At 56.3% G+C, this 140,127-nt stretch overlaps 3 protein-coding genes and 1 long non-coding RNA gene across 7 annotated transcripts; 2 read left to right on the top strand and 2 right to left on the bottom strand.

Annotated features, from left to right (window-relative positions):
* The first annotated feature begins 18,655 nt into the window (after positions 1-18,655).
* Positions 18,656-48,006, top strand: SEMA4D (semaphorin 4D). Its single transcript, XM_049640575.1, is given in 16 exon segments — positions 18,656-18,898; positions 27,743-28,091; positions 29,569-29,714; positions 31,932-31,994; positions 33,430-33,528; positions 36,347-36,440; positions 36,874-36,987; positions 37,683-37,834; positions 38,799-38,974; positions 39,068-39,224; positions 40,103-40,325; positions 41,075-41,190; positions 44,727-44,905; positions 44,989-45,032; positions 45,832-46,205; positions 46,207-48,006. Coding segments are annotated over 15 exon segments (2,589 nt in total). The 5' UTR covers positions 18,656-18,898; positions 27,743-27,991; the 3' UTR covers positions 46,759-48,006.
* Positions 48,007-58,922: 10,916 nt separating this feature from the next.
* On the bottom strand, positions 58,923-98,457 carry SECISBP2 (SECIS binding protein 2). 4 transcript variants are annotated; one of them, XM_049640700.1, is made up of 17 exons: positions 98,332-98,457; positions 97,349-97,494; positions 92,181-92,391; positions 91,838-91,910; positions 90,126-90,355; positions 87,243-87,413; positions 85,639-85,803; positions 83,299-83,421; positions 82,048-82,137; positions 80,475-80,607; positions 67,310-67,473; positions 66,707-66,842; positions 65,312-65,462; positions 64,602-64,822; positions 60,531-60,685; positions 60,128-60,299; positions 58,923-59,784 (listed from the first exon to the last, which is right to left on the bottom strand). In XM_049640700.1, the coding sequence occupies exons 1-17, from the start codon at positions 98,365-98,367 to the stop codon at positions 59,681-59,683; spliced, it is 2,481 nt and encodes an 826-aa protein (XP_049496657.1). In that variant the 5' UTR covers positions 98,368-98,457; the 3' UTR covers positions 58,923-59,680. The 4 variants fall into 4 exon arrangements, with proteins under 4 accessions (XP_049496657.1, XP_049496734.1, XP_049496813.1 ...); XM_049640777.1 differs by having other exon boundaries at positions 65,312-65,498; positions 85,639-85,841; positions 87,243-87,324; XM_049640856.1 differs by lacking the exons at positions 85,639-85,803; positions 87,243-87,413 and having other exon boundaries at positions 65,312-65,498.
* Positions 98,458-98,570: 113 nt separating this feature from the next.
* LOC125929710 (uncharacterized) lies at positions 98,571-99,348 on the top strand. Its single transcript, XR_007459948.1, has 2 exons — positions 98,571-98,658; positions 99,048-99,348. It is a non-coding gene; the product is annotated as an uncharacterized LOC125929710 (long non-coding RNA).
* A 546-nt stretch (positions 99,349-99,894) lies between these two features.
* Positions 99,895-104,967, bottom strand: CKS2 (CDC28 protein kinase regulatory subunit 2). The gene is made up of 3 exons (XM_049641055.1): positions 104,780-104,967; positions 101,759-101,886; positions 99,895-100,227 (listed from the first exon to the last, which is right to left on the bottom strand). The coding sequence occupies exons 1-3, from the start codon at positions 104,836-104,838 to the stop codon at positions 100,175-100,177; spliced, it is 240 nt and encodes a 79-aa protein (XP_049497012.1). The 5' UTR covers positions 104,839-104,967; the 3' UTR covers positions 99,895-100,174.
* Between the last annotated feature and the right edge of the window lie 35,160 nt (positions 104,968-140,127).

Here is a 140,127-nt window from a genome sequence, read left to right as displayed (position 1 = left end):
CCTCTTCCTCTTCCTCCTCCTCCTTCTTCTCCTGGTGCTGCGGGTGTGGTCACCGAGGCTCTGGGAGGGTGGTGGAGGAGGGAGAGGCCCCGGGGACAGGGGCCTGGAATCAGGTGGCCTGTTCTGTGCAGGACCTGCCTCCTTCTCATCACCATCTTACTGCGTCTCCTGCCCCGGCTGCCTCGTGGGTTCCTAGGCGCCCAGTTAGAAGGGGCAAGGGCCATCCGCTTCCCGGCTGGGAGGGACCTCATCTTCGTGTGCTGGGTGCGGGGATCTTAGACCCGGAGGTGGGGACCCAGCAAGTGTCTGTCCTGCCAGGCTGCACCCTGCACCTGTAGCACAGCGTCCGTCCATCACGCAGACGTGGCCAATCCCTTTCTTGCTCATAACCAAGGCTCGAGCACCCGGCGTGTTATGACGGTCACCTGTGCCCGTCCAGGTCACATTTCTGCTTCCTTCAGCGCTGGACGCGTCAGCCAGACCTCCGTCCTGGTGACCGCTGTGACGGGAGTCAGCACAGGCTGTAGGGGGCACACGTAGGTCAGTGTCCAATATCACCGAGCACCGCTGTGTCCCAGGCCCGCGTCCTCCTCTTGTGGAGGGTGGGGTCGCCCGCGGCTTCTGTGGGAGCCTGCCCGCCCATTGCCCGTGTCCTTGGGCTTGTTGGAGACCAGGGTGGGTGCCACCGTCCCCTCCGGGTGTCTGTCTCCAGGCCTGCAGGGTCACACGGACGCCAGTGCTGTGGGTGAGGTGCACCCTCAGGGGCCAGGAGGCGGCGCCGGTCCCTCGCCAGCACTTAGTTTGGTTCCCCGGGTGAGTCGCGCTCTGCCCAGCTGTGCCGTGGCCTGCGATGCGCAGGTGCTCTGCCTACGTCCCTGCCTCATCTGCCCTGACTGCAAGCCCAGGCGCCCCGACCCGCCCCGTTTCCAAGGCCGGATGCTCGGAGGGGCCGAGGGGCTCCCTCAGGGCCCCTCAGGGACTGCAAGCTCACCTGTCCTCCTCCCGGAGCCCCAGGCCCTCGGTAACCGCGGTGGCCTGGCCTGCAGGATCCTCAGGCACTTACTGAGTGTCCTCACGTGGCTCTAAGTGGCCTTTCTCCTGGGGGAGCACACCCCTTCTCCTTCCTCGGCCTGGGCCCTGAATGGGCCCACACACAAGAACAATCGAGCCCACATAGTGCACAGCCCGCCATTGATAGGGACGAGAATGGGGCAAGCGTGTTCCATGGCCCGAGGGAGGCTCACCGCACCGCCTTGTCCCGCTGCTGAAGAGCGCCTTGTGGTCCCCGAGGCTGGTCCCAGCGGGCCCCGCCCAGGCTCGTCCCCGAGACTCCCCCTCCCCCGCGTCAGGACCCACGCCCCTGCAGCAGAGGTCCCCGGAGGCAGGGAGGCAGCGAGGGCTGGGCCGGCGGGGTCCTGAGCCCCGTCCTCCCATGGCCATTGCAGGAGCGCAGCCCCGGGAGAGGTGAGGCTGGCCGGGCGGGCGGCAGGGGTTTGGCGGGCGGCCAGACGTCCAGTGTGTTTCCTTCTTTCCTGTTTTACAGAGGACATGACTTGTCACGTTCCACTAGAAAACCCAGAGGTTGCTCAAAGCCCTGGGTACGAGAATGTGTGAAAATCCAAGCTCGATCTTGCTGAGTGTTTGCCGCGTGTGGTGCTGTTTGACCCCCCGAGGAACGGGGGTGTTAGCGGCCAGCCCCGCCTGGCTGGCTGGGGACTGTGCACAGGGCAGCTGGGTCCCTGGCGCACCTGTGTGTCATCAGCCCTGCGGACGGACGGACGACGGGCTGTCGTTTTCCCGGATGTCTTGGCTCAGGGGAGGAGGAGGAGACAGCTGAGTAAGGAGGCCGGCATCCTTCTGGCCCCCCGTGACCGAGGCACGAATGGCCAGCCACCCTTCCCGAGGACCGGAGGAGCCTGTCCGTGAGAAGCCCGCCTGTCTGTCCCGCTGGCCAGCAGGCGTGATTCTGGGCGGGCGCTCTGCTGGCCTGGGCGTTGTCCCGGGTCCCCGCCTGGGGGGCTGATTCAGGTCCCCTTGGACGCATCTCGTGCATACTCTTCAAGGAAGCTGGTGAAGGCCGTGGGCGCCGTGGGAATGGCCGGGGGCAGGGGACACCAGGCCTGGCTGCCCGGGGACGGCGCTGGGGAGGGCCGGTGTGGGTGGGATGTGTAGGCCAGGCTGCCGACGCTGGCAGCTCTGTGCAGGGGAGCGGTGCGGCTGCCGTGCAGGGTCTGGGCTGGGTCGTGGTGGGCACAGCCACGTGCACGCCAGGTGCCCTGTCCAGTCTGGCCTGGAGACCTGGAGCAGGTGCAGTCCCGGGGGGGCAGGGCTGTGGGACAGGGCCAGAAGCACCAGGAAACCCACTGCGCCTGCTTGAAGAGGCCGCTGGTGTTTAGTGGCCTCCTGAAAAGATGCTGTGCGGGGAGAGCCCGGGGTCTGGGAGCTGCTGGGGCTTGTTCTGAGCTTGGAATTCAGGCTGGAGGGGCTCTCCACAGGGTGCTTGTTAGCCTTCTAGAATTGGGGTAAAATTTGCATTTGAATGACCGCTCTGGCCAAGATTGCCTTGGAATGTGTCGGTTTCCTGGTTGTTTTGCATTTCGTGTGAAGAGTCTCTTACATCTTTATCCTACCAGCAGTTCTTAAAGCTAACAAACCCTACCTGAAGGTTGCCCTTCTCCTGATTTCCCAGCGTGCCCATCTGTGTTGGCACCTCCCACGCAGTGCAGGAACCCCTCCCCACCGTCCTGCAGGGAGCCCCCGGGGGGGCTCAGAGCTCTCAGAAGGCAGACCGGTTATGTTTGGACTTCCCAGAATGAAAAATCACGTGTTGATTACTTCTCAGCATCAAGAAGTCAGAAGTCCACCAAAAAAAGTAATTTGTTTTCTAGAAACAGAACCCAGGAGGTGTGCCCATACGGGGCCACATTACCAAAGAGCAGGAGGGGTCTGTAGGGGCCTGCAGGAGGCAGAAGACTGGCTCCTGTGGACATCCATGTCCAAATCCCTGGAACCTGTGACTACAGTTCACCCTTGAACAACGTGGGGGTTGGGGGCACTGACCCCCGCACGGTTGGAAATCTGTGTATAACTTTCGTCTCTGCAAAGGCTTAACTACTAATATACTGAGTGTTGACCAGAAACCTGACTGATACCATCAACAGCCAATTAACACTTATTTTGCATGTTGCTTGTATCCTGTGCTGTGTTCCTAGAGTAAAGGAAGCTGGAGAAAAGAAACCGTCATTAAGGAAATGGTAAGGAAGAGAAAAGACATTTACAGGAGGAGACTGTATCTATTGAAAAAAAAATACACGTGTAGGTGGACGGTGCGATTCAAACCCGTGTTGTTGAAGGGTCAACTGTATGTTACCAGTGGAGGGACTTCACAGGTGTGATTAAGTTCAGGCTCTTGAGATGGGGAGATTATCCTGGATTCTCTGGGCGGGGCCTAAACATAATCACAAGGTTCCTAAATGAGAGAGAGTCAAGAGGGCCGAGAGGAGAGGGGGTGCTGCTGGTGAAGGGAGAGAAAAGCTTTTCCTCTACTCTCTTAGATCCGGTCAGTGGGGCCTGTGAATTAAACTGACAAATGACAGATTAACAGGAAAAAAGGCACCTACGTTTTAATACCGTCACATGCACAGGAGCTTTTCAGAAAAGAAGTAAAAACCCAAGGAAGCAGTTAGACTTGGGGTTTGTGTAGCGTTGTAACCAAGGGCAATAAATTGGTAAGCGACGAGATAAAGGGAAGGCGGTTTGGACTCCTAGGGGCCGTAAATTGTGGGCAGGTGACTAGGAAACTGGTAAGTAAGGGATGTTTCGTAAGGTCCAGTCTGCAGAGTCATCTTGGTGCCTTCTCAGGGACACTTTTCCGAAGGGAAATCTGTGTCCGGCTTTTATGCAGGACGCTATTTTCTCAGTTGCCTTCAGCTGAAAATAATCCTTCTGCCAAAGTGGCCTGCCTGGGCGTGGCCTGTTCTGACCCTCTTCACTGGCTCCTGAAGACAGAGGAAGGGACGAGATGAGCCCAGGAAGGTGGTGGCCTCAGGAAGCTGGAAAGGCAAGGGAATGGATTCCCCCCCGGAGCCTCCAGAAGGACCCAGCCGATTCGTGGGTGCTGGCCCAGCTGCTGTGTAACAGATTTGTGTCGTGTGAAGCCACTGAGTTGGTGGTGATTTTCAGCCGTAGGAAGCCAACGAGGCCCCTCGGGGTGCGGTCTTGCGCTCAGAGAAGCTTCGCGTCCATTTACAGGGACACAGCCACGAACGTGGCCACGCAGTGGAGAAGACGTGGTGGTGCTCGGACCATAGCGTGTCTCAGGATCACCTGGAGGGCTTGTGCAGACGGGGGCCGTGGGGGGCGACCCACGTGCATGTGCCCCCAGGACCCTGCTCGCTCCTGCTGCTGGTCTGGGACGGAGCTCTGAGCCGCTCCCTGTAGGCGTGGGCGCAGCTGGTGCGTAGAGCGGCGGCAGCAGCTCGGGAGGAGCCGACGTCCCGCCGGTGGAGGACTGTACCCTGGGAGGGGATGGCGTGTGTCTTGGGACGTGTGTGGGGCTCAGCTTCTCTGAGAGGGATGGGGCTGGAGGGCGGGCCGTCGCTGGGCCAGGCCGGCCAGACCCCTTCCTGCCCCAGGGACCCGGCCAGCGCTGTGCACGGGGTGTCGTGCCGTCAGGGTCAGTTGGACGGGCAGGCCCCGGGTGCACGCGCAGAGGAGGCATGAGCGGGGCCTGGGAGAGCGCTTCCCCGGGGCCACACGGGCAGCGGCCGATCCGGGCAGACGCAGCCAGCAGCCCCCGGTGCGCGTGAGGGCGGCTGCGGGTTCCAGATGCAAGAGCCCGCGGCCGACCCTGGGTGCCCCGCTGCTGCCACACTGCCCTGGTCGGATTGTGCCCTGTCACGGGTCCCCGTGTGTCCTCGCCCGTGAGGCCGGCTGGCTTGTACGCCTGTCAGCTCATCCTGACCTTTCAGTTCCACACGCAGCCCCCGTCGGACCCCAGATGTCAGACCCCCTCCTTCCTCGGCCACGGTTCACGACTTGGGGTGCCTGTTTTCCAGCTCCGTGTTTGCGGGGGACACGTGCGGCTGCCAACCTTGTGGCTGAGGACTAGCTCTGTGTCAGCAAGGCCGGCGGATTTATTTCCGGTTGCTTCCGGCTTCTTCTGGAACGTCCTGAAAGCCAGATGGTTGGAGCCTTTCTCCAGCACCTGGCCCCCGACCCCCTCCCGCGGGCCCGATCGCAGGACGCGGGACCCCCACTGTCCCCGAACTCGGGTCTGGGGGGAAGTGCCACGCGTAGGGTACGATCTGAACCTCGAGTTTGGGGGAGGTGGCATCATATAGGAGCGAGAAACGTGACACTCCCCGCCAGTCACTGTTGATGTCCCCAGGGGGGCCTTCAGGGGAAGCCCACGTCAGCTGCCTCTCCCAGACCCGTGGAGAACCACGGCTCAGCTGTCCCCCAGCTCTGACCCTGGACTCCCCTTGCTTGTCAGCTCCCGCCCGGTTCCAGAACACGCACACACAGAGGCACAGAGCCATGCCACACACACACACCACACACCTCCCACACGGCCACCACGCACATGCACACCAAGCACACATATAGTGGCCGACCTCACCTCAGGGCTCTTCTGGACCTCAGCCTGGAGTGTGTGGCCGGGAGTCTTGGTGGGAAGAGGGGTGAAGAGGGGTTCTTGTTCCAGAAAGCAGCCAGCACCCTCCTGACGGCCTCACTTCCTGGAGTCCCGCCTACACGGGGGCGGAGACCCTGACCCGCCCTCCACTGGGCGTCCCTGGGGGTGGTGGGGTGGTGGGAGGGGGCAGCCACGGGGCAGGAACCAGGTGGACGAGGCTGACTGTGACTGACCAGGCGGGCAGCCCGAGCGATTTTTCAGAAGTCTTACTGTGTCTCCCGGCCAGGGTCTGCCAGCCCGGAAACTCAAACGGCTGGCGACAGGTGTCAGCCCTGACCCCTGAGGGCAGTGCTGTGTGCATTCTCCACTCACGGAGTTGGCCCTGGCGGAAGGGCAGAGTCACCGGGGACAGAAGGTTCTAGAAGGGAGCAGACCCTGCTGGACCCTGCCCCTCGCTCCACGTGCAGGGAGCCGTGTGACCTTCCTGCCACTCCTGTGTCCCCTCGAGACAAGTCACGGAGAGGTCAAGGGCTGAGTGCTGGGCCCTGGGTGCCTGGGGCAGGCTGTGGAGCCCGGTCACCTTGGAGGGCACGGGAGGCACCTCTGACGCGGCTGACAGGGTGCCCGTTCCCTGTGGGAGGGAACATGATGCTCCAGCGATCTAGAATCGGCAGAAGACATGTCAACAGGAGAAAAGCAAGTGGAATTTCGTGAACAGGGGAGCCCCAAAGATCTGAGACGCTAAGAAGTGACCAAAGCAGGCAGTTTTCGGGCCGCCTGGACAAAGAAACGGGGGGTTTGGGCTCCAGGAGCGCCGTCCCGCTCTGCAGCCTTCTCGGCCCCGTTCCCGGTCTCTGGCGACGCGGGTGCCTTCCCCCTCCTGGAGGGGGGGGGGTCCTTCACACGGGGAGTGCATTTCCCGCTTCAGAGGACAAGGGGCCAGGGTGTCTTTCTCGCGAGGGCGGTTTCTCAAGCCCCTTGAATTCAACGTGTGCGGACGCCGTCACCTTGTGTTTCTGCCTCCCGGAACGTGGGAGTGCCAGCACCCGTCTGAGCCCCTGTGTCCGCTTCTTCCGGCGGGCCCTCCATCTGTCTCGACTTGGGGCGCCGAACCCCGAATGGGGGCAGGAGCTGCGGGGAGGAAGCACTGACGGCCGCGGTCTCGGGGCTGCACCTGCTGTGGTCCGGGCGTGTATTTCTGTCTACACGGCCGGGCTCACCTGTCACGGGGTACGCGGTCAGCCCGGCTGGCGTTTTGTTTGCTCGCGGTGCTGTCATTAGGAAAGGCCCCCACTGCGTGTGCCTTAGTGTTTTGGGCTCTCACTGAGGCGGCTGTGATTGTGCCCCCTGTTAACAGCACCCCCTCAGATCTGGGCCCCCAGGTCCCCCTTAGGGTCCCCTCCTGGCTCTCCTCCGGGTGTGCGAAGCAGCGGCCCAGAGCATCACGGAGAAGCCACCCGGTCTGCTCTGACCACAGTCTGCCAGCCTGACCCCTGATTCTGTCTTGTTTGCAAAGGCCAGTGTGCGGTGTGTACCCGGGTCCTCCCGTGACGGCCATTCAGGGCTCCCTCCCCCGACTGCAAGTGTTGGGGGGGGGGGGGGGTCAGGCCTGCCTCAGGTGGGTAGGCCGGCGTGGGCCTCGGCAGATGTGGGTGGAGGGATGGAGAAACCGAGGCAGGGCAGGAGCTGTGCCTGGCCAGCCTGGGGCAGCCCTGTGCCTGGCTGTTGGGGGATGGCTCTGTGCCAGCCCGCTGGCTGTGTGGGTGCTGGTGACACTTTCTCTCTTCCGAGGCTCACGGTCCAACCACTGACCAATTCTGAGATCCTGTGGCAGCCACGCCTGAGAGTGGGGAGGGCCCTTTGCTTTATATCCCCCGAGAGACTGCCACGTCCCGGGGAGCCGGCCGGCTCATGCCTGTTACTAGACATCTCAGGAACGTGCCTTCTGGGGAGTGCGGTGTCCGAGGCAGCCGGCTCTGCTCCCGCAGGCCTCACTTTCCAGGCCCCGGGGCCTGTGCAGGGTGCACCCACGGGGGACCTCCCTCCTGGCCTCGGCCTCCAATTGGCTTCCTGTGTGACCCCGACCACCCGCCCCACCCCACCCCCGGGTCTTCTCCCTCTTTCTGCCTTAGAGTGTGAATGTCAGGTCCCTGCCTGGGTCAGTATTCACGCCAGCAGCTCCGGTTGCCAGGGCCCCTGAGTGAGCAGGTGCCGCTCTGCCCGGTGACATCCCTTAGGACTGGACCTGAGGGTCAGAGGCGGAGACAGGAGCACACAGAAGCGCGATGACGAGGTGGCTTTCCTTGGCGCTGAGGGCAAGCTCTCCCGCTCTGAGCTCTTTCCTGGGGGGGGGGGTGGGGGGGCAGGGAGGTGTACAAAGAGCTCAACCTGAAACCTGGCAGGTGGTCATTTTGCGGCTCTGCTGCGATGGGACCCTCTCCCCAGAGGCTCAGCAGACCCCGTTTTGTGCTAGGTCTGAATCACGTCATCACGGACAGCAGCGGTTCTGTCCTCTGTGCCGAGTGAGGGGTCTTATAAAAGCCCGCGCACGCGTGAGGCCAGCTCCGTCTTACAGCTCAGAACCTGAGGGCCAGAGCACGTAGGTGGCCCGGGTCACTCGGCTCGAACCTGGGCGGCCAGGCCCTGATGCCCTGGCTCCTGTTCATCCCTCTTGGCGGGTAAATGGGTGGCCAGCCCTCGGCGGGCGGGGCAGGGCACACGGACGTGGAGGAGGAGGAGGCTTTGACCGCGGAGAGATGAAGCCGTGAATGGCCCCTCCCGGCAGAGGGGGCCACGGGGACACAGGTGTCCCTGAATGTGGCGGGAATGCGTTCCTGGGAGGTCAGGCCGCCTCCCCGTTCACTGCAGGGTAGCCTGAGAGGCTGAGAGACAGAATCTGGGGACCCTGCAGATGTTTGCAAACAGCATGGTTGTTCTGGAGGAGAAACGCTGAAAAGTGCATTTTCGAATATAAGAGAAATCCCGAGACAGAGTCCGAAGAAGGTATTTAGAAATGCCCCTGAGGTCGCTGGCCCAGAACTAGGTGCTGCTTGCAGCTGGCACCCATCCCCCACCCATCCCCGTGACAGGTGGTCACGGCCTGGCGCCGGGCCCGGACATCAGGTGCACCTGGCCGCGGCGGGCTCACCTGAAAAGCAGGTAGCGCCGCCCCGGCGGGATCGCGGAGTCTGCGTGCGTGGGTGCTGGGTGCTTGGGGCGGGGGCCAGCCCGGGCCACGCAGGGCGTGAGCCTCCCCGACTGCTTTTGACGTGAGTAAGCGGACGTTCGGTGCTGTTGTATCCTGTCCTCCGTGCATTTAATAATACGTTGTGTCCATCCGTCCTCGTCCGTAAGCGTTGACCGGATGGTTTGTGTCGCCTGCACAGCGTGCTGTGATGTTACTTAGCCGGGTCCTGAGGGCTACGCATTTAGACGATAAGTCTTCGCTGATGAGGCTGCGTGGACGTCAGCGTTCCCGGCTGGCGTCCTTCTGAACTGCTGAGGCCGAGGACACAGGCCTCCGGCGCTTGTCAGAGTCCTCAGGAGAGCCTGGCCGCTGCTCTGCCCTCACCGGGTGGGTTTTGCAGCCTGGCGGCAGGCACCCCCGGACAAGCAGTAACTTGTTTCCCACTCAAGATTGAGGGGCCCTTGGGGCACCTGGGTGGCTCAGTCGGTTAAGCGTCTGACTTCGGCTCAGGTCACGAACTCCAGGTTTGTGGGTTCGAGCCCCGCTTCGGGCTCTGTGCTGACGGCTCGGAGCCTGGAACCTGCTTCAGATCCTGTCTGTCTCTCTCTCTCCCCCCCCTCTCTCTGCCCCTCCCTTGCTCACGCTCTGTCTCTGTCTCTCTCTCAAACATAAATATTTAAAAAAAAAAAGATTGAGGGGCCCCAGTTCACTGACACAGGGTCCATGCAGGTGTGTATGTGAGGGGCCGCCCAGCGTGCCTCTGCTCTGGCTTTTCAGGGTAGAGGAGATGTGGCCCCAGGGACTGGATTGGGGGAGGGGTGGACAGGGGGGTCGGGCAAGCTCGGGCACGTGCTTCACATTTGTCTGTAAGGTGACAGATTATTGTGGAAAAATCCGTCCGGCTCTGAAATTTTGTGATGAGTGCCCTCTCTGTGGCTGGGATTGCCATCCCAAGCCTGGGGCCTTTCCTGGGCAGCAAGGCATGCCCACCTCCCTCAGGGCCACCCTCTCAGCCGCCCCCTGCCCCCCCCCCGGCCACCACCACTAGGCCATCAGGGAGGAGCGGCAGCCTTGGAGGTGCTGATACAGCGTTTGTTTTAATGAGGGTTTATTGTCATCTGAGCGTACGTCCCCGTCTTGAGACAGCTTGACATTGAACACACACATGGGGACCTCGTTCTGAGCACGAGACTTGCTGCCCTTCATTCCCTGTGCGGTCATCTGTTGGGGTCAGTTATTTGGTCGTGCGGTGCCTGGTGTTTATTTGGAAAGGCACGCTTCCCAGACTCCCGGGGAGGGGTGGGGGGGTCGGTGTGCCGGCCGCCGCGCTCAGGCGGTCCTTTATTTATTTATTTGTCATTATTTTTTTAATCTTTATTTTTTAGAAACAGCATGAGCGGGGGAGGGGCAGAGAGAGAGGGAGACACAGCATCCGAAGCAGGCTCCAGGTTCTGAGCTGTCAGCACAGAGCCCGACACGGGGCTCGAACTCAAGAACCCTGAGATCATGACCTGAGCTGAAGTCAGGCGCTTAACTGACTGAGCCACCCAGGTGCCCCCTCAGACAGTCCTTTATGACGCACCTGCTGTGCCCCTAATTTGAAGCACATTTAAGATGTTGGTGACAAGCTGGATTTAAAAGTGCCCATTTAGGCCAGGTGTGTTTCCTAACTCAGGTCAAGTTCTCCTGCATAGGAGGGGCGTTTGCTCTCCGGTCCTGGGGAGTCCTAAGGTGGTGCTGGGGACAGTCTGGGGAAAAACACCAGGTTTCAGGCTCTGAATCCACTGCTGGCTGCTGGCATGACCTCCGGAAGTGTCCAGGGCTTGGTTTTCTTATGAAACAGGGATGGTGATGAGGACAGTGGTCCCTGGTTCATCGCGTGGATGGAAGAGCCCCCAGAAGCAGCCAGCACGTCCCTGGTGTGATTCGGTGACCTGACCAGCTCTTTTTCCCACCCGAGGAGGCTCGTGCTGGGAAGATGGGGAGGTCCGGCCCCCCAGCTGTGTCTCCTTGGCATCTCGTAGGCTGAGGGTAAAGGCACCGGGAGGGTGGGGGGCGGCTGCCGCCTGCGGAAGCTCGGGGAGCAGGGGTGTGGGGAGGCGAGGACAGGGGCTGCCTCCCCGCCGGGGCCTGGTGGTCGGGGGCCTGGTGGTCAGGGGCCTGGTGGTCAGGGGCCTGGTGGGTGGATGTGCTGTGTGCTCTGCAAGCCTCTCCCCGCCCCTCCCCCCCCACACAGCGCATCAGCTTCCGGGCCCAGAGCTTCCGGGACTAGAGGGTCCTTGAGGGACCCGGAGGCAGGTGGGGCGGGGCCACGACAGCCCCTGGGGAAGCCGCAGGCTGCTGACCAGGCCCAAAGACCAGAGGAGCCGTCTGCTTTTCCCGGTCGCCCCAGGGCCAGCCCGGCTGGGGTCTGGTTCTCTCTCCAGGGGTGCCCAGCACCCCGTGCCTGGAGGTAGGGCTGGACCTGTACAGGTGGAGGGCTGGGTGGGGGGCCGGGGGCTGTGTCTCAGTTCCCCCCCCCGCCCCCCGTCTGGAGCGAGGCTCGAGGTTCTCCTGCACCTGCTCGCGTTTGAGCCTTGTTGGGAGCCGTGCCTGGTGCCCGGCCGAGGTCCGCCTCCCTGTCTGCTGCCCAGCGGCTCCCCTGGGGCGGCCCTGCCTGCACTCGGCCTTCGGTGGGCAGTTGCAGGCCTGGGCCACGTCCCTTGCTGTGTCCGGCACGCGGCTGCGCAGGTGTCCTCGCAGGGACGTGACTGGGAGGCACTGAGCGTGAGCCCAGAGGGACTCCCGGGGAGCAGTGGTGGCGCCTTTGTGTCTTGACCGCGTCCGTGTGTATGTGGTCGCGGGAAGGGAGAAGTGCCCGGGTGAGGCCTGGCAGCGGGTGCTACAGCCAGGGAGGGGCCGTTCACCAAGGGGGACACGGCCGCGTTAGTCTGTGGTCAGCCCCCAGGCGTCCCCAAGTCCACAGGGCCGCAGCCCTCCCCCAAGGGGCCCTGCACAGGCTGACCTGGTCCCACGGGCCAGGCCCCCGTGCCCTCCACGCTGTACCTGGTGTGAGGACGGCGGGCTGGACGCAGGCTCCCCGGCAGAGCTCTTCCCCGGGCGGTGGCCGTCAGGGACCCGTGAGGCCCGAGCCGCAGCGCTCACGGCCCCGCGTGTCCCCGGGGCCAGCCCCTGGCCGGTCCGCATGTGTGCTGGGAAATATGTACCGCGCTCGCACAGAGGGTGCCCAGGGCCGGGAGTGGGGGGCCCCGTGGGCGGCACGGCCAGCTGGCTAGGCTCCAGGTCCAGTTCTGCAGGAAATGGGGCCTCAGGCCGAGGCCCCCCCAGTCGCCAGGCCCGTAGATGTGCACGCGCACACACACACACCCACCACTTCCTGAGTCCCTGGCAGAAAGCAGGAGAGCAGCGTGGGAGGTCACATTTCCTCAGCCCTCACCAGCCCACGTGTCTCACCAACAAGGGGCCCAAAAGATGGGAAACAGAGGCCTCTCCTCGGGCTGGTGCTGTTCTGGACCCACGTTTGGGGTCTCCTCTGTTGTGTCCCCGAGTCCCTATCCCTGGATGAGGGTGCCCAGCCTGCGTGGCCCTGCTAAGGGGCCACCGCAAGCAGGAGGCCACCGGTCGGGGCCAAGACTGTCCTCCAGGGATGCCCTGGCGGGGCCGTAGTGGGTGGGGGGGCAGCCCCATTTATCCTGGTGTGAGAATGTTCTAGAGGCTCTTCTAGATTTTTCCGTTGATTTTGGTTCCCGTGGATCATGCCTCCGTGCTGCTGGCTCCTGCCTGCTCCCTGGCACTGGTCCCGGGGGGGATGGGGAGGGGAAGGCGCCTCCATGGGTCGGTGGGTCGATGAGAGACCATGAGGGCCAGGTCACCCCTCAGCTGGGGTTGTCCCACCTAGAGCTGATGCATGACGGTGACACAGCTGTGGCTACATTTCCCTGTCTCGTGCGTTCTGAAGCACCTGGGAGGTGACACGGGGCTCAGAAAGGGGACGCTCTGCCTGCCGTGGGGGTCCATGCCGTGGGAAGGACTGTGGGGCCAGGCTCCAGGGCACGTGATGGGGGATGGGACCGGGGTCCAGCGAGCCTGACCCGGGATATGAGGGGTAGACAGACCTCCTTCCTGTGTGGAGGCCGCAGAGTGGATTCCTGGAATCTGGGGTCTGGGCTTCACTTGACCTTCAGCAGAGGTCCCTCGCAGGCACCTTCCTGCCATCTGGAGGGACGCGGGCACTCGATGTTTCCAGTATTTCCAGTACTGTTGTCTCAACCGCCCGAGAGCAGGGTTTTCCGGCCCCCCCTGCATCATTTGATGTGGTCCTCTCCTATCACTGACACTGAAGCTGGGCCTGGAAACATCCGGAAGCTGAGAAGAACCACAAGGGAGGGTCGATTGGAGGAGTGAAGCAGGCCCAGCATGGGGGCTCCTAGCGCTCCCCTCAAAGGTCACTCCGTGGTCATGCTTACACTGGGGTGTGCGTCTGCTGGTTGCTCGGAAAATAGAAGTATGATGGAGATTCTGGGTATAGACCGTACGCGGGTGGCTGGATGGTGGGCGTCTGAGCGGCCGTGGAGAGGCCGGGACCATCCCAGGCGCCCACGGTATTTGCGTCCTTCTCCTCAGGCTGGGGGAGTGGCAGTTGCCTCGTCTCGTTCCGTGTGCCAGTCCACCTGCCCACAGTGGCCGCGTGACCCGCCGTCGCTGGGGGTGTGGGTGGGTGTGGTTTGAACATGGGTCGGAAGAGGCCGTCACGAGCTTTGCTGCAGGGCGCTCGGTCAGCTGCGTCCAGGGACCCGGCTGGCATTTCCGGGGGTCCCTTTGAGGGGTGCAGAAGATGGTGGTTCGGAGCAAAATGTTTGTGTGTGGAGCGTGTGCCCAAAATAGCGCGGGGAGTTCGGCGTGGCGGCCCCACGCGATGGCGTGGTGATGTTCCTCGTGTATTGCCTGGAGGGCGGCCCCCGGGGCCTTCCTGGTGCGTTTGCCGGCGCGTGTGCGGTCCCTGACGGGTTTTCCCAAGCGGAGAGCGGAGTCCGCGTCCCGGAGGGCGGCCGGGTGCACGGACAGGGCCTCGTCCCGGCTCAGCCTCTGTCGACGTGAGCCGGATGGCGGCCTGCGGCCCAGCTGGCCTGGCTCCGTAGCCCTGCCGTGTATTTTTGAGAGGTCGCTAAGCATGAAGGCGAAGAGAGTGGCACTTTGTGGTTTTCTAGACCTAAAAAAGAAATCCCCGGCCGGACCTGGGCTCGTCTGGGCTCCAGGGCCCATCCCTCCCGCTGTGGTTGGGAAGAGAGACGTCTTGGTGGTTCTGCAGCTGGACTGAGGCCCACACGGGGGGCAGGAGCAGCCTGGTCCCCCGGAGAAACTGTGCGCACTCCCCGTGTGGACACCCCGTGGGGGCTTGAGCACCTCGCGGACCGGACGCTGCCCCGGGTGGCCCAGGGTGCAGTCCTGAGCCAGCCCCGGATCACGGACGGTTTCGGGCAGATTCTGCGACACCTTCCCTCCCTGGCAAGTGGCAAAGAGAAGGAGCCACCATTTCTGGAGGACCCGCTATGGGGTTGGGAGACTGGTCATCTCCGCCCTGAGCTCCTGGAGACGCGGAGCCAGAATGTGCTTCCGTAGAGTGTGGCTTCCATCCCTGCCTGCTGAGCCGTGGTCCACCCTGTCCCCGGGGCGATGGGCAGTTCCAGAGCCTGGGGACCTGCTGACCAGGCCTGCGGACGATTGCAGGACGTGGGAGGGAGGGAGGCAGTCCCAGCTCTGTCGGAGGCTCGAGACTCATACCTGCCTCTGTGAGTCTGTTTCTCCTCCTGGACAAGGGGGCCTAAAACCTGTCCCCTCAGGGCTCTGAGGAACTGGGGGCAGCAGGGGACACACGGCTGGTACCCCTGCGGGTGGTGTGGCAGGGCTGTGGCCTTCTGTTGCTGAGGCCCAGACTGAGGGTTCCTTCAGAGGTCCAGCGTTTATGGTCAGACATGTGTGCGCTTCAGGGCGTTGGATACGGGTAATGCGGGCAACCTTCTGTCTTACAGCCATCAATGCCTGTGGGGGGGCTGGGGGAGCAGCTGGGGGTGGGGGAGGGGCTGATGGAGGGAGTAGCTGGGGTGGTGGAGAAGCTACGGGAGTTGCTCAGGGACTGGAGGGTCAGTGACCTGTTCTAGTCCCCACAGCTGGGAGGTAGCATCCCTGGGCCTGGACGGGCAGGCTGGCCGGAAGCCTGAATCTCCCCCCCCCCGCTGCCTCTCCTGTTCGGGGAGAATAATCACCAATGGGATGAGACATCTGATTGGCTTGAAAGAAGTATAAAATAGATGTCAGCTCTGTTTTATAGCAGAGAACATATGCCTTTTCGAAAAGAGCTCAACTCAGGGAAAAGCTTAGCAGAGTGGAGTGAAAGTAAGTTCTGGGGATTATGCGCGATGTTTCCCGTAGAGGGAAGCAGGCCTGTCAGGGCGATGGGTGTGTGCTCTGAGCCTGTTTGCTGCCCCCGCTACGAAGGGACACAGCCTTAGGACCATCCTGCGGCTTCCCCCCTGTGGCACCTGGACCTCTGGAGTTAGGCTCTGCATTTCGGGTGGAAGAGCTTCTGGGTCGAGTTTTGCTGGTGGTTAAAATCACTTTTAAAAGGAGGGTTTATTTTTTAACATTTATCATTTTTATTTTAGTTTCAGAGAGACAGAGATAGACAGAGTGCTAGTTGGGGAGGGGCAGAGAGAGGGAGACACAGAATCCAAAGCAGGCTCCAGGCTCTGAGCTGCCAGCACAGAGCCCGACGTGGGGCTCAAACCCATGAACTGTGAGATCGTGACCTGAGTCAAAGTTGGACGCTCAACCCACTGAGCCCCTCAGGCGCCCCTGAAAAGATGGTAAGTCTTAAAGGTCCTTCTGGAGAACCTACGAATCTGAGCTGATGTCGTCCCTACCGCGGGGCTCGAACCCAGGAACCATGAGATCATGACCTGAGCCGAAGTCGGACACTTAACCTTGACTGAGCCACCTAGGTGCCCCTAAAAATGAGTTTTAAAGGGTACCGGGGTGTCTCAGTCAGTAGAGCATGCAACTCTTGACCTCAGGGTCGTGAGTTTGAGCCCCATGTTGGGCTCAGAGCCAACTTAAAAAAAATGAATTTTAAGTGGGAAATTGGCAAAGATGTGAATATCGAACAATTATCCTATTTAATTATGGAACATCGAACAGCCATCAAAGGATGCTCTGGATGCCCACAGGATGCTGCCACACAGGAAACCCCAGAGAGCAAGGCCCAGTTCACTCCGAGGCCCTGCACTCCCCTCCGGCCAGCCCGCAGGGAACACCTCTCCCACCCCTGCGCCCTGAGCTGGGATTCACCTGCACCCACGGACACGGCATCGCTTTCCTCCGTGTCAGAGTCCCTTAGGAGCAGGAGGTCCCAACAAATGTCAGATCCACCAGAAGGAATGTAAGGTCGGTCTGCCGTTCTTGAAAACTTGGGTTTTGATGAAATCCACTTAGTAAACTTCAAAAAGGGAACCACATTTTAATAGCGTATGGCGTCGTGATTCAACACGTGCTCACCATGACGAGTGTCCCCATCTGCTCACCACACAGCGTTGTTACAGTGTTACTGGAGATATTCCGTAGGCCATGCTTTTCAGCCCCGAGACCCACTGCTGTTACAACCGGAAGTTTGGACCTCTTCGTCCCCATCACTGGTGCCACCCACCCACCTTCCCTCTGAGGCCCACCGGTTTGTCCTCTGTGTTTAAGAGTCTGGTTTCTTGTTTCTGGTCTGGTGCTCAGGTACCGCTTGTAAGTGAAATGTAGCATCTGCCTCTCTCTGGCTTACTTCGCTCAGCATCATACTCTCCAGCTCCATAAACGTCTCCAACGGCGACGCACCAGGGTGCCCTTAGCCACTCTATTCTTCTTAGCAGCCGCATAGTATCGCCTCCTGCGGATGAGATGATTTACACCCAAGTAGTTCAGGCACACACAGTACACGTGTGCATACTCCGTTTCCAGAGCTTTCCTATTCAGTAGTCTCCTCCTTGGCCTCTCGCGTGCGTGGGGTGTAGCCACCTGAATGCCCGGGGGGAAGGCTGCTGGCTCAGGAGTCCTTGGCATGTGTTGCCCAGTGCGTGTGGACGCGGCACGTACAGCCAGCCTGTCTCAAGCCGCCCTTCTCAGAAGCGGGGAGTAGCCTCTGGCTTTAATGGGCAAACCCACAGTAAGGGGAAGGATAAGGGACTTTCGGAAGGCGAAGTCACATTTGCAGAACACAGGCCACATGCATGCGACACCCCGCTTCGCCTCTGCTCCGTACTGTGGTCAGAGCGCTCGCTGGACAGCGGCCACCAGGGCTTGGGCGATGGGGCTCCCACACCCACCTGCACCATTGGGAGGGGGTGTTGGGGGGCAGAAAAGGCCAAGTTTCTCCCCAGTGAGAGGGAAACATTTCTGCGACTTCTGATTAATTTCGTTCCTTTATCTTGCAAAAAAAGGCCTGTTGAATTCTTTTTATGTGCCTCCCGTGACGTTATGCGTAGTCGAAGGAGATGCATAGTGAATACGATACGATGTGTGCTTGCGTGAGGACCGTCTCTTGCATTCTTCAGGATGGCGGTACCTAATTATAGCTTGTGGGTCCTTCTGTCAAGAAATAAAGAACAGGCGTGGTGAGGAGAACTGGGGCCCAGGCCTGGCCGTTGACTGGGCCGGAAGCGTCTATTTTTACGCAGGAACCGCAGCGTCGAAGCTCCTTGGCGGAGGGTAGAAGTGGTGATGCTGTGTCCTCGAGCGTGTGAGAGGACATTTAAGAACACGGACATACACACAGGTGCCCAAACCTGCCGTGGTTGTTCGACGCCGTGAAATTAGGGTGAACACCACGCATGCCTTGTCCACCTGCAGAATGCCCCCCCTGGGCTTGTATTTATTGAAACGACACAGGCTTATTGAATTTCTAGCAGGGAGAAGTTTTTCAGTTTTAAAATTCTTGGCATTCATCTTGTTTATCTAAACTTCCAGCTTACGTGTAATCTGCTTTCTTTGTCCCCGTGAGTGTTTTGGGGCGTGTCCAGGTGGCCACTGTGCCCCGCCTGCCTGTGCAAACAGAAGTCAGCACCCTGGGGTCTCATTTGCTCGGGGTTCACAAGACGTGTCAGCAGCGAGGGGCCCCAGGTGACCCTGGACGTTGTGTGTGATAGGTGGGCATGTGGGAGCCAGGTACAGGCATGTCTCTGTGCCGTGGACGGGACTGGTCCCACTGGGGGGTGGGGGGCGCGTGGGAGGGATGGGGCATTGGCCATTTCCAGGGAACGCCTCCCACTTCACAGGCTGTCTCCAGAAAAACGGCTGTACCAGCTCTTCAGGCACAAGAAAACCTAAGCTATTCCAACCACAAGAAGATGCTAGCATCTGACTGTGAGGTTTACAAACCGTGCTGGGTCTTGCAGTCATAGAGGGGTTCCTGCATGGATTTCCTCTACACCTTGGCGCATCCTGTGCCGTGACTTGCTGGGCTGCCCTTCTGATTCTCTTCGACAGTTTCTCATGTTCCTGGACTCCGGCTCCCCATCCTGAGGGCTCCACCCCGACCGCTGGGTTTCGGGGAGGGGGAGTTCTAGATACATTTCTGAAGTTAATAGCTGATACTTTTTTGGCTAATGGTTAACCATGACTGTGGGTCATACTCAGTTGCCTTATTCTGCAGGTCAGTGGTTGGGGACCGGCCAGCTTGCACTTCCTTTATGGGCGAGCGGTCGCACACTTACCCCCTTCCCGTTTGCACAAGTGCAGGAATGCCACGCCCGTCCTGGGTCAGAGCCAGCTGCCTAGAGGTTAAAAAGAATTGCAAGAGTTTCTTTCCAGTTCCTCTCCAGAGGTGATGCTGGGCTCAGGTGCACAGAGAATTGAAGTGTTTCAATTTTCTCCTTTCCCATCATTTTCTGAGCCAAGATTTCTGAAGACTCCGTCCTAGAAAGGATTGAGGGACGTTTCCAGAGGCACAGGATACAGGTAAAATCGCTTGGTTTCTACACCTGTATCCCAGCCTAGCAAAGCTGACACCTCGTAGAAGCTTCGGTGGGATCCAGCAGAAGGTGGGTCCCAGTTCTGTGTGTGCTCTCGGGGGCAAAGATTGGGGTACGGCCCCTCTTGCCACATCCCACCCTGACCCCCGCCTGCCCTGTGTTTCTTTTTTGGCTCTCTCCGGGCTGCCAGCCCCTGGAGGCACTGAAGAGCTCCATTTTCTCTTCCGGGGGTGCAGGGGGGTTGTCGGTGAGGTCCAAGGAGAAAGGAAGGTTCTGTATGCCACGCGTCCCTCGCTGGCGACTATTTTGTGATTAATCTTCATTTCAACCATGTGTTTCCAGTTTTAGGGGAAAGAGAAAAACCAGCTTGGTTTAAAAACAGAAGGAAAGCCCCTATCTCCCTTCCTCCTTTTACGTGACTTCTGTTTGGTGGCTGGCCTGGCAAGGCTGTGTCGCTCTGGCCTGGGTCTGCCCCGCGGCACTGTCACAAGGACCCGCTTCACCGGTTTGCTGGGGCAGTTTTGGTGAACACAGCTTTACCTCTAGGAGTACTCAGCACTTTGTGTGTTTATTGCCTGGTCATACACACACGTGGTTTTTTTTATTGTTTTTAATGTTCATTCATTTTTGAGAGAGGCAGAGCAAGCGTGAGCAGAGGAGGAGCAGAGAGAGAGAGAGAGAGAGAGAGACAGAATCTGACGCAGGCTCCAGGCTCCAAGCTGTCAGCATAGGGCCCGACGCAGGGCTCGAACTCATGAACTGTGAGATCATGACCTGAGCCTAAGTCGGATGCTCAACCGACCGAGTCACCCAGGTGCCCCCACATAGGTGTTTTTACTTACACCTGCCCTGTCGGGCTGGGGCGCTGCTCTGCTAGGCTCCTGTGCCCTCGCTGCGCCCCAGGGCTGCCCGAGTCCCTGGCAGGTAGGAGTGTGCTCCGTGGGCAGGAAACTGAGGCTCGCCCTTGGTAACCCCCACCCTGCCCTCACCAGCACCTGCTAGCCCCCAGCCATCTTTTAAATTTCTCTCCGCCTCGTTGCAGTCTGTGGGTATTTTATTTTATTTTTAATTTTTTTAACTTTTATTTAATTTTGAGAGACAGAGACAGAGCACGAGCATGGGAAGGACAGAGAGGCAGAGAGAGAGACCCACACACAGAATCCAAAGCAGACTCCAGGCTCCAAGCTGTCAGCACAGAGCCTGACGTGGGGCTCGAACCCACAGACCTGAGCCGAAGTCGGACACTTAACCGACTGAGCCCCCACGCGCCCCTGTGGGTATTTTATTTTCATTTACGTTTCCATATTAGGGAGTTAAGCATGCTGGGGCTCATTCGGAGGTGGGACAGTTTTGTAAGTTGAGAAAAGAAGGACACGAGTAGGTTCCAGTTAAGGCAGTGCTGTTCCAGTGCTTTCCCTAACTGCCTCTCATGCCTCCACCCGTGTCCGTGGCACTGCAAATGACCTGCCGGTGTCAGTGCTATCCTCTGGCACTCTGGAAGCCCGTCTGGGGGTGACGTCTGGGGCTGAGACCCGTGGCACCGGCAGCCCCGTTGAGACGGCCGGGAGGCACATACTCCGTGGGGCGGGCCAGCCATTTCCCAGGGCGGCCCCACTGTCCCCCACGAGCCAGCGTCCGGCCTGGTACGTCCAGTGGCCGCCCCGGAAGGAGCCGCCGGGAAAAGTCAGGCCAGTGGAGGAGAGCGGTTTATTGTCCCCAGAGCTGAGCCGGGGCCGGGGACGTCTGCAGGCGCCACACACCTCCCAGGAGGAGACGTGTTGTCTACGGCCGCGTGCGGAGGGTCTGGTGATGTCGTGCAGGTGGCGTGGCCTCTTTGCCGGGGCAGTCCCCGCCGCCCCTCTGCAGGCCCCCCGCCCATCTCTGCACCTGCCGGCCCTCCGACGGGTGGGCCGGTTGGTAAGTCCACGGCCCCACTGCCGTCCGTGTGCTCCCGGAGGCCCGTGCCTGGCGCACGCGTGGCCGGGGTCAGGCGAGGGAACGAGGGTCGAGGCGTGTCGGGACGCCCCCGTGGCTTGTCTCTGCGAGGCGGTAGAGGGTGAGCAGGCGTCCGGCCGTCCCGCCAGGTGGGGCCAGCGGGACCCGGCTCCAGGGCTGAGCACACGCCTCGCGGTGGGGCTGGGTCATCGTCACAGGGCTTGTTGTAAGTTCTGGGGAAACGGTGAACTGTTCTGCACGGGACTGAAGAGCTTCTGCGACCCGCCCTGAGTCTTGAGGGGACAGGGCCAGTTTTGCAAGGTGGTAACATTGGCCCCACAGCCTGGGGTGGGGCGAGGTTGCTGGGGGGTGGGGGAGGAGCCAGCCTGGGGGCAGGCGAGGAGGGGTGGGGTTGGGGCATCATTCAGGGAAAAGCACGGCGAGTGTGGGGGGACAGCTGTGGAGTGGGAGGTCAGTCTGGGGGCAAGGGCAGACACGGGGGTGTGGGTCAGCCTGGGGGTGAAGATATGGGGGTCAGCCTGGGGGTAGAGATGGGGGGGGTCAGCCCGGGGGCAGACACGGGGGCTGTGGGCCAGCCTGGGGGTGGGGATGGGGGTGGGGATGGGAACTGGGACGGAGGGGGTCAGCCTGGGGGCAGGCAAGGGGGTGGAGAAGGGCCCGGGGTCACAGGGTTGGGGGTCAGCCTGGGGGCAGGTGAGAAGGCTGATCCCAGCTGGGAAGGGAAGGTGTGGGCAGGTGCGTGTCCTGTGCTGTCTGAGCTGCGGGTTTTTCAGGGAGAGTGACTTTGCCGGCCCTGCCTGGGCAGACCCGAAACAGGGTCCTGAGACACTGTCCACAGCAGTCACCCGGAAGCCCCTTCACAGACCCCCGGGAGTTTGGGCTGGTCAGTGTGCGTTCAGAGTTGCTTCACCCCTGCTGCTGATGGTAGCCCCGCCCTCCATGGGGGAGGAGCGGTGTCCCCTTTGTGACCCACCCCTGTTACCAGAGACGGTTGGTCCCCTGGTGTCTGTCTCACGGGTCCCCAGCTCGCGGTCGCCGATCACATCTGGGAACCCCAGATCAGAATTTTTATGGTGTGGCAGAGTGCACGCACACCTCGAGGTGTGCGTGTACACACACACATGTACGTACACGTGCACACGAACATATGCACACATGCGGGTATGTGTATACGTGAACGCACACAGGTGCACATACACGTGCGGGTGTGCGCGGGTGCATTGCACACAGGTGTGTGGCTCACACATGCGTGTGCACACACAAACGTGCGTCATGCACATAGATCCGTGCACGCACACACCCACATTGCACGTGTGTGCACACACGTGCAGATGCGTGCACACTTGCGGGAACCAGCCCTCACCCTTGCTGGTCCGCGGTTTTCTCTGCTGTGGGCCCCTGACTTGTTTCAGGGCCAGTCGGGAGTGGGACAGGCACGCAGACGGCCTGAGTGAGGCTCTCAGTTCCATTCTCCTGACATTAGAAGGGGTCGTGCGCTCCTCGTGAACCAGCACAGTGACGTGTAGGTAACGGGAGCGACGTCGCGGAACTCCGTCCCGCTGATGGGCTCCTGCCTCAGTGTCACTCATCCCCACGGGGGACGGGAAATCACAGCCCTGATACCCGGCTCCCAGCAAGACGCCTCTGCTTCTCAGAAGCGCCCAGGAAGGCCACCACGATGGCACTTTATCCAGGTGTTTCCGTCCTGATGCCTAGGCTGTGATTCTTACCGCCTCCCGGGTTCCCGCGGCGGCACATGGTGGCGTTGTCACCGGATGCGCGTGGTGCGCGCCCTGCTTAACGGTGCTTGAGTCCCGCCGAACAACGCGCGCTTGCTGAGAAGGAAAACGTCGAGCCCTTCCGATGCCATAAAGCAGACCGTGCAGCCCCCGCCCCCCCCAGGGAGGGCATCCGGGTGGCGGGGGCCCTCTTACCTTCAGCTGTTGGTGTGGATTTTTTAAGCCCATTCTGGAAGGAGAGGCAGGGTCCGGCTGAGGCCATCGGGAAGCCCGCTGGCGCTGCAGCACCGGGAGCTCGCTTGCTCACGCCCTCCAGCGCGTCGGCGGGGTGGCCCGGGGTGGCCGGGAGCAAGCGGCCGCCGGGCCCCTGGGTGGCAGTATCTGGGTGGGTCCAAGTTACAGGGCAGTTAAGAAAAATGCTTCCTCTCCTCACACTGACCAGCGTGAGCAGCCCGCGTGAGCAGCGTGCGCTCCTGCCGGCAGGACTGGCCCTGGGGCCAGTGTCACTGTGGGGGAGGTCCGGCCACCAGGGTCAACGAAAGAATGTTCTGGAAGAAGGGCAGCTTGTGCCCAGGCTGGGGGCACCTGTGGGGTGGAGCACGGGATGGGACATCGGACTGCCGTGGAAGCGAGGGTGGGGTTCTCTGCCTCCCCGCCCCCTCTAGAGTCCCCTGAAGGATTCGCTCTAGCTTCACCTGCACCCTCCGGGCCTCTGGCCCCGCACCCTTAGCACCCGCTCTGCACCACACGGGGTGTCCTGCTCAGAGTCGTTCTTCCTTCTCGGGAAGGGACATGCGAAGCGGCTCCCTTGTTTTGCTGGAGCACATCCCTCAGTAGCTTTCTGAGGAAGGGCATCAGGGAGGTAAGAGGCTTGGGAAACGTTTCTGTGTACGCTCAGCTCACGTGTCGATAACTGGGTTCGGGACAGGATTCTGGGTGAGAAGCCTCCTCCTCCGGGATTCTCGAAGCATCCCGCCGCCTCCTGGCCGTCAGGATGGCTCCCGAGAGGTCACTGTGGAAGCTCCCGGGACCCCCTCTGTCTCCCAGGGTCTCCGATGCCGGCACAGTGTGCCGGGTGCGGTGGCCTTCATTCATTCATCGTGCTGCTGGGGACTTTCGTCCTGTAAACACGTGTCTTCCTGTTCTGGACACTCTCTTCTTCTTTGTCGGCTAATCCCTGTGTCTCTGCTTCCCTCTGGAACATCCGCGAGCTAGGCGTGGGCCTCCGGACTCCAGGATCCAGCTCCCTTCTCTTTTCTCCCCCGGTTTTTATCTGGGTCACATTGTGCACCTTTTAGGAAAACTGAATTTTATCTTCCCGACGTTCAACTGGACATTTTGTGTCTTTAACCAAAATTTTAAGTTCTAAGTTCACTTTCATTTGCTCAGATTCTTGGTGGTCTCCTGTCACGGGGTCTGGCCACGGCTCTCCTTTGTCCACAGAGTCCCTTAAATACCAGCCGCGGTATGCGAGCACTGGCGGTGGGCGCAGACCTTATCAGAACCGCACCACACAGACTTTGATGCACGGTATTGAAAACAAAGAACTTGCCGTTCCCCGGTGCACGTTCCTGTTGCCTGTGCCATTACCCATCAGTGCCATGCTCTTGAAGCCACAAGCCTCCCGTGTCTGTGTGGCGGGAGGGCCGTGTGCTGGTGGCCACCGCACATCCGTCCTGTCTCTGTGTTCAGTGACTTTGTACTGGGAGCACAGAGGCGCCATTTACGCCCCAGAGATGGGCACGTGCTGCGAAGCCGGCTCCGCACCCCTGCCCCTTGTCCCCAGTTGCCGGCACACCGCTGACGATGTTCCCGTGTCCTCTTTCCAGTTCCCAAGCTCTGTTGGATTTTCATGGGCTGATGTGCTGTCCCCATGTTTGCCCTTACGGTTTCTGTCCCTTAGATGCCACCTTATTGGGCTTGAGAGGAGACTGAGATGAAGCTCTGAGTGTGGGTGCCGTGTTGCACAGGGATTCTGCCGTCCCCTGCGTCTGGGTTCTTAGCCTGGCAGCGGTGTGCGTCCTGGGATGTCCCAGGCCAGTGACTTCTCTCGGGGACCTGAGTGGGAAGTCACTGTGTCGTTGGGCCCTTGCAAACATTTCTGCCAACAGAGGGAGGGAGGGGGGTAATGAAACGTGCCCCCGGACCTCGAGTCTGCCACCAGAAGGTGCTGCGGGCTGTGGACACGTTTGCCCAAAACCTCACACGCGCACCTCTTGTGATCAGGAAGCGCCCCTGCGCTGGTGTGTGTTTTGGCTTTTAATGAACTCTGTTTTTCTGAGCACTTTTAGAGCCCCAACGAAACCGAGCAGAAAGTACGCAGAGTTCCCTCACACCCCGTCCTCACACACACACGGCCTCCCTGGGTCAGCAAGGATCCTCCAACCCCAGCACTTACCCCTCCTCCCCTCCTGCCTGCCCTGCAGCCCCCGGTCTCACCACCACCCTGGTGTGGACCATTCCCGGAAACCCTCACCCGAGCGGGAGCTCAGAGTTACGGAGGCTCTGGGAGCCACTGCCGGGGACCGATCAGCCACACGGGGAGAACGTCTTCTCAGGTAAACGAGACTGTGCCGTGGGCTTTACACGCATGAGCTCTGGAGCAGACGCATTTGGGAATGTTGTGAATGGTGCTGACAGGTTGCAGATGGGCCCGTTCAGTGTGCCCAGCTGTGGCCTGGACAGAAAGGTGGAGGGAACGTGAGACGCAGAAGCTGTAAGGGAGGTGAACCATAGCTCCCCACTCAGGTTGAATCCGAGAGAGAGAGAGACGTTTTGTGTGGGAAAGTGACATGCTCTGATTTACATTAAAAACCTTACTGTGGCCACTGCTGCTGTTTCATAAACGTACTAGAAGGACGTTTGGAATTAATCGGACTGCTGGTAACAAAAACCTGCAAAGCAGTAACTTAGAGATTATTTGCTTACTAACAAGTGAGGTAGGCAGAAGAAAGCAGGTGTGAGGTCTCCAGTATGTTGTGAGGTCCCCAGTGGATTTCCACTCGGCCGGTTTTAGAATGAGACCCTTATCTTCATGTTCACAAGGTGGCTGCCAGAGCTCCAGCCATCACATTTGAGCTCCAGGCACCAAACAGAGGAAAAAACGAAAGGCAAAAACACAAACACTAGCTGAGTCAGCCTTCTTTAAGAGCCTTCCTGGAATTCCTACCTAATAGCTGTTCACATGTCTTTGGCAGAATGCCCCAGGGGAAGCTGGGAGATGAGGCTAGCTGGCCACATTGTCATCCCGGGTACAGTCAGGGTTCTGTTCGTAAGAGCGAAGGGACGCGGGTGCTGGGACAAGCGGGTGGTTGTCTGCAGCACGCAAGGACGGAAGCGGGCGAAGGCCTGGGCAGCCGCGCAGAGGTCCGGCTGGGGGTGGGTGTGGCTTAGATTGCATCGGTGATAAGGGTGGCCCTGGGGGCGGGGAGCCAGGGGGCGCCCGGAGCTCCTGAGCCGCCAGCATCATCCGCACAGACCGCTGCTCCCCTGGGCCTTGTGGGATTTCTGCAGGGGTGTTGCGCGCTCACCGGACACCGAGATTGCGTAACGAGCGGGTCACATCGGGGACACGGCACGGTCGAGTCCCCCCCCCCTGGCCTGGGCTTCCGGAGCCGCCTCGTTCCCCTCCCGAGGGCAGGAGGGCGTGGTCCCCGCCCCCAGTGAGCGCGTGCCGAGCCGCGGGGAGCCGGCTCCGTGGGCCACAGCCTCCTTCCCTCCCCGCGTGGGCTTCCTGGCGCATCTTGGGTTGCGCTCAGAGGCGGCCCCGCCGTGCTGCGGGTCCCCGGCGCCGCGGGGCTTGGCTTTCAGACCGGCGCCCGTCCCTGTAAGTCGTTTTACTGGCACACAGCCACCCTCCCCCATTCTCGCAGCGGCTGGCGCTGCTTTTGCCCCACCGCGTGGACCTGAGAGCCGGGACAGAGACCGCAGGACCCAAGACCCCCCAAAGTAACGCCCCCCCCGGCCCCCGGCCAGGAGGTGCCCGTCCCCGCAGAGAACGGGCTCCTCGCCTTCAGGGGCTGATGGTGGCCTCAGGCTGAGGGCAGACACTGGGTGGATGGGGCCCGCTGGCCGCGCCTTCTGCGGGAACAGGAGGTACGGAGCGGGTCCTCCCCCCCCAGGGAAGGCGGGCGAGCAGCTGAGGCCTGGCTGTGCCCGGTGTCAGCCCTCTCGCAGAGTCCCCCCAGGGGCAGGAGCTCAGGACAGGAGCCCTCCCCTCCCCGCCGTCAGTCCTTCCCTTACCAAGTGGGGTGGGGCTGTCGCAGCACCCCATGCACGCGAGTGAGAAATAGACGGAGTTAAAATTGAGAAGACCCCCGTTAAGTCCAGAGTGATGCTGAGGACAAGCCGTGCTGGGCTTTAAGGCTCAGACAAGGATTCCAGGGGCAGGATGAGGGCGGAGCCCCGGAGGGCTTCCTGGAGGCAGCGGCTTGCCTAGGTGAAGAGAAAATGAAAACTTCTCCCAAGACTTTCTTGGGAGGTTTGGTTCGGCCTGAAGTGTCAGGGAGCAGCAGGGGCTGGTACAGCAGGTTGCAGGGGCCCCGGGGAGGCTGAGCAGGAGAGGACTGTCGTGGGGGTGCGGAGGTGCGGGCTGCCCCTTGTATGTCCCTGAGGGGTGGTGCCATCAGGGGGCTGAGGGGAGGGCTCCAGAGAGGGGCCCAGGGCTCCGTTGGCCTGGGAGACCTGCGGGTGGAAGGAGGAGAAGGAGGTGAGCCGTCCCGCACGGCAAGGTCACATGTGCGCGTGCATGTGTGTGTGGTGTGTGTGTGCAAACACGCCCAGGGTTCAGCCTCCGTGCGGCTCTCTGGTCTTTTGCCCTGTCTGACCTCGACGAGGTTTACGGGAGCTGGGAAGCCAGGGTCTTAGAGGGAGAGCGTTCCCTGGTTCCACAGCTTTCCATCACGTTACCAGCTGGCCGCGCGCAGGGAGGAAGCTGGGCGGCCAGGCGGGCAGTGGCCCGGTCTGGGTCCCCACATCTGTCCCACGCTCTGCAGGCCCGAGGGGCGGGAAGCTCTGACCTCCTGGAGCCCCGGCCGCGCCCCAGGTGACTGGGGGACGCGGTGTCAGTGTGGTCAGTGCGGGGCTGCCCCCGGGAGCCCCGTGGCATCCCCACCACCCCCGCTCCTGCGCAGACAGAGCAGGGGGCAGGTCGAGGAATGGAAAGCTGGTGTTAGCACTCGCCTCCTGAGCCGTAACCTTTCTTCTCACTTGCTTCCAGAGTTTCTCCGTGAGGCCGGAAAGAAGCACACCGTGTAAGAACCGGCTGGCCTTCAACGCTCGCAGTGGTGACCTTGCCCGGCGCCCGGGAGATGCGGGTCCTCGGGGTGCGTCCCGCCCAGCGTCTCCGGGCTGTGCTGTGGGTCACAGCTCCTAGGCTCTGAGCAGCGTCTGCCGTGACGCCCACCGTGGCCCCCCCGCCCACGAGCGTTTGCTGCCAGAGCCCCCTCTGCTGAGCCCACCCGTGAGGATGTGCGTCCCCGTCGGGGGGCTGCTGGCCACCCTGGCCACGGCGCTCGGGGTGGTGGTGGCGTTCGCTCCCGCCCCCAGGATCACCTGGGAGCACAGAGGTAAGGGCCCCCCTGCTCTTGGGGTTGACAGGTGGGCGCCCTTCGGTGGGTGGGTGCACGGCCGTGTGGGGGGAGGTGCCTGGGTCACGGGGGGCACGTGGGGGCTTGCTCAGGGCCTGCTGGCCGGGTTTCTAAATCGGGCCCCTGGAGAGGACGCGCCTCTCCCTCGCGCCTGACGGCCGAGCACAACCGCACTGAATGGCCTGTTTTTAGGACATTTAACCTGTGTGGCTGAGCTTCCGGCCGGTTGCTTTCATTTGCCCACGGTTCGTTTCTGATGTATTTCCCCTCCCGGGGGCTGTGTCTTGAGACCCCTGGCTGCTCGCAGGGGGTGCCGAGTGGTCTCGCGCACAACCCCAGGCAGCGCGTGCCGGGAGGGCCTTCGTCCACGTGCATCCGTGCCCAGCACGGGGAGGTCAGGAGAGCAGAGAGCGTGAGCCCCAGTGACACATGGAAACCCAGGTTCAAGGCGCACCCAGGGGCGCCTGGGGGGCTCAGTCGGTTAAGCGCCGGACTCTTGATTTTGGCTCAGCTCACGGTTCGCGAGTTCAAGCCCCACGTCGCGCTGTGCGCTGATGGCGTGCAGCCTGCTTGGGATTCCGTCTCTCTCCTTTCTCTGCCTCCCCTGCACGTGCGCACTCTCTCGCTCTCAAAATAAATAAACTTTTAAAAATCTACGTAACGAAAGATAAAAAGATACGCTGATGCCGGACGGACAAAGCAGAGAAAGCGCTCCTTCAGAAATAACGCCCATGCGTTTATCCTCCTCCTGAGGAGCTGACTGTTGAGTCTCTCGTATTCGGGGTTACTGATGCGGTTAGCTGATAAGTGAGAAATCTCACTTGTTTCTCTCCTTGGCAGGTTTGTGGTGGTTATGCCTGAAAAATGCTTGGGTTAAGGGACAGATTTACCGAAACAGAGTGTTTTTTAAAGGTTTTGAGGTAAATCATGATTTTTCTGAACAAGAAAAGCTTAACTAGCTTTATTCTTTATACACCTGTTGCGTGTTACGGTTAAACACACGTAGACGAGAGTCTGGGAGACACGGCGGTCGGCAGCCTGAGGCGTGAGGACGGGCCGCGGTCTCCTGGGCGGTCACACGCTTGATGATCACGTTCCTGGGAGGTCACGTGCTTGGAGGTCACGCTCTCGGGAAGTCACATTCTTGGAGATGACTCTCCTGGGAGGTCACGTGCTTACAGGTCATGCACTAGGCGGCCATGCTGCCGGGAGACCACGCCGAGTGCAGGGCTTGAGGGAGCTCAAGGGATGTCGGGCCACAGTGCCGGTCGAGCGCAGTGGCTCTGGGGCCTCGCGGGGTCCCGCGCTCTGGGTGACCGTCCTAGCGGGTCTGCTCTGGCACAGGCGCCTGAGCTCTGGGGCAGCGAATCCGCCACGGCCCTGGCGACGTGAGTGTGCGTGGAAGCAAGACGGGGACTCGGGAGGCACCCGGGCTCATGTCCTCCCTTCCCCCCAGAGGTGCGGCTGGAGAAGTTCCACGAGCCGGGCATCTTCAACTACTCCGTCTTGCTGCTGAGCGAGGACAAGAGCACCCTGTACGTGGGGGCCCGGGAGGCCGTGTTCGCCCTGAATGCACTCAACGTCTCTGAGAAGCAGCACGAGGTGAGGCGAGGGCGCCCCGCTCTGCCCCCCGGGGCTGCTCACTGCGCTTCTCCGGGGGCGTCAGGCCCCTTCCGGGCTGCGGCCCCTCACCGGTCCCGCACGCCCACGGGCCGGTCACCCGGAAGCTTGCTTCCGGCCTGCGTCCGGGCCGCGTGTCCCAGGTGAGCCGGGCGGCCTCTGCCCTCCCTGGGCCGGCCACTCACCCGGGGCCCCCCTTCTCCTCTTGGAGTTTTGCACTTCTCATGACGGCAAATCTCGGCCACCCGGAGGGCAGAGGAAGCGGTGACCGTGAGGCCTGTCCCCTCTCGGGTCCTGCGGCCAGGTCGCTCTCTTCCGCCCCTGTCCTCGTGCTCTGCTCCCTCTGGAGGCTTTGAGGTTGGTCCCAGGCGCACTCTTCATCCGTAGGGCTTCCCCAGGTGTCTCCTAAAGGAAAGGACTCTTTTTGTCCACGTAACCGAACCACCATGGTCACGTCCAAAAGTGTCATCAAATGGCTGATGTTTGGGTACCAGAGACTCTCCTAAGGATGCTTGAATGCCGTTGACGCGGGGCCGTCCGTGAGGCCGTCCGCTCTGCCCGTCACTTCTTGACATCCGGCCGCCGTGCTGGCCCCTTCCTGGGAAAGCCACCGCTCTGCGCCCTCGGTGACAGGCCAGCCCCTCCTCCGAGGCGGGGTCCTCGCCCCAGCCCTGGGCCTGTGCAGAGCAGAGCAGGGCCACGGGTGCCTCGAGGATTGCAGAGCGGGATTTTCCGGCTCGACGTTCCTTTCTGTGTTGGGAGCAGGAAGCTGTCAGTCTTGGGGCGGGGGGGGGGGGGGGGGGGGGGGGAGGGAAGGCACACCTATCTGCTCCTCACGTCCCTCGGGGCCAGCTCCTTGGGAGTGGCTGGATCAGCCCTTAGAACCTTGGCCGTTATTTGCCAGTTTTTAACGAGTTCCTTCCCTCCAGAGGGAGAGAGTGGTGTTGGGATATTTGGTTTTGGAGAATGACCTTGGGGCCACGTTTGAAGGGCCTGGATCCACGGGCAGCCGGAGCCGCCCCGGATGCTCAGACCATCCCTTCCCCGGCGGGCGGCCTCTCCCCCACCGATGGCTGCTTAGCCGCGACCCCAGCGGCTGGGGTGGCCTGCTTCTCTCTGGAATCGAGAATCTCGATTCTGCCCCAGACCTCTGTGTTTTGTCTCGGCCCCCCGACCGCGTGCTTATTTCTGCGTGACTCACGGACAGGGTTTTGTGGTCATCAGCCTTTGAAGATAAGGGGAGTGCTGACCCCGTGGGTGCCCTCAGAGCCTCACTGCTCTGCCGATGCGTCCTTGTCCCCTGGGGGCCTAGGGACAGATACAAAGGGAAGCCTGGGTGAAACCCTAGGAACGTGACCGGCCCCGTCAGCGTGCGCGTCCCGGGTCCTCGAGCACTTCACGTAGGCAGCAGTGAAACGGTTTGCGCATCAGCCTCCGAAGGAAGTCGCCCGTTGCTGGGACATTGCTTTTGCGTGTTCCTGGTAGGACTTCCGCTAAGACGTCCCGCACTGCGGATGCGGGAGGCGAGTTAGCGTGGGACCGCGTACAAGGGGACTCGCCACTCTGCCAGCAGGCAGCTCCGGGCACATCCTGACCTCTGAGCACCCGGCAACTGGCTTCGTCTGGGCACCGGCCATGGGACTGTCACACGGGGAGGTGGGACAGCTTGGGGACAGTGAGGCAGGCGTGGGGGAGCCGCCGTCCTCTGGAGGCCGAGGGGCTGGGGCACGTGCCGGCCCCCCCATGACGCGTCCCCTGGCTCAGGTGCTGGGAAGGAGGGGGGGGGGAGCGGGCGGTCACCCCCTCACGGCCACGGTTGCGAAGCTGAGGGAAGCCGGTCCTGCCGTCCACCGACGGCCAAAGGAAACGCAACCCGTGTCCTTTTCTTCCCACCCTCCGTTCGCTTTGGGGTGAAGGAGTCCGCGCTGCTGTGTGAAAACACCTGTGGCTTAGCTCGCTGTGACGGACTGAAAACCTGACTGTCAGCCCTTTGAGCTTTCCTGCTGCTTTGCGGCGACTGACGGGATGCTGGGCGGCCAGGGGGGCTCTGATGGCTCCGGACCCCGGCGTCTGCCGGCCCAGCCTCGCTTTACAAAGCCTCACTTGTGCGGTCTTTGTAAACTGTGCATTTTTACGCCGCATCCCCTTCCCCCTTGAACGGGAGCATGTGCTGAAACGGATTCTCCTCTCTCCCCACAGGCATATTGGAAGGTCTCAGAAGATAAAAAGGCAAAATGTGCAGAAAAGGGGAAATCCAGACAGGTAATTTCCGGTCTCGGAACCCCAGCAGCCTGGTGACATGGTCGCGCCCCATCCCGCCAGGCGCCCTGTGCCCAAGCGATGAGGCAGGGTCGCTCTGAGCGGGTGCCAAATGTGGCGGGCATCTGAGAAATGTTTTTAGTTTGGCTTCGTTGGATGCATTCAAGTGGCCCTAAAACTTGGTACCTTCTGGTACCTTCTTCTGATGCCTGCTGGCCGATGGTGTAAAGGGCAGGGTTCAGACCCCCGCTGCATGTCAGAAGCCCGAAGGGGCGCCGTGGGATTTCTGGAGTTTGGGCAGCAGCCACCCCTTGAGAATCTGCTCCTTCCCCCGGGAGATGCCAGGCCGAGCGTCTGCCTCCCCCGGGGCTCTGGGCCCCCCCGCCCCCAACCGGCACCGGGCCCATGTCAGAGTCTCCGAGCATCAGAGCCCATCTTCCGTGGCAGTGGGGGCAGGATAGCTGAGTTAAGGTAAATTTCAACAGTTGGCTAATTGCAGAATAAGCAAAAATGAAAAAAGAGAAAGTTTTTGCTCAAGTTTTTTTTAGCAGAACATCAGACACTTGTACTGAAGTCAGTAGATCCAAAGTTGCCTTAGGAAACGGGGAGAATGCAGGCTTTGTGATGTAATGACTGGGGCTGCAGGGAGGGTCTGAGAGCTGTCAGACAAGGGCTCACCCGGCCCAGAGCAGAGGCCGCACGGGGACGCGGGCCCCTCCCGGCTGCTGTGGGCAGGACAAATTCTTGCCAGCCAGTTGAAAACCGTCCTAGCGAAAAGAAAGCCACGAAGCCTCGCCGAGCAGAGATAATTTCAGGCGAGAGCGCATGCCTCCCGGTCCACGCCAGCCCTGGAGAGTGTGTTCCTCAGTGACATCTGGTTTTCCTGCGGGCCCTTTCTCACGCGGAGCCGGCTCCGCGCCTCCCTCCCAGCCTGTCCCCTGCACTGGGGCCGGCGGGGTGGGGTCTCCTGGGGGCGAGGAAGGCTGGCGGGTCCCGCCTACTTTCCCCTCTGCGGCTCTGGCCGCACGTGTGAGGCACGGGCTGTGTGTTGGGTGCGAGTAAATGCGGATTTTCGGTGGCGGGTGTCCGGGAAGACTTGAGTCCGTGTGTCTTTGCTGAGTGTCGATCGGCGGCTGAGGTGAAATCCCCGTGGCCCCTGGCGGCCGGCGGGGGGGACGCCGCAGAGAGCGGAGTGCTGGGTCCAGCGGGCAGACGCAGGTCTGTCGGGGGGACTGGGGCTCCGAGGCTGTGCCCGCCGCCCAGGCAGGGTCGAGCCAGCACGAGAAGACGGGGGTGTCCGAGGTGGCAGGTGAGGGGCGGCCGGGAGGAGCCCGCGTCAGGCACGTGCTGGCTGGCCCCCTGCAGTGCGGGTGGGTGGCGGAGGGCGGGCGTCCCCGGGGGCCGGATGACGGCTCACGGGCGCGTTTCTCTCCCGCAGACCGAATGTCTCAACTACATCCGCGTGCTGCAGCCGCTTGGCCCCGGTGCCCTGTACGTGTGCGGGACCAACGCCTTCCAGCCAGCCTGTGACCACCTGGTGAGGCTGTGCCCCGCCCCCTGCCCCCCGCCACCTCGTCCAGGGTCGGTACTGCAGCTGGTGGGGCCCAGGCGGCGTCGGGGGCTCCCCGCTCTGCACAACAGTGGGCGTGAGGGTGTGGCCGCTCACCAGGGCGGGGACCCATGGGGCCAGCGGAGCTGGCAGTGGGGGTCCCGCTGGGAAGTGTGCTGGCGACACAGAGAAGCCCTAGGGTGCCACGGTCCGGCCTCCTGTGTCCTCTTTGCCACGTTTTGTGCTCTGCGGGGAGCCCTGCCGCGGCCTGCGTCCCGGTCAAAGGGGGGAGTCAGGACCCTGCCCCCAGACTACGTGTTCCCGGTTCACCTGTGTTACGGCCCGAACGTGTCCCCCACATCCGCACGTTGTAGCCCGAATCCCGCCATGTGGTGGCATTTGGAGGTGGGGCCTCTGAGGAACTATCACGGTTACATGTGGTCACAGAGGCGAGGCCCTGATCCCGCAGGGTTGACAGCCTTCTGGGAAAAGCCGCCAGAGCCCCCTCTCCACCACATGAGGACAGAGAGAAGGGGGCCCTCGCCAGGCACCGGCCATCCGGATCCCTGACCTCAGCCTGCAGCCTCCGGAGCCGGAAGGAATGGGCGTGTGTGCGGAAGCCGCCCGTCTGTGCCCACTGGGACGGCCCGGCCCGGCTGCTGTCCGCTCCTGGGGCCTCACCACGTGGGTCTGCCGTGGACACGGAGCCGCCGACCTTGGCCCCGGAGCGCACCCCCTCCCGGGGGCAACAGCACCGCACGACTGTGCGAGCACCTCCCTCGCCGACCTGCACGGGTCCTGCTGAGCCGGGCCCGCCTGCTGCTGCACTGGGGCCTCTGCAGAGGGGCCCCCACGGCGTCCTCCCAAGGCCCTCGCTCCCGGGGCACGTTGGACGGCAGCGTCTTGCTGGGAGAAATTCCTTTTACTCGGGCACCTGATGAGCCATTTGTAACAACCACCAGGAGAAGAGAAGACGCGTTTTATTTATTTATTTATTTTATTTATTTATTTTTTTAACGTTTATTTTTGAGACAGAGAGAGACAGAGCATGAATGGGGGAGGGGCAGAGAGAGAGGGAGACACAGAATCGGAAGCAGGCTCCAGGCTCTGAGCCATCAGCCCAGAGCCCGACGCGGGGCTCGAACTCACAGACCGCGAGATAGTGACCTGAGCTGAAGTCAGACGCTTAACCGACTGAGCCACCCAGGCGCCCCAAGACGCGTTTTAAATGCACGTGGGGATTCAGAGTGAGGCACGTGGTCTAGTGACCGTCCCTGACTTGGGACACAGAGCGTGCCTCAACCAAGAGCCTCGTTGGCTGGAACCCTGAATTAACTAGAATTTAAAGAAGATTCTCCAACCTTGAGTCAGAGATAAACGACAGCCCAAAGTACGGGCAGACGGAGTTTGCGCACGGACCCCCGGGGTGGGCGCACCCCCCCCCCCCCCCGCGTGGCCGGCTGGCGGTCTGAGCCCGCAGACACTGGCTCTGTGGGGTGCGGTGCTCTGAGTCTGGGTCCTCAGGACAGACGTCGCCTGGTTCTGCATAAGGGAAGAGCGTGCCAGGTTGTGTGAGAAACGCCCACACATCACAGGGTTTGCTGGCTGGAGTCTAGCCCCTCCGAAGCTGAAAACGGATGGAGACTCCAATCCCGTAGTTGTAAGGGGGTCAGATGTTTCCTTTAAATCCGGGCCTGTTGTTTGGCCCCGTATTTTCAATAAGGACGTTCACGCTGACAGGGAAGTGGATCCCACCTGTGTATCTGGCACCTAGATTGTGCGGGAAGGGACATACGTGGGCGTGCGGCACCCTGACCCGCGACCCCTAAGTGCCTACCTGACCAACGCCAAGCCTGTCGTCACCCATGAAGATTTACAGTCATTGCCAACGCCCTCTCGTTTCCGCTCTGCCCCCCCCATTCAGGCGGCCTCCAAACCTCCCCTAGACGGGCCATCCGTTCATGCCCCAATTTGTGCTTTGAGACCTGAGAGGGGGGTCTGCCTGGAGAGGTGGGCCCAACATCCCCCGGCCCGTGAGCCCTCCCTCCGACGGGCGACGGGCCCGCACCCACTCCCCACCGCTGTCCGTGTTCCTCAGCTTCTCCGCACTGGAAGGCGGGAGGTGGTGCCCACCTTCATTCACGCAGGCACGTCCTGGGTTTCTGGCAGCAGGCGCGTGACTTCCCGCTATGCCTCCAGCGGTGGGTGTCTTCTCTGACCCTCCAGCCTCCCTGCACTGTGCGGGCACGTTCCCAGCCGCTCACCTGTCCCCGGGCTCGGGGCCCCGTGTCTCTGCACAGAGCTTGCTCGTTCCTCACGTATTGGGGCTGCTCACTCCTTCCTCGGCTGGTTTTGGGCTCTCGGGTCAGGCCAGGAGGGTCCCCAACACTGAGGCCGTCCCCCGTGCTTTCTGTTAGTACAGGATGGGGTGGCAGGAGGTGGGGACACCGCTGCTTCTGCCCATGGGTCTGGTCTGCCACTGCCTTGGGTGCCGTCCTTGTTGGACGTAGTTGGTGCACGGCCTTCCGATGGCTCCCTGGGTGCCTCCCGCCTCCGGTCTGCCCTGGCTGCTCTGGGGCCCTAGAGCCGCCAGCATCTTACAGAGGAGTAAACCGAGGCTCCGAGGTCCTGCGCGGCTCTCGTGGCGCCGGCATCCAGACCTGGGACTCACGTGGCCGCCCACGCGTGCTCTTCCCTCCGTGCCCCCGGGTGGCGAGTCTGTGAAAGTAAATGGCAGAGCAGAAAGGTGCTGGGAGACTAGGAATTCAGACACCGCGTGACGCCCTTTCTTCTCGTTCGCTCGTAGAACTTAACGTCCTTTCAGTTTCTGGGGAGAAGCGAGGATGGCAAGGGCAGGTGCCCCTTTGACCCTGCACAGAGCTACACGTCCGTCATGGTCGGTGAGTCCCGCCCCAGGTCAGCATGGGCTCGGCTGCCTCCCCCAGTTCCCTGCTCCCTGTCCCGGCGGAGACGCAGCCTCTCCGTAGACCCCTGTACGAGCGCTCGGATTCACTGCGGAAGGGTGACCGGCCACCCCCCATGGCCAGAGGTCACATGTGTGGGAAGGGGTCATTTTGTGTCCGTCCTCTGTGCGCGTCCCGTGGCCCCTCTTACACCCGAACGTGTTACTTCCCGGGTGCGGGTCCCCTGGGGTGTTCCCGCCCCAGCTGCTCGTGAAGCAGCTCTCGCGTGGAGCGCACAGTCGTCCACGTGAGGGACCGAGACGGAAGGCTCGCGACGCAGCACCCGTGGCCTCCCCGCTTCCCTGGGCCGGGGGCTCGTGTCTGGCTGCCGACCACCCCTCCTCTCCTCTTTCTTCCGGGGTCGCTTAAGATGGGGAGCTGTATTCCGGGACGTCCTATAACTTTCTGGGAAGCGAGCCCATCATCTCCCGAAACTCGTCCCACAGTCCTCTGAGGACGGAGTACGCGATACCGTGGCTTAACGGTAAGAGGCAGGTGCCCCTGGGTCGGTCTGTCTGTCTGTGGCTCTGAGTCCCAGCGAGGGGCCGCAGACACCTCCGGGCTGGGACGGCCCCATGTGGGGTGCTTCTGGAGCCGCCAGGGCTCCGGACTGGGGCCTTCGTCTCCCTGAACACAGAGGTGGTGGTTCTTTGTGACACGAGAGCCTGGTGGTCCCTGCACCCAGGCTGACCGGCTCGCTCACCTTCGGATAACGTGTGCGTGGCGGATTCACGCAGCTGCTCACACGGGGCTCTAGTTGGCGCTGGCCGGCGGGCCATGACCTCCTGGAGGCGGGTGGTCTGGGGGAGGAAGGACCCCTGGCTTCCCCTCACTGCGGGGCGGGTCTGCTGGTCGGGGGTTGTCCGCTTGAGGCACGTGCTGTTTGCACCGGCAGATGCGTGTGTTCTGGCAGGTCTCTGGGATCTGGGTCCCCAGGGTCCCCAGGCTGCCTGCCATCGGGAGACCCAGCCTTGGTTCTCGGGGCCGGCCCAGACAGTGTGTGTTACAACTGCGATCCCCGGCACCTCCTTATGCCGAGGAGGACGGATGGGCACCGTGCCCGCCCCGGGCCCTGGGGTTTGTCTGGGGCGTGGTGCAGGCACTAGCTGGCGCCTTGGCCGGGAGGTGCCCGGGCCCCGCGCTGTGGCGGGGGGATAACCGGGTGTCTCTTGCCTGCAGAGCCAAACTTCGTCTTTGCGGACGTGATCCGAGAGAGCCCGGACGGCACGGACAGCGGGGACGACAGGGTGTACTTCTTTTTCACCGAGGTGGCCGTGGAGTACGAGTTTGTCTTCAAGCTGATGATCCCCCGGGTGGCGAGGGTGTGCAAGGTGAGCCCACTCCCCGATTTCCCTCTGGTCCCGGCTGGGCGCTTCGCGCTCTGGAGGACCGGTCTCGTGGCCCGGGCTCCAGGCCTCCTCCTCCGAGATGTCCGTTCACCTACCTCATCGTCCTCCCGAGCCACGGAGGGGTGTGCGCGGCCTGCCCCCGGGCAGTCCGGGAGTCTCCCTGCGGGCCCCGGAGCATCGGTGCCGCGTGTGGCCAGAGGCCCAGCCTCAGCAGGCCTGCTCCGGACACACCGTCCTCGGACCTCCAGGGCCATATAGGAAGTTGGCTTGTGTTCACCGCGTGAGCTAAATTCTGCTAGATTTGGGATTTCGGCGTTCCTGCATCAAGGCGGCGAGGGGGGTGTGCGTTCACTGCCCCCAAGTGAGGATGCTCTGATTCCAGAGTCTTTGGCATCCAGATCTCTGCGTTTCGGGGCTCCCTCCAGAGCAGGTCACGTCAGGCGTGTCTGTGATTGTCCCGGGGGTGCGGGGGCAGCCCACAAAACCTGTCTTGGGGGGGGACCTGGCCGAGGCCCTTTGAAACGACTGTCTCCTCTGGGACGAGGAACGTGTCTGGGGGGGACCCCCGACGTGTTGGCCTGAAGCAGACGGGAGCCCCCGCTCCGTGGCCCTGGCTCCAAGGCTGGCTCGCAGGGGTGGGGAGCACGGGGAAGGGGCGCGAGGCTGGCGGAGGTTCTGCCGCTGTGACGCCGTGCACGGCCCGCCGGCCCCTCCGGCCGCCTCCGGGTGATTCGCCCACAGGCCTTTCTTGGTTCTGTGTTTTAATCTGAGACCCCAGCCGGCGCAGACCGGCTGCCGTGGCCACGTGGCCATCCACGGCCCTTCTTTTCCCACCGTGGCCTCCGTCCACCGAGACGGGGACGCTCGGGGCCGCGTACGTGACTGACTCCCAGCTGCCTACGGGGAGTCAGCCCTCCCCCCACTACGCACGTCTTTGGGGTTGCAGGGGGACCAGGGCGGTCTGCGGACCCTACAGAAGAAGTGGACGTCCTTCTTGAAGGCCAGGCTCATCTGTTCCAGGCCGGAGAGCAACCTCGTCTTCAACGTGCTGCAGGCCATCTTTGTCCTCAGGGCGCCGGACCTGAAGGAGCCCGTGTTCTACGGGGTCTTCACCCCACAGCTGTAGGTGCCCCGGCGGGCCGGCGGGCGGGCGGGCGGGCTGCGTGTCTGCGCTCCCCCGCACCCAGGACGGTCACCCTGCCCCCTCGTCCCCAGGAACAACGTGGGGCTGTCAGCCGTGTGCGCCTACAACCTGTCCACGGCCGAGGCGGTCTTCTCCCGCGGGAAGTACATGCAGAGCGCCACAGTGGAACAGTCCCACACCAAGTGGGTGCGCTACAACGGGGCCGTGCCCACGCCGCGGCCCGGGGCGGTGAGTGGGGGCGGGGCGGGAAGGGTGGGCCCGCTCCCCGTCCTGCGTTCCCCTCACCGCGTGCCGTGGCGCGGCTGTCCCTGACCGGGCCCGCGCCAGGAGGCTCTTCCGGCCAGCACGGGTGTTTTGTGGAATCAACGTGATAAAAATAGGTCTGTCTCACGTGCCGCTTCCCCCCCAAAAGCACGGTTTCTCGGCAGTGGGCCGTACCCCCCACCCGTTAACGTGAGTCACGTTTGTGTCTTCCCGAAAGCAGTGACTCTTGTGTGGAAACCGGCATCTGCCCGTCATGTGGCTGGTGTGCGGGGCCGTGGGTGTGGCCGCGGTGGGGCCGTGGCCCGGGCGACTGGCCTGGGGCTCCTCCCTGGGGGTCCACGCCTGCCAGCAGCCGTCAGTTCCCTCCACGGGTGTCATGAAGTAAATCGTGGTCACGTGATTACGAATTTCGGTTTCCGCACTCGGGAGCCAGGACAGGAAAAGAACCCCTCACGCGCTTGGCCTTTGTGCTGTTTGGACCCGGACCGTTTTTAGTGATTTTAGCAGAGATGTCGAGGAAGAGCTATCAAGTGATAAGCCGTTATTTTTCAATTTCAAAAGCTTGATACAGTTTTCTCATTTACAAATAGACACCAGCAAGTTCGCTGTGTGTCGTGAAGCGGGATTAGATCTCGCGGACACACGCACGGCTGCCCTTCCCGACCGGCTTTCGGGCCACGTCTTCGGATTCCTGGGGAAAGGTCGCCGCTGACTTTCCCCGTTGGCAACAGCGCTCCGCATGGCGTTGTCACAGTCTGCGCCCCGCGGGGGCCTGCGTGCGGGGCTCGTGCGGGCTGTGCGTCCGTGAGCACGCGCATTGACGGCCGGTCTGCCCCCCACAGTGCATCAACCGCGAAGCGCGGGCGGCCAACTTCTCCAGCTCCCTGGGTCTGCCGGACAAGACCCTGCAGTTCGTCAAGGACCACCCCCTGATGGACGGCTCCGTGACCCCAACAGACAACAGGCCCAGGCTGGTCACAGGCAACGTGAACTACACGCAGATCGTGGTGGATAGGACCCGGGCCCTGGACGGGACCGTCTACGACGTCATGTTCATCGGCACAGGTGGGTCCGGCCCCCCCTGAGGACGCCGGCAAACGCAGCTCCTTCTTGCCGCGAGGCCAGCGTCTCCCCGGGCACCCGGAGGGGTCTCCGGCAGGGTTTCCGAGAAGCCGCCACCCCTGGCTGGCCTCCGCCGTCTGACCGTCAGACCGCTGGGGCGCTGACTGAATGGCCAAGTCCCGGCCCCCGTGTGGGGATCCAGGCCCGGTGGGTCAGGGCTGGTGCGCCGGGAGTGGTGCCCGTGCGGGCCGGTTGAGAGCAGGTGGCAGAGAAGTCCCACGTCCCTGCTGGCTCCAGACGGGTCCCCACCTGGGACTCTCACGCAAGCGTTTCTGGAAGGCGGGGGGTGGGGGGGTTGGGGGTTGGGGCCGGAGGGCGCCGGGGTTGTTCCTGGGGGCTCCAGCGTGCCCTGAGCCCTCCCCTCCCCAGGGCCTTCACCGCACGGCGCCCCGGAGGGCCGCTGGAGCCCGAGAGCAACCTCTCCTGTGATGTGGTGGCACCGTGTCGTGGCCCTGACTTCCACAGGAGTCAGCAGTGGGAGGTCCGTTTCTTTTCCAGGAAACAGCGGAGTGACCGGTGCCACTCACGCTGTCAGTCCGCGTCGCCAGTGGCTTCTCCTTCCCACGTCCAAAGTGCGGACGGCTTCGGCTCCTCAGCGTCTCATTGAGGGGAGGAGCCGAGAGGAAGAACGGGGGCTGTCGGCCGCCGTGACCGTCCAGGCGCGTCCCTGACCTGTAGCCTTGCCCTTGCAGACCGGGGTGCCCTCCACAAAGCTGTCAACCTCGAGAATGACGCCCACATCATCGAGGAGACCCAGCTTTTCCAGGACTTCGAGCCGGTCCAGACGCTGCTGCTGAATTCTGAGAAGGTAGAGAGGACAGGCGGGCGGCCTCCCACATCCCTGGTCACCAGGCAGACAGGTGGCCTCACGCGTCCTGGTCACCGGCCAGGCAGGCGGGGAGCCTCCCACGTCCCTGGTCACCAGGCAGACAGGTGGCCTCACGCGTCCCTGGTCACCGGCCAGGCAGGAGGGCGGCCTCACACATCCCTGGTCACCGGCCGGGCAGGCCGATCATCTGTGTGGTCCAGATGAGCTGACCTCCGGGTTCTTACAGAGGGCCCCGTGAACCCTGGGCTTTGGGACGGAGGGAAGGCTAACTGGGGAGATGGAACAGTCGCCTCAAGTTGACCGAGCGTCCCGAGCTGCTGGGGTTGACGCCCGTCTGCAGGTGCATCTGTGGGCGCAGAAAAGCCCGCCCCAAGGGACGACGGTTATGTCTGTGAGCCGGCTCCCCCAACGAGGCACCTTCTCCCTCATCAGGGTCGGGATGGCGGCACCTTTGCCATAAATGCCGGGAGTGAGTGTTTGGGGCTCGGGGGCTGTAGGTCCCTGCCGTTGTGCACAGGCAGCCGTGGGACGTCCGCACACGGGTGGGCCTGGCTGCCTTCCAGCAGTCTTTTTTGTGGAAACAGAGCTCAGGAGGTCATGTAATTTTTGAATGTCATGGAATATTATCCTTTTGATTGTTTTCCATCCATTTATATAAGACACGTTATTAGTTGGTGGGTAGCATAGAAACAACCAGGGCCCTGGATCCGCTCTGGATGCCGTCCCCTGCCATCTACCCACGTGGCCTTGGGACACGTGCCTCCTGATTTACAGCCAGGGTGGAGCAGGCCGGGGCCCCATGATTCGTGGCTGCGTGAGCCTGGCAGGCCAGTCCTGCCTTAGTCTCCTCCTCTGCATCTAGGGGTCAGCAGACCCAGGGTGGCCCGGCCCTGTCCTTTGACCGTGGCTGACGACCTCACTTCCTGTAGAGCACCCACAGGGCCTCGTGGGTGTCCCCACGCCGTGAGCCCTGAGCCGACGGGCTCTGGGGACTTGGCAGAGCCAGGGTCAGGGCCAGAAATGGGAAGCCCGGCTGCGAGCCTTTTCCCTGAGCTGCAGTCTGGCCGTCACCTGCACCCCGCCTGTAAAGCCTCGCTCTGGACACCAGGCCCAGCTGCCCCGCCTCGCAGGGCGTTTCCCCGATGCCGAGGGTCTCCTGTCTGACCCAGCACAGTCCCCAGCCTCCCTCACACCTGGAGGGGGGCGGCCCGCAGCCCCTCAGGGCGGCCTCCCGGCCTGGTTCCTGATGGGGGCAGCGGGCAGCAGGAGGGGGCGCCCGTAGCCAGGAGAGAGAGAAAGGCAGAAGTCGACTTGTCGGTCAGAGCCACCCATGGGTCCCGCCATCGTGAGTGTCAGAACTTGCATCTGGTTTTCAGACTTCCGGGGTCACCCAACAGGGCCGTCTCCGCTGCGGGAAGGGAAGGAGACCACAGAGCCCGGGCGGGCTCTGAGCCGGCAGAGATGCGGCATCGGAGCCTCGCGGGCCCATTAGGCCGCCCTCCCCCGCCCCTGCTCCCCGGCTTTGCTGTGGGAACGAGGAAGTCCTCCCGACCGCGGCCCCGCTGCTCGGGTGCTCGGCCGGGCTGGGGCGCGTGCCCTTGGGGCCCCCAGATTGTCACGTGTGCACAGAACAGAGGCTGGGCCCCCGGTGCAGACACTCGGTGAGACCGCAGCCCCGCTCGCCAGTGTCATCTGGGGACGCGGGCTTCTGGGCGTGTGGGCGCCGGTCCTGCGGGACGGGTGAGGTTGAGGAGGATCTGGGTCAGCCCTGTGCTCACCCGTCCGCCCACTGGCCCTGCGGGGAGCCACGGGCCCGTCCTCCCAGGAGCCCTGCACCGGGGCGGCCTCGGCTGGCTGGCCCTAGCGGGAAGGTGTGCGGGCCGCGGCCCCCGCCCTCTCTTCGGGCTGGCGGGCCTGGGTAGGCTTGGGATGGCGTGTGCGCCCCCGCAGTGGCAGGAAGCGGCTGTTCGGGGCGGAGAAGACGCCCGCCGGCAGGTTCCTCTGGGCCAGGACGCTGGCCTTCGCTGTAGAGGCCGGCCAGCAGCCGCCGCTGGTCTGGGCCGGTTCCCCATCTGTCCTCATCTCGGTGGCCTGCTTAGTTGTAGGGAGTTTTGTGGAATGATCCCGGTTTCCTCGTGCTCAGATGGCGCTGAGCGCGTGGGGATGTGCCCGTGGAGAGCACGGAACCCACCACGTGGGGCCAGGCCGCGTGTGCTGAGTTGTGGACGTGTGTTCAGACCCTGAGGGTCTAATGCTTGTCTGCGGAGAGACCGCAAGGCTGCCCCCATCAGTCCGTCCTGTCTGCGGACTTGTGCGCCCACCAGTGGTCACGGCCACCCCTTTTCAGGGCGTTTTCCTGTCCGCTCCCCTCCACGTCTGTTACTTGGTGGCCGTGTATCACGGGAGCCCAGCCCTGGGGTGGGGGTAGGGCGGGGATATGGAGCCCGCCCTCCCCACAGCCACGCCATGCACACAGGTCAGTGTCGGGCGGGGCTTCCCCGGCAGAGTCGGCGTCCTCTCCCGGGTCCCTTGACCTCTGTGAACCAGACTGTGCTCTGGGCTGGCGTCCTTGGTCCTGACAGCCTGGCAGGCACGTGGTGTCACGTACCTGGGTCCCTGCTGGCCGCTGTCTCTCTCTGCCACTTGTCACGTGAGAATCTGTTACAAAAGGGACTTCCTTCCTCTCGGCTGCACTCACTCACAGTGGGTCACGGGGCGGGTGGCCCCAGGGCCTCAGAGCGGAGCCGGACTCGAAAGTTAATTCACAGCCTGTCCTCCAGGGGAAGGGCTGCGTGTCGTCTGGGTCGAAACCACCAAGTTCTGTGGAGCTTGGGAATGGCCAAGGTGTGTGCAGACGTCGGGGTGAGGTGTCGTGGGCAGAGGACGACGTGCACGCAAGTTCCGGAATTGCCCCCCCCCCCCCCCCCCCCGGCCAGGGCTACACGGCAGGCGGCGTCCCGTGGGGGATCCCCCGTCCCAACTGAGCCCGGGAAAGCAGCCGCCCCGGGTGGGGGGTCTCGCACGTGCTGGGAGCTCGAGGGACCCCGCCTGGCCCTGTGCCCGGAGCACGGCTGTGGGTCTCCCCGTGCCCGTGTTCCTCCCCGCACAGCTAGACGCGTGCTGGAATCTGCGCTCCGCCCACGCTCGGTGGCCCCTCCTTTCCTGGATTCGGACCCTGACTCGGGCTTCTGTGTGGCTCCCGTCGGGTGGGCATGAAATGGGGCTCTGAGCCGTGCCTTTCGGCCTCTGGCCTGTGGGGGGGGTGGGGGGGAGGCCCTCCACGCGGAGCGGCTGACCCCCGGCCCCAAAGAGGGCAAGGTCTCGGACGGAGGCCCCGAGTGCTCAGTCAGCGCGTGGGCGGCCATGACGCTGCCGCGAGGGTTTGTCTCGGACCCTACCCCGCCAGGCTCCGGTTCTGGAGGTTCCTGGATCAGGCGGCGTGGGCACGCGGGCCTGAGAGGCGCACGCCGGCTGCCCCCCCCCACGCACCTGTGCCCTCTGTTTCACACCTGCAGGGCGGAAGGCTTGTGTATGCGGGCTCCAGCTCGGGTGTGGTGCAGGCCCCCGTGGCCTTCTGCGGGAAGCACGGCACCTGTGAGGACTGCGTGCTCGCCCGCGACCCCTACTGTGCCTGGAGCCGGGCGGCCGCGGCCTGCGTGGCCCTGCCCCCCCACCAGACGGACGGCCCCAGCAGGTACCGAGGGCGGGGGACCCGCACCGCGCACACCCGTCAGGGGGAGGGGGCGCGTGCCTGACCCGGGCCCGATTATCTTGCAGGACTCTGATTCAGAAGATGAGTGGAGACGCGTCCGCCTGCCCGGGTAAGTCGGCCGTCCTCGCCAAGCTCCCTTGGGGGGCGGCCGGTCCTCGTACCCATCTCATGGTGCTTCGGTGTCGTGGCGTTGCGTCCATCCAGGTTCTCTTTCTCTGCTCCGAACAGAGGTCAGGTATCCGTGAGGATACGGAGGCCGACCCCCCGTGATCCCGTTTTATCGCAGAAAAGGGCGTCTGAGGTCGTGGGGTGTGTGTGTTTGTTCCACAAAAAGCACTCGGCGTCCACCCTGGGACACCCACTCTTGAGATGCTCCTCTCTTTGCTGAGCTCGGGGCTGGTTAAACAGACCCTGAGGGTCCCACGGTGGGCGGGCGGTGCGGCGGGAGGGGCGTCCTCACCCCTTCGTCCCCTCCCAGGCAGCCGTGCCCTGGGCTCTCGCGTTCCCATCCCTGACCCGACAGCTGTCGCCAGCTGGGGCAACTTCGGGGTGGGCCCCTTGCGCCCAGAGAGGCCGCGAGCCGGGAGCCACGAGCAGAAGCACGTGGCACGCGGCTCCCGTGTTGCCGCTCGGCCCCCGGGGAACCGGGACGCCAGACGGTGTCCCTGCCGCTCGACTGTCTCCGACTGTCTTGTCTCCGACTTCCTTGTCCTGCTGGGCCGCCCTCCGGGGCTCATCTTTGCTTTTCTGTCACGCATGTCTTTATCTCCTTAGTTGTTCTGGAAGATTCCGTGTGGCTCCAGTGGGTGGAACTCTCGTGTCCTCTTGTGCGTGTTGACCTATTTTTAGAAGGAGCTGAGTAGCGAGCCGCGTTGTTGATGCTGTGCACGTTTATTTTGATGTTCCAGATAAAAGTAAAGAAAGTTTCCGGCAGCATTTTTTCAAGCACGGCGGCACGGCGGAACTCAAATGCTCCCAAAAGTCCAACCTGGCCCGGGTGGTGTGGAAGTTCCGGGACGGCGTGCTCGACGCCGACGGCCCCAAGTACAGCCTGGTGGGCAGGAAGCACCTGCTCATCTTCAACCTGTCGGAGGGGGACAGCGGCGTGTACCGGTGCCTTTCGGAGGAGCGGGTCCGCAACGGGACGGTCCTGCGGGTGCTGGCCAAGCACGTGCTGGAGGTGAAGACGGCCCCGAGGGCCACAGAGGCCCCCGCCTCGCCGGGCGCCCGGACGGAAGGCGGGAGGACCACCGCCCGAGCGGTGACGGAGCCCGCCCGCGGCCCCCCCCCCGCAGACCTCCACCGCGCGGGTCCCCGTGCCCGGGGCCGTCGCCCCGCCGCCCAGCCCCGCGCCCACGGGCACGTCCTGCGAACCGAAGATCGTCATCAACACGGTCCCCCAGGTGCACTCGGAGAAGACGATGTATCTGCAGTCCAGCGACAACCGTCTGCTCATGTTCCTCTTCCTCCTCTTCTTCCTGCTGTGCCTCTGCCTCGTGTCCTACAACTGCTACAAGGGCTACCTGCCCGGGCAGTGCCTGAAGTTCCGCTCCGCCGTGCTGCTGGGGAAGAAGCAGCCCGTGGCAGACTTCTCCGAGTTCGAGCAGAGCGCCAAGGAGACGCTGGTGGAGCCGGGCAGCTTCTCCCAGCAGAACGGGGGGCAGCCGCGGCCGGCCCTGGACACGGGCTACGAGACGGAGCAGGACACCATGGCCAGCAGGGTGCCCACCGACAGGGAGGACTCGCAGAGGCTGGACGACCTCCCGGCCAGGGACGGGCCCTTCGACGTCAAGTGCGAGCTGAAGTACGCCGACTCGGACGCGGACGGGGACTGAGGCACCGCCGGGAGCCCGCGTCAGCACGCCTGTCCTGTGTCTTGTCTCTCGCGTCGAGCTTGTGATTTGGTCTTCGTCCTTCCGGAAAACGGCGAGCGTCGCACCCCGGTCCCCCGCCGGGCCGCGGCGTGAGAGGCCCCCGCGGGCGGCGCGTGGGGCCGGGCTGTCCCCGTCCGCGGACGCTCGCTCGCGCCTGGAGCGTCCCCTCCTCAGAGCAGCCACTGAAAGATCCTTGAATTCCAGATTGGAAATGATGTTTTTGTTTATCAGATTGGTAACTTATCGCCTGTTGTCCAGATTGGCACGAACCTTTGCTTCCCAGGAGATTATTTTTTATGGTTTTGCTTTTCTCGTGTTAGGTCATTTCTGTTTTAAATCACCGAAGCAGACGTTCCAATATCGCGAAGATGTCCATCTTCCAGGTTTTGTTGTACGTTAGGGGAAAGATACAGCTTACGTTGCTTATGATTCTCAGGGATAAACTTACTTTGGGTAAATGCGTTCTCTACCTTTTAGACACATAGACGAAACCATCTCTTGAGCACACGTTCTTTTTTTTTTTTTAATTTTATTCCTTGAGGGAAGCATCCTTTTCAGAGAGATCTTCTTTCTGTGGTTTTTTCTTCCCCCCTCTTGTTTTAACTCTTTCAAAGAACAGAAGACAGCGGAAGGCTGGCCCGTGAACCAGGCGGGGCCTTGAGCGCGGGTCGGCGGAGCCGGCTGGCCCCGAGCGGAGGGAGCGTGCGTTTTGCCGTCGGATGCCCACGGCCACGGCTTGAAACCTCCCGTGCAGATGGACGGACGGACGTTCACCGGGCATCCGCAGTCACGTTTGGCTTCTGTCTCCCGTCCACCGCCCACCCGGACGACCCGCTCGGCCGAACCGAGCTGTCCACACCTTCCGGCAAGCAGGACCGCGGTGGCCGGACTGGCCTGTGTCCCCACGAGGCCTGGCGGCTTGTGACCCCACGGCCCTGCGTGGCCCGGCGCTATCTTCGACGGTGCGAGTGGGCGAGACGATTCAATCTCCACCTGTTGCTTCCCGTGCGCCGAGAAGGCTCTCTTTCCCGTGGCGAGGAGCAGTGACCTCTGGATCTGTGTGCCTGCGTGGACAGTGTTGTCTTAAGCATGACAGGACTCGACCGTTGTGGTGTACACATTTGTGTTTTATAAGATTTCCTTTGTTTTTATTTTTCTACTTTGAATTGTATACATTTGAAAAGTAACCGAATAAACGAGCAGCTTAAATCCTCGGCGCGGGCACGTGGTTCGCTGCGGCGGGGACGGTGTGCTGACCGGCGGGCGGGTCTCGGGGCGGCCTCGGTCCCCTTTCTTTTCCTGTCTCTCCTTCCCTTCTCTGGCGTGCAGGCCCTGAGCCTCGTGACGTCTGCCTCAGCGGCCTCTCTCTTTTCTGTCCTCTGTCTCGCAGCCTCGTCTCTGCCCTTCCCTCCTCCGGGGTCCTCCTCCCTGTCCTGTCGGGACCCCAGCTCATCTTCCTCTCCCCGAAGCCCCTGGCCGGCCTCGGCCTCGGGGCCTGACCGCAGCCTGCGGGTCGCCTTGCTGCCGCCCTTCCTGAGCGACCAGGCCCAGCACGTGCACGCCCTGGGGACCTTCCACCTCTTCTGCCAGGCCACAGGTGAGCAGGGCGCCTGTCGGGGCGGCGGGTGGGGGGCAGGGCCCCTGACAGAACACCCTTCCCGCGGCTTCTCCCACGAGGAGCCAGGTGTTCACCGTCGCAGGCCCGGCAGCCCACGGTCGGTCGGTCTGTCGCAGATCTCGGCCTCCGCAGCCCCAGGGCCCCACGGTGGGCCGGGCTTGGCCCTGAGACCTCAGTTTGCCAGTCGCCCGTGTGCAGGGCTCCTCGAGCGTCTGCCGACAACTCGGGGGTCCGCCTATGTGTCATCTGGAGGTTGCAAACGTCGCTCCGGAGCCTCCAGAAGGGGCGTCCCCATGGCTTGCGTGGCGATGCTGAAGTGCATGGTGGGCTGGGAGGGACCCGGAGGTGTCTCCGCTGTGCGGCGGCCGTGCCGCTGGTCAGTAGCTGCAGGGAGAAAACGGGCGGTGTGTGGGTGCCCCGAGGGGACGAGTAGGGCCACTGAGGGAAAGAGAGCAAACTTGTTTCTTTTTGAGACTTTCGGTGGCGAGAAGCCGCTCCGGGTATGAGCCGGTCCCACGAACTCCCGCGTGCGGGGGAGAGCGCAGGGGAAGTTGCCCGTTGGGTGGGGCGCTGTGGAGACAGACCTTCAGGGCGGGTCCATGTGGCCCCGGGTCGCCAGCCCCGGGCCGGGGCCCAGCCTGTGCTGGGTCCCCCACAGGGCTGTTGGGCCGGGCGATTTCCCGTGGGGCCTCCCAGGCCCTCTGTGCAGGGGCCGCCGTCCTCCACGGGCACACTCGGGGGCCTCCCCGTCGCTGGGAGAGCAGGGGTCGCACGACCGGGTGAGGGGCCCAGAGCCAAACGCTTTGAAACGTGGCTTCTCTAGGAGGTGCCCGTTAGCGGGCGCGTGTGCACTCCTGAGCCGTCCTTGTGACTCGGGGGCTGAGAGCGGTGTCTGGGCCAGAGCAGGGACCACGGGGACCCCGTGCAGGGCCGTGGTTACGGGGCTGGCGGCAGCCGGGGAGCAGAGGGGCACGGTTCCCAGGCAGCCAGGGCAGGGGGCACCGCTGGCCGTGGGGCGGGTCACCTGGAGCCACTCCGCCCTCCCTGCCCTTCTGCTGCCGAAGTCTGAGAGCCGGAGGGGCGTTTCTTCCTCCCAACTTCCCGAGGATGGGGCCCACAGTTGGCGGCTCACAGCCCGAGGGGACGAGGGAGGTGGGCAGCGTGGGGTGAGGGCAGTGACGGGGTGGACTGAGCGGAGGGACCGCAGCCCCTGCCCTCTCCCTCCACGCCCCCGTGCTCCTTGCTTTCTCTCCCACCTGGACCTCCCGTTCCACGAGGCTCCCCGAGGCTGTGAGGCAGCCTGGGAAGGACTGGCTATTCCCAGGGGTCCAGATGTGTCCTGTCCCACCCAGAGGGAGGGCCGTGCGTCCTCGTGAGGCCTGCTAGGCAGCGGTGACAGAGACAGGTGCTAGAGACCCTGCAGTGGCCACCCCAGCCTCCCGAGCGCTCGCTTCTTTCTGCTTGCAGCAAAGCCCGGGGGGCCTGCCCCACACTGAGCACCTGGCGTCCAGGCTGGGAAACCACTGTTGCCAAGAGCGATCCGCCAGGCTCGGTCCCCTGTGCCCGAGGCAGACCCCGCGCAGCCCCCCGGCCCAGGCCCGGCCCGCCAAGCTCACTGGCATTGGGTCCCCCGGTGACTCGTGCACATCCAGACACCTGTTGCCCTAAACCCAGCCCACAGGCCAGCGCTAGCTGGTTGTGTGAGTGGTGGTCCAAGCACGTGATGTCCAAAATGACGGCGTCTCTGGCCCTCTCTTCCCTCGGGTCAAGGAAGGTGCCGGAACTCGGGACCAAGTTTCAGGCCGCTCTGGCTGAAGGCACCTCCCTCTCAAGGGTACCGTCCAGGCGGTCCCCAAGTGGTCTGCAAGCGGTCTCCCTCCCGCCTGGGGGCACTGGTGTCACAGTGGCAGGGGCTGCGGCCCGAGCAACGCCAGGTGGGCTGTTGGGACGGGCATGGCCTCGGAGCCGTGACTCAGCGGGCTTCTCTGCTCACCGTGTCCCCGGTCCTCTCTGGACCGTCCCAGCAGAGTGCGTGTGTGCATGTGCGCGTGCCGCGGCGGGCTGCGGGCTGTGCTTTGTGGCCACGCCTCTGTTCCTAGGGCCCCGGCCTGAGCGTGGGGAGGAGCAACCCGGGGTCCGGAACGGGTCTCCCAGCCGCCCGCTCCCTCGGGGGAGCCGTGCGTGCGCGTCGGGAGGTGGCAAAACACGGGCAAGGGGAGGAGGGGGTCTCGAGCCGCAGAGACTCGGGCAGGCTTGTGGTCGTGTTTCGCGTTCCCGAAGTCACGAATGCGTGTTCCTCGTGGCGGAATTAGTTCAGATAAGCACAGAAGTCACCCGCACTGCAGGCGAGCAGGCATAGCGGCACTCGGAGACACGGGTGTGAATCGCGTCTGAGGACGGAGCCCGTGATTCTTACGCAAGCGGAATCTGTCTTGTCTGCCCCGCGGGCCCTGCTGCATCCCTGACGTGACCGAGCTTCTAAGTCAGACGCGTGTCTCTTTTAAAGCTGAGGACGATCCCCTGTACTTTAGGGGCCGCGTGCTGTTCGGGGTTTTGGTGGCTTTTTGTTTTAACTACGGTGGTAGAAACGAGCGCCCTTTCAGGCCCTGGGGGCTGCAGGGGTAGCAGAGGGTGCCCGGCCCAAATCCCTGATCTCCCACGGTGGCCGTGGGTGCTAGTGTTTTGGGGCGTGGCTGGGCCCTGGGGGTAGTTGACGTGAGCTGGTCATCTTCCAGAAGGGTCGGAAGCCTGTCCGTGGGTGGGCGAGGCAGATCTGTGACCTTGCCGGGGTCTCCGTCCTCAGCATGGAGGGCGTGGTTTTGTTAGAAGCTGTGTGTCTTCTGTCCTGACGACGCGCGTGCCTGTACGCAGCCGTCCTCGTGTGTGGGACGGCCACCGTAGCTGGCACCTAAGAGGCTGGGCGCCTGGGCTGCTGACCCCTGCCCCCCACAGGTTTGTCTGTAAAGCGCCTTTTGCCACATGCAGTTCCAGAGGTCAGGACCTGGATATTCTGGGGGTCACTCTTCAGCTGGCCCCAGGGTGTGGATAGCCTTGTGACAGCGAAGCATGGGGCACTCACTCTGAGGAAGAAGGTGGGACTCTGATAGAACTGCGGTGCCGGAGGCCCAAGAAGCCCCCCCTCACCCCCCACTCCCACGTTTGGATCCTGATTTCTGTGCAGGTGTGGACCCGGCCTGCAAGACAGCGCCCGCAGAGGGTCCCCTCCAGTGGGAAGTAGCTGGCAGGAGGCCCCTGGGTGACCACATGCGTGGGGACAGCTGGAGGAAGGATCGCCTCTGGGGCCCCTACCGGGGATGTGGCCCAAGGACAGGGGCTGCACCCATCCCACACACCCCCTCAACTTGGGGCTCTCCTAGCCCCGAGGGGCTCTGTCTGGTTTTGTCACGGAGCAGGGTCAGCTCTGCGCTGGCGGCACCCTCGGCTGGCATGGGGCGGGCTGGGGGCAGGGTGGAGCCAGCGGCCCCGCCGTGTCCCTCGTCCCTCGTGGCTGCAGACCCGGGGGCAGAGGGATCGCCCTGCCCAGGGGCATGTGCTGGCTCTGCCGCCTGGTTGTAACTGTCGCTTTCCCTCCTTGCCCTCGTCTGCGTTCAGGAGCTGGATAGCTTAAAAAAACAGTAAGTGCAACGTAAGTACTCTTCAACATTTTTAGTGCTTTACTGTGCTGAACACACGCTGAAAGGGTGTTTACCAATGCTGAGTTCAAGGGTTTTGGGATACAAGGGCACGTGGTGTTTCCCCTACGGCCCATTCTCCAAGGCACCTCGGGTCATCTGGGGATTTTGCTCCTGAAGGGTCCTGGCCATTTGGCTTGGGGTGATAATTCGGCCCTGGCTCAAGCCACCCCAGCTCTTTGTCCTAAGGATGCAGGAGAACCTTCCAGAAGCTCCTGTGACCCATGTTGGTGGCTCCAGCTGCAGTCCTGGGCGGGTCTCCGTGAAGGTCACCATTGGACAGTGGGGATGAGGGGGAGTCCAGGCCTCTCTGGAACCGACTTCGGTGTCTATTCACAGAAAACGTCACGTTCTCGATCACAGTGCCTCACGAGAATCCCTCTTTTAAACTTGACCCCCCTGAGGGGCTGTCCAGGAACGTGGTGGCGGGCGGTACGCCCAGTAGTGAAGGAGGCTGTGTGCGCCAACTGATGGGCAGGCGCACGCAGACACGTGTGCGTGTGCAAGTCTGTGCACGCACCTGTAAGCGCCCTCAGGTGTGTGTGCACGTGTGATACACACATGGAACTATTCACGGGTAGAGGGCAGAACACTTGGGGGAAAAACAAATGGTGCAGATGGAAGAAAAACCCAGAAATCCTGCCCAGGACACAGTCCACGGGGGCCTGTGCACGAGGCCAGGGGGGCCAGTGCACTGCTGCGGGAGCCCCTTTTGAACGCCTTCTGGAATTTGTTTTACAGCCTGCGGCACGTTCTTTCCAACAGCGTGTTTTACATCGGCTGTAAAAGGATGCGTCCTACCGCATCCGGAAGCTCCAGGAAGTGGTTTAAGCACCTCAAATTCTCTGAAGGCAGCACCGCCAGCACGACGGCCACACTGGCCTTCTTGGCGGGCCCCCACGGGAACGTGCACGTGCTCCCGCATGCACAGCCATACGCAAGTAGGCTCCCGCACACAGGCTCCCCCACTCCCCTGCACACGGGCTCCTCTGCACACGCGCCCGCGTGCACACCCATACATGCAGGGACTCACACACACACACACACACACACACAGGCAACCCCCCCGACACTCCCCTGCACGTGCACTCCCGTGCACGCGTGCTCCTGCACACCCAGTGCTATTGCTTCGTGTACTGGGTTTTAGCCCTTGGCCCCACGGATTCCTCCTTGCTCCACATACAGACCTAGTCCTTCCTCTGCTGACCGTCCTCCACGACACTGCAGTTCAGGTCATCCCTGGGTGGTTGGCAACTACATACAATATATATATATATATTTTGTTTGTTTGTTTGTTTGTTTATTTTTGAGACAGAGATTGAGAGTGTGTGTGTGTGCATGAGCAGGGGAGGAGCAGAGAGAATCCCAAGCAGATTCCACACTGTCAGCACAGAGCCCAAGGTGGGGCTCGATCCCACAAACTGTGGGATCGTGACCTGAACTGAAATTGAGTTGATGGTGAACTGAGCTACCAGGTGCCCCAGAATCTTGATTTTAGAAACGGGGCTCTCAGGCAGATAGATCATGGTCAGGAGGGGCTGGCTTTGGTCTAGGTTGGCTCACAGCGCACTGCCTGGTGCCGTGCCGCCTGGCACAGGCAGAGAGGGGGCAGTGGGGACGGAGGGGTCTTCGGCCCTTCTCAGTGCCCTGTCCCCAACTTAGGTTCTGGGGAGGCAGGGGCGGCCCCCACGGAAGTAGAGGTTCTGGTCACAGATGGGAGCAGGGCCGGGAGGTGGAGTTCCCAGGCACAGACCCTCCGTGCAGAATGGACGCCTGGCCCAGGGCACGGTCACCGGGCACTCCGTGGGGGAGGTGCCCCCTGACGGCCTCAGCATGTGCTGCGCGGCACCGAGTTTTGGTCTGAAAGAACATCTGAGGTGAAGGAGCAAGGAGCCCGGGGGAGGGCAGTGAGGGCCTGCCTCTTCTCCCAGGGTCACGGGGGCGCACGCCTCCTCCGGGGACACGAGGACTGGCGTGAAAGCTGTCCTGCCCCTCACCGTGGGTCCAGCTGGGACAACAGAGGCGCCTGGCGTGGGTGGCTCCACACCGCCTGTCCCCACCCCGGTGGTCCTCGGTGGGAGTCCGGGGGCCACCGGGTAGAGGTGGTCTGTGTGTCCCCAGGGCCCGCAGACGTCCACTTTGTCTGGGAGAAGAACGGCCGAGAACTAGAGATGTGCGTCCCCACACAGACCCACGCGCTGCCCGACGGCAGGGCCCACGTGCTCAGCTGGCTGCGAGACGCCATCCGAGAAAGCGCCGAGTACCGCTGCTCCGTCCTGTCCTCCGCGGGCAACGGGACCTCCAAAGTGCGGGTGACTGTCGTGAGACACGGTGAGCAGCCCCCGCCCCTGCCGCGCTCCCAGCTCCGACGGCGGGCGTGCTGGTGCCCTGGCGGCCAGGAGGAGGGAGGAGCGTGTGGCCCGTGCGCGGCCAGCCTCCCCGGCAGTGGTGGCGCTTCCGCACCCACCTCCCGCCACCCTTTTACTCCTTGGCGTGTCTGGGACGCCGGTCCTGAGAGCCCGTGTCTCCCTCCTCTGTCCCCAAGTCCCCTCCCCTGCCACGTGGAGGCCTGCCTCACGTCACGTCCGCATGCTTTGCGCACGGCCGCCCAGGCCCGCTGGGGGTTTCCCGCCTGGCCGGCCCGGGGGCCACTGGAAGCCTGCTCTTCCTCGGGGAGGTGTGGACACTTGTTTCCTCTGCTCCACTCCACTTCCTGTGCTCTTTCTGGACCCGTTTTCCGAGCCGTTGGCCGCCTGTGAGGCAGCGCATGGGCAAAGGGCCCGGCCCCCCACCCGAGCGTCTGGCCTCCCCGTTGCTGGCCTGGGGTCCCACTTTCTCAGGTCTGCTCAGTTTCCACGGGTGCCTCTGCTTTTCAGATTCCAGGTTTTTGGGGTTTCCTCTTCTGTCCGCTTGCGAGAGTTTAGGTTTAGGGCCCTGCTGAAAAGGTCCCTGTCCTTCCAGTACAGGACTGGGGAGAGAAAAAAGTAATTGCAAAGCTCTCCCGGTGGGAATCCCTGTTCTTCCCCTTTCTGGAAAGTGTCCTGCCTGCCTGCGCCAGGTAAACCGAATCTTCACGTAAACACGAGACATCACGCAAAAGTCGTGGGGGCAGCACTGTCCGCAAAGAGCTGAGTGGAAACACAGAAACCACCATGCTCACCTGTCACCCCGGCTGCCTGAGAGGCAGGCTCTGGTCCTCGGTTCACAGACGGTGACCCGACCTTGATCCCGGGTGGCGGGCTAGGACGTGAGCACAGTCGGGACACCTCGGGATGTGCCTGCCTGCCCACCCAGCCTGTCGTGTCTACTGACGGGGGTGCCAGGGCAAGGGTGTTAGGAACGCAGGGACTCTCTCAGGATGGGAGTCCCTGCAGGGTCCCTTGGGGTTAAAGACCCCTGAAGGTGCCTCTGGAGCCCAGGCCCCGGCCCAGTCCTGCTCAAGGAGTAAGTTCCGCTTTACATCTCATGGGCTCAGGTCCCTGGCACTCACTTCTGAAACGAGCAACAGGGGCCATGGGCAGAGCAGGGACATGGTGCGTTTCTGTTTCCAAACAACCACAGCTGTCTGGCCTGTGCCACCCTCACAGCCCCACAGATCAAGCTCCCGCGGCCTCCTGGGGGAGGTCCCTGCATCACCCCAAAATGTGGAGGGAGAGCCCCTTTCCTGCCTGGACAGGACTCACGCAGGATGAGGACGGGGCCGGCATGACCCTGGGGCTGGTGGCCTGGGGAAGGGCAGGAGGGGGCTGCTGACCGTGGAAGTCCCCACAGCCAGGAGGCAAGGCCAGAGGAGTGAGCGCCTCACCCGCTACCGAACCAGAGACCCGGCTCTCAGAATGGCCTTGGCGGCCTGCACGCACCCACCGTGCCTCAAAGGCCTGCAAGGCTGACAGCCAGCACCCCACTTGTCTTGCAGAGGCGACCCACCAGGAGCAGTGGACCAGAGAGCTGGCCGCCTGGAAGGCTGTGGCTGGGGAGCACGACCGCATGATGCACAGCTGGAGGAAGGCGTGGGTGTGTGGCCGGGCCCAGGGTGGGCAGGGGCTGGCGGGGTGGGTCCTGCTGGGACCCCACGTGTGTGCTCTTGGCCCACAGTCACTCTGCTTTCTGTAACCTGCAGCCTCTGGGCTCCAGGCAGATCCCTGGGGAGGGTCAGCATGGCGGGGGGGAGTGGGGGGGAACAGATGCAGGGGAGGGCCCGCTGGCTGCACCCCCTCTTGGTGGGGGGACTGCTGTCCCAGCAGTGAGGAGATAGGACAGGTGTCCCCAGTTCCCGAGTCGCTAATGCAGCCGGGAGGGCAGCTACAAGGCCAGAGATTTACCGGAGGAGACACCCTGTGGCTCGAACACAGGCCTTCAGACGTGAGCTCTCTCCTTGCTGACACAGGCTGAGCGTTTCTGAGTCCTGCAAACTTAGCCCGCATGGGCCCCCTTCCTTGAAGGCCCTCCTAGACCCAAAGGAGGTGCACGTGGGCCGCGACACTTGAGGCCTCCTCCCTTGTCTACGACAGTGGGGGGAGCGGGAAGGGCACGTGTTCTGCCAGGAACTCACAGTTCTGCACTGTTCTTTCAGGAAAGCTGTGACAAGGGTGCCCTTTAGGCCCCAGGACATGGTGTTCACTCCCAGCCGAGCCCACGGCCACTGGAGAGACCCCAGGACAGTGGCTGCCACATTGCCTACTGAGATGTGACCATACCCCAGCTTCTGTGACAGAATCCAGAACCTGTGTTAAAAAGTTAGGTGCTTATGTGGGACAGAAGGGTCTGTCTGGCAGAAACAGGAAGCCAGGACAGGTCCTGAGCTACAGACAGACCTGGAATAGGTAGACGGTGGTGTGCGTGACGGGTCCTCTTCCAGAAACACTGCTGTTGCGCTCCGCGGCCACTCCGCGTCACCGGGGTGATTTCCTGGTTCAGCTCAGGCAGGAGCCCCGCGTTAGCCCGGCTGCTGCTTGCCACCGTCCCGTGGGGCTGCTGAACCACCACATGGCAGGGACAGGGCGTCCAGGCCAGTGGCAGGAACTGGCCTCCAACCTCGGGTGACCACGAGGTCCGACCCAGGGACCACAGGGACTGAAGGCCTCGTGGGCTTCCTCCCCGGCTCCCTCATGGTCTCAGGGCGCCGGGCCGCTTTAGAAAGTTCTGCGGGACCCGAGCTTGCAGGAGGCGCGGCAGCCGGCAGGTCGGTCCAGGTTCCTCTGGGTGGCGCCACCTGGCAGGTGCGTCCACATGGAGCCTAACGCCACACAGCCTGACCTCACGGACACTTCCCGCTTACGGAACGACGGCTTTTAACGGAATGCACGTACCAGAAAACCAAAGCCTCCGTTCAAAGCAGAGCTGTGGCTCCCCATGACCCAGCACACAGACACCGCCTCCGCTCGCGACCTCAGCCTGCGGCCAGACCCCTCATTACGAAGCCACACGCGTGTCCTGCCGGCAACGTGCGGGATCCGCCGCGAACGCGACTTCCTGAGGACGGCCGGCTGGGGCCGGATCCGCCCCGCTCACGCCATTGCCCGTGGCGACAGCATTTGCCGTGGAAGGCCGTGGGCGCGCAGCGTGGGTTCCCGAGCAGGTGCGGCTCCAGCTGCCCGGGGAGGCCACGAGGGCTCCGAGCCCAGGACCTCCGGGTGCCGCTCGCCGTGTCTGCGAGGCTCGCCCACGTGCGCTGTAGCCCGAGCGCTCTCGTGCCCAACAGAAAGCGGGACGCGGTCAGCTCCCGGGGAGGGCTCTGCTGGGAAACGTGGTTACGAGGCATGTGCTTCTCTGCGCTGGTGAGAAAAATAAAACTAAACGGGATGAGGTGTGTGTGCTTCCTGCGGCACCGTCGGCACCGCGCGGGCCGCCACGTCACCTGTGGCAGGAGCCTCTGCTGGGAAGGTGATGTGACCAGGCCAGCCCCAGCACTGAGTCACATGAGGAGCACCAGACCCCCTCCCCTGAGATCCATGCTCCACGGGCCCAGGGCTGGGGCTCTGAACACAGGGCCAGCATCCCCCGCCGAAATTCTTCAGTTTAACGTTCTCCCTATAGGTTACCTCTGGAAACGTCTCTCTTCATAATCTGAGTTCCATACCCATGACAGCAAACTTGGGACATGCTGACCGGGGACAGCAGGAAAAGCCCTGCCCACGCCACTCCTCCTGGCCCCCAAGGGAGAACCCTGGGGACAGGACTGAGGGCCTGGACGGCCTCACTGCACGTCTCCCCACTTAATTTTTTTTAATTACCTACTTAAAGTTTACATATTTTGAGAGAATTAAGACTGTGCAGAGGGAGGGGCAGAGAGAACATCCCAAGCAGGCTCCGTGCTGTCAGCACAGAGCCCGACACAGGGCTCGATCCCATGAACCAGGAGATAGTGACCTGAGCCCTGAGCCGAAATCAAGAGCGGTCGCTAAACCGACCAAGCCCCCTGTTTAAACAGCTCAGGACGCAAACAGAGAAGCAGACACACACTAGGAGCCGCCAGTGTCCAGAAGACAGGACAGCCTGGTGTCTGACACGTCCACACCACAGGCCACTTCTGTCGTCACTCACTCTGGCTCGCCACAAGCCACTCACCTCTCGGGTACAGCACGTGACGTGACCGATCTCACCTAAAAGTGTTTGCAAAGCCAACGTGAGCCGTTGCTGAGCTGAGCACCAGTGAAGCCCCGCCTGTGCCGCTTGCTGTGTGACAGGAGAGGAGCAGGCCGGGCAGGGTCCGGGCACACAAACCCTGCCCCGCTCGGGCCCCTGCCATTCAAGCCACAGCACCGAGGGGCGCGGGCCAGGCCGCGGGGGCCCCACGAGCCTGAGCTGGCCAGAGGTGCAAGGCTCTCAAATCATCGCTCTTTATTCCAAATAAATACGCCCTCCTACAGGAGAGCATGCGGGCAACATCCTGCTGGCCTCCCAGACAGAAACCACAGTCACAACACGTTCATTTACGAGAGAAAGAAAGGATTTGTAGATTATCAAAACTGAAATTTAGGAACTTCAATATACATCGCTTCTTTGAAAAATAAAGACAAAAAGGAATAATCCATATCAAGAGGTCACAGATTAAAGAACCAATTTTCCCTCTGAGGCTCATTTTAGCAAATCCTCCAAGTATCCCCACATCTTCCAGCCAGAAAGCCAGGTCCCCAGCAAGTCCCCTGCCTCAAAAGCGGCCCCGCCCCGCCCGGCTACTGCTTTTCGGCCCTGCTGGGTCAGCGGCCAAGAGCAGTGGCCAAGAGCAGCGGCCCGGCCGTGACCCCGCGGCTCTTTCCACAAACGAACGTGGCTCAGCTCTGCCACATCGGAGGCGATTCCTTCATGGCAAAGAACTCCGAGCAGCACACACGTTCCAGTCCTTTCCAGACTCCACGTGCTCAGAGACCCAAAGCCACGACTTCAGGATTTTTGGAAAGGTTCCCGCCAGCACGCCCGAACGCCCGTCCCCGGGATGCACATCTCGGATTCGCCTCCCAATCGAACAGCCACACAGAATACATGAGGCCAAGAAGAACTGTGAAGAAGACCCCAGAGTCTTCCACACCCCCCTTCCTCACCCCAAATACACGACACACCCCGAGGAGTCTTCCTATAAGTTCAGGTTCATCATCTGCGAGGTTGAAGCCTCCAGAGAGTCCTCCAGCTCCAGGGCACCCCGACTGTAGGCTTCCAGGTGTTCTCTCCAGATTTCCACTAGAAGGGAGACAGCGGCACAGCTAAGGGACAGGCTCCTCCGGGAGGCGTGCCGCCCGGGGCTCAGTCCCCACTCGGGCCTGGCACGGACTCCCCCAGCCGGCCATCAGCACACGCTGGCCTCGTGACAGCGCTGTCCTCACGGCCAACTCCACTCAGGTGCCGTCTGCCCCGAGGTCTGTGTGGGACCAGCTCTCGGGACACCAGGTGGGACCCGACCCGGCCTTCAGCAGCGGGCCCTGCCGCGGGGTGGCCGTGCTGCTGTCCTGGGCGCTCCGCCCATTCCCCACCTCCCCCCCGCTACGTCCTGCACATCTCCGCCCCCGGCCCCCCCCGCACTCACTGTAGCGCGGCTCGTCTCTCCCGGCGGCAGGAGCAGGGGGGCCCTGCGGGGGCGGGCTGCCCGGGGCGGGGGGCCCAGGCTCCCCCGCCGGCTCCCGGCGTGCGTTCTCCAGCATGGTCTTGTACGCCTGCCGGGCGGCCATCGTCAGCTCCACCATCCTGTGGAACTGGTCCTGGGACGGAAGCGAGGGCACAGGTGACGCCCCCTCCCCACGGGGGGGGGACTAAGGGTCTCTGCCCGTCGGGACGGCGCCCTCCCCGGGGAAGCAGGGGGACGGCTGGCGGGGACGCTGGCCACGTGAGGCGTCTCTGAGCAGCGGCGAGCTCGGAGCCGATTCAGAATCGCCGCACGTGCCCTGTGGGCCCCGGGCTCGGGGCTGCCCTGCCGGGGACGCCCGGCTCACCTGGGCCCCGTCGTAGCTGAAGATGCCCACCACGCTGACAGGGACGGCCTTGTTCAAACTGCGCCCCAGAGCCTTGCGGTTGAGAGCGAACACGAAAGGGATGTTCTGCTCGCAGGCATAACCGATGATGGTGTGCAGGGTATCGTCCAGCCCGCCTGGTCAGGGACAACAACCGACGGGAAACGCGTCACACACAGCATGGCAGTGACCCTGGTCGCAAAGGGCTTTTTTCTACAGACAGCAACACGGCCCAGCCACTCTCAAGCGGGGCCCACGTCACCAGGAGACGAGCCAGTCACTGCCAGGGCAGTGCACACGAGGCAGAGTGCAACTCTCCAAAAGAGGCACTCCCTCAACGTACTAAAACACGTCTGCATCGTCATCCTAACGGACGGTGAAGTCTCAGTCTTCTAGAAGTGTCTCTGGACCCAGTTCCCACATGGGCGGGGGCCACGCCACCAAGCAATTCTGAGACACCACTGGCTGTGCAAGAATTCCGCCCCTCCCGACACTCTTGCCTGGAGAGCGTGTCAGACCACACAGGGTGGGTCTGTCCCAGGAGACCCCCCTCCCCCGGGCCCCACCTCTGGTGCCCGCACACGTCCCTGCGTTCCCCGAGCTCCGGACCAAGGGGCGACACGCTGCGGGGCCCCACACCCTCTCCTTCCGTTCTTCTAAGTTGCTAGAGGCTCACAGCGCTCACCCCAGAAAAGCCTTGCTCACATTTGCCCAGTTTATTAAAGGACGTGACAAACATCTCGAGTCGCCAGCGCGGGAAGAGACGCACGGGGAGGCCGTGCCCACTCTGGGTGCGCCACTACCCCGGCGTCTCCTGTGCACCGACCGGGAAGCTCCCCTACCCCAGTCCGGGCGGGACTGTGTGGAGGCTTCCAGACTAGTCACAGGATCCACTAAGTCGTGGGCTCCACCCCCACCCCCTCCCTGGGGGCCAGGGGTAGGGGCCGGACAGGGACCCAAGTTCCAACCCTCTCATTTCTCGGCTGGCTCTCTTGGCAACCAGCCCCAGCTTGGGCGGGGTCCAAAAATCACCTCATTAACGTAACAAAACACCTTTCTTGTGGTCCTGGGAAACTCCAAGGATGTGGGGAACTGTGAGCCGGAAACCATGGACAAAGGCCAAACAGGAAGGAGAAATCTATTCTGGTCACGTGAACGAGCCAACTGCGCTTAGTGTTCACTCAACACCCACTGCGTCTCAGGCCACTGGTCACCTGTCCCCTGTGTATTAACGGGCTGCACCCCACATACAGAGGTCACTGAGGGTCCTACACCAACGGGCGGGCCGCGGGCTCACCACCCACCCTGCCTCCGAGCGAGGCGCCAAGGACTCTGCGTGCAGGTGACGCGCCCGCCACCCCAAAACCTTTACTACAAGACAGTTGCACGTGGGTGTCTGTGCACAAGTCACACACACCTAACGAGTCCTCACGAAGGCCAGCAGCGCCAGCAAGGGTGGGTGTGGACAGCCACCAAAGACCACAGCAGGTAGGACCAGGTTTATCAAGATCTACAGAGCAGCTTCAAGGTGCTCCGGGAACAAAGATCACAAAGGGGCCTGTGCTCTGGGACACAGTGGTCCCGGGACCACACACCACTTCCGTGTCCACCTGAAACTTCTGAAATACTCTCACTACAGTTAGGATTTTTTTTTTTTTTTTTTTTTTTTTGAGGAAAAATAACACGACAGAAATACGCAACTGAGAAGAAGCCTTTTGAAAAAGGGAACTACCGTCAGGCTAGCCTCACCAGGTAGGAGAGCTTGCTGTAATAAGGTGGGTTCCAGAAGCGACCCTACCGTGTGGGACTGAGCGCTGTCGGGGGGAGCACTGTGAAGCAGCAGAAAGAGGACAACTGGGTCGGCCTCTGGAAAGACCCATCTGAAATGAAATATAGTCTACCTAAACACAAAAATGAAAACGTGGGAGAACTAAGAAAACGGATATAAAAAAACCTTTAATAACCTTGGAGTGCTATGGTTGAGAAATGGCATAAAACCTAGAACCAATTAAAAAAACAAGAATAAAAAACACCAACATGATAACAACACCCAGGATCTTCACGTGGCCAAAACGATGTTTTGAAAACAGGCAAATAACAAACCAGGAAAGTACAACTCTTACCCGAGGAGCTTTCCTATTATATAAAAAGGCACACGTCGGTATTAAAAAGATCAATATCCCCAAACACGAGTGGGCAAAGAACAGGAGCCAACAGTTCCCAGGAAAGTGCAAAGCTGCCCCCCACCTACACAGAAGGTTCTGGGTGCAGGTGCGTAACCCACACGACCCCCAAATGCACCAGCCCTTTCGTCCTCGAGATGTCCCCACCAGAAAGGACAGCATGCACAGCGCATCCCTGTGCGTTGCTAGAGACGTCCAGAAACCACCAGAACATCCCTAAGTCCCGTCTGAGCAACACAAGTGTGTGCAGAGTTACGAGCTGGCTCCCCAGACAGACCATCAAGCTAAAAACCAAGGTGCCAACAGGGCCAGGACCAAATCTCTCTCTCTCTCTCTCTCTCTCTCTCTCTCTCTCTCTCTCTTTCTTACACACGTACACACACACACACACACGCAGACACCATAAAGGACACGTCAAATGTGGGAATGGTGGCTCCTCTGGGGGTCGGGAGGAATCTGGAGGGCTTACTCCTCAAAAGAAAGGAGCGCTGCTGGCACCGGGCTTGCTGCGGGGTCCTGGCCCAGCCCCTCTGTGCACAGACAGACCCCCGTGTGGAGCACCTAATATCTGCCTGGGGAGAAAACGTTGCCCATGTCCCCCAGCACCTGGCCCCTAGTTATGTAGAACTATTTGATTTTCTTCCAAGAGAGAAACTTCTTGAAAGCATAGGCCGCTGCGCTGGGAACCGGGTCAATCTGCAACCAGTCTGTTCGGGGTTTAACATTTAAGCTCCACATCCCTCCATCCTGCCTAGACCCTGGCCCAGATGCATGCGGGGACCAGGGAAGCATGCTCTGGGCGCAGAACCATCCAAGGACTAGCACTTCTGGGCCGACAGGAGGTGAGCGCACAGGAGGGGAGGCGGGCGTGCTCCTTAGCCACAACCACAGCAAGCTATTCCCCACTTACTGCTAGAAACTGCAGGGGCCCCCTCTGGCCCGTGTCCCTCACCCCCAGAGCTGACCACAAATGCCAGGGCCCCTTGGCCCCGTGTCCCCCACCCCCAGGGCTGACCACAAATGCCGGGGCTCCCCTCTGGCCCGTGTCCCCCACCCCCAGAGCTGACCACAAATGCGGGGCCCCTTTGGCTCATGTCCCTGTCCCCCACACCCGGCATTGACCACAAATGCTATGTGAGCAGCGGCACCATGGCCACTGTCCCTTCAAAGGGCTGCTTCTCAGGGGACCCATGGCCAGAGCCACAACTTGGGTTTCTGGAGGGCTCCCCACACACCGCCGTGAAAGGGGCTATGGGGCGGGCACGAGGGGGTTCATGCTGAACACCACCGCCCTCTGTGAGTCAGGCTGGGCACAGGGTGTCCACAACCAGCCGCCCATAAATCCCCTGGAAGGGACACCCCTGGGCGTGGATGGTGAATGGGCTTCCCGGGTGGACGACACCCCACGCGTGCGTCCCATGTGACTCCCCGGGAGAGACTCTGGGAGGGTCCGCTGCTCCCAGCCCTCAGTGTCCGCGAGAGCAGAGAGCCCCCTCGGGTGTGACCTCCCAGTGCTCAGACGAGGCAACCGAGACAAACAGAACGCTCAGACAGCTGCCACTTAAAACTCAAGTTCAGAATCGGCAGACGAAAGGCCCCTTGAGCAGACGCGGCACTCGCACAGTCCCAGGCCGCCTTACCAAGCTGTCCCTGTAAAATGACCGCAAGCCGCCGGCTCCCTTCTCCGCGGACACACTGACGAGATGTAGTAAGTTCCTTTGGCCTCAAAGCAAAGAGGCCGCAGCCTCGGCGGGAACACAGAGCGGGGCCCCGGGTGGGCAGGTGGCCCCTGGAAACGGCCACGGATTACAGGCGGGGAGAAGCCGCCCCGGCTGCGGCCGTGCAGGGACGACACAGACCAGCTCGTTACCTTTCGACTGAATCTTCTCACAGTTGGGGGAGATGATGATGCACTTCAGCTTCCTGAGCTTCAGGTGCTTGAGCACCTCCCTCAGCCCCAGCACCAGCCGGCGCTTGGTCTTGGCCTTGACCGGATCCTTCTGGTACATCCGGTCTTGGAAGCGCACCAGCTCTCTGAGCAGGTCCGTGACGCAGGCGTCCACCTCCTTGCTCAGCATCTGGCTGCAGTAACTGAAAGAAAAGGGCCGAGGCAGCTGCGGCAACCGCACAGCCCTCTGGGGGCCAAAGACATGGGGCTCCCGGCCCACTGGGTTTCGTGTCCTCCCTGAGCCCCGACCATAAGGGACAGAGCCACTGTGCCCAGCTCCCCCAGCGGCCCGCCACTGAGCCCCACGGCACTGCTGCCCCACGGCAGCTGCTGCTCACAAAACCCACACCCCGAGTGTGGACTGTGCCCTGGAAGGAGGCAGAGCTCCCGAGAAAGCAGAGCACGAGACGGAGCCGGCCGCTCCCCGCTCATCCCCCCACAACGCCAACCTCGACTGCAGAGGGCCTCTGCCTTCACACCAGCAGGACAAACGCCCCGCAGATCAAGTGGCCGGATGTGGGGACAGGACGAGGACGGAAACCGGGCCTGGCCCCACGGCCGGGGCACATCACGACAGGAGGGCCGGCGCTCAACGCCAGAGCAAGCACCGCCCGCCCCAGACGGTCACTCACTCCCGGAATCTCCGGCTGTGGATCCTGGGGCAGCCAGCGCCGTCGGGGACCAGGCAGAGGCCGTCCGCCTCCTTCTGGGGCTCGGTTCTCGGCGGCTCTTCTGACTTGCGTTGCCCCGTGGGAGTGGGGGCCGCCGACTCCTCCGTCCCCTCTGCGACGCCACAGAGAAAGAGGCCGTGGCACGCACCTGCGGGGTGGGGTCTCCAGAGCAGCCCCGTCACAACGCCACCGCGGTGACGGGACGCGTGCTGACGGCTTGGGAGAAACAGAAGGACCACCTCCTGCTCTGCTCCCTCCCCAACCCGACTTAGCCACTGTCGATCGCTGGAGGGACACTCCTACAATTTACCATTTTAGCCGTCCCGAAATGGGCAGTTCAGTTGCCAGATTTAATTTTGAAATTTAACCTGAAGTTCGTATCGCCCAGTTTTAAAAGCAGTTTTACACAGTCCTTGACTCTTCATACATAACAGTTCAGACCGCTTCTTCAGCAAATGACCCTTTGGTGAGATCCAAACTCAAACATCCCAACTACGAGCTTCAAGCTCATGGTCCCCCCGTGACTTCTGGAGACTTCCAAGTACACGGGAGGGGACACATAACCAGAGGAGTCTGCCCACCAGGACAGCACGTGACAGACGTCTGGGGGGCGGACCCGGAAAAGCCCCAGGAAGCCCGCCTGGCAGAAGGCGTCTAAGGGTGGATGGCAGTGGACCCCCAAGCCCAGAGCCCCTCCAGGCACATGCTGACAGGAGGGGGTGCCCACGTCCTAAACACACACACACGCACGCACACACGTTGCCGGTGCCCCTGCTTCTGGTGACCCCAGAGGAGAAACTCCCTGGACGCCCACCTGCCACGTGGCCCGTGAACACACCCCAGTGCTACACGGCAGGGGACTACCGCCACAGGCCACAGACACGCCGCGGGCTGGAGGGGCACAGGTGGCAGGATTCCCCTGGAACAAAGTCTGGGCGAGGCCCCGGGCCGAGGGCACGGGGGCTGCCGTGCTTCTGAGCCGGGCGCCGTGCTCCCTCTGTGAGAAGTCCGCGAACCGCAGGCTCACGCTCCGTGTCCTGCTCTGAGCGCGTAGCTCAGTGGAAGCTCCCGAGCGTGTTCTCCACACGGCACCACGACCCACGCTGCTGGGAGAACTGCCCTGCACTTACTGGCGGTCACCGTCACGGCCACTTCAGGTCGCGGGAACCGTTTGAGGACTCACGGATCGCCCTGGGGGCCTCGCCCCGCTGTGCCCAGAGTCTGGAGCGCAGGCGCCAGGAGATGTGTCCGCCCACGGGGGCTCCGACAACGACCGGCCTTCACGACCGGGCTCCCGACGGCCCTGCACACGGCCGCCCCCGCCAGAGCCCGCGGGGCAGCAAACGCACTCCGTACCTGAGGGCTCGGCCTGTTCCAGGGCCTCGTCGCCACCGCTCTCCCCGTCCAGCGCGGCGTCACTGGCGGGAGCCGGGCTCACGGTGTTTTCTTGGAGACGCTGCTGCTTTCTCTCCTGCCGTTCTTTCAAAATAATCTTTAAAATTAAAGAAGCGATTAAAACATCTACACGCTTGTCCTCTTAAGTGAAAAGCTCTCCTGCAAAACACGCCACCCGACGTCAGCTCACGGACGCCGCGCCTCCCCAGGGCCTGCAGAGCCGGGCACACTGGACCCGGGCCACCCTCTGCCGGCCGCGACAGCCCCAACGGGACCCGTATCCATGGAATCTGAACGGCAGGCAGATGACCCCGGGTGGGGTGAGAAGGAGGACGTCACGGCCAAGCACTCCCCGCCTGAAGCAGCAGGGGCGCCCTGCCGCGTCCCCTCTGCCCTGTCACCCAGGGGGGGACCGCTCGTCAGAGAACCACACACGCCTCTTCACAGGGCACATGCAAGGGGAGTCCACATCCACACGTAAAACGCTAGGAGCCGGAAGACGTAACGCACACACAGGAGAGTCCTAGGTTTTTCCGCACCCAGTTTCAAACGGCCACCCTGTACCTTCTTCAACGACGTCGGCTTCTTGGCTTTGGGGACCTCCCTCTGCTTCCCCTTCTTCATCAGCGGGGCGCTGGAGTCCAAGGGGTTGTGTGGGGTCTTCACCTGGCTGAAGTGGCCCTTCTTCCCCGACACGGGGTCTCTGGAGAGAACCGGCACCGCCCCAACTGCCACACGGAGGGGACGCACTCATCAGGACGCCGCCACACTGCCCGTCCGCCCGTGACCTCCCTCGTCCTCATCAAACAGATGCTCACACAGCCCTGTCATGGGCAACGGCTCTCAGGGGAGTTTAGTGTCTTCTGGGGGAGATCCAAAAGAGCCATCAACTGATCTGGGGAGAAGCGTCGTCCTATCCCTGTGATGGCACCTGCACGCTGCCCGGGAGAGGGTAGACTGGGGGTGGGGTGGGCCCCCACCCTCCTGACACTAGGTATTTCCAGACAGCGCGTACTCACGACGGCTCTCCCAAGGAGTGCCTCCCCATTTCCAGCTGACCCTGCCTCTGCAGAAGGGGCCACGGGTTTCCGCACATCCCTCCTCCCTCCCTAGCTTATAAGATTCTAGGAATTCTTCTAGTGGATTCTTGAGTTTTCCAGACAAAAATACACTCTCCTCGATCAGCTCCTGTGCAGCTGGTGACAAGCGCCCCACCATCCACACAAGATCACAGTCGCGCCTTGCCGTTTCCGCTGCGCTTTCCCATCCTGCTCCCCTTCCCAGCTCGTTCCGGCTCCGAGGAAACCCTCTCTTCCCTTTCTCGGGGACCATTTCCACACACACACCCCAGAAAAGAGAACGGGACAACACCCCCCACGTCCCCACCATACAGCGTTAAGGACCCCACTATCTCCCTGCCCTCCTTGGGTCTGGAATACAGAGGTTACTGGCGTCTTCCCTGGCGGCACGCCGGGTGCCCTGCTTCGGACCACAACGGGTCTGTACTCCGGCTCCAAGCCACTGCCAGCCCCGCACAGCTGCTGGGATCTCCGAAGCTGTGCTCCCACGGTCAGTTTGAGACGTACACGCGACGAGCCGTTGTTGAACCACCCCCCACCCCCACCCCCCGTGCTGACCCTGCTCACATCCGCTCGCTCTGTCCCTAACGCCACCTCCCAAGGCAGGACCTCCGCCGGGCTCCTGTGACTCCCGCCGCCTGGGCCCCTCCCGTCTGCCCTCTGCCAAGCGACTCTCTACACACGGCATGAGCGGGTTGCCTGGGATCCCTCCCACACGCACAGTGAAGACGCCAACCCCCAGCCCGAAGAGCAGCCACCAGGCGGGACACAGCTGTCATGACACATCACGTCAGCCCCCTCGGACGCGACCAAAGGCTGACAGCAAACGACACAGCTCTACCGGTGCTCCATCGAAGTCCGGTGGGAACAGCACGGTCTGGGGCATCCCGTCCGGGGTGCTCCCATTCTCTCCCTGCCGACAGCTGGCTGCAGCAGGGCGGAGGAGCACCTGTGAAAACCTGCAGCTTCACGGTCTCTGCCGGAAGGGGCTGCTGGAATCAGAGCGTGAGCGTTCAGAGAGGTGACCCGGCAGCAGGCCGGGCAGGCAGCCTCGGCGGTGGTCGTCTGCGGGCAAGCAGCAGGGCGAGAGCCAGGCCGCCCACATCCCTGCCGGCGACAGAGCCCTCGTGCGTGTGCGGGCATCACACGAGTCCCAGGGCCCCGAGCCACGGCCGGCCTGAGCACGGCCCGCAAGCGAACACACACCTGCGACCACACGGGCGGAGGCGCCTGTGCGATCTCCACGCGTTTGAGCACAACCTCCGGCGTGTGTGCCGTGCAGATGCAGGAGTGACCCCTGGAGCTCCACGGACAGTAGGAACAGGGAAAAGCCACCGAGCTGAGACACCAGCGAGCTCTCAGATCCAGACCTGCGCAGCTACTAAAAAATCCCCAACGAAACCACTGCCATCACTGCTCTCGGGGGTGGGGGTGGGGGTGGGGGTGGGGGGTGGCGGGATTCCGAACCCCGAGCTGCGACAACATGCTAACTAAAATGTTCACTATTCTCAAGAAATTCTGAGACTTTCAGAAAAGGATGAGAAGAGAAGCCGGGGGAGCGCTGCTAGCTGCGGGACATGGCCGACGAGGGACTCGAGGCAAATGTGTGAGCACATCTGAAGCCAGGGATTCGATGACAAGAAACCGTAGAGGGGGCCCCGCAGTAGACCTGACATGGCAGAAACACCAGTGAGGCGCAGAGTAATCAATACAAGCGATTCAGTCCCAAGAAAACACTCAGAGGGATTAAGAAACGCGACCCGACCAGAGGACAGTGGGGCGACGGCCCTCAGACTGACGCATGCATAACGTGGGGTGAGGGGGACGAGAGAAACAGGCCTGAAAGTTCCCGAGTCCGAGGAGAGCATCGGTGCCCAGAGCCAAGGCACAGCCAAGGCAGGGCGCACGGAGACAGATGCACAGCGCACGCGCCCGGGCCCAGTGCTGAAGGTCGACCACAGAGAGCAGGGGGACAGCAGCTCAGCACAATGGGAGCGGGACCAGGGGCACCTGCCGTCTCGCGGACGACAGTGGAGGCCAGAGCGCGACGGCACCCGGAGCACAGGCACGTGTGTTGGCCAGTGTCCCGGCGCCCTTTTTCCAGTCACATTTGCACCCTGTGTCTCTCTGCAGCAATTCGCACAAGATCTTAATCTTTTTCATCATTATTACTGCTCGTGGTGATCTGTGACCAGTGATCTCGGGACTTCCCACCGCAACTGTTCGGAGCCCCACGAGCCACGCGCGCGTAAGACGCGGAACCTAATCGGTAAGTGTTATGCGCGGACTGCTCTACTGACCGGCCGTTCCCCGGTCTCTGTCCCCTTCCTTGGGCCCCCCCAGGCCCTGAGACACAGCGGCACTGAAATCAAGCCAGCTGACAGTCCCGCCAATGGCCTCTACGTGCTCAGCCACGAGGCGGCCCGGTGAAAGCCGAGACCGGCCAAAGCCAAAGCTCTTGTGACCGCCACGGTGGTTCCTGAAGGGCGCTAACTGCCACTCCGGCGAACGCACGGGCAGTAAGAAAGTAGAAGCGGGAGAGCCTGGGTGGCTAGGCCGGTAAAGCGTCCGACTCTTGATTTCGGTCCACGTCACCATCTCACAGTCACGAGATCAAGCCCCGCATCAGGCTCTGTGCTGGGACCCGCTCAAGATTCTCTCTCCCCCCTGCCCTCCACCACTTGCATGCTCGCCCACCCTTTCTAAATTTTTTTTACTGTTTATTTTTGAGAGCGCGCACGCCCTAGCAGGCTGGCTGAAAACAGGCCTAGGGTATTCGGAAAGGGGGAGGGGCGGGGGGGGGGGGGGGGGACAGAGAATCCGAAGCAGCCTCCAGGCTCTGAGCTGTCAGGACAAGGCCAACGTGGGGCTCAAACCCATGAACCGAGAGATCGTGACCTGAGCCGAAGTCGGACACTTAACTGACAGAGCCACACAGGTGCCCCTCTATTTCTTAACAGAAAAAAAAAAAAAAAAGGGAAAACAGCCTTATTGCTGACATGGAGAACGTTTTAGTGGCCTGGCCAGAAGATGAAACCGGCCGCAGCCTTCCCTTCGGAGAAGCCTAACCCAGAGCGAGGCCCTGACTCTTCAGTCCCGTGAAGGCTGACAGAGGTGAGGAGCCTGCAGAGGACGAGTCTGAAGCGAGCGGAGGTGGTTTCGGGAGGACTGAGGAAGGAGGCCGTCGCCCCGACGTGGAAGTGCTGGAAGGGGCAGCTGCGGCAAGTTCTCTAGAGCATCCGGCTGAGGGGATCACGACGGCGGCCGCACTCACCGGCAGGTGTTCGGGGCCGAGGCCAGAGCCTCCCGTAGGAAGAAGATGCCACCCAGGACTTTCCGTGGCTGGAGAGGAGAAGTCGGCGCCTGGCTTCAAAGCTTCCAAAGACGGGCCGGCCGTCTCATCGGAGCTAATACGGCTGGTGACTTTAAGTTGACGCCAATGCTCATTGACCATTTTGAAAATCCTAGGGTCTTTTAAGGCTAAATCTTACTTCTGGGGAAGACAGCAGAGTAGGAGGGTCCTAGGCTCAGCCCATCCCATGGTTACACCTAGATAACAGCCACGTGAGTGTAAATAACCCAGAAAAGGACCTGACAGGCAGAACAGACTCTCCCCAGCTAAATGTATGGAAGAGGCCACATCAAAGATGATAGGAAGGGGGGAGACACGGCCTGGAGCCAAATGGACCTGTAGGACCGTCCACAGGAGGGAGAAATGCACCAGGTGCAGAGTGGAGAAGGGGAGACCCCACACCAGACACCCAGAACCCACAGTGGGAAGATGAATCACCATACTCGGCTTTGAAAACCGGACAGGTCTAACACTGTGGGTTCTTAGTCAAGCAGGGCATAGCACCTGAAACGTTAAGAATCAATAACTCTGCGCCGGGAGAACTGGAGGGCTACGGGAAACGGAGACCCACCCTCACAGAGACAGCACGCTAGCCTTGCTGAGGTACAGCCTACAAGCAGCAGGCTGAAAACAGGCCTGGGGTATGCGGGAGGAAGATATGTTTACTGATCTCAGAGCATGGGCCGGAGGGGCAGGGATCCTCGGAAGACTTCTCCCAGAACAAAAGAGCTGGCAGGTGCCATTTCCCTCCCCCACCCCCCAGCCGAGACACCCAGGAACCTGTGGGAACCAGCACAGAGTGAACACTCTCCACCTTGCTTGGTAACACTGTGTCCTGCCCACACCCCAGCCCTGCACTCTCCTGAGGACCTGCCCCCCTACCCTGGCCTCGGCAGCTTTCTGGGGCAGAGCGGCAGGCCCCCTCCCACAGTGGACTGGACCTTGCCAGCACTGTGCCCCTCACTCCCATGCTCTTCTGCAGACCTACCCCCTGCATCCAGGCCTGCCTCCGGGAGTTTTCCTTGTGCACCGCAGGTCCCCAGTGGCAGCGGACCAGCAGGGACCTTCCTGGTATCAGGAGCTCCGCCCCAGAGCTCTCCTGTCAATCTCCCCCTCCAATGTGCCCTGGGCCCAAGCCCATCCAAACCAGTGCCACAAGCCAGGCAGTGAGCAAGCAACTCCACAAGAGCCCAGCACCACTCCCAAGTGACTCCTGCCCCAGGATAGGGGACAATCACCACACACACCGGTCCGACTGTGGCCCCAGCAGTGGGCAGGGGTCGGACATGTGGTCTGATTGCAGGACCCACCCACCAACACAAGCTTCTCAGGAGACAACACAGGGAAAGCTCCCTGCAGTTCGGTCGGTGCTACCACATTGCCCGCAAACATCCGGTGTGACTCAAGCCTACAGCAGCCCCTGACTGGTGAGCTCACAACACGGGACCAAACACTGCCCAAAACAGGCACAGAGAGCCATTGCAGACTGAAGGAAAAAGTGCCTAGGCCACAACAGGAGGGCACATGCAACACATGCAGGTGACGTCCCTGAAACGCCAGACCCTAGGGAACAGGGGACGCTGCACCACAGGGCACTGCAGCACCTCTTCCTCATAAGGCCACGACTTCCAAGAGCAGGAGACACAGCTGACTTTCCTAACACACAGAAACAGAGAATTAGACAAAATGAGGAGACAGAAGAGTATGTCCCAAAGAAAGAACACGGCAAAATCGGAGCAAGAGAGCTAAGCGAAATGCAGTTAAATGATATTCTTGACAGAGATTTAAAGTAATGGTCATAAAAAAACTCAGTGGACTTAAGAGCGGAGGACCTCAGTGACACCCTTGACAAAGAGAGAGAAAATGTAAATAAAGAACCAATCAGAGACAAAGAACTTAATAACTGGATTAAAGTGCACGAGATGGAATAAACTGTAGACTAGAGGAATCAGAAGAAAGAACCGATCAGTGACCCGGGGAACGTAACAATGGAAAACGAAAACCATCAAGTAGAAAAGGAGAGAGAAAAAGAATAAAAAATGAAAAAAGACTGAGGGAAGGAACTTAGCAGCACCATCAAGTGTCATAACATTCATATTATAGGAGTCCCAGAAGAGAAAGGAGGGCAGAAAGCTAATTTAAAGAAATAATAGGTGAAAACTTCCCAAATCTGGGGAAAGAAACAAAAATCCAGATGCAGGAGGCACAGAGCTCCCCTGCCATACACACAAAATAAACCCAAGGAGGTCCACCCCAAAATACTTAGTAACTAAAATGGCAGAGGGGCACTGTGTGGCTCAGTCCGTTGAGCATCTGACTTCGGCTCAGGTCATGATCTCACAGTTTGTGGGTTTGAGCCCCGTGTCGGGCTCTGTGCTGACAGCTCGGAGCCTGGAGCCTCCTTCGGATTCTGTGTCTCCCCGCTCTCTGCCCCTCCCCTGCTCACACTCTGTCTCTCAAAATACATAAATGTATAAAAAACAAAAAAACTTAAAATGGCAGAAATTACTGATAAAGGGACAATTTTAAAACCAGTGAGGGAGAAAACAGTTACATACCAGGGAAACCCCATAAGGTCATCAGCTGATTTTTCAGCAGAAGCTCTGCAAGCCAGAAGGGAGTGTGGCACGATCTAGTCAAGATGCTGAAAGGAAAAAACTTGCAGCTAACAACACTCTAGCCAGCAAGGCTGTCATTCAGAATAGAATGAGAGATGAAGAGTTTCCCAAACAAACAAAAGTTAAAGTTAAAATTCATCACCACTAACCGAGCCCTACAAGAAATTTTAAAGGAGCCTCTGTAAGTGGAAAGGAAAAACCACATAAGCTTGAGTAAGAAAGGCAGGGAGCACAAAAGCAGTAAAATTAAGCGTTATCTATAAAACTCAGTCAAGGAATTCACAAAATAAAAGGATGTAAACTATGACACCATATACCCAAAACACAGTGGGAAAGGAGTAAAAATTTAGTGCTTTTAGAATGGATTCAAACTTAAGTGACCAACAACTCAATACAAACTACGTATAAGATATGATATGGAAACCTAATGACAACCACAAATCAAACACTGGTAACACATATGCAAAAATAAAAAAAAAAGAACTGTAAGTATATCACTAAAGAAAGCCAGCAAACCATGAGAGGAGAGCAAGAGAAGGAACAGAGACGATCTACAAAAAGAATCATAGAACAAGTAACAAAATGACAACGAATATGTTTCTATAAATAGTTACTTTGGATGTAAACGACTAAACGCTCCAGTCAAAAGACATAAGACAGAATGAACTAAAACAAAACACTTAAATGTTGCCTACAAAAGCCTCATTTCAGACCTAAAGCCACATGCAGATTGAAAGGGAAGGGATGGAAGAGTGTTTATCTTGCAAAGAGAAATGAAAAGATAGCCAGCGTAGCAATGCTTTTATCAGACAAAATAAACTTTACGACAAAGACTAAAACAAGAAACAAAGAAGGACACCCTATACTCATAAAGGGGACAATACAACAAGACAATAACTGTAAACATGTACGCACCCAACGTGAAGGTGCCCAGACACAAAGCAGCTACTAAAAAACATAAAGGGAGTAATCAATAGTAACATGTTAACAGTAGGGGACTTTAACGCTCCACTTACGGCAATGGGCAGACAATCGAAGCAGGAAATCAGCAAGGAAACAATGGCTTTGAATGACACATTTGACCAGATGGATCCAACAGATATATTTAGAACATTTCATCATAAAACAGAGTGTACACACTTTTCAAAGCGCACATGGAACATTCTCTGGAAGAGATCACAGATTAGGTCACATAACCAGTCTCATCGAATTCAAAAAGAGAGAAGTCATTCCATTCATCTTTTCTAACCACAGCACTATGAAACCAAGAATCACAAAGAAAAATTTGGAAAGACCAAAAATAACTGGAGGTTAAACAACATACTACTAAACAATGAATGGGTCAACTAAGAAATCAAAAAGCACGTGGAAACAAATGAAAATGAAAACATGACAGTCCAAAACCTTTGGGATGCAGCAAAAGTGGTTTTAAAAGCAAAGTTTACAGCAATACAGGCCTACCTTAAGAAACAAGAAAAGTCTAAAATAAACAACCTAACCTTACACCTAAAGGAGGTGGAAAAAGAACCAACCAACCCCCAAACCAGTAGAAGGAAAAAAATCATAAAGATTATAGGAGAAATAAATGATATGGGAACTAAACAAAAAACAAAACAAAACAAAACAATAGAACAGATCAATGAAACCAAGAGCTGATTCTTTGCAAAGATCAACAGAAGCGATAAACTTTTAGCCGGACTCATGGAAAAAAAAACAGAGGACTGAAATCAACAAAATCAGAAATGAACGAGGAAAAATAACTAACACCACAGAAACACAGAGAATTATACAAGAATATTACTGAAAATTATATGCCAATAAACTGTACAACCTGGAAGAAAGGATAGATTTCTACTAACATATAACCTCCACTAAACTGAATCAGGAAAAAAATACAAAATTTGAACAGACCAATTACCAGCAAGGAAGTTGCATCACTCATCAAAAACCTCCCAACAAACTCAAGTCCAGGACCAGAGGGCCTCATAGGTGGATTCTACCAAGCATTTAAAGAAGAGTTAACACCTATTCTTCTCAAACTATTCCAAAATATAAAAGAGGAAGGAAAGCTTCCAAATTCATTCCATGAGGCCAGCATTATCCTGACACCAAAACCAGATAAAGACACTACAATAAAAGAGAACTGCAGACCTCCATCACTGATGAACACAGATGCAAAAACCCTCAAGAAAATATGAGCAAACTAAATTCAACAACACATTAAAAAAAATCATTCACCACGATCAAGTGGGGCTTATTCCTGGGATGTAAGTGGGGCTCAATATTTGCAAATCAATGAGTGTGATACAACACATCAACAAGAGAAAGGATAAGAACCATATGATCATTTCAACGAATGCAGAAAAAACATTTGACAAACTACAACCACCATTCATGTTAAAAAGCCTTAACAAAGTAGATCTACAGGAAACACACTTCAGCATAATAAAGGCCACATGTGAAAAATCCACAGCTCACATCATCCTCAACGGTGAAAAACTGTGGGCTTTCCCCTAAGGTCAGGAACAAGACAAGGATGTCCGCTCTCACCACTTTTATTCAACAAAGTACTGGAAGTCCCAGACACGTTAATCAGACAACAGAAAGAAAGAAAAGGCTTCCAAACTGTAAGGAAAAAGCCAAAATTTCACTATTTTTAGATATGATACTATATACAGAAAACTCTAAAGACTCCCCCAAAAACTACTAGAACTGACAAATGAATTCAGTAAAGTCACAGGATACAAAATCAATGTACAGAAATTTGCTGTATTTCTACGCACTAAGAACGAAATAGACTGAAGAGAAATTAAGAACAGTCCCATTTACAACTGCACCAAAGATAATAAAATACCTAGGAATAAAGTTAACCAAGGAGGTGAAAGACACGTACTCTGAAAACTATACAACCCCAGTAGAAGAAACTGAACATAACACACACAAATGGAAAGATATTCCATGCTCATGGGTGGGGAGAACAAATATCGTTAAGACGTGCATACTACCCAAAGCAATCTACAGATTTAATGCAACCCCTATCAAAACATCGAAGCATTTTTCACAGAACTAGAATAACCCTAAAATCTGAATGGAACAACAGAAGACCCCGAATAGCCAAAGCAATCTTAAGAAGAATAAAACTGGAGGTATCATAATCCCAGACTTCAAGCTCTACCACAAAACTGTAGTAATCGAACCAGCACAAAAACGGACACATAGATCAATGGAACAGAATAAAGAAGCTAGAAATAAACCCACAATTGTATGGTTCACTGACCTTCAACAGTGGAGACAAGAATACATAATGGGGGGGCGCCTGGGTGGCTCAGTCGGTTGAGCGGCCGACTTCGGCTCGGGTCATGATCTCACGGTCCGTGAGTTCGAGCCCCGCGTCGGGCTCTGTGCTGACAGCTCAGAGCCTGGAGCCTGTTTCGGATTCTGTGTCTCCCTCTCTCTGACCCTCCCCTGTTCATGCTCTGTCTCTCTCTGTCTCAAAAATAAATAAAAACGTTAAAAAAAAAAAAATTAAAAAAAAAAAAAAAAGAATATATAATGGGAAAAAGTCTCTTCAACAAATGGTGCTGGGAAAACCAGACAGTTACACGCAAAGTAATGAAACAACTGCTTTCTTATACCATACACAGAAACAAGTTGAAAACTGATTAAAGACCTAAATTCGAGACCTGAAACCATAAAAATCCCAGAAGAGGGCACAGGCACTAAGTTCTCTGACACTGGCTGTAGCAGAATTTTTCTAGATATGTCTCCTGAGATAAGGGAAATACAAACACAACTACTGAGACTTTATCAAAATAAAAACCTTCTGCCCAGTGAAGGAAGCAATCAAACTTAAAGACAACCTTCTGAATGGGAGAAGTTACATGCAAATGACATAGGCAATAAAGGATTAGTATCCAAAATACATAAATAACTTACACAACTCAACACCAAAAAAACAAAACAAACAAAAACCAAAAAACCAAACAATCCAATTAAAAACAGACAAAAGGAGCGCCTGGGTGGCTCAGTTGGTTGAGCGTCCAACTTCGGCTCAGGTCATGATCTCAGTCTGTGGGTTTGAGCCCCACGTCAGGCTCTGTGCTAATAGCTCAAAGCCTGGAGCCTGCTTTGGATTCTGTGCTTTCCTCTCTCTCTACCCCTCCCCTGCTCATGCTCGGTCTCTAAAATAAATAAAAACATTAAAAAACTTTTTAATAAAAAAAAAAAAAGACAAAAGACATGAACAGACACTTCTCCAAAGACCACATTCAGATGGCCAACAGGTGCATGAAAAGATGCTCAACATCACTAATCATCAGGCCTCTAAAAGCCCTCCCTTTGCTCCTGCCCTGTGCCTGCCGTCTACCCTGTTGCCAGCCAAGGCCACACCTCCTGTCTCTAAGAACCTGGGAGTACAATAAAACTGTGTTCTCCTGAGCCTCTCCTGTCTCCTCCTGTGGCCACACCTGACTCACCATCCCATTAAAAAATACAGAACAAGCCCAAAGCTAACTGCCGAGGAAAAGCGGACTTTGCCCACATGTAAAGGTAAAAACAAATTACCAACTTCTACCAAAGCACCTGGGTTGGTCTGAGACACACAGTCAGAGCCCTGCAGACCTTTCCCAAACAGACGAGTTGAGACAAGTAAGGCTCAGGGAGGGCTATCCGAGGGGCAGCGGTCCCGGGCGTTGGTGTGTATGTACCCAGACTGGTGACGGATCCAAGCGTGGATCCTGGTAAGAATACAACTACCAGCATCACTGAGACAGTCCAGGAAACTGACATATACAACGTGAGTAAATCTCAAACACCCTGACGCACGAAAGAAGCCTTACATGAAGGAGCGTGTACCACCAAGTCCCTTCACGCGAAGCTCTCGACAGGAAAAACGATTCTGTGGCAGACCTAGAATCCACACGGGGCTGCCTGGGGCAGCGGCAGGGACGGGCTGGGAGGGGCCGGAGGGAGCTCCCGAGGATGCTGACGGGAGTCTGGGTCCCACAGGTCTGCGTGTGCCAAAACCCTGCAGAGGGCCTACCCAGGATGTGCGCACCTCACTATATGCACGCTTTGCCTCCAAAGAGAAACGACCCATAAACGGAGGCTGAGCTCTAGGTGATGACGTGCACGCCCCCACAGGCAGGGGCAACGTCGGCAATGTGCAACTTGGAAATACAGCAAAAAAACAAAACAAAAACGACACAAAAAAAATGATGGGCGGACAGGCCAGGGTCTGCTGGGGTCCCTTTCTTAAAAGGCCAGAGAGTAGACATCTCAGGCCCCTGAGCATCCGAGTGTTGCAATATTTAACCGTCACTTCCAAAGTCATCACGTTTAAGTAACTTGTAAAAATCTAGTCTCTTAACCATTCCGAAACGCACAACCCGGGGCATCAATCACGCACAGTGTTGCGCGACCATCATCGCTCCCCATTCCCCAAGGATGTTCGTGCCCCCACGGAAAGTCTGTCCCCGCTCAACAGGAAGTCCACGTACCCTCAACCCCCACGACCCTCTAATCCACTCTCTGCGTCTTTGTCTACTCTGGATACTTCCCGTACCACGTGCCCTGCGGAGGCTGGCTCGTTTCGTCAGCACACCGTTGTCACGTCCACCCACGTGGGCGCGGGTGGCAGGGCCGCCTTCCTTGCCACGGTTGAGGAGCGGCCACCGGACGCCTGGACCCCGCTCAGTAGCCGTCTGCGCGGGTACACACCCGGGGGGTGGGGGCTTCCGCCTTTAACTGTGGTGATAAAGCCGCTACGAACACCGGCTTGCACGCGTCCGAGCCCCCGTTTTCAACTCTTCCGGGGGCACAGAGGAATGGAATTGCCGGGCACGTGACAACCTCCACTTAGCGTTCTGAGGAGCTGCCAGCCGGCTTCCCAAGTCAGTCTCGGCATCTCACGCCCCCCGGAGCCCCCATCTCTCGACATCCCCGCCAACGCCTGCTATTTCCCGTGTCTGACTGCGGCGACCACAGCAGGTGTGAGGAGCCAGCTCACTGAGGCGCTCGCTTGCATTTGTGCGATGACTGATCCTTGGAGCATCTTTTCACGGGTTACTGGTCCCGTGTGGATCTTCTTGCGGAGCCGAGTCGACGCCTCTGCCTGTTTTTCAGCAGGTGTTTATCGTTGAGTTGTAGGAAGAGTTCGTAGATCTTTGGACATCAAACCCTCATCAGATATGTGACTTGCAAACATGGTCTCACATTCTGCGAGTAAATTATCTTTTCACTTTCTTGAAAATATCCTCTGGTACACAGAAGTCCTTGGTTGGTTTTTATTTACGTGGCCCTGTTCGCTGTCTAATTACGAGTCATGAAACTGACTTTTGTTTTCTTCCAGCATTTTTATGGGTTTAGTTCGCACACTTAGGTCACTGCCCCATTTTGAGGAAAATGATGTATATGGCGTGAGGCAGAAGCCCAGTTTTCTGTGGTGTGTAGAAATCCAGCTGTCCCAGCACCATCTTTAAAAGTGTTCCCTGTTCTTTTAATGAACATATTTGGCCAAAGATTCACCACCCATAGATATGTGGGTTTATCTCTGGACTCCCGATCCATCCTGCTGGTTATCTTTCTCCTTATCCCACTACCATGCACTCTGGATTCTACAGAAATACCTCTGATTACAGGATACAACAGTCACAGAGCAGTCGGGATGAAAAAACCCTTACCCGAGAACACCACCGGCTTGGAGGACGCTCTTGCGCTCTGGGCGTGCTGCTTCTTTTCCAAGGCTGCCAGCATCCCCCCCAAATCCAGCTGTACTGGAACCTGGCTCTTCTTTCCACTGTTTTTAAAATTATTCTAAGGAATTAAAAAATCAGAAGTTTATTTAGAATACTACTTCTCACAACCCTTTACTTTGTGACAATCCTCTACAAGATAAAATGAAACAGATTCAGAGACCATAAAAATCTTCTAAAAATTAAAGGAATCCCAAACGATGCCACATTATCTTTTTTTTTTTTTTTTTAATGTTTTTTTGAGAAAGAGACAGAGTATAAGCTGAGGGGAGCAGAGAGAGAGGGAGGCAGAAGATCCCAAGCAGGCTCCAGGCTCTGAGCTGTCAGCACAGAGCCCGACAGGGGGCTCAAACTCACAAACCGTGAGATCATGACCTGAGTCGAAGTCGGATGCTTAACCGACTGAGCCACCCAGGGGCCCCCCACATTATCTTTCAGTATTACTGCCACGGTTGTTTATTTCCTCCTTCTCTCAGAGCCCTGGGTTTATAATTAAACCAGCAACATTTCAGTCTACGGCTACACTGTGAATAAGAGTGCATACTTATGGATAAAAAACCAAGACCTGTAGGAAGTCTGGCAACAAAAGTTTGTGTGAGGCTAAATGACTGGTGTCACTGACTCACCCATCCAGTCTGCAACTGCCCAGGTGAGTCAACTGAATGCCGTGAAGTCATGGGGAAAGGATTCAAAATACACACAGCAGGTAAGTATTAAATTTAGGCACAGAGTGGGATATACTCAGCAAATGTAAGCTCTGTCTGGAAGACTGCTGCACGCATGCGCTCCAGCACCCCCACTCCTGCCATCCTGCCTGGACGAGGGCCCACGTCAGGGGCGAACACAAAGGGCCCCACAGACCCGCTACAGAGACCTCCACAGGCAGGGATGGAAGGTGACCCAGTTATGACACCGGAATCCCGTTAATCTGCACACGGGCTGAGAATTTTACTTCTCGCAAATGTGAAATTATTCCACCTCAAAAGGCAAAAGGACAACGAAGATGCTGGAGACGAGAGAAGACACCGGCCACGTGCAACCTCTCCATCTAGGTGGCGAATCCCAAGTTCAGCCCTGAATCCACTGGGGCAGGGGCGGGGGGCGGGGAGCGCGCCTCAAGGGGACCCAGCTCTTCACTTTGTATGAATCTTGGAGGCTCTCTTATTTTGGTTCCGTTAGACACTGCTGCCTCACAAAGGAATTCTTGTCCCCCCGTATAAACGGAGTCAATTTATTCCCTTCAAGTCCAAGTTTCCTCAGCAGCCCGTGCCCCTCCTTTCTGACACAGCAGTGGCAGTCAGTGACCAAGTCTCGGTAAAAAGATGACAAAACATTTGAGCTTAGAGCATGTTTCTGTCAACATGCTAGGTGTGATTCTCCAATGAAGGAATGAATCACAACAAACCACCTGTCTTGGTACATACAGAAATCTGGAAAATAAGGTTTAGCCGAGCAAGAAAAGTTCAGCCTGGAGCGGTGATGGGTTCGACCGGAACATTACCTGTGGCTGCTGTCTGGATTGAAGTCGCGGAGATGCCCCTCGGTCCCTGCGCTCAGACGCCGCAGCCAGGCTGGGAAAGTCCTCGGCGTCCTGAGCAAACCACACACCCTTTAGCCATCCGCGGACCATGAGCAAGTGTGCCTACGTGCAAGCCCTTCCTTGCTCACGTCCTTCTGTCTGTAATGAGCCCCACACAAGTCCTCAAGGGCACCCACACCAGCCCCACGCTGTCTCTTAGATTTACGGAGCAATGTTGTAATCCTCCCCCCCCCTCCCCCCGCAGGGCAGCACGCAGGGTCCCGAGGACACGGGGGCCCCTGACCCCCTGGGCACAGGCTGCAAACGTGTTGGTCTAGACTCAGGAGACAGAACCTCCCTGTCTCGTGTGCTGACCCCAAGCTAGAAAATAGGGCAGGGGGCCTCTAACAACGACGTTCCCGCCATTTAAAAGCATCTTGCGTGCTTCTGTTAACATCACAGCTGAGTCGCAGAAGTTATGTGGGAAACGAGGGCACAAATACACGAGCTCCTCGTTGGCACAAACAAATGCTCTACAGGTTCGTAGGTCTTCAAACGTGCGACCCCGAAGTCCCCGGGGGGATGTTCCAGGAGCCCCGGGAGCCCCTAAGTATGCAGGAAAGTGTCAGGTTTGGCCCTACGCTGGATGCTGAGACACACTTCTGCCAGCGCCAGGAGCCAGGACACTGACTCTGGAACTGAGTCAGAAGCCAGCACGACTCCGTGCAGGGCATGGGCTTTCTTGGGGCGCCACAGGAAAAGAATTTACAGAGCAACGCTGGAAGTTGGATGTAACTCCCTCGGCCAGGGCCCCCGATGGAGTTAGGGCACTCTAACTTTCTCTCCAGAGTAAAGCACACGAGAGTAACACTGCTGGATAGAAAAGCAGACCCCACAAAAGCCAGCGTGTCAAGGCAAGGGAAGACCAGGTGAACGAGATACTGAGGGTAAACGTGAGCCCCACGGTACACACGCTACCAGACCCCAGGCGGCAGTCCGTGTCTAGACCGCTCGCGCACTCTCGCGCTCGCTGGGCGCCCGTGCCAACTCGGGGACCACGCCGGGCCACCACAGTGAAGGAGAAGGGGGGACAACTATTTTCTGTAGCACTGGGCAAAGACTATTAAAGAAAATAATGGAGACTTTCCCTTCGGAAGCCAGCACGAACCCACGTTTCTATCACCACAGACCCACTGTTACGTCATACGAGCTGAGTCATAAATATAAATGTACTTCAATCCTTGGCGGCTCTTGAATGGTCAAAACTTCGTATTTCGACTTAGACTTTTCTTTCTTTTTCTTATGCTTTCTTGAGGCTTCATTTTGCTCAGGATCGCCACCTTGTGACGCTTTGGACTAGAACAAAAAACAGCAAAAATCATGGGTTTTTAAGACATTCACTAGAGTGCTTCCTCCCATGAGTCAGCAAACTTGAGATATCAGGTTGTACAACCACAGGGCAGCTCTGCTCCGAGTTTGGCTCCTCGTCCCTATTTTCCAGAGAGCCAGCGTTCAGCAGAGTAATCGAGGAAAAGAAGTCTGCTGAAATAGTTGTCACATCCGGTTATTTTTAAACCGGTAGACGTGGACAAACCTACTTTTGAGCCAAAAAAGATGTCTCTAATACCGACTCGAAGTCTTTTCAAACACTCGCGTGCCCCTTCCGGCACCACGGCCCAGTGGTCCCTAAACTACACATCAGAACCCCCTGGGGAGCCTCCGGATGGGACAACTGCCTAGGCCCATCCCACACCGGCTGATGTGACGCCACCGTTCCCACTCCCCCTCAGTCCCTTGGCCTTTCTTCAATCAGGTCAAATGCACCTTGGCCTCAGGGCCTTTGCACTCGCGCCCACACTTGGATGTAGGCTAGGACTGCACCGTCACTCCAGCTCAAGAGCAATGGCATCTCCTCGGAGCCTCTCCCTCTTCTTCCCCTCCGAGGCACTAACAGTACCTGTCTGCACAGCGCCGGACTGGCAGGACGGAAGCGCTAACAGAGCAGGGGCTCCAACGGAGCATCTGGGGTCCTGCTTCATCCCCAGCGGGGACTTGGCCTCCAGTGGTACTGAGAAGAAGGTTTACCTACTGACCCACGGGAGCTGTCCATGGAATCTCGTTAGCGAACAAGGCAACTGTGAAGGGTGATGTGTACAGAATGACCCCATTTTTGTCTAAAAGAAAAAAAACCTCAAAGAGCAAAACAAAAAAATCTCTACTTGTTGATGCTCTGGGGACCCTGAGGTAGCTCACGTACCAGGCTGTTGACACAGGCTTCCCTGGGAGGGAACAACAAAGGGAGGAGAAGATGACTTTGTTCACAAGCAGGTCTTTGTGGTATTACGTTCTGATGTAACATTATCTTGATAATAAAAATTCACAGCAGAAGGCTTCAGAGGGAAAAACCATTGTGACCCCGTTATCTCCGTTACACACGAGACCACGCCCTCTGGGTTATCAGACCACAGGCGATCCCAATTTTCTCGTCTTTGGCTTAGAACACTTCTAAAACTTTCCTTGCGCCTATCATCAAAATAGAATTTTAAAAGAGATTCTGGGAAAACAAAACCTCTCCACTCTAAGAATTTAACTGAGCGCCAGGAAAACTGGTTCGGATGGCGAGACGGCAGCAGAGGGGAAGCAGCAGCCAGAGGCCCACGCGCCCCATCCTGCGGCCTGTGCCCACACGCCCCGAGCTGGCGGCACCGAGTGCAGAGGGGACTCGGCCGCTCCGCCGGAGTCCTGCACATGGTTCACAGAACCAGGAGGGCAGGCACACAGCTGTGACCTCACCGCACCTGTCGCCAGCACACCTTCTCTCCCTCAAACTGACCGTCAACGCACAGCTCCCGTTTGCGGGGGACAGTCTGTGACACTAGGGATATGAGAGAGTATCCCCGCCCTCAAAAAGACGGGACATCATTGCACTAAACAAACACGGCCATATTACAACCTGAAATAACGTACCAGTACACAGTGAGATTCGAGAACACAATCTAGACCCGTAAAAAAGGCTCTTTAAGAAATGAAACGAAGGGACCAATAAAGATGACAGCTTCAAATTATTTGAAAGGAGAGAGAAACGTGGATTCTGAAATGCTATCTTACAACAAGAAAGCTGCAGTTAGCCAAGCATCACTGACACGCAGCTGATCCCACAGTGTGGAACTCAACGGTTTTACTGTTGAGTAAACAGGGAGAGCAGCTGGAATTCCACAGACGAAGGACGAGGGGGCGAAAGAGCAAGCCTTTACACGCCACAGCGTTAAGCTTCTGCCGGCGTCTCTCCCTCAGAGGCTTCACGACGGCTCACGGCCACGGAGACCACGGGTCTGAAACGGACAGGGCCCCTCCCTCGAAAAGCTCCCGCTCATGTTCCCGGACTGGGGTTCCACCTTCTCCACCACTCGTGTTCCCGGACTGGGGTTCGACTTTCTCTCAAGGTGCAAGTGGGACCAAGTCAGATCGGGACCACGGTACAGAATGGGACACTCCCCTAGGAGCTGAGAAGAGATGACGAGACTACCCGGTCAGGGGCAGAGAAGACCAACATAACCCAAGTGGGACACATACCTTTTTAGTAGGGTGGACGTGTTTCTCTTTGCAGGAAGGGTCCGCGGAGAAAACTTCCGAGGGTGACATACTAGCGCTTTTGGGGTCTGCTGATGAAGCAACCGTCTTTAGGTTTATCATGGAAGTAACGTTTTTAGGGGCCGGTGGCCGTTCTGTAGATAATGTCTGCCGAACAACATAACCCATTGGTGTCCAAGATAACTCTGCTCAAAGATAACCAAAATCGTTGAACAATCTCAACAGTAAAATAAAAAGACTCAGAAACTGCAAACACGTCATCATGTGAGGCGACTACTCAGGCGTAATTACACTCAGACTAGAGCTCTAAACCTTCTCCCGGAGACGACCGTACTCACTAAGCTCTCTTCCTGGAGCGGGCTGAATTCACTTGTGAGCCTAGGTGCTCTGCCCAGAAACCGGATTTCCAACTTGGGGGTGCAGGTGGGGACACAAACTGTAGTTCTGATTAAAAACTACTCCACAGTTAAGTCCATACGGTAAACACACGAGATCAACGAGGCAAAGAGGAAATCTTGGCTCTGACCTCGAAATGGACCTTTAACACCACAGGTCAAAGATCACGGATCTGAGCCACCACGGTAACTGGGATTTCTTGCTTTTTAGGTCTCAGGCCTAAGTACGGCAATGCCGCTCCTCAGGCGCCCACCAGACTCTGTGCGGGCACAACAGGCGCCAGGCAGGCCGTGGCTCCCCCCCACCCCCGCCCCCGCCCCGAGGACGCCAGACTGAGCCGCACGCCATCCGAGTCACCTCTTAAGTGAAAGCCATTACTGAACCACACACGTCCCAGACGTGAGAAACGTAAAAACGTCTTCGGTCAGGACAAGCTCCTTAGACAAACCGAAGGCAGAATTACTGAACTCTTCGTGAATGTCACTTCTGGGACAGGCCGGCAGCTCTCAGTGGGGTCTGAGGCTCCCAAGACCCCGGCAGGGCCCACGGGGTCAGAACCGTCGCCCCGACACACACAGCGGCCCCGTGCCTCCCCGCGCACTCTCCTCCGGGCCACGGCCGGGCTTCCGGACAGCGGGGAGCTGGCTCAGCCCGCCCAACGGCCCGACGCTGAGGCCGAGCCGCGGGGAGCCGGTGGTCGGTGGAGAGCTGCGCAAGCGTAAAACGAGACTGCTCTCCTCACCGCGGGGTTTTCATCTTGAAAACGTTATTTTTCACAAAAATACACTATGTTAACAGATACCGGGGGACCGGGGTTACTTGTAAGGGAATGACTATTTTGAACCGAGAATACTGCCGATCCGGACAGCGGGCACACACAGCAGCTCCCCGGGGCTGGAGGGGTCATGAGGGGTCGTAAGGGGTCCTGGAGCCAGAACCTCGGAGAACCACCGGGGCAGGTGATCGTTCAGGAAGCAGGTGTTCCTGAGTCCATATAACGTCTCACTTCATCGGACACGCTGGACGCATCTCTCTAGAATTCTCCGCTCCCGCTTCACAGCCCCACGCGCAGACACGGGGGGCTTGGGGCTGGCGTCCGCCTCCCGCCCCCACGAGGTCTCCGGGACGGCGTCCGAAGGGGCCCCGGCAGCCGAGGCCCGGGACCCGACGGAGGCCGCGGCCGCTCTTACCTCTGGCGCACGAGGAGGGCCCGGCTGCGGCGCCGGCGGCCACGGACTCGGCCGCGCTCGGGCTTCTCGCCGCTCCTTCACCCTAAAAGGCAAACCGGCATTTTCCTGCTGTTGCAAAGTGAAAGCAATCGCTTCATTTCTAAATACGGCGGCCCCTGCCGTTCTTAAAATCTGCAAGATACGCGCGAATGAAAAATTCCAGATAAGTGAGGCACCTGGGTGGCTCTGTTAGGCATCTGACTCTTGGTTTTCGGCTCAGGCCACGATCTTATGGTTTGTGAGTTCGAGCCCTGCCTCCGGCTCCGCGCTGACAGTGCTGAGCCTGCTCGGGATTCTCTCTCTCTTCCTCTCTCTCTCTGCCCCTTCTGCACTCTCACGCTCAGTCTCTCTCAAAATAAATAAACTTAAAATGTATTTTTTTTTTTTTTTTTTTTTTTTACAAATCCAAATAAATAATAAGTGCGAAATGCCAAACCTCACTCCTGTCAGGAGAAGCCGCCCGCCGAGCTCAGCTGAGCCCCCAGAGCTCCCTTCGCTGCCAGGCGACAAACACCTGTGCCTTGCTTTTACGTGCACCCAGTAAGGGGATCGCAGCACACGTACCACACCCCTTGTAAAAGACCAGTGTGACACGACTTCCGCGCCAGCACACACGTGCCCACACCGCCTGCGGCCGGGGGCCCCCGAGAGAAGGTGGAAGCCACGGTTCCCCACACCCAAAGTCCACCCGAAGGCCCAGAGACAACCAATGTACGTCTTGTAACCCACACACCCTTCCGTAAAGCCAAAAAGGGCCACACACGGAGCACGAGGCAGCAGGCGACACGGGGGCAGGTGGGCACACGAAGACTGCCAGGTGACAGGCAGTGCTCAAGGCAAAAGCTAAGTGACACATTCAAATCTGAATGGGTTTAAAATAAATTCTAAAGCTCATATCCTTCAAAAATTTTCCCACTTTGCCATTTCATTAAATCTGAGCCCAGTAATAAAAAATAAAATTACTTAAACACAACCTGTTCTTCTAATAAATAGAACTTACACACTCACCGAGGCCAATGAAACACCAGAAACAGCTTTCAAGAACAATCATGTAAATTACACATATCAATAAAGATTCAGCGCCACCGGTTTTCACAAAATACTTATGACAAGGAAAAATGCCCAAAGTTTTAAAAACTCAAACATGGGTGCCTGGGTGGCTCACTTAAGCATCCGACTCGTGATTTTGGCTCAGGTCATGATCTGTTTGTGAGTTCAAGCCCCGAGTTGGGCTCTGTGCTGACAGAGCGGAGTCTGCTTGGGATGCTCTCTCTCTGCCTTCCCCCGCTCTTTCAAATTGAGGGGAATCCCCTTAGTTCCCACAACGTTCCATTAAAAAAAGATTTAAATGCTTAACACAGTTTTCTCTTGTACAACTTCAGACAAATACAGATGTTGAGCAACCTGAGGGTTGGGGTGCTCACCCCTGGAGTTCAGTTAAAAATCCACATGTTAACTCTGGACTCCCCCCAAAACTTAATTACTAATAATAGCCTACTATTGACCGGAAGCATTATTATCGACCACATGAAGGGTTAACACGCACATCCCACATTAAGCTGTATTCTTATGACGAAGAGAGCTGGAGACAAGAGAACATTTTAGAGAATTACAACGAAAAGAAAATAAGTTTACAGTACTGTACTGATTTTATCAAGAAAGAAAAAAAAAAAAACTCCACAACTAAGTGGAGTTCAAACCTGTGTTGTTCAAGGTTAACTGTTTTTTTCTTGTGTTTAAAGATCTACTACTAAGGAAAATCTTCCTTCTAGAAGGAAAAATTTTAAACTCCACATGTAATTTGAGTGTGAACACGTCACAAGGCCGTGAGTCTGTAAATGTCCTGACACAGCACGTGTGCCTCACTTCGTCCAGATCCGCAGTGCTCAAGCAGGAGCAGGTGACCACGGCAGAACGTGTCAGACCCTACCCACTGCGGCCCTCCCCGGAGCCCTGTCCCACTTCCTAGAGTGCTCACGGGCTCGGATACGCACAGAGCAGCGGTGATGCAGACAGGGCCCCTGGACGCTCAGCTATCACACACACCCAGCCGGGGCCACACCAAGCGGAGAGCCTTGTACATGAGGCGGCCAGCCGGCCCTCCCTGTCACGGCTGAGCCACCCGAAAGCGCCGCGGTGCGACAGGGACAGGGGCCACGTGGGGGAACAGTGGCTCTTCTGCCCGCCTCGGCACCCAAGAGCGTATGAGGAAGCAGAATGCCCGCTCCACTCAAGGGGGAAGCGGACGGGGGAGTCACCCCCTTCCTGGTGTCCGTTCTCCTGGCCTTCCCGCCCTCCACAACAGATATTTGTCACAAGCCGTCTTAGGAACTACTGACCTGATCATGTTTTTCCTGGAACCTGGATGAACTCAAACCATGAGACCGAATGTGGAACACGGCATATTTTAAAGTCACTAAGCGGCAAACAAAACACACTTCCAGCCATCATTCTGCAGAGTCTGCGGACTCATCAGCGAGAGGTACGGGTCAAAGGCCAGAAAAAATCGGAAGCTACTCCCTGCAGTCCGAGATACTACTGTTTGACTACAACGACTTCTGTCGGTACCGCTAAGCAAGCTGCCCAATGCCACGCTGGCGCAGATGCTCTCGAGGAGCCGTGTGGGCAGTGGGACGCTCACCAGAACCGAGCGCAGCTGCAGCAGCAGGCAGCAAACACAGAGCGGCTAACTAGGGGATTCTTCTAGAACAGCAGCTGCACTCGGGGCCGCAGCCCGCACAGAAGGTCCTCTGGCGACCCGCACACCAAGACCCACTGCCCGTGACAGCCACACGGGGGCGACGGGGGAAGAGGAATGGAACGGAGAGGAGGCCCCACACTCACCTCTGCTGTCCCCGCGGCGGGTTCCCCCACCTCTCCCAGGAGAGAGAGGTCGGCTGAGGCGGAGCGCAGAGGCCCCCACCGGGGCTGCTTCCGTGTCTCTGCGATCTCCCTGTTCTCTGGACCCTGCAGTTCAGGAAAATCCATCCTGGTAAATTCAAACTCTGGTTTGGAGGCAGATGCACTTTTCTCGATGATTCTGGATCTCCTGTCCGTTCGTCTGTGATAACCATCTGTGTTTGCAGAATGAAAAGCGGGGTAAAGATGGAGGGGCCGTGCGCTGACCCGCACGCACGCTTCAACTGCACAGCAGGAAGTCTACTGCGGCTGACGCAGCGACGCGGCACCGTCCAAACGCCCTCGCTTTTGCTAGTGTTGCCCACCTGCGTGACGGTGGAAAATGGAAGGGAGCGCAGGGGCCAGCTGCTCTGGCCGGACCAACGGGCAGAAACAAGCAAAGCACACCGCAAACGTCGGGCGCAGTTCTAAAGCCAATGAACGAGTTCCCTCAATCTCATTATGCTGCACCTATAGAGTTCTGAAAATTTACAGGGAGGCCAACCATTTTCTTTTCAGTGTCAAATCTTCCACACTAGAGAGGAATTTTGAAACACAGCAAGTAAAATTAAACTTGGAACCTCTTTCCCATTTTTCTCCTTCCAAAACAGATGAATCCTAACGTGGGCTGCGACACTACGAAGCCCCTACATTCAATCATGAGACCAGAGTCATTACGGTTAACTGTTCAACTTCCCTTTCACGTTCCCACGTGCCAAATGGTTTTGGAGTAAAGTCAACACAAAGAGAAAAGTTTGTATACCAAGTAAAGTAAGTTACACATGTAAAGAAGTTGACCGTTCCCAGAAAATAAAGCTACTACAAAGGCTTTAACTCTTGGGATGCCCAGGTGGCTCCGTCAGTTGAGCATTCAACTCTTGGTTTTCCGCTCAGGTCATGATCTCACAGTTTGGGGAGTTCAAGCCCCGCGTCGGACTCTGCTCTGGCAGCGTGGAGCCTGCTTGGGATTCTCTCTCTGTTCCTCCCTTCTTCCCTCCCTCTCTCTCTCTCAGCCCTTCCCCTACTCATGCTGTCTCTTTCTCAAAATAAACTTAAAAAAAAAAAGACTTTGACTCTATATAAATAAGCCATTTAACTGCACTGGTACATGATTTACAGGAAAAAGCACCACGCAGAATCGCTAACTTTCGGCCACAGCCTGGAACAGCAGTTTCCAAGGCCAGAGTAGACATGTCCCCTGGGTAACTACACCGCCCAGGTCTGCTACTGCTCTTGATGGGATGTAAGCAGGAAACTCTCCCACCTACTAAAAAGCGTCCCACATGAACAGTAGAGAAGCGACTTCAAGAACGAACACGGTCAAACACAGTAGAGGATGTGGCTGCAATCTGCTTAAGGACATGTTCCGAGGCCTGTGGTGTCACCTACTCGCCAAGTGGGTTCTTGCACAGGAAAGGGCACATCATGGAGCCTCCCCAACAACAGGTCCTTCCCCAGGGGGAGAGGCCTCCAGGATCCCACAGGAGCCCACTGGCCTCTGCTCTTCTCAGCGAGCATGCTCGCAGGAACCGGTGTACAAAGGACAGTGGCGTTTCTGGGGCGAACGGGGTAGGACGATATAACATCAGAGAGTCTGTCACCACCACCTGATTTCAAATTAGCATCTGCGAGAATGTAAGTAGGATGTGAGCCTCTACCTGATTTTAGATCAGATGGCAGAGATCCGTCAGCCTTCTTGCTATCAAACTTTTGTTCATCATACGTTTTTTTCTGCAGGAAAAATTAAAAAGTTAACATGAATTAAGGAAACCTACCCTCATATAAAAGGCTTAAAATTGCAAATCTGTAACTATTCACAACTCAACCATTTCAAAAAAGCTTAAGCAAAAATCAATTCTTAAAGACACAAAAGTGATAAGCGACACTTAAGTATCACGTGAGAATCGACCAACTCTGTGTCTTAAACGCGCAAGCAGCCGACACACCACGGCACCTGCGAACCTTAAACACAGTTCTTGTGCCTTGAGGGAGAGCGCACACCTGCTCGCTCCGTGGCTTCGCGGTCTGAAATGCTCGGTAACAGCCGGGGTGGCCGTAAGCATACGGGGCGCCGGGCACCGGGCACACGCGCGGTGTAGACTCCACGGGGTAAGGAGAGTAGCTGCACGGATGGACAGCGAGCTCAGAGGACAGATACTGAGGTGGAAAAGCTGAAGCTCCAAAGGCCACATCTTCAGTGTAGAGTTTCTGCCTAGATAAAAAGGGCAAATTTAGTGACAGATTTCGTACCACAAACCAAGGAGCACTTCTGGACTAGACACATTTCAACTTCTCACTACTGTTGAGGTCATTTGTTCTAGCACTGAAAGATCTGTAATAGCCAAATAAAACCTCCCAGCATTTCTTTCTTGCCCTGTAAGGACAGATGCGGACCCAGTCCTACGTGCTCGCAGCAGCGCTGAGGCATCCGTGACCGGACTGTGTCACACGTGAGGCAAAGCCCAGGGACGCCCCAGCTCCTCACTCCCAGGGGGTCAAATGCTGGGGCAAGACTCCCACAGCCACGCTGGCCAGCAGGGCCATCCAGACCACTCTCCCTGCAGAGGGGCCTCTAACAGGCCCTGCCGCCCAAACCCATCTGCCAGCCCCACCCAGAACCTGCAGGCAAATGGTGGCCCAGGAGCTGCAACCCTGCCAACGACATGGGCACCAGACGCCCCATCTGCTCGGGCTGCCGAAATGTGACTTAACGCTGACTCTTAGCAAACGTGGTTTTCAGCCAGGGGTTTCAACCACCTTGCAGTGAAAGCCGAACAACGGCGAAATGCTACGCAGAAGAGTTAAGACACAAAACAGGACCTTCTGAATCCCACAAATAAGCACCAGATGTGTCTGTGACTTCCCAGAGCTGCAACTTTTCTGGTGGAAAATCAGTGAAATCCCAGAGTGTGCGGGGCCACTGAAAGGCGGGAAAATCAGAGCTGACGAGGACACACCTGCATCACCTCCTCGCTGTTCAACAGCCAGAAGGTTCAAGCACGGGTTCTGCTCTGCTGCAAGGAGGAGCCTGCACTGCAGGAGAAGGGAGTCACCGCCCAGGTGACAAGGCTAGACCTGCTATACACTTACCAGAATGTTCACTACATTCACGCCCACACGGTACCTAACTGTGGACAGCCTGCTATCACAGTCTATGAACCCACGACATTTTATAGTAAGCTCAGACCCTGTAAAATCGTCCACTAATTCTAGCAATTAACTACTCCTCGTGTACCTGCCTCTGTGCACCTAGTCTAGTGCTGTTCTCTGCAAAGAAAAAGATTCAAAGCTTCATCCCACTATGCTAACTCTAGATGCAAATCCGTTTTATTTTATCTGAAGCTCAGAAAATCTAATAGGGAGCAGATAAAAGTGAAGAATCTGTTCTTCAGAAGAGAACACGGGCAAAGAAGACGGGTTGACAGCAAAAAAAATAGTAAAAAAGATGACGGCCCAAGTCCCAAAACAGGATAAATGAGAAGAGTGATGAAACAGGTAAAGAAGAAAAAGGGACGCAGGATCCGGTGGTTTTGAAGGCTGTGGTCATCCAGAAAATGTCCATCCAGGAGTCCAGAGACCTTGGTCCGGGTCCCGCCTCTGCTCACAATCTAGTCCCACTTTGCACAGGTCACCATTGGTCTTTCTTCCCACCGGAAAGTTGGTATTTTTCCTTCCAATCCAAGCCCAGTACAATTACGCGCAGAGAGCACCACATAATAAGATGTCACAGAGACATCCATGGCATCTGTTGGGGCTTCAAATGGCTGTGTGTAAAACTCCAGTTGCTACAAACTGCCCAGATGACCCTAAACCACAGAACACACCTCCCTCACGCCCATCGTCCCATCCCACCCCCCGCCTTTACACTGGCAGTGCTTCTACAGCTGGTCTGCCCCCCCTCCCCCAGTCCCCATGCTCACACGATCCCCACTGAGCTCCCTGCCCCGTCCCTACCAACAGTCCCGAGTCTCCAGGACACCCTTCCTGCAAGCCCGGTCGCCTCCTCGCCGTGCCATCTTCGGGGTCTGGCCCTCTGTCACATCACTTGAACAGCTCCACTGGTCCCATCCCACCTTCCAAAAGCTTGTCCATGGAGGGTGCTCCCCTGCACTTTCCCTCCTCTCCAGCCAGACTTGGGAGCCCACACCTGTCCTCCTTCCCCCCAAGACCTCACCCGCACCTGCAGGCCCTTACCCTCGCCAACTCCGGGCCCTGCTCTCCCACCTACAGGCTGTCCCACCGAATGGCTCACTCTTCCCCAAGTGGCACTGGAGCACCAAGCTGTACAGCTAGTCCCCAAGCAGCCCCTCTTCCCACCCACACCCCCAGGAGAGACCCCACCACTGTGCACGCATTCAGCCAGAAATCACCACAGCCTCTCTCCCACCAACACCCACACGGACCACTGAAGACTGTTCTCCTTGCAGCAGGGCTCCCCGTATTTTCTTCTCTAGCTTCGGTGCCTGCAACCCAGTCAAAGCCTTCAAGCCCCTCTCCCTCTGAGTAGAACAAGAATCCAGGAGTGAGCATAACAACACCATTTAAAACACAACCAACAGTTCCCTACCTCCTGCCTAAACCATGCAGGCTTCTCCCAAGCCCTACACCTGCTCCTTTGTCCTTGATGGTCGTGCAAAGTCTTGCCCCCAGTCCCTGCAGTCGGGCCAGGATGTGTCGGGCTCCAGCCACCGCTCCAGCCACCCGACAGACCTGAGCCACACTCTGTCCAGGACTACAGGTTCTCACTGCTGAGAGATTTTAACTTAAAAGCACTCACATATGGGGCACCTGGGTGGTTCAGCCGGGTAAGCATCCGACTCCTGATCTCATCTCAGGTCTTGATCTCAGGATCATGAGTTTGAGCCCCTCAATGGACTCCACACAGGGCGTGGAGCCTACTTAAAAAAAAAAAAAAAAAAAAAAAAGGAAAAAGCACCCACATCTCACAGCATACTGCAACACACTGAAAGGCTCAACACTTGCCGACATCACAGCAGCTTTGGGGACTATGCATGAGCACAGGTCAGGACAGACTCTAACTCTGGTCTGGGCACTACCTACCTGAATAACTTTGAACACGTTTCTAGCCTCGGTTTCTCAGGTGTAGAAAGAACGTTACACTTCCCCGCCACCCATGGGTTGGGACAGGAGTATGGAAACAAGTTCCTTATGGAAAATGCTATCCTTATTTTCATCAGAGGAAATCCCCATTTACAAAAAATCTGTCTCATGCAAAGACTTCTTACCTCCATGAGAACAGACTAGATAATCAGTTCTCAAATATGTGTATCCCCATTTTGTCCCCTTCAAAGGCCCCTGTCTTTCCTGACCCCGCCCCTCTGATTTTGTGCCTTTGTCCTTGTTTTTTTCTCAGGAAGGAATACTGTCAGCCAATCTTTTCCTTGCTTATAAAGAACTTAAAAAAAAAAAAAAATCAAAGCTAAAAAAGGACAAGACATTAAGAAACTTCATTTTTAAACTTAGCAATCCTATAAGCCTCAATTTCATCTCCATTCATGCCACTGCCAGAACATTACTTTAGCTGCAGGAATGTTTTCCACCTTTATTTTGGGTAACTGGAATCCCACCCAGTACATGGCTTCGAATCCTTGCCACTGAGTGAAATATATCTCCTACTTTATCTTGTGAACCACCTAAGGTATGGAACACCTCAAACGTGATCCATGCCAACCTTCCCTTTACAAAGGATGAAATTACAACGGAAAACCTGGGTATTCCTACCCTAGCACATACAGGTAGAACCTCCAACTCTGTCAAAAAAATACAACCTAGGGGCGCCTGGGTGGCTCAGTCGGTTGAGAGTCCGACTTCGGCTCAGGTCATGATCTCGCAGCCTGTGAGTTCGAGCCCTGCGTCGGGCTCTGTGCTGACACCTCAGAGCCTGGAGCCTGCTTCGGATTCTGTGTCTCCCTCTCTCTCTGCCCCTCCCCCGCTCATACTGTCTCTGTCAAAAATAAACATTAAAAAAAACACAACCTAAGTACATCAGACAACTTGATAATTTTATTATTTATTCCAATCTTCATCTTTGGGAATACCACTGTAGAATTTATATGAAGTTTAAACTATTTTCAATCATACTATGCAGACATGGAAAAGAAACAAGTATGACCCACATTAAAGGAGTGTAAAGACAATTCTCACATAAAGGGGATGCATACCTTACAAGTAAAATCTACAAGTACTCTACGGAACAACACAAAACGTTTAATACATATTTTTCTAAACTCAGCTAATAACAGAAATCTTTAAGTATTTTCTAAATACCTAAAGAATGAAATCTCAAGAAGGAAAAGGAAAACTTAAAAAACAACATAAGCCTCCTTTCAACTCAAACGTAGAAGAATTTTATAACCCAAACTCGAAGAATCCTTCTCCCCAGGACGCTTATAAAGAAAAATGGTTCAAGCAAAACTCAACAATTTCCAAAGTACTATCCACACAAAGCAGCAGCCATGTTTGAGAGTCCCCACTCCTCCCCAAGCATGATTTTAAAATGTTAAACTCTAGGGGCACCTGGGTGGCACAGTCAGTTAAGGGTCCGACTTCAGCCAGGTCACGATGTCACGGTCCGTGAGTTCGAGCCCCGAGTCGGGCTCTGGGCTGATGGCTCGGAGCCTGGAGCCTGTTTCCGATTCTGTGTCTCCCTCTCTCTCTGCCCCTCCCCCGTTCATGCTCTGTCTCTCTCTGTCCCAAAAATAAATAAAAAACGTTGAAAAAAAAAATTAAAAAAAAAAAAAAATAAATAAATAAAATAAAATGTTAAACTCTAAACCCAAAGAGCAGGCTTCTTTGTCTGGGCTTTTGTCTGCCGCCCATTCCCTCTCCCATCAGATACCTGATATAGTTTCAAACCCTATGCACAAATGATCCCTGAAATTAAGTTTCCTACTAACGAATGCAACGTAATCCCCATACTTTCTTTGCCCCAAATGATGGCATGAGTGTGGAGAAAGGAAGGGAGAGTTGAGGTTTCCGTCTTGATGCAGGGCACAGTTAGGTGGTGCCACTGGCTCAGACCCTTCTCGGCTGAGGAGCATCCTCCAGTCTTTCGAGAACTTTAAACAGGTTAGGTGCGGTATATTTCGAAGTCTAACCTCCCTCCATTGGGTCCCCAGGTACCACAAGACATTGAGAAGGGTACGTACTCAGGCCCCGGCAGCTCCTGAGCACACGGATAATACGGGGCTGCACAGCTAGGGAACACACGAGCTTCCGAAGACTCTGACCACACCACATTGAGCCCAGCAAACTTGGGGACAAACGGTTTCACATCTGCTGACAACTTGATGCCCTGAGGGGAAAAAAAGGGGGAGGGGTGGTTAACTACAGACATTCTGAGGCAAGCCAAACGTGAACCAAAAAAACCCAAGAAAGCGGCTCGCTTCTAGCAGCCCCAGAAACGCTAATCCCAGTACCGTCCGTTGTTCAAATACCTCGCGCTCATAAAAATAATAATTTGTTCGCTAACAACTTCTCCCCCAACGCTTTTTATATTAAAAAAAAAAGTATTCTACCAAATATTACAAAGGGCGGGGAGCGCAGGCAGTGAGAGCGGAAATAAAATCCCATCCAGAACACGTAGTGAGGACAATTGACAGCGCCCCCTTCGCTCCCACCCGCAGTGCGGGGATTCCGACCTCTCTCCGCCTGAGTCCGGGAGAACCCACAACCGCCCGCCAGCGGCCAACGGAAACACAAACGCACCGCGCAAGTTTACCTCCACCGAATGTCTCAAAAGTTACATAAAACCGTTGCTTTTCGCTCGGCGAACCATTAAGAGCTGTCTTGTGGGGACGCAGAGGCAGGCTTTGCTAGAAATCGTCCTAGCGTCCCACACCCTTGGGACTTGGACGTAAAACCCGCTCTTTCGGTTTCTTGAAGCGCACTAACATTGACTTCCGCGGCCGCGCTTACAAAGCACACTCTTCCCTTCGCGGCGGGCCGGCGGCGGCTACCGCTCCGGCACACGTTCGCACCGCTACTGGAAGCCGGCCGCTCCCCTCCACGAGCGCGGCGAGGCGGCGCGGGGTCGCCTCCCCCGGGCACCCGGACGGCCTCCCTCCAGGGGCCGCGTCCTCCCCCGCTTAGGAGGCCGCCCCGCCGCCCCAGTGCGGGGCGCCGTCCTCACCTCGCCCGCGGGCTCCCGCGGCCCCTCCGACGCCATGGCGCACGGCTCGGGGGAGACCCTGCCCTGGAGGCCAGCAGCCGCCCCGTCGGCTGGTGGCACGGACGCGCTGCGCTCCTCCTCCCCGCTTTTCCGCCTTCGGAGAGGACGCCGGGAAGTGCGTCACAGAAACGCGCCCGGCCCCGCCCCGCTCCCGGCCGGAAGTGCGCAGGGAGGCGGCCGCGCAGGGCCCGCGTGGGGCGGGGCGGGGGACACCGGAGGCGGAGGAAGGGGCCGCGTACCACGTGGTGTGTGGGGCCGAGGAAAGCACGGACTTCCAGCGCCCCGGAAGTGAGCACGGAAAATCAGTTCTCGGCTGCCGCGTTCCTTCCCGCGGACAGCCAATGACCGCGAGGAAAGGAGTCAGGGAAAGTGGCGTGGTGTGGCCGTGGCGGGCGCGGGCGACCTGGGGGTTGGGTTGGGCACCCCCCCTCCCCCCCCCGCGGGCTGTCTGGCCAGTAGGGGTTAATTAGGAGCTAAGCCGCAGGTTTGCTGCCCCCAGTATGGACGCTTGGGTTCGCGGACCAGCAGGAATTTAAGGCGGGAAATGGGGACGGCTAGGTTCACCAGGTTTGTCTGCGTTGACCCACCCGAAGGGCCTAGGAACTGGCAGCCACCACTGCTGGAGGCGGAGGCCGGTGTCCCCTCACTCTGTACTGTACTGTTTGATTTACCCACAGGGCAACAAGGCTCACACAGCAATTCTGTCATCTTGCTTGCTAACCCTGGGCCCCCAGGGGCAGAAATGAGTTCTAGGCTGCTGCTCAGCACCACTGGTAGGATTTACAGTCCTCATCCAGGTATGAAGACAGAGGAGCAGAGGAGGGACCACCAGACCGTCATCTGAAAGTGTTCCCCAGCACAGCAAAGACAGTCTGTGTTTGCATCCACCCCAGAGTACCGTAGCAGCTAAAGGCAATTTGACAGACACAACATGTACATGGAATAAAAGGTGTTTCACAGTGCCTTTCAACTTTAAAACTGCGGTGATATTTTCTGGGGAGCATTACGCCTACTTGGTAAATGGAGCCGAATAGGATTCAGTGGTTTCCCTTAAGGCCACCAGATGTGACAGTTCTTAGACACACTGGACCGTTCTCCAGGAACTAAACTAACAGCAGAGCAGTGAAATCTAATGTCTCTATGAAACTTAGTCCTTTTTAAGTGAACTCATGGTACCCTCACCAAACCAAGCTTTTTTAAACCCATTTAATATTTCTTTACATTTATCTCCTCCAGACCAAAATTGTAAAACTGAAATCATCTAACCACCTCAGTAGACACAAATTAACCTTAAGAAAAACCCCTTGGGGCACCTGAGTGGCTCAGTTAAGCCTGACTCTTGATCTCTACTCAAGTCATGATTCAAGGTTCATGAGATCAAGCCTCCCTCCCCCAGCCCCTCCCCCCTGACAGCCAGGAGCCTGCTTGGGATTCTCTCTGTCCCTCCCCCATTGGCACTCTCTCTCAAAATGACTGAATAAACATTAAAACAAAAATTGTTTTAAATAAACAAACCCCAGTAGATAAATGCAACATATAAACTTTATTTAACAAAAATAACAGGCAAAGTCAAACAGGCACTTATATTAAGAGAAAAACTGACTAGAAGAAATTTATCTTGAATACCTTACAGTAACCTACTTGCGGTTGCATTTAACTGAGCTCTGTTGCTGTGAAGAATACAGCTTATGCACAGGTATGGATGAACGATTTGTACATTTTTCAAGTATTCACTGAATACTACCTTATATACACATATACATTAAATTTGAAAAAGATTTAATTGACGATCCCCAGATATACTTCATTTTTGTTGTTCTTTTGGAAGAGGTCGTCTAAAGAGAAGAATATGTGGTTCTGTGGAAACAAAATATTTTATATAATCTTAATACAATACAGTTAATTTTCATTCACTAAATCCAAAATTCAAATTCTGAATTGAACCAAAATAAAATCAACCCACGATCAACTGTTACTTATTGAAGTATCCGAAATACATTTTGCTTCAAGTCACTGTCAACTGTAAACAGAAAACAAGCTGATAATGACAATATTTCCCTCCATGTTTTTTTTAATTTTACCTACCCTGGAGAAAGAGATGCTAACTAAGTAGAGACATCACTTTGGGGAAAATGGTTTCTACCTTTAGAATCTCCATTCCGGTGGAAAAGAGAAAGGTTACCTCTCTTCATGGGAAAAAGACTCCGAATACCATAATCAAAACCCACCGGCCTGTAGAAAGTACAGATCCCTGGGGCCCATTCCCAAAGGTTGTTTCTTTGTAAGTGGGGGGCCCGGGTTCCATAGTTCCCCAGTTGCTCTGGTATTAGCTGGAGAAAGAGCTTTTGAACTGGGATACGATTAAATGCCCCAATCCTAAGAAAGTTTTAATTCCGTTTCTGATGCTGCTACTGCTGATTTTCTTCAACAAGCAGAAAACAAGACTGCCCTAGTTTCACCTGATTCAGCTGCTATAGTATGCCTTCAAATTTTGTCGAAAGCATTAGAAGTTGTTTAAGTTAGATTTATTAGTAACACAAAGGTAAAATTTAGCCCCACAAGTTTTACTTTACCATCTTGTATCTGGAAAACCCCACACATCAACACAAACACTCATAATGCACCACACACATAGCACGGTTCACTACGTTATCTAATTTCATCTTAATGTGGTAGATAATAATTATCCCTGGGGCGCCTGGGTGGCGCAGTCGGTTAAGCGTCCGACTTCAGCCAGGTCACGATCTCGCGGTCCGTGAGTTCGAGCCCCGCGTCAGGCTCTGGGCTGATGGCTCCGAGCCTGGAGCCTGTTTCCGATTCTGTGTCTCCCTCTCTCTCTGCCCCTCCCCCGTTCATGCTCTGTCTCTCTCTGTCCCAAAAATAAAAAAATAAAAAACGTTGAAAAAAAAAAAAAAAGATAATAATTATCCCTTACTAGAAGGCTAAACAAAAAGACATCAAAATCACTTCCAATTGCGTTAACTTCTATGTATAGAACTTGAGGACACTTTATCTTAAGTATCTTAAAATAAGTTCCTCGTTTTCAAAGGCAGGGGTGGGAGGGAACACCAGAATTATAAATATACTCCTGACAAAATTAGATACTATTAATAACAACACATTAAAAAAAAGACATTTTAAAATAAAACAGAATTGCCTATGTTTCTACTCCTTATCTTTTTGCAGGTAGAATAACGTGTTACTTTCACTCATGTATTATGTACTTTATAAAATGGAAATTCTTTCTAGGAAGGAAAGCAATTGGCCATTCAAACTTACTGGTTACTTTGGGATTATCACTCAGTATCAAATATTACTAAACAATTTTCAACAAGTGCAACCCTACTATTTTATCTCAGTTAATGCCTTCCTAAATGGCAGAACTTACCCGGCTCATGAATCATGTAGTGGACCCAGCCTAGACTCTGCTGGACACCGAGTCTCCTCCACTCCTCTTCAGACATCAGATGGGTTTTTGGTACTTGTTTGGAAAGTTCTCTGGGTAGCATGACATGCCTGTTAAGATACAGCCAAGAATTAGTAAATACACCTTTCCTACAATTATGAGCACTTTAGAAATACATTTTCAGGATACTCAAAATCTGAGTTCAAAATAAAGATTTTTCAAGCAACTCTTGTTATGTTATTGTTGGCATCAATCTTCAGAACCATCTAATATCTCTAATTCTGATTTTTGATGGCCTATGTTCAAAATAGGGAGAGAAGAATATATGGTCGAAAAGCAGAAGACATTTTTTTAGGACTCCTCTTTTCTTCTCCAAGAGACTGCTTGCTACCTGTCCCCGTGTTCTTCAGGAACAGAAGCCCCATACCTGAAATCAGGCTCATGGTTCTCCAAAACATCCCAACCAGCCCTACAGCTACCTCTGATGACTTAAATCCTGGCCAATAGGGTGTAAGGAGAAAATATGCCACTGATGGCAACTGTCTTCAAAAGGGAAGAACGTGCCCAACTCTCTTCCTTGTTCTTTCCTGTTGGTTATGAAGCCGACTGATGTGATCAGGGAGCCAGAGAAGCCATCTAAGACCACAGAAGCCTTGTAAATTGGAGATGGTTTCTGACTGTAGAACGGTCGTCCCAGACCCATGCAGCCTTTTACAGAAGAGGGAAAAAAACTAATTTGTTAATTTGGGTTTCCCACTACTCAACGTTATAGATTTGCAGTACACACAAGTCCTTATGTACCCTAGAAGTTTTTTCCAAATCCAAATCAAAAACAAACCCAAGTCCCACATATACATGTACCTGACCACCTTACACAATGACCTTCAGTTTTCCATAAGTTACAGATTTCTATCCAGATGACCTATATCCAAAACTTATTAAGTTTTTTCAGGAAGGCTTGCAATACTCTCCAATGTCAAACCATCAAGAACATAATTGTAACTTCATACAACTTAAGAACAAATGTGCACCCTGCTTAATCACAGTAAAAAAATCTTTATAAATCACCATTCCCAGTAGCAGTAAAGTTGCACAGTCATCCATAACCACGGTTCTTGGCCTGTGTAAAATATCTACCACCTGAGTCCGGTGGCCAGGTGGGGTGAGAAAGGTGCAATCTGGTCAGTGACCCTTTTCCGCACGGGAGAAAACGGAACCCACAGCCCATTAGCACTCAGTCATCAACTTAAGTCTGTGACTGGTGAATTAAATACCCGCTTCGTATTATTTACAAAAAAGAAATGAGCCTCAAAACAACTATGTTGCCAGGCCTGCCATGAGGCTGCTGAATCCAGTGCCAGTGAACTACAGTTGACCCCTGAACAACACAGGGTCGGGGGCCCTGACCCCCTGCGCGGTTGAAAACCCACATGTAACATGAGGCCCTCATACTTATTGATAACCAACCTTCGACCCGAAGCCTTCCTGCTAGTACAGCCAGCCAATAAACGTGTATTTTGTGTTACCTCGAAATGCTGCCTTGACAGACACGTTCGAGGCTCTACAAATGTCGTCTCCGCCTTCTACAGCAACGGCTGTTACGTTTCTCCCAGAGAAGTGCAATGTAGCCACGCTACGCACAACCACGGAATTGTGTCCCCGCTGACCGGGCCCGAGTCACAACCGCGGGAACAGGCTGTTTCCGGCCGGGTAACATCGGGCGGTGGAAGCAGCTTCACCGAGAGAACCGCGGCTGACTGCACAGGGACGCTTCCCAACTCCGTGCGAGAAAACACTGCCGAAAGCCAACGTTCCCTTCCCGGCCGCGGGCGCGTGGGCAGAGGCCCAGGCCAGGTACGCGGGAGGCTCTGAGGAGCAAGACACGGCCGAGGAGGGCGGACGGCCGACTGCCGACAGGACCTGGTCTGCAAGTCCGGGCGCAGGGGAGCCTCAGCATAAGGAAACTAGCAAAAACCACGTCTGAACCTACAGCACAAACCAAACACCCAACAGACCCGATTTCCCGCTGCGCTCTCCCACCACGAACCGCTCGGCTAACTGGGCTACGAGCCTAGGGGGAGGGGGGTGGGGGGGGTCTACCTTGCGCGGTGCTCCTCCCTAACTGCGCCGGGGTCCGGAAACCAAGGGCGGAAGTACCGCCCCGAGTCCCGGAAAGTACCTTCCCCACTTGGGGCCCCCCTGGTGCAGGACGCCCCGTCCCAGCCTCGACTGCCCGCCGTCGGACGCCCGCAGCGCGTCACTGCACGTTAGGCCCACGCACCACGGGAGAACCGTGTCTGTGCTCTTCCTCTACAAAACTGGGCGGGCAGACTTCAAATCGAAGTGTGGCAAGAAAACCGCATTTTCTAGCCGGGGCAGGAACGACTAATCGGTAGAGCTGCCCAGAAACACGCCCCGTTTTTCCCCAGAAAACACATTTCTAAGACCCAGGAGAGCGGAGAAACACCGACTCGAGGCCAGCCGCCGCGGGGCCCCCTCGAGCCCCGCCCCCGAGCCCCGCCCGGAGGGTGCCGGCCCCCCGCACTGCCACGGCCGGAAGTGCCGAGCGCCTCCCAGCCGCCGCGTCCTCGCTGCTTGTCCCACCGCCGGGGGGGGGGGGGGGGGGGGGAGTCCGGGCGCGTCTCACGGCGACTAGGGAGCCGAAGGCCCCCTGGCCGGCACACCGAGGCCGCGGGACACGGCCTTGACTAGAGGGAGGGGTAGGCGCCCCGCCGCCTGCCCCAGTCCGCCGAACCCCGACATCCCAGCCAGGCGGCTCGCCCCCTGGCCCGCTTGGCCTCCTCGCCTCCGCGAACAAAGGGCGGAGGCCGGCGGGCCGCACGCGCCCGCCCGGGCGGGGGCGACCCGGCCTCGACCCCGGCCCCCCGTCCTTCAACCCCGGCCCGACCCGACCTCCGACCTCGGGCCCCGACCCGAACCCCGGCCGCCGCGCTGCGACCCCGACTTCGGTTCCGCCCAGAGCCCGGCCGGCTGGCCCCTCACCGGTACTCGTAATGCTCGTCGAAGTACTTGTCCGAGTAGTAGATCTGCTTGTGAGCCATCCTGCGGGCGGGCGGGAGCGACGGGGCTCGAAGAGCGGGCGCAGCAGGACCACACGTCCACGTCGGGCCAAGCCAACGACTCGACTGCGACCAACCGACCGCAGGCCGAACGCTCCCGGTTTGAATCCGACAGCCCACCGCTGATTGGACGGAGGCGTCAGCCAATCACGCTTCGCGCAAACTGCCGGGAGGCGAGACCGGCTCACAGCCTATCGGCACCCCCCCATCCTAGGCGTTGGCTCCCATGATGAGCCAATCAGAGACCTGTTGCGAGGTCGCTCCAGGGAAGAAGTGGATGATTGGCAAGACGTGGGGACGAAAAGCTCCCCGAAGGAAAGGGGCGTGGCCGAGGAGGGCGGAACCGGGATGTTAAAGGCCGCAGAGCGCGTGCGCAGAAGTTTAGAACGTTCCAGGTCCGCCGAGCCGTTGGGGTGGGCGGGTCGGCGCGAGGGGTGAGGTATCGCGGGGCTTGGCGAAACGCGGTGGGGTTGCGCGCCTAGAGTCCGCCTTCGCGCAGGCGCAGTCTGGGCGGCCCGAGAAGGGCTTTGGAAGCGTGGGAGGTGAGGCAGTCCGGGCGTGGGGAGGGAGGGGAGCCAGCCTCCCGGCCGCCGCGGGCCTGGCCTCGGGACAGGGAGGTAACGGCGCCCGTGGCGGGCGAGCCTGGCCAGGGCCTGGGCGGCGCGGTCCGGAGCCCACGTCGGGCAGACTGAGGTCGCCGGAGGAAGTACGCGGACCCGTGAACCCGCTGTCTGTAGGTGGCAGAGCGACCTCGTGGTGACTGACGCCTCGCGTTCCGCACCGGGCACACGCCCTGCGCTTCGGGACCGGTGTGGATCGCCGCTGGAGCAGGAGCATCGGCGGGCGGAGGGCGGGGATCCCACCCGGTCCCGCACCTGCTGGTGCCCCCGCCGCCCACCTGCACGCCGCACCTGCTGGGTCCCGCCCCTGCCCAGCGCCTCTGCGGGCCACCTGTGCCCTGCACCGGGTGAGCGTCTGGAGGCCTGAATAATTGGGGGTAATGAGGTGCGGTGATGGTGAAGATGTGATAAACCGTCACGGGAGGTGGACAGGGAGACCTCTGACTTTCTGGCAGAGCCTAGGAATGAGTAGCTTTCTAGATTTATTTTTGCAGAGACGTATTGAGGAAAATTTTAGGTGGAAAAGTGGAATAGTATAATCACGTCCGGGGTACCAGTCACTGAGCTTAGCGGTTAATGTTCTGGCCATCTTGTTTCATGTACTCCCCTCTTCCTTTTTTCCCTGCACATCTTTAAGGAGAGTCCCAGGTATAATGTCATTTCGCTTTGAAAGGGTGCTTTTGAGTATATCGCTGTATTTATGGGGTAGGTCTTAAGAAAAACTTTAAGAATATTTAGCACCATGCCACTATTACACTTATATAATTCTTATGATCCTCTGAGAGCTGGTTTAGAGTCACATTTCCCTGCCTGTCTCCCTTTTGACCTCCACATCCAGACCTGGGCCCCAACATGCAATTTGGTTGGATCCATCCCTCACACCCCCCCCCCCCACACACACACACACACGGTGACCCACCATCCTTTATAATAGAGATTTCAATGAGAAAGCAGGCCATTGGTGCCTGCCGAACAGCAAGCAGTCTGGATTTGGGTAACTGCTTCCTTGTGGTGTCCTTTACCTTTTCCCTTGTAATCGTATTTAGATCCAGGTGAAAACAACACCAATAACTACTTGTCCAAATCCATTTAGCAAGTAAGTGGCAGACCCTGATTTGAACCCCAACAGTCAGACTCCAGAGTTTGGCCTCTTAACCACTACTGTGCACTGTCAGGGACCTGCAGGTGGAAACCCGGTATGTGCTGGGAATGTAGAATGCAGAGGTCAAGGGAAGGAAAGCCATGGGACGTGAATCTGGGAGGATCGATGTCATAGACAAAAACAGTCCCAGAGATGTCCATGTCCCGATCCCCGGAACCTGTGGATATGTTACCTTGTCTGAGATGGTGCGATGACCCTGCGTTATAGTGGCTGGTCCAGGGGTATCACGAGGGTCCTAACAAGGGAGGCAAGAGGGCCACAGGAGGAGCTGTCCCAGAAGGAGAAGTCAGAGTGGCACGAACGCAGGTGGCCCCTTGAGCCTGGAAAAGGAATGGGTGGCTTCTCCCCGAAAGTCCCAGAAAGAACACAGCTCTACAGACTCCTTGATTTGAGCCCAGTAAAACCTATTTCAGACTTCTGATCTCTGTAACTGTCAGATAATACATTTGTGCTGTTTTAAGACACTAAGTTTGTTGTAATTTGTAAAAACAGCAGTAGAAAACTAACTGAATTGGGCCAGACTGGGAAGGGATTCTTGGACTCCTTGCTGATAAGTTTGGGCATTTTGATGACTGTGGGGTGGCTGATGTTCTCAGCAAGATCAGGTCAGATGAGATGTGATAAAGGTAACTGGGAGGAATGGGGGGACGGGGCGGAAGGAACCACCTCACCAGGGGCTCCCCGTTAGAAAGAGACTTCGCTTGATAGGAAGAGGGAAGCTACTGTACCCTGCTCACGGACTGAGCACAGTGACAAAGAGGTCAAGGGCAAAACTAGCCCGTCGGTCCATATTCAGTCATTCAGACCAGGCAGTGTGCTAAGAGAGCCTTCCTCCTGGGGAATGCATTCTTTCTTTCGACTGCTCCAGTTATTAACTGCCCGTCTAGAAGGCACCGTACAGTTGGCATAAACAGTTTTTTCTTTGTCCCTTCTGGGCCTCCACATCAATCATATGAAGGACAGCAGTGCAAGTACAAAGCCTGCCTTGACCCCAATTTCCCGTTGTAAACAAGCTGACATTTTAAATGTACATATTATATGAAAAGCAGTTATTCACCACATCAGTGGAAGACGCTTCCGATGATCAAGTCTGTGTGTAAGTAGGACTAAGTATATTATTTAAAATACGAGTTTCTCTCTGTTCCACTAATACGAGCACAAGGTCATGACCTCATTCAGGACCGACAGCACATAGAACAAAGCTCAAGTTTGAGCTCTGAATGCTTACTCTCCATCATCCTCTTGACTTTTCTGTGAATAATTATGCGTGAGAAAGCATCAGATGCATATGCCAGCTTCAGCGACCGCACCCACTGCTGTTCAGTGTTCGTGTACTTTTGAATGTAATTCTCAATTCCCACCAAACTCCAAGCGCTCTTCCTAGGAAGTTTTATCCCATTTATCTTTGACAATTAAAGAAGTAAAAAATATTTATTAAAATAAATAAGGTGTCCGTTCCTTTCTCAACAATCCTGTATCACAGATTTAACCACTGATTTAAACACCATGGTGGATTAGCCACATAGACTTTTTTGTACACTTAATACAGACGTATCAGTGTCAGAATTAGGGACTCATCTGTACATCCTTAGTTTATAATATTCTTTATAAATATAATAAATTCTTTATAAATACAATACTACTTTATAAAATATTCAACAGTTTGGTTTTTTTTCACCCTCCTGGGACTCCGGTAACATGAATGATCACTTCCGGGATCTTGTTGAGGCCTTCAGTGTTTCGTTGAAAGGGTGTTCAAGACTCTCCTTCCATCAATGCTGGCCCTTCCTGGTCTCTGTTGACTCTTCTGCCTGAGGGAGCTCCACAGGGCTCAGTCCTCGGCTCCCTGTGGTTCTGCCGAGTTTTGCCGCGTGGATTTTGCGACTCTGTTAATTGGGTGCACTTAAGACGGCTCTGTCTCCATGGCAAGTAGACCATCTTATTAGGTGACGACCCTCCTTGTCTTGGTAATTCTCTTTACTCTTAAGTCTGCCCGTCTGATACGAATATAACCTCTTCAGCCTTCCTTTCAACAGGGTTTGTATCCTACAGCTTTTTCCATTCTTCTACATTTAACCTACCTATATCTTTGTATTTGAAGTCAATTTCTTGTAGGCACCATATAGTTAGGTAAACTATTTTTATCTATTTTCCATCTCTTAATTGGTATTTAAGGCCTTTCACACTTCATGTAATGACTGACTTTCGGCTTTAAGTCTGCCATTTTATTATATTTTCTACTTGGTGTCTGTCTTTCCTTCTTTAGTGTTCTGCTTCCCCTTTACTTTCTTCTTGTACTGGCTCAAGAAACAAAGAAAGACCGAAGGTTCCTATATCCATTACACTGAAGCAGTAACTAAAAGTCTTCTAAAGAAAACACGACCCACACGACTTTGCAGAAGAGTCTGTTCTATCAGGCAAGAAAATGTTTATTGAAAAACCAAACGTGGACAATATGAGAAAGGAAAGTAATGCCCCCTCACACAAGCAGATACATGTTAATACCCTAAGTAAAATGCTGCTCAACTGCACCCAACTGCATTTTTAAAGACAGCCTGCCATCCTACAAATGTAAAGGTAGCGTAATATTAGAAATGTTAGAAAATTAGCAGCACAAAGGAGAAAAAAGATGCTCCTCTCCAACATGCAGAAAAAAAAAATTGACAAATTCATCATGCTTTTAGAATATAAACTTAGTAAACTCACCACTCACTGGTGATACCTCTCTTAGTGATAAAAGCAGGAGGAAGCTTTGTTAACCTCATAGAGACCGCTATAAAAAACATTTAACAGAATTCTTATGAAGAAATATCAGAAGTATTCTCTTTAAAATTTCCTATCATCTCCAATTATATTGAGCAATGTGCTGGAAGTCAGAGCCAGCACAATAAAGGAGAAATTGAAGTTACAGTAATTGGAAAGGAAGATCTAAAACTTTGCAACTGATACACTTATCTTTATATCTGGATGTAAGATCAATGCATAAGTCAATTGTATTCCTACATACCAGAGCAAATAACTAGAAGACATGCAAAAAGAAATATGATTACATTAGCATCAAATGTCACATACTGGGGATAAGCCTAAAGGGGAAAAAAAAAACCAACATAAAACACAAAGTCCTGATAAGCAAAATTGTGAACCTTTAAGAGAGAAAAAGACACGTGACTGGAGAGATACAGTGTGTTCATGCTTGGGAGGCCATAATGTGGTTAAAACACAAATTCTCTCCAAACTGATCATAATGTCAGTCTAATTGCAATAAAAACACCACATTCAGAGAGTAAGTTCCTTGGATGAGAAAAGGGCCAAGAATAGCAAAGACACTTCATTGGACTCTGTTGATGCAAACTGACCAGAAAGCACTCTAATAAAAGAAGAAAACACTTTTATTTGAGCCCAGATTAGGACATCTGTCTGGGGAATGTGATCTTCACAGGGAGGACACTGCCCTGGTGAAGGAACAGTTTTTACATGGCTATATGCTTTTTTGCATAAAGATCCATAAATCAATATGTCAGAAGTACATTCTTGCAAAGGTTCAAAAAAAGACTATAGATTAATGCGTAGGCAGGAATCATGAGTTTTATTTAACGTCATGGAAAGTAGGGAGTAAGAGCACTGTTTGTTTTGGGGGGGTTGTTTTTGTAGAGAGGGAGAGGGAGTGTGCAGGGGAGGGGCAGAAGCAGAGAAAGCCAAGTAGGCTCCCTAAAGAAGGCTCAATCCTACGACCTTGGGATCATGACCTGAGCTTAAATCAAGTCCAACTTCAGCTCAGGTCATGATCTCACCATTCATGAGTTCAAGACACATGTCGGGCTCTGTGCTGACAGCTCAAAGCCTGGAGCCTGCTTCGGATTCTGTGTCTCCCTCTCTCTCTGCCGCTCCCCAGCTTGCGCTCTGTCTCTCTCTCTTTCAAAAAAAAAAAAAAAAAAAGAGTTGGACACCTAACCGACTGAGCCACCCAGGTGCCCCGCATTGATCAATTTCTTTCATTTTTTATTTTAAAAAAATTTCTTTTTAAATGTTTATTTATTTCAGAGAGAGAGAAAGGGTACAAGCAGGGGAAGGGCAGAGAAGAGAGGGAGACACAGAATCCGAAGCAGGCTCCAGGCTCTGAGCTGTCAGCACAGAGCCCGATACTGGGCTTGAACTCACAAACCATGAGATCATGACCTAAACCCAAATAGGCCCCTTAACCGACTGAGCCACCCAGGCGCCCTGATCAATTTCTTAAGGACAAGATGTTCTTCAGGCTAGTCATTCACACAAAGCGGATGGACAATGCATGCCTGAGGACCCCTGGATCAGTCATTTGGTTTTAACAAAGTTTATGTACAGTCATGCTGACTTAGAAACCTAAAATGACTTCCCTTGTATTTCAGGCCTTTAGAGAGTTTTTCTGTCCTCAACTCTGACAGAGATCATGATCTATGAAGAAACTGTGATCGTGAAGACTTGGCAGTAGCTTATAGAAACTGCAACACCATGGTACAAAGTAGACCGGCTGCCTTGGGGATGAGCCAGGCAGCCCAGTGTGATGTTCCCCGCACCCGCACTGTCATGGATAGCCTTCGCCATTCTGGGGATGTGCTATTTCACTCCAGTTGGCTAAATTTTACTCATAAACACAGTATGTAATCAGACTTCAACCTTTCTTTTTTTGAACCTATGACTGACTTTTTTAGAATTATGAATATAAGTGGTAAATACCGTAAAAGAGATGAAAAGGTACTAGTAACTGCAGCCTTAAGGATGAGTCAAATAATAAAAAAAAAATGCAACAAACTGAAAGCACTGTGGATACTAAAGAACAAATCAGCGAGCTGAAAGATCGGGTTGGGTAGCAGTCCAGGGAAACATCAGGAAAAGACAAAGGGATGATAGATATGAGGTAATTGCCATGAGAAGAGGAGTCCCAAAGGGGGAGAAAAAATAAACAGAGAGCAGCAAATTCTAGTACAAATAATGTGAATCCCCCAGTTTTAAAGAAGATAAAAGACTTCAGGCTGGAAGGGCTTGTAGATTGCAGAACAGTGTCGATAAGAAAATATAACCACAAAGGGGCGCCTGGGTGGCTCAGTCGGTTGAGCGTCTGGCTTCGGCTCAGGTCATGATCTTGCTGTTTGGGAGTTCAAGCCCCACGTCGGGCTCTGTGCTGACAGCTCAGAGCCTGGAACCTGCTTCCAATTCTGTGTCCCTCCTCTCTCTCTGCCCCTTCCCCACTCATGCTCTGTCTCTCTCTGTCTCAGAAATAAATAAACATTAAAAAAAAATTTAAGAAAATATAACCACAGAGAAACTATAGTGCATTCAGGAACACCAAAGACAAAATAAAGTTCTAGGAGCTTCCAGAGAGAAACCAGATCGCTCCTACAAAGCAACGAAGGATGCACAATGCCAGTCTCAAAATCGGCACTGCATTCAGGAAGAAAATGGGTTGCTGTTTACAGAGTGTTGAATGAAGGACTAGAAACAAAGTCTGGACAAAGTTCACTATATGTTGGAACTGACTGAGGATTTGAAACAACGCTTATTAACAACTCAGCAACCAGTGTGCCCAGAAGAGGGAGGACGGGAGGGAGGGAAGTGAGTACACACTTCCTTGCAGCTGTTGAAAAATTTCAGAAGGTGGCAGAGATTGAGAACCCATCACCAGAATGGTCTGCTCCAATCGCTTTCTTCTTGCCACCAACTGCCATAGCAAAATTAGATGCTTCAGTACCACGTTGGAAAGCTTAACTTATGGACCCAAATACCTCCCATCTCAGGATGCATGCCCTTGGTTCACAGTATGACTTTCTCTTTAGACCCCCATCAACAGGTGGAGTCCTCTTCTCCACCCTTGGTCTGGTCTTGTGACTTGCTTTGCCGAGCAAAACATGGTGGAAGGGACATTATGGGACTTCTCAGGCTAGTTCTTATGAAGGATGGAAGATTGTGCCTTCTCCCTCTTGGAATGCTGCCCTGGGATGCGCTTCATCATGTGAACAGGTCAGGAGAGGAATAAGTGGCCCAGCCGTCCACTGGCACCAGCCACCAAACCTGTGCCTTAGGCGCTGACACGAAAAATGAGGACGGAACTGCCCAACCCCCACCCCGGGGAATCCTGGGAAAAAATCAATCATTGTTGTCAGTCACTAATTTGGGGGAGGAGGTAGTTTACTAGGCAGCAGTAGTCACCTGACAGTCTCCCCTTTGATCTTTGTTTTAGATTCAAGTCTCACGTGAGTCAATCTGATTAGAGAAAACGAAATTACATACAGCATCACAGGTGCAATGAAATCCATGAGGTGCTTTTAGTTGTCCAACCCCGGTTGCATTGGAAGGATGTGGTCGCAAACATCAACAAGACTCTGAACCACACACTAACTTGAAAACCTAAGTAAGATAGATCTTGAGGCACATCAGTCCAGATACCAGAAAAGGGGGGAAATAATCAAACTCATTTTACAAAGCAAACATAACCTTCACACCAGAATCGGAGAGGAGTAATAAGAGAACAAGGAAAGCACAATGAGAGTCGTTCCATTATGAATGTGGATGTGAATTTGGCTGAGCGCATCTCACATTTTACGAAAAACTGCATTAAGTAGAGTTTGGCTCAAAAACAAAACAGCTCTGAGTTTACTGGCAGTGAGCCAATCTATGAATGTAATTCACACACAGTGGACAAAAGGAAAGAAAGTACCCTGTTAATACACGCAGAAAAATCATCTGATGAAGTTGAGCCCTGATTTATAAAACAAATTATCAGCACAGAAGACTTCCCTACGTGATAGAAGCTACATACCAAAATCCTACAACAAACACATATTTAAAGGAGACACTTTGGACACGTCCCCTTTAAGATTGGAAATAGTACAAGGATGCCTGGATCACCACTTGTGGGTCATTTCCTAGGGGTGCCATGACGTGAAAATTTGAAAACGCTGCTACAAAATATCTAAGACAACCTAGCAACGAAAGCACAAGATCGTTATGAAGACAACAGAAGACCTATACCAATGGAAAGTACCACAATTACAGTTATTGCCAACGTAACACTGCGAGCCGTCAGCACTCCCCAAGTAAATTTGTACGCTCATTGCCATCCCCATAAAAATTCCAGAGGTTTTGGGGAAGCTGCAAAATGTTTTCTAAAATTTATATGGAGGAGGGGGCGCCTGGGTGGCTCAGCCAGTTGTGTATCCAACTCTTGATTTCGGCTCAAGTCGTAATCCTGGGGTCCTGGGATCAGTCCCCACAGGGGGCTCCATGCTGAGTGTGGAGCCTGCTTAAGATTCTCCTTCCCCCTGCCACTCCCCTGCTTGCTTGCACTCTCTCTCTCTCAAAATAAATAAACAAATAAAATTTATATGGAGGAATAAAGATCCACAAATAGCTAAATCAATTTTGGAAATGATGGGGAATCTGGGAAAAACAAAACAGTGGAGCAGATTAAGGAATGTGGAAATAGATCCACGTATAGTGGGAGTGGAAACATAGTGCCATACAGCAGCAGGGAAACCATACAGTTGACAAAACTGTTTCACTGTGTGGAGAAAATGTGAAAAAAAAAAAGTGAACTATGAGGCTAAAGATAAAAATGTTGGAGGTCTTTATGACCTTGGGGTCACAAGAGGCAGAATATTTATGCAACAGTAACCATAAGCAAGCAATTGATGGTTTTGACTACAAGAAGAGTGAATAATTCTGTTCAGTAGGGACACCTAGATTGGACAATATCAGACGGGAGACAAAATACATTGACATCAACTTCATCAGGTGTTTGCACAAGATATTTGCAATACAATTCCCACATGAAACTCATATCAAGATTCTACTAAGAACGTCAATAGAACAATAAAAAAAAACAGAAATTCAACAGAAAGTTGGCCAAAAATATATCACGATATGACCAAACTCCTCTATAATCAGAGAAATACAATTTAGAAAAACCACAGCTGCCTCCTTAAACCCATCGTATGGGCGAAAATCATAAAGCCCAAGTGTTAGTAAGGATGTTAGGGTGTGGGAACACTCCTGGTCCATTGGTGGAGTATAAGCTGATACATCCCTTCTGGAAGCAGGCTGGCAGTATTTAGTGAAATTCGGGCTGTGTATTCCCTATGACACAGCAAACCCACTGTAGGTTCGACATTCCAGAGCACAGCTCGCCCGGATTCATAAGGTTCACACCTGTGTAGATCTCTGTATCTACCTGTCTCTCTACATGCCAACATAATTAGATCCAGAAAGAGTTAAGCAAAAAAAAGTTTAAAAAAAATAGAATTCAATGTACAACTCAAAATCTCTTTTGTAAATGAAAACCATAATTTTTTTCCATACTGAAAATATATGGAAAGTAACATTATGTATTTTACAAATGTGATTTATATTCATATCCCCAGGTTCGATCTAGAACACATGCTCGTGGGTACCTACAGGGAAGAATGAAGTGGGAGCAGAGAGGGTGGGTGGTGGGGACCACAATAACGGGGATTCCCACGGGCCAGTGGTAACACAGTTCCACCACCTGAGAAGTGTGAGCAGTTCAGTTCTCCACCCATCGGGTCCACACACGTTTTCCCCCTCCCCCGCCCCTAAACTGAAGGTCTGGCTACCTGATCAAATTGTTACTGTTGTTGTAACATTTTCTGTTAATTTTTCATAGGCGAAAAAGATTTTTATTAATAACTTATCCGACTATGGAATCTTTCTTATAAAAGGTGTTCTAAGATGTGAACAGAAGATGCTAGGAAAGAGCGCCCATCGGTCGTTCTGCGGTTCCCCGGGCTCCCTGCCAGACCGCTTCCATTTGGGGTGGGTCCATGAACAAATTAATTCTGCGTCACCAGTAGGACTTCTCCACTGCAGCTTGTTTTTTGTCCCTATTAATTGTATGGCCGATGAGAACCAAACACAGACCATGACTAATGAAAACAACAGGTTGACCACGGGCAGGTCTGCAGTTGTCCGAGAAAGTAAGAAGAGATTTGTCTTTGTTCCTGGTCACCGGTCCCAGCGTGCAGGGAGGGGTGCCCACCCACCACCGAGTCGTTCTCAGACGCCAGCTGGGTGTCTGTCCTATAGCCCAACTCGGGTCCGACACCATCCACCCAGCGACGGCACAGAATCAGATCCCAAGAGACCACTGCCCCCACCCCTCCCACCCTCACTTCACCTGCGGGTCACAAACCCAGGTTGTCCCCCCTGTGCTTCTGACCAACCGGCTACGGGATAGAGGCTCCAGCAGCCTCCTCCAACTCAGGATGAAGATCACAAGCCACGCGGTCACCCGCGCTCCTGGCCGGTGGGCTACAGATCCCAGGTTCCCACAACCCCTCCTAGGGTTCCATCTGTTTGCTAGAGCGGCTCCCAGAGCTCAGGGAAACAGGTTACTTACTAGGTCACCAGTTTATCGTAGAAGGACAGAAGTCAGGAACAGCCAGAAGGAGAGCCAGCGACGGGGAAGGACGCCCAGCTTCCCCACCCTCTCTGGGCGCACGGCTCCCTCCAAACCTCCAAACGTTCACCACCCCTGAAGCCCTCCACACCCAGTTCTTGTGGGTTTACGGAGGATTCCTTACTCAGGCCCTAAGGATTAAATCATTGACCCAGAGGTCAGGGGGTGGGACTGAAGGTTCCGACTCTCCAATCACGTGGTTGGTCCTCCCGGCAACCAGCCCCCGCCCTCGGGTGACCCAGGGGCATTCCAAAAAGTGCCTCATTAACATAACAAGAGACACCTTCTCCAATCTCTGCACTTTGGAAATTCCCAGAATTTTTGGAGCTCTGTGCTGGGACTAGGTTAGACCAAGCCTGTATTTTTTTTTTATTGTAAATCACAATATCACAATTTGAAAAATCAATAAGCCCAAAGGTGATGGTAAGTCATGCCAGCCTCCAAAGAGCCCACCCTTAAGACTACCATATGTCTGTTGATGGTTATGACTGGTTTCAGCAAAGCAACATTGCCCATCACATTAAATTTAAGTCAATTTAGTTTGTATTTAAATTTTTTAATGTTTATTTATTTTTCAGAGAGAGAGAGAGAGAGAGAGAGAGAGAACATTAGCAGGGGAGGGGCAGAGAAAGAGGGAGACACAGAATCCGAAGCAGGCTCCAGGCTCTGAGCTGTCAGCACAGATCCCCACATGGGGCTCAAACCCGCGGACTGCGAAATCATGACCTAAGTCGAAGTCACCTAACTGACTGAGCTGCCCAGGCACCCCCAATTTAGTTTGTATTTAAACTGAAAGTTAGCTTGTGTCTAATTAATATTTTTTATTGTTTTTAATTGTTTAAAAGAGATAAACCTTATTCCGTTATTATAAGTGACATTATGATAAAAATGCGGGGATTGGATATAAAATCAGAACTGAACTGATCTGAGAGATGTACTTCCCTTTAAGTGATCTGTACACATCTGTTTGGAACTCTTTGGACTGGCGGGTGCAGCCCGGGCAGCCACGGGGCATCCTTAGGTCCAGGTGGGCAGCGCCCCCTGGAGGGGTGCAGAGGCCCGGCTGCCTCCACCACACGTCACACAATCCTTCCCCTGAAGGGGACAAATTTCACCCAGAGGCCTAACATTCAGAGGTTTATTTGGTGAAAAGTAAAGTTTTAGCAGAACGCAGATGCTGGAAGCTTGAGGAACTGACTCCATTTCATCATTTTGCTACGAGCTCACCGCTAAAATGCACCACACCATGGACAGAGGCTCAGATTTTTAGGGGGAAAGAGGGAGTACATCAATTTCACTGGAGGAGAGAGAGGCCTGCCTGAAGAAGATTCCATGGAAGAAGTGTCTGCATGTCTGGAGATTCTCAAGGAAAGGGAGGGAATCTGCCAAACAGGATGAAAATTCTGGATCGGCATACAGCCTCAAAAACACAAGACTTAATCCTGGGGCCCCGAGCGACGGACCTCTGTCACATTGTAAGGGTTAAATTGTAGTGTAGGGCTAATGCTTAGCTTGAAAAATAACAGCTTTGTGTTGACGCTGAAGGTTAAGAGATAACAGCCTTGCTTTGCTCTTGTAAACTACGCCTCATACTCTTGTAAATTAGGCTTCACCAGTTAAGGAAACAAAAGTTCAAAGAAAAGACCATCAGAGGCAGGGTCAAGGAGATCCACTGGTTGCAACTTAGAGGCAGAAAGTCTAAAGTAAACACCTCATTAGGCAACTGTTTCTAACTCACCTGGAAACTGTTTCTTTGTTCTGTTCCCAGGTGATGATAAAACGATGTGATCGGTTATAAAAACTCTGTACCCTGGCTGTTCCGGGCCGCACTCTTATCAAGGGTGTTGGTCCGGATTGGTCGGCCTTGCCTTTCATTGTAATAAACTTTGTTGTAACTGTCACTGGTGCCCGTAGCATTCTGTTTCAGGAGTCGTGTGGATGCAACAATATAACCTCATATGACCGTGGAGTGCCATGATGTCCCCAGTCCTGATCCTGTTAAATATTTTGGGAAGTAGTTTTTGTATGCCAAATCACTTGCAGAGAATGTCTTCACCTTCTTCTGATAGTTCAGTAGGATGTATGACAATTTCCCGGACAGATAAGTTAATGGATTACAAAAGGGAAAAATCGTAAAGAGGAAAACCGGACGACACCTTAACCAAGTGATGAAAATTCACGTGGCCCCTGTGGGGCAGACGACAGTCCTGTGCCTTCAGATGCGACCCTGAGAAGCCATACCACCACTTAAGCCGCGAATGTGTAACGTCAATCTCACCGCGAGGCAACATCGGAGAAGAGGAGTAGTCTATTAACAGGAAAGACAAAGGCTGAGGGACTACTCCCCATTGAAGGAGGCCACGGGGATGTAACTAAATGCAGTTACACAGAATCCGAAGCACCCAGAAGACGACATTTATAAAGGACACGGAAGACATTTTTTGAGACATCCAGGGGACGGCGGATTGGATGAAATGTCAGTGTGAAATTTCCTGAATTTGCTAAGCGCACCGCGGCTGGGTGAGAGTGTCCGCATTCTTACCAAGTACACGCTTGGGTGTGAAGGGTGAAGGAACAGCGTATACGTGTCCGTGGTCCTCACAGGCGCTGAGTCATCACATATTAAAAATCGCTACGTGTGCGCACACACACACACACAGTATGTCCTCGGACGAGGCCGTTCCAATACACGTGCCTGTGAGTGTACAGAGAAAGAGAGAGGCAGGGAGGAAACGATAAAGTGAATGGTGCAGGATGTAAAATATTGGTCAATCAGCGATGAAGGTTGTGAGAGGGTTCTCTGAATCATTACTGCGACTTTTCCCATAAATTTGAAATCATTTGGAAGTAAGACATTTAAAAAAACTCAGTATGATTTATAAACTTAAGTGTGGCTTTATAAAATAAAAGTTGCTGGGGTGCCTGGGTAGCTCAGTTGGTTGAGTGTCCCATTTCAGCATCAGGTCATGATCTCGTGGTCTGTGGGTTCGAGCCCCGTGTCGGGCTCTGGGCTGACAGCTCGGAGCCTGGAGCCCGCTTCGGAGTCTGTGTCTCCCTCTCTCTCTGCCCCTCCCCTGCTCATGCTCTGTCTCTCTCTGTGTCTCAATAATAATAAATACTGAAAACAAATTTTTTAATAGAAGTTTCTGTATGTGCCACCAGAAATTCCTCTGTTAACACTGGTGTAGATTCGGGGGATTTAACACGGAAGCACCAGGAGAGGTCCCGGTGGGCAGGCCCTAGCCCCAATGTCAGCGGAAACCGAAAAGTTCTGGTGCGTCTCCTCTGGTTTTGTGCTTGAAGGTAGGCTCCTCAGGATGCCTTAAATCTCATCAGAAATGAGGAAGCCCTCTTTGCTGTGTCCGGGTGGACCCCTCGGACCGCCAGAGCCCCAGGCTGGGTTGCCCGCACTTTGGTGGGCGCCCGGGGGGATCCAGGAAGCGCTGGGGCCCTGATCCAGGCTGGGAGAGCCAGCATGACCGCAAGCGTGTCCAATACCTGTCATGGGTCCACAACCTGTACCCACCCACGGGCACGTGCAGACGTGGGGAATGTGCCCCGCCGTCACTGGTTCTGAGCACGCTGTCCTCTCTCCCACACACCCCATGAGGGACTGAAAGCCTGAAGCCCAGTGGTCTGGTGACCCCACAGCAGCCTGGGTGTCCTTCCCAGAGACCCCTGGCTGACCCCTCCTGCTCTCTGACCTGTGAGCCACTCGGGGGCAATCTCCTTTCTGGGATCCAGCCTCCAAACACCCTCAATGACTTACTTCTTCTTTTTTTTTTTTTTTTTAAAAAAAAGAAGCTTTCCCTGGGCGTGACTGCAGGCCTGCGGGACCCCAGGAGCCTGGGGGTGCAGGAAGTGCCTGTCTTCGGGGGTGGAGGGTGGGGTGGGCCAAGATCCCAGAGTGCTGGGAAAGCCGCGGGTGCACAGGGTGGGGGGCCATGGCTGCAGGTCCCCCAGAGGAGCTGGAGCTCCCCACCTGGAGGTGGGACGTCCCCACCTCAGGGTTCCTCGGGAGGGGCTGATTGAACAGGGGAAAAGAGCGCTGTGCACCTGAGGGCCCCTGCCAGGCAGGACGTAAAGCGAAGGTTGCTCCTTGTGGCCGTGGCCCTGACACCTCTGGAAAGCCCACCTTCAGACATGGATTTTGCGGGACTTGACATGGGGGGGGGGGGGGCCACGAGGGCCCGGTCAGAGGGCTCGGGGACCCCAAGTCCCCAGGCGCTCTCCCGCGCCCTTCCCGCATGCTTCTCTGGCTCCTGGAAGCTGCCCCTGCTGTAGAGACAGCACGTTCCTCCTGCTCCACCTGTCCCCGCCCCCAGCTGAGTCACCGGGACTCACATTTAACCCGCCCGGGGTGTGCACGTGTGGTTTGTGTGTGTGGTGTGTATCATGCCTATGTGTAGCGTGGGGGTGTACATGTGGTGTGTGCATGTGGTAGGAGGACAGTGGCCGGCACGGAGCAGGGCCCGCCGGGCCCCAGGAGCACCAGGCAGCCCTGTGCTGGGCTGACAGGCACCCAGCGACCCTGACTGGAGAAGGCTGGGAGCTCTCACAGGACCGGGATGTGGGGTGCACGTCCTTGGAGCTCTGGCGAGTGCAGCTGTTTCTAGTTTAACCAGAACTGGAGGGGGGGGTGCTGTTGCTAGGTTCATGCGCTCTGGGGTCTTTGGGACAATCCTGATACCTGCTACTGGACAGGGAGGTGGGGCGCACGGCGACAGGAAGGGGGAAAGGTGGAAGCCGAGAGTGCAGTGGGGGCCCGCCCTGCCTACGCGCGTCCTTCACACGGGTCCTGTCCGTGGTCACTGTTCTGAAGGCAGCCAGCCTTGAGCAGGGACCTGGGACTACGTCGCTGGTGGGAAGAGACACAGGACAGAGAATGTAAGTGCCCGGTGGATGCTGACCCCAGCCCCTCACTGGGGGTGGACGGATGATCACCAGAATCTGTTTCTGCTCTCCGGGGCTCACACCACGCAGCCCATTTGCCCCAGCCGTGTGTCCTGTGTGCCACAACCAATCCCGCGTGTGGCCCGGGCTGGCCCAGGTCTGGCTCTGGACGCACCCGCCAGGCGTCGGCTGGTGAGCGCCCGGCCGGTGAGCGAGCTTGCGGTACTCACAAGGTGTTCGTCGAGGCCCCTTGGACACGCAGCGGAAAGACAGTTCTGTGCGCGAGCTGGAAGGCACACTTCCGCTCTGGCTCCGTGCGATTCCTGGGACTCTGTCCCCCAACCACAGGCCTCGATGGCACAAGTTAGAACCAACACATCTTTTCTTGCTGGAAGATGAATCTTGAACGGAGACACCAGACACAGGAGGTAGTTGGAATGACAGCAACCTTAGGTGACGGTGTAGGAATCTGGTCACGGAGACCTTTGGGTTGCTGTGGTTTCTGTGACTCGTGACGCCTGATCGCCTCGATTGACCAATAGTTTCGTGCATCACCCAATACCAATGCAGCAAGTGCCATTTTTGCTCACGTGGACTTCGACACCTGTACCAAACAACCACAACTGGCACGGTGTTTTCATTACCTTAAAGTTAGTCATTTGTATGTTAGTCTAAACATACAGACTGTGTACGATGTGGAGCGAGGGTCTGACTCATTTTTGTCTCCCCAGGGCCAGCACCTTGCCTGGTGTGTTGTGGGTGCTGAGTCGCTCCTGTTCCTGGCTTGCTTGATCACAGGCAGAGTCGTTTGTCATTTAAGTGGTCGCCTCTGTCCCCATCTATGCTTGTGATCAGTAAGAGTCGCAGAAAACCAAGCAAGAAGAGTCGGCGTGCTCTGAGGACGGTGGGAGAAACTCTCACGAGGTGAAGTGCAAGAATTCCGTGCGATTTATTGTCACTGTCCTGATACCTTTACTCTTTCTACCAGCATGCTGGTTGCTTGGGATTTGGGATTTGCACTTCCAGAACCTTCCAGAAAGGTGGCGTATTGCCAGGGCCTCCTTGCGGCGTTGTAGCGAGCAGCCTGGGGGACGGGGTGCACGTGTGGAGGACGGCCAGTCTCCCCGGAGCAACACCCATTTTGCAGGCAGCGCCGGCGGGAGATCAGTCGTCCGAGGGGGCGTGTGGGCAGGTGGGCGGCCTTGGATTTCGGCCCAGGACCGATTTCCGCCCCAGGTAATGTTCATCGTTGTACGGTTAACGCCGTCTGTGCTTTTCAGGCAGCTGTAGCATTCAGAGATCGTCCGAGATGACTGGTGACCAGGAAAAAGACCAAGCGCAAACTATCCATAATGACAATACCTTAACTCCTGTTTGCAATCATTATCAAGTATTTTCAATTACATGTGTTGTAAAATGTATTTGCAGTTGGCTGGCGCTTTTGTCTACATGAACGTTTGAGTTTTCACACCCACTGCTCGAGAGAACATTCCAACGTATGTGGCCGGCCTCATTCGGTGCCGTCATTACGTGTATAAGTTAGTTACTGCTAACTCACTTAGGCTTTCACGGCTCGCTCTTTCCGAGTGTCCGGTGAAGCTTTGCTTCTACAACCACGTACCAGGACACTGTCGAAGCGGAAAGTGTTGGCGAGGGTCTCCGAGTGCCATGCTTCAAGTCCCTGGCAGGCTGGGGGGGACCTCGTTCGTGCAAGAGAGACCTCGCACCGGCCAAGCGGCCCGTCATCCGTCTGCCAGGGAAACCAGGCTCAAGGACAGACTCACGTGAGGTCTGCCTCCGCCCGTGCACCGGAAAGGCAGTCCCGCGGAGAGGACTGGCGTGTGGGTTTCGTGTGCGATGTCTCCGGGCAGACGGGCTGCTCTCTGCTTCCAGGAGACGGGGCCAGGGAGGCACCCGGTGTGTGTGTGTGTGCTTAACTCTTTGTCCTCGGGACCCCGGGGGCATTTTTCCATGGAGAAGAAGGTCGTTTTTCCATGGAGAAGAAGGTCGGAGGGCCTCCCCCTGGGCACGGTGAGGATGGCAGTTTGCCCAGAAAGATGTCTTTGGGGGGAATTAGTCACGCTCTGAGGCTCGCCCCCGGGGCACGGCGGTTCCTGGGGCCCGCCCATGCCGCCCCCCACGGGAGGATTCAAGCAACTGTCAGGAAGCTTTGCTGGCCTCTCACAGGCTTGGAGCAACACAAGAGAAGTCACAAGCCTCATGGCACCCCGTGGGGAGTCTCAGAGTGCTTGCATTGTATTCACTAAATAGAGATGTGAGATTGATCTTCTGAAATGTTTGGTGCCATCAGTGAGTCATTTGGTGCCACACAGTGAGTGTGCATTTATACACCCATAAATGTAAGCAGCGGCCATCGAATCCCTTCCCCTGCGGCGGCTGGGCTGCTGACGCTGGTGGAGACCTTCCCTGACAGTAACTACTCTCCCCTCCGACGTCAAGGAGAAACAGAAATGCTGGAGAATATTTCTTTTCAAAATAAAACACGAAAAACTCAATATTTTGAGTTCTTATCCCAGGAAGATGTAATGTAAAAAGAAGCCCATGAATAAAGTTATTTTAGGAATCAAAATGACTTCCAGTGGGAAGTTGCAAGCCCTGCCAGCAATGAGTCACGCATGCGGTGTTTGTAACACTTTATTTCTGCGATGACATTTAAAATTAAAAAGCACTACCTGTGAAATGCAATGTGATCTTGTTTTTTAACACTGTGTTGCGTGTGTATTTTAAGGGGCAAGTCGGATACGAACGGACAGGCTAAGATAGCTTAATTCTGCTAATTCAACTACGTTTCCTTTTGAGTGTTAGGGGTCATCTGCAAGTTTACTTCTGTTATCCAGAGGAAGCTAATACATATATATTTGAGCATCATTTATTTTCACAATCATTCCAGACAACTATGTAACCAAGCTGATGGGTCTCCCAGGATGGCGACATTAGGTGCTAGAATAGGGCCAGCCCCGGGCGAGCTGGGCGAGTAGGTCACCCTACACCGGGTTGGGGGGCTGGTGGGTGCTGGGCTCACGATTCTCTCGTCTGTGGACGCGTGTAGCCTTCCGATGACTCGCACCAGGGGCCTGCCATGGGGGCAATGTTGTGAGCAAGACAAACACGGGCCTTATTTCCATGGAGTTTCCAGCTTCTGTTCTACTGGGCGGTCGGACGGCAAAGACAGAGACAGGGTGATTCCAGGTAGAGGTAGGTGTCAGCAGAAAACCAGGCCAGTGGTGGGACCGATGGATGGGTGGGTGGGTGTTGGTTCAGAGCAGGTCCCCAGAAAAGGCCCACTGAGGAGCAGCTGTGGACTTTACCGCTGCCCAGAAAGGGGACAGCCCGGAGGCTGAAAGGGGGAGAAGAGGGCGGAGCATGGGAGCCACAGGACCTAGGTCTCCAGGGACACCGGGCTGGGTGACGAGTCTGGGTTTTATTGTAGATACGGTGGAGAACCATGGGGGGGGGGGGGGATGAGAGGGAGGGGTGGCCTGATGGGGCAGCAATGACTGGTCTGCACTCCTCACACGGGTTCATGGGATGGCTAGGGGACACAGAATTTCGGAGCACATCGCCTTGCCTGTGGCACACCCACAATAACCCACGGAAAATGCAAGCACGAAAAAAAAATAAAGAAATCGGGTATTCCTTCTATATGAGAACAAAGCATGCCTAGTCTTCTGAAGAAGGCACTTCTGGGGCGCCTGGGGGGCTCAGTCGGTTAAGTGACTCGATTCCAGCTCAGGTCATGATCTCGCGGTTCGTGGGTTCAAGCCCCGAGTCGGACTCTGTGCCGACAGAGCAGAGGCTGCTTGAGCTTCTCTCTCTCCCTCTCTCTGCCCCTCCCTTGCTCTCTTTCTCTCTCAAAAAACAAATACACTAAAAAAAACAAAAACAAAAACAAAAACAAAAACACGGCCATCCAACTGTTGAAAGAGAGATGTTTAAGTGACATCCTCCGGCGGCGGGAGGCAAGTCGCCTCGGAACCCAGCCGTCCACACGGGGGTGTTGGGTCCTGTAACCCGCCTCCGCTGCAGTTCCGGCGACGGCCACGGGGCGGCCCGCGGCTCCGATTGCCCGCAGTTGATTTGGAGCCGCGGGTCCCTCCCGCTCTAGGGCTGTGAGCAGCGGAGGGAGGCCCGGGAGAGAAGACCGCCGCTCCCAGGGACAGAGCCCTGCCCCGGGGCGGTGGCTGGGAAGGGTTATCCCGAAATGTGGGCCTTTCTCATCAGTACCTCTTAAGCTAGCAAATAAAAGGAAAAAAAGAGCAGGTAGCAGGAAAGCAGAAAATAAGAGAACGCGTTTCCTGGATCCAGGATTAAAGATACTTACTAAGAAATGATGAGTCGTCAGTAGGAGTAGGGGCGCTGAAAACCTGGATCGTGGCACCAAATATCCACGTGCAGGGAAATAAACACTGATTTCACTTGTCATAACTAGGCTTATTCCCGACTCTGTGTTACTGGTTCAGTACAGAGCTGAATCCACGGAAGAGGTTCACAGAATGTCTGTTCAATTTTGGTAGATTTCATATATTTCTTCATTTAAAAATTTTTAATGTTTATTTGTTTTTGAGAGAGAGAGAGAGTGAGGGAGGGAGGGAGGGGCAGAGAGAGAGGAAGACACAGAATCCCAAGCAGGCTCCAGGCTCCAAGCTGTCAGCACAGAGCCTGATGCGGGACTCAAACTCACGGACCGCGAGATCATGACCTGAGCCGAAGTCGGACACTCAACCGACTGAGCCACCCAGGTGCCCCTCATATATTTTTTATTGCGGTCCAAACACAACATCTCCAGTACCTTGGAAGAAAAGGAAAATCCTGTAATTGTTGGATTTCCCAGGGATCTGAGCCTGTTAACTGGGTCGTGTAAAACTCAAAGTCAGAACAAAAATGAAATTAAAGGGAAGACATCGGAGGGAAAGGAAAATGAAGTGAGTGAATTTTGTCGTTCACAAAAATATGCTGTGTTTGCACGTAGAAGCCACCTGCCCAGGTGACCCAGACGTCGCAATGCACGAGTCCCCGCGGGGGGCCCCAGAGCAGAGGCAGCAGCCCCTGGGGGGGGGGGGTTGCTGGAAATGCAGATTCTCAGGCCCACCAAGACCCGCTGGTTTAGCAACGCCAGGGTTCGTGTGTTTCAACAAACCCTCCTGGAGAGTCTGACAGTGGCCGGGTCTCCGGAGTCAGTTTTCCTCTGGCCACTTGTACTTTCCCTACTCGAGACTGGCCCAAGACCCAGAACTTATGTGGACTTCTACCTGTTTTTCTTTTTTTAGAGTGAAAGAGTCTTAAGCAGGCTCCATGCTCATCGTGGAGCCCAACTTGGGGCTCGATCCCACGAACTGTGAGGTCATAACCTGAGCTGAAACAAAGGGTCAGATGCTTAACTGACTGAGTCACCCAGGGGCCCCTACCTATTTGTTTTTTAACATAAAATTTCATTATGAGATAAATCTTAGATGCAAAACACAATATCTAATCAATGTGTAAAATTAAAACAAGAATAATAAGACCAACATTCAATTTAGGAGCTAGAATATCTCTAGCATGTAAGACTTCTTGCATCCCAGAGGACTTGTTCTCAGAGATAGAGGCCAGGGGACAGCAAGGCACTGGTGGTTTTTTATGCCCCTTCTGCCTCAATGACTTCAGAGTCCATACTATTTATTAGTTAGACCCTTTCAAGAAGGAATCATAACTTTGGGCACCTGAGAGTCTCAGCTGGTTGAGCGTCTGACTCTTGATTTCAGCTCAGGTCACGATCTCACGGTTCATGGGATTGAGCCCTGGGTCAGGTTCTGTGCTGACAGCACAGAGCCTGCTTGAGATTCTCTCTCTCTCCCTCTCTCTGCCCCTTCCCCGCTTGCGCTCTGTCTCTCTCTCTCTCTCAAAATAAATAAACATTAAAAAAAAAGAATGAACCATAACTTTAATGCATAGCTTCCAATTTGTGTTCTCATTTATACTGTCCTCATCCTCGATAATGCTCTGGATGAGTCAGTTCTTTAAAAATATTTCATTTTTGTAAACTTCAGAGTCCACATGACTGGTTCGTTTTGAGGTTGCAACATACCAGTTTCAATTACCCACAGCTTCTAATTTTTGTGGTAATTCATAATGTCCTCATTAAAATTCTATGATTCAGTCCTTCCTTCCTTCCTTCCTTCCTTCCTTCTTCTTCTTCTTCTTCTCCTTTTTTTTTTCTTTTTGTAAAAATGTCTGGTGTTCAGGCAGAGACTGATTAAACCAGCTACACAGGCATTAAAAGTTAATGCCTTTTTGTTTCATTTTTATCCACATATCAGGAGTTACCATGGTTACCGAGAAGGGTCCAGGTATCACCAACTTGCCGATGTGCTATGTTTTCCCTGGCTCGGTCTCTTGCTTACCGCTCCATCGCAGTAGCTAGTTCTCAGGAAAAACATTATTTTCTGTCCTCGATTGGTTTGGGGACCTTGTTGTCTCTTACTGCACGCCCTAGATTCGCCATCTCCCAGTGCCCGGAGCACTGTTTCAGCCACGGCGGGGCAGACACAGGCAACCCACACAGAACTCATAAGAATGGCAATCCTTCTTTCCTCTCACCTATATCTTCATTTATTTTTCACTAGTAATGCCTCATTTCGACAGTGAAATGGGACCACATTCTCCATGATCTCTGTGGGGGTCTTGGAACTACGTTGGTCGCAAGCAATGGAAACCATCCGGAGAAAGGGATGTTTCATGCGGCCAGGGGTCGGGATACAGCTGGAACAGAGGACTGGAGCTTCTCTGTGGTTTCCTGCCATTCTTTTCATTCTTGTGGTTGTAAGAAAATGTATATGACACAGGGGCACCTGGGAGGCTCAGTCAGTTAAGCGTCCGACTTCGGCTCAGGTCATGATCTCACAGTGCGTGAGTCCGAGCCCCGCATCGGGCTCTGTGCTGATGGCTCTGTGCTGATGGCTCTGTGCTGATGCCTCTGTGCTGACGGCTCGGAGCCTGGATCCTGCTTGGGATTCTGTGTCTCCCTCTCTCTGTCCCTCCCCCTCTGGCCCTCTGTGTCTCTCTGTCCCTCTCAAAAAATGAATACACATTAAAACAATTTTTTTAATGTACATAATACAAAATTCACCATTTTTACTTAGCATTGTAAACGTATGGGTCTGTGACCACCACCGCCATCCGTCTCCGGAACTTTCTCATCTTCCCAAACTGAAACGTCTAATGCACGTGTAGCCACCCTAATGGGCCTGAAGTGATGCCTCGCTGTGGTTCTGATTTGCATTTCCCCGACGATGAGTGATGTTCAGCATCTTTTCGTGTGCCTGTTGGCCATTTGTTGATTGTGTTTGGAGAAATGTCTATTCGAGTCCTCTGCTCATTTTTCAATTGAGTTGTCAGATTTTCTGTTGCTGACTTGCGGGAGTTCTCACATTTAAGCCGTTGGTCAATTTCAGCACACCATTTGTTGAAAAGACTGTCCTTTTCCTGAAATTCTTGTCTTCTTCGAAGATAAGTTTGCTCTGCACCGTGGATCCCCCTCACAGAGATAGGGCTCCCGGGGTACATACTAAGGGTCTAGTCAACTGGACAGAGACTATCATTCCTTGTTATCCCAGTTCCAAATAATGATACCTTAATGGACTGCGTACTGACTCAGTAGCCAGAGGCTTGGATCATCCAATGAATGGGGACACTCTGCTGAGATCGTTAATTAACCAGTATTTCTGAAGTAGCTCATACTATTCCAGGCACAGAGATACAGCAGTGAGAACAGTGGTGTCCCTGCCCTTGGGGGGCATTTGTTCTAGTGGTCACAGGAAGGAAGAGGAGAGGATAACTTCCAAGAATGCGGTTGGAGAGACCCCATGTAAACAGCTGTCCATACTAAACCATATACCACGCATACACATTATGTGTGAAACTCATATTCTCAGGATAATTTTTTTAAGAGCATTTTAATAATCAAAAGTTACATTGGGGCACCTGGGTGGCTCAGTCAATTAAGCGTCCGACTTTGGCTCAGGTCACGATCTCGTGGTCTGTGAGTTTAAGTCCTGCCTCGGGCTCTGTGCTGACAGCTGGGAGCCTGGAGCCTGCTTCGGATTCTGTGTCTCCCTCTCTTTCTGCCTCTTCCTGGCTCACGCCGTCTCTCTCTATCTCCCCAAAATAAATAAACATTCAAAATATATATATTGTTTAAAAAGTCACACAAACACCATTTCTAAGTGAGAAGAAGAGCTTTTGCAAGGCAGAATAGAAGAATTTGTAATAAGGGATGAGCAAAACGATTGGGTACCACAGAGCAATTAATTTTGAGGGAAATCGGGTTTGGCTGGAGAAAAGTCAAAGACGAGAGCATTTTGGTAGGACTCTGGGTAATTCACGGGTGTGTGAAAGGCAAAGAGGATCATGTGGTTATTCCTTTCTGGGAAAGAGAGAGCCGCTTGTGCAGAGAGGGGCCAGGGACTTGGATGGGGCGGGTAGGGGGTACTGAGCCTTGGCCCAGGGCAATGTGCACACATTTGTCCGGGAGAGTGGTGAAGGAACTCCGGGATGGCACAGTAGGAGCCTGAGGGACCTCTGCTGTCCCCAGGGAGATGCGCTCTTATGGTGCGTTACGGAGGGCCGGTTACACGTCAGATGATGTCGTCTCATGCGTTCTCGAGGGCTGGGACAGTGGGCTGTGCTTTCAGACCTGGGTGGTGGGGGATTCTGGTTCCACCACCATAGAGGACCTTAGATGAGTTATTTAATTTTTCTGAGACTCGGTTTCCTCGTCTGTGAAATAAACATGAGGCTCAATCTGCTGAGGTTACAGGGGTTGGTATTTCATTTTTCCTTTGAAAAAACTAATCATTGTCAACTCTATTTCGGTAATAATAAACAACGCTGACCATTTATTCCACTCCCAAACGAAGAGCCGGGCAGGCGGGCAGAGGTCTGCTGGGGCCAAGTGCCGGGGTCCGCTCACAGGGTTAGCACGAGGTGCTGGCTTCGGGGTTGTTGAGCAAATTATGGCTCATTCATACACTGAAATCCTAGCTGGCCATTAAATATGGTGCTACAAAACATATTTAGCATCCTGGAGAGCGGTTAAGTGGAAACACTCAGATTAGAAAATAGTTGGCTTGACATAATCGTTACTTTACTTTGAAGTGTGTTGTGTACGTGTGGGGTGTGGGGGGTGTTGATGGAGGATGGACAGATATACACCAACATTTAAATATAGGCAATATGTATTTTCTATGTTTGCTTACCTTTACTTGTTATGGCTTACAATGAGATGTCCCAAATACTGGTTTTGTTTTTAATTTTTTAAATGTTTCTATTTATTTTGAAAGAGAGAGAGAGAGAGAGAGCGAGCAGGGAAGGGGCAGAGAGAATCCCAAGCAGGCTCCATGCACTGTCACAGCAGAGCCCAACGTGGGTCTCAATCTCACGAACTGTGAGATCATGACCTGAGCCGAAATCAAGAGTTGGATGTTTAGGGGCGCCTGGGGGGCTCAGTGGGTTAAGCGTCTGACTTCGGCTCAGGTCGTGATCTGCCAGCTCGTGAGTTCGAGCCCCATGTCAGGCTCTGTGCTGACAGCTCAGAGCTGGGAGCCTGTTTTGGCTTCTGGGTCTCCCTCTCTCTCTGCCCCTCCCCCACTCGCTCTCTGTGTCTCCCTCTCTCTCTCAAAAATAAATAAACATTTAAAAAATGAAAACAAAGGAGTCGGACGCTTAACCTACTGAGTCCCCCAGGCCTCCCACAAATGCTGTGTTTTAAATAAGGCTCTAGCCAGCCCTGAGAACCGTCCCTACGTGTTCACACCTCCTGACCTTACAAACCATCTCCTAGCGGCAAGGGCGTCAGACTGGAGGAGTCACCGCTTGCCACGTGCTCGGGGCATCCCTCACTGTCTGCACTAACACACTCTGTGTCCCAGTTAATCTAGAGGATGACTCAACCCTGCACTCGTCGTCCTGGTGAGCCAACGTGGAGACCCACGAGTGAGTGCTAGTGAGCCACGTGGAGACGTGAGCCACGTGAACCATGTGGAGATCCACGAGTGGGTGTTGGTCCTCAAGGACTCAGCTCTGCAGGAAGAAGCCGCAGCTCCCCATCCGCCAGCATCCGGGGGCTCTCCCCGCACCCCGCCTCCGGGGTAGCCCAGCACCTAGCTTGGCCGCCAAGTCCCAGATGACCGTAGGACTGTCTCTGCTGGGGCATCCCTCCCGTGTCCGGCTCCTGGGCTGCCCAGCCTTCTTACTTCCACCATGGGTGCTCCCTGGCCCCCACCCCTGCATGCAGAGAGCAGGCTGTGCTCAGGCCATCCGAGTGGGGAAGGAAACTAACCTTCACTGCCCTGCTGGGGAGCCAGTGTGGGGTCCTCGTGGGCTCTCTCCACCCAGAAGGAAAGGGGAGCCTCCTCCTAGAAGCTGGAGGTGAGTGCTGGGTTTCTAGAGCCCCCAGAAGAGGGGGGAAGAGATCACAGGATTAGAGGTGCATCCGGGTCCCAGGCTGTGAGCCTCCCTGGGAGCTCTGGGGAGAACCCGTTTCCCCGCCTCCTCTGGCTTCTAGAGGTCACCTGTGCTCTCTGGCTCTGACCTCCTCCCTCCATCTCCAAAGCCAGCTTGCCAGGTCCTCCTAGCCTCCCGCCCTCCTCCACCCCTTCCCTGTTGGAAGTGCTCTCCTCCTTTAAGGACTCGTGAGCCAGGCTGACCCCACCTGGGCACAGGGCACTCTCCGTCTTGAGGTCCGGGCCCGTGATCACACTTGCTAGGCGAGGAAGCAGTCTAGGGGCCGGACTGTGGGCGTCCTTGGGGCTGGGGAAGCACATGGCTTGGCCTGGGATGTTCCGGACTCGGGTCCAGCCCCAGCTCGAGGTGGGACATCAGGTCAAGGCAATGAGCTGGTCTCCCTTTCCTTCGCTGCAAGATGATAACCGTGGCTGCATCTCAGGGCCTGCAGGAGAGTTAAGAAGACCGAGTGCAAGAAGGTGTCTCGCCCAGGCCTGGTGCAGGGCATGTATACCATGGACGCTTCTTCCAGGAGCCCGCGGAACAACAACCCCCAGAGCTCTGCGGGCTGGGGACACAAGGCTGGCCTGAGTTACTCCCCTGAGGTTGGACTGCCACTTGTAGGCAAGAATGTTGATTTTGGATTTTTAAAAGGATGTTTGGTTTTTTGTTTTTGTTTTTTACTTTTTGAGAGAGAGAGTGTGAGCATGTGCACAAGTGGGGGGTTGGGCAGAGAGTGAGAGTGAGAGCGAGAGAGAATCTTACTCAGGCTCCATGCTTAGCAGGGAGCCTGACACTGGGCTGGATCCCACGACTCTGGGATCATGACCCAAGCCGAAATCAAGAGTTAGAAGCTCAACCGACTGAGCCACCCAGGTGCTCCAAAAAGATCATGGCTTTTTAATTTATTTTTTAATGTTTTACTTACTTTTGAGGGACAGAGAGACAGAGTGAGAGTGGGGGAGGAGCACAGAGAGAGGGAGACACAGAACTGGAAGCAGGCTCCAGGCTCTGAGCCAGCAGCACGGAGCCCAACGCGGAGCTCAAACCGCGAACCGCGAGACCACGGCCTGAGAGGAAATCGGACGCTTTACCAACCAAGCCCCCCAGGCACCCCGAGTTACTTGTTTTAAAAGCAGTCTGAGTCAGCTGAAATGCAGCGAGTTCAAAAAGATCAAGCGAATTAGCTCACCTGAGAAAACTCATCGAGGCTCTACAAGGAACGGATTTCAGTTCTGTGTCCAGTCTGTTACGTCCCCACGGGGCCGCCACGCGCGGAGCTGTTTCCATCTGCCTGGAGGTCTGGGCCACAGTCCTAATTGGAAACCTCAAAGAATGAGAATTGAAACTGTCTTCATTCCCCGCGGGGCAGGGAGCGTCCTCCGCGTGTGGCCCGGCAGCCCATGCGCAGAGCCAGGCCGCCCGTGCCCGTGTGGTCAGGCCACCTCTGTCCCCTCCCTTCGCTCTGGGGTGGCCGTCGTCACCTGCAGCGATTCGGCGTAGGACAAGGGCTGCAGGGAGGAGACGCTCAGCACCCAGTCAGGCCCTCCTTTCTGACCTTGTTCTGCTCCAGGGGGCCTCTGATGGCCACTCGGGGCCACTGAACGCTTCCAGAAGTTACATATTTTTCCCTTTGAGATTTAAAAATGAGGGCATACACGCACGCGTGAGCACAGGCACACACAAACGTGTGCACACACACGTGCACCCGTGCGCACACGATGCAGGCTCGCTCACACCAATGCCAGGCCTCAGCCCTAGACATTCTGATTTCATTGGTCTGGAGCAGAGCCTCAGTATTATTATATTTTTAGACCAAACACACACAAAGCAGGAAAATATCCTTAAGACCGTGAATACAGACTCGTGACAGACACTCCTTCAAACCCAGGTGACTGAGCGACATCTCACATTGTTTACACATGGTTTTCAGGGTCGGATCGGCAGGAAGGTTATCTACCTGCTGTGGAACCATAAATGTTAAACGTCAACCCTACGACTCTGAGAGATCTGATGTCAGTGGGGGCGGCCTCTCAGGAGCCACGCATGTGTAGTGCTTTTGGGTGACTTGAATTCGTAATGACAGGATGGACTCCGGCTTAGAGCACGGCCGCGCCACGACCTTCCATTGGGTCCTGGTGGGGTCCCCAACTGTGTGTGATGACTACACCAGGTCCTGCCCCCTGCCCTCTGATGGGTCCCCCGGGGCAAGATCTGAGGGGTGGGAAGCAGGTGAGGGATCGGGCTGCCTGTGTCCCTCTGCTGGTGACCATGCTCCCTCTTTACAGGACCCCCAACCCCGGAAGCATGGGGACACAGGTGGGCACAGCTCTTCTGTCACCCCACCCGTGGTTCTTGCTGCACAGAGACAGAGATGGGCCTGGCTCCCTTGTCACCAGACCCATGGTTTTCCGTGGTTATGGACAGGGGTGGGAACGGCTTCTCTGTCACAGCCCCATGGTTCCAGGCCAGATGGTCACATGAGCTCTTCATTACCCCCTGCGGTCACCCTAATGGATAAGTTTTCATCTGAGTGGATACTACTGAAAAGGGGTATGTTGATGTTGTCTGTGAGACCCCCCGGGAATGCCCATGCAGGCTGAGAAGGGGACACGTGCCCAGTGCTCATGGCCGTGGGGCACAGCAGGGTGTCGGTGCATCCCACACGCCGACCTTGGGGAGGGTGCATGATCACAATGGCATTGGGGTGTACTCAGAGATTCATGGATAGCGTTAAAATACCATGGTGTTGGGGAGGGGATCCAGAGGGAGAAGGTACAGAACCATTTATGTACCTCAAATATACACACACACACAGAACCATTTATGTACCTCAAATACACACACACACACACACACACACACACAGAACCATTTATGTACCTCAAATACACACACACACACACACATACACACACACAGAACCATTTATGTACCTCAAATACACACACACACACACACACACACACACACACACCCCACCACAACGGGACAACTTCATGGGAGCACGGTGAGCACCACTGCAACACGGACCAGGGAACCGCGGAAGGGGCTGGAGGGGACAGCGGAACAAGAGAAGCTTCCTGCACAGACTGGTCCTAATTCTAGTCCACAAATGAAAGAGCGTGATGAACTCAACTCACTTAACCCAAGCTGAGAAACGTGTTCAGTAAAGGTCCGCCCAGCGTAAAACACCCGAGTGGGGCATCTTCAGAACTACCTCTCCCGATAATTTTATTTCATTTGTGCTTTACACAAGGCCTGATTTTGCCCAAAGAACCTGGAATTCATTCCTCCACACTGTGTTATGGCAAAACATGTGTTACCATGGTTTCTTAAAACAAAATTTCAATTAGCAGATGGAGCTACTGAGAGGGAAGTGTGTTCCTGGTGTAGGAATTTGGAGCAGCATTAAGGCTAAAATCAACACGCTTCAAAAACTCCTACCATTTAGGATGATCGTGAATGACTGCCAGCAAGATGGTGGTACATTAATTACTGTGTTATACATTCTTGATTGATACGCGTATCATGAAGATTAGAGAATTCAGTACCAACGTTTAGTTTACAATACTTCTTAAACATTTTATCGATACTATTTTTAAACTTGGAGAACGTTGGACAGAGGTAGATGAAATCCAGAATTAGAATGCACCGTGGGTGATCATGAACTATCGGGAATGTTTTGAAAACGTTGCAATGAACCAAAGGAGATGATCTAAGTCATCCCCAGAATTTAAACGATGCTATCTCTGCAGGGTATCTGAAACGCCATGGGGTCACAGGGCGCGGTACCAGATCAGGGTTCATCACCACCGGCCGTCTGTTCTCTCGGGAGGGGGGTCTGGGGGGCTCGCGGCTGCTCGGAGGAAAGACCACATTTCCCAGCATGCCCTGCAGCTACCCGTGGTCACGTGGCTCCGGGTCCTCGTGAAGAGTTCCTTAGGACGCAGCAACCTGCTTGCCTTGCCGTCTTTAGTCATTTCTCCTTGTTTCTGGAAGATGGGTGTTTCCACCTGCGAGAGAAATCAGCGTCTACCCGGGGGAGCAGACAGGTGCGGGGTCTGTCACTTACAGAGGAGCCTCATCCCAGTCACTGCACGTCCTCTCGTCCGTAGATACAGTTTTGAGATGTGCCCGACAGGTCCTCCCAGACACATACCTTTCACGTCTCTGTCCCGAGTGTCTGTGGTGATGCTGTAATCTGTCTTCCCACCTTCGGGCACCTCAGATGGGGCTTTGGGCCTGGCTGTTCCTCCCATGGGGCGAGCCGAGGATCAGGTGCCACTCTGGGTCGGAGAGCCTCCCGGGGCCCCGCCCCCGTTACTCCGCTTCTGGGTCACACCCCGCTCTGCAGAAGCAGGAGACTGTGTGGTCTGGGGCACTCACCTCCTGCAAGGCTCCTTGAATCCTCTCTGTGTCCCTGGTCTGTGTCTACACAGAGCATGGAGACCACATCACTCCCTGCTCAAAAGCCTTCAGAGACTTCCACATAGGCACAGGGCCCAGATCCTTCCGCGTCCGTGGAGGCCTTATGTGGCTTGCCCTGCTGGCCTCCGGGATCTGTTCCACTCTCCCCCTTCTCTCTGCTCTCCAGCCACTTGGCCTCCTTAAGTGCTTCCCACACTCCTAGCCCCTCTGGCCACAGGGCCTTTGCACATGGCACTCCCGCTTCCAGAAACACTCCTCCCCAGTCAGGCTTTTTAGATCTCAACTCCCACATCACTTCTTCAGTCCCTCCAGATGAGGTATGGTCCCATTGTTCCTAGACTTAGCACAGAGCATGCTCAGTGACGTCAGGGAGCTTAGCTGGGCAACTCCAGGTCTCAACCTCACCGAATTGCGACATTTGTGCGAATACAATTTGATGTATTTACAGGAATACCCATATGCTTACAATAAAGAACTCTCTACCAGGTTCCACTACATGTAAATATCGGGAGGAGTCATTGGAAATGCGGATGATTGCAACATTGACAATATTGTCCTGCCCCGTTTTGGTAGCACGGGCATCCCCGTGCTTATCAAGCCTGGTAGTGCCGTTGAAATGCAACCTATTTGCTGGTCTAGTGAAGGACGGCCCCTGGCTGACCAAGAGCCTCTGACGACCAGGCCCCTTCGCACTCCCTCTGATTTCTGATGTCAGCACTGTGCCGGCCCCATGTTACATGTGCAGAAGGTATTTTTTAATCACTGGGGTGACTGAAGAAGTTGGCTGTAAATTCATATCTGTCCATCCATCCATCCTTCCATGCATCATCTCTGTTTCTGTCCCTCTGTCTCCCTCTGTCTCTTTTTCTCTCTGTTTCTATTTCTCATTCTTTCCCTCCATCTCCTTCTCTCTCTGTCCGCCCCCCGTCTATCTCTCTGTCCCCCTGCCCACCTCTCTGTCCCCCTCTCTGTCTCTCCATCCCATGTCCACCTCTTGTCCCCTCTGTCTCTCTGTCCCCGTCTGTCTCTCTGTCCCTCTGTCTCCTGTCCCCCCATCCATCTCTCTGTCTCCCCATCTGTCTCTCCATCCCCCTGTCCATCCGTCTGTACCGAAGTGTGTTGCACACACAGACCAGGCTCCAAGCACCTTCACAGACGACCCTCTGAGTCACCAGCACCAGATAAAGGACAGCAGCTTGAGTGGTTGGGCCCCTCGGCCTCTCGTCCATTGCTAATCCTCTAATGACACCAATTATTTTTGCCTGTTAGGAATACTGTGTGCACTTTCTGAGGGTCTCAAATCTGGCTTCGGTCTGGCGCCCACTGAAGGTAAGAAGGCCAGCTGACCGAGTTCACCTAGGACGGAGGACAGCAGGGACGGGACTTCGGGTTCGACACGGGAACGGTCCTTGGTACCAGGGACCTGTTACCTGCCGAGGTTTGGGTCCATGGGGCTCCGGCGTGAAGAAATGCCCAAGGTCCCGGTGAGACCCCGGGAGGTCACGGGAGCGTGTTCCACGATGCTCTGCCTGTCCTGCCCTGGGTCTCGGCTCACTGACGTGAGGCTCTGACTTGCCTCGTGCAGATGAGGTGTTTCCACGAAGCGCGTGTGTGAGAAGGTGGGCCTGGCCTGATGGGGAAGGGGAGGGGCCGGGCTGAAGGCTGGCCTGAAGGCTGAACTTGAACTTGGCCTGCACCGCAGGGGCCTCTGGCCTTGCCCTCCCAGGGTATGTGGGGAAGGATTCGGGGGCAAGAACACAGCCCTTGACCCTATATCTTCTGTCCCGGGAAAAGGGTTTTGCCGACAAAGGTGCTGGGGCCTCAGACTCTCGTTAGGAACATCTCTGCTCTGTTTGTGGACGCTTCCTCTTCCGAAAACAGGAAGCAAATTTACAACAGGTCTGATCTGGGAGAATAAGGAATGTGATTAGAAGGCACAGATAAGTAAAGTGGAGGAGAACCTGAAACACTTAAAAGAGAGGTGACCAGCGTCAGAAAGCGAAAACGACACGCTTTTTCCTGATGGACTCTGTCATCAACAATGGACTCGACACTTTTAAAGTGCTTTCCGCGAGTGTTTGGGGCTGTTGCAATGCAGATACGGTGGTAAGGGAGGAATGTGGGGGCAGAGGGCGTGGTGCCTTCGGGGGATACCGGTGGACCGTCCCGGACCCGGCACGTAGGCAGTGAAGCTCCCGGACTGGCACAGGCACACGGCCCCGGGGGGGAAACACTGGGTTTCAAAAACCTTTGCGGTGGGGGTTGGGAGCTGGCGGGATGGCACGTGTCACCAGGTCGAGTCTGCTGGCGGGGAACCGCGTGGTGACTGTCCCCGAATCGCCCAGGCTCGTTCCAGAGGAAGGAGGCCCGTGAGGCGCCTGTACCCTCTGCCCCAGGAAGGTCAGGATTACAGCTGGGGAGCAGAAGTGCCCCGAGTCTAGATGATTCTAGATTCACTTGCCCGTATGGCTAACTGTGACTGAGGTAATAGTTGCCCCTGGGACCGCTCTCCTGACGCTGCTGTCTGCAACCAGGCCGGGAATCGGGCCCTCAAGGGTCTGTCTCGTCTTGCAGACAAGGAAGCCACGCGAGCCAGTGTGTTTCAAGGTATTAGGCAGAGTTCTGGGGAGGAGCAGTGGGCACAGAGCAGCACAGCCAGGAGGGTGCCAAGGGTCGGTTCCGGACTCTGCCCGGGACCCTCGGTACCAGGACGCACACCCCAGCTGCCCGGGGACCTTCTGGACACACCGCCCTCACCTGCGCACACCCTCGCTCTGGATGACGTGTGAACCACACGGGCTCCTTCTAACTCAGAGCCCGCCAAGGCCGCCGCCCTCCACCCTTCGCCGCGCTTGGGAAGTGCTCCGTGCACACAAGTGTCCTAGCCCATCCCTCCCCACAGACTGTTTCAGGGAGGCCTTCTAGAATAGCTATGGGGAGAATCTTAATGGAAATGAAGAGGTGGCTCAGTCGGTTAAGCATCCACCTTTAGCTCAGGTCATGATCTCGCGGTTCATGGGTTCAAGCTCTGAGCTGTCAGCTCCGAGCCTGGAGCCTGCTTCGGATTCTGTGTCTCCCTCTCTCTCTGCCCCTCCCCCGCTTGTGTTCTGTCTCTCTCTATCAAAAAAATAAATAAATAAAATGTAAAAAAAAAAAAAATTAAAAAATAAAAAAAGGAAATGAAGATTCCAGGTCGTCTGGGCGCCTCAGTCAGTTAAACATTCGACCTGGTCTCAGGTATGATCTCACGGTTCGTGGGTTCGAGCCCCGCGTTGGGCTCTGTGCTGACAGTTCAGAGCCTGGAGCCTGCTTTGGATTTTGTGTCTCTCTCTCTGCCCCCTCCCCGCCCCACCGTCAAGAATAAATAAATATGAAAAAAAAAAAACCCAGAAACGAAGCTTCCTGCCCAAATGCAGCAGAAATATATGCTATTAAAGCACAGAAAGATTTTGTTCCTAATTCCAAGCCACTTTCTTAACCTCCACTGATTACAAGTTCTCATCTTCCTCCTCATACATCATCTTAATACTACACAGTCTTACTGATTTAGTTATCACCAAAGCATTGTTTCCATAAATGCATACGGCTTTGCTCCTTTTCGGGTGCACACGCCCCAGGATTCATCTGTTCCGGGAGAAGCCCCTTGCGACTAAGATGCCATCACAGACAAGTACTATTCTGATGTCACTGGGGTGGAGGTGCCAGCAGCCCTTCCTTCCGGGCACGGATCCCGGTCCCTTCCCCGTGATCCTGGGCATCGCCGGCCAGCCCCACGCCCCCTGGCCGACGTGCGGCCCGAGTCCAGACTGGCCAACCAACGCCGTCGCCGGGACTGGGGGAGATGGCGTGCCACACTTCTCTCCGGACATGGCGCTGGGCGTCTTCGCTCCCGAGTGCAGGAAGCAGGCGGGCGGACCTGAGACAGACACACAGATGTGACTCCAGGGCGGGCGGCAGACCCAGGAGGGAACGGGTACGCCCTGCCTGAAGCCCTGAAGCCCTGGACCAGCTACGCTGGGAACGCAGGCCCTCACTGTGGCTTCCCAGCTGTGTGAGCCCCTGAGTCATTTCCCGTTGTCCTTCGTGTAAGCTAGTGGTCTCGTTGGCTTTTTGATGAAGCTTAACGAAGTCACATTGTGGCGAGATGCGCATACCATAACATCTATCGTTTCGGCCGCCTTTAAGCATACAGTTCGGCAGCCTCACGTCTCTGCACG

The sequence above is a fragment of the Panthera uncia genome, chromosome D4 (genome assembly GCF_023721935.1).
Source record: "Panthera uncia isolate 11264 chromosome D4, Puncia_PCG_1.0, whole genome shotgun sequence".
Taxonomy (NCBI): domain Eukaryota; kingdom Metazoa; phylum Chordata; class Mammalia; order Carnivora; family Felidae; genus Panthera; species Panthera uncia.
The sequence above is the reverse complement of the archived record's forward strand: the minus strand, read 5'-3'. Positions and strand labels throughout refer to the sequence as shown.

Excerpts from the sequence above, each read along its gene's own strand:
- SECISBP2 (XM_049640700.1), bottom strand. The coding sequence starts at position 98,367 with ATGGCGTCGGAGGGGCCGCGGGAGCCCGCGGGCGAG. Across the intron at positions 97,495-98,331 it reads CGCGGGAGCCCGCGGGCGAG|GGCATCAAGTTGTCAGCAGA; the intron begins GTGAGGACGGCG and ends TTTTCCCCTCAG. Across the intron at positions 85,804-87,242 it reads GCCCTCCTCGTGCGCCAGAG|ACATTATCTACAGAACGGCC; the intron begins GTAAGAGCGGCC and ends GTTGTTCGGCAG.
- CKS2 (XM_049641055.1), bottom strand. The coding sequence starts at position 104,838 with ATGGCTCACAAGCAGATCTACTACTCGGACAAGTACTTCGACGAGCAT. Across the intron at positions 101,887-104,779 it reads GACGAGCATTACGAGTACCG|GCATGTCATGCTACCCAGAG; the intron begins GTGAGGGGCCAG and ends GTATCTTAACAG. Across the intron at positions 100,228-101,758 it reads CTACATGATTCATGAGCCGG|AACCACATATTCTTCTCTTT; the intron begins GTAAGTTCTGCC and ends TTGTTTCCACAG.